General features: G+C 39.9%; 11 protein-coding genes across 12 annotated transcripts; 3 read left to right on the top strand and 8 right to left on the bottom strand.

Annotated features, from left to right (window-relative positions):
* Positions 1-8,538: 8,538 nt before the first annotated feature.
* Positions 8,539-10,370, bottom strand: LOC134815735 (solute carrier family 22 member 7-like). The gene has a single exon (XM_063824313.1). The coding sequence runs from the start codon at positions 10,368-10,370 to the stop codon at positions 8,745-8,747; it is 1,626 nt and encodes a 541-aa protein (XP_063680383.1). The 3' UTR covers positions 8,539-8,744.
* A 5,727-nt stretch (positions 10,371-16,097) lies between these two features.
* Positions 16,098-18,873, top strand: LOC134815059 (organic cation/carnitine transporter 2-like). The gene has a single exon (XM_063823518.1). The coding sequence runs from the start codon at positions 16,475-16,477 to the stop codon at positions 18,161-18,163; it is 1,689 nt and encodes a 562-aa protein (XP_063679588.1). The 5' UTR covers positions 16,098-16,474; the 3' UTR covers positions 18,164-18,873.
* An 11,506-nt stretch (positions 18,874-30,379) lies between these two features.
* Positions 30,380-33,346, bottom strand: LOC134814951 (polypeptide N-acetylgalactosaminyltransferase 13-like). Its single transcript, XM_063823318.1, has 4 exons — positions 32,816-33,346; positions 32,404-32,603; positions 31,555-32,040; positions 30,380-31,374 (listed from the first exon to the last, which is right to left on the bottom strand). The coding sequence occupies exons 1-4, from the start codon at positions 33,314-33,316 to the stop codon at positions 30,597-30,599; spliced, it is 1,965 nt and encodes a 654-aa protein (XP_063679388.1). The 5' UTR covers positions 33,317-33,346; the 3' UTR covers positions 30,380-30,596.
* A 3,111-nt stretch (positions 33,347-36,457) lies between these two features.
* LOC134815432 (nitric oxide synthase, inducible-like) lies at positions 36,458-51,778 on the bottom strand. The gene is made up of 3 exons (XM_063823967.1): positions 50,624-51,778; positions 48,832-49,454; positions 36,458-38,024 (listed from the first exon to the last, which is right to left on the bottom strand). Exons 1-3 carry the CDS (start codon positions 51,776-51,778, stop codon positions 36,611-36,613), a joined length of 3,192 nt encoding a protein of 1,063 aa, XP_063680037.1. The 3' UTR covers positions 36,458-36,610.
* A 33,785-nt stretch (positions 51,779-85,563) lies between these two features.
* On the top strand, positions 85,564-91,310 carry LOC134815812 (protein ABHD8-like). Its single transcript, XM_063824400.1, has 6 exons — positions 85,564-85,912; positions 86,197-86,469; positions 86,755-86,920; positions 89,602-89,822; positions 90,772-90,907; positions 91,127-91,310. Exons 1-6 carry the CDS (start codon positions 85,818-85,820, stop codon positions 91,148-91,150), a joined length of 915 nt encoding a protein of 304 aa, XP_063680470.1. The 5' UTR covers positions 85,564-85,817; the 3' UTR covers positions 91,151-91,310.
* An 8,954-nt stretch (positions 91,311-100,264) lies between these two features.
* On the bottom strand, positions 100,265-106,831 carry LOC134815281 (uncharacterized). Of its 2 annotated transcripts, none has more exons than XM_063823794.1 (8): positions 106,757-106,831; positions 106,263-106,426; positions 105,436-105,543; positions 104,969-105,089; positions 104,603-104,773; positions 101,883-102,035; positions 101,468-101,609; positions 100,265-101,293 (listed from the first exon to the last, which is right to left on the bottom strand). In XM_063823794.1, the coding sequence occupies exons 1-8, from the start codon at positions 106,827-106,829 to the stop codon at positions 100,840-100,842; spliced, it is 1,386 nt and encodes a 461-aa protein (XP_063679864.1). In that variant the 5' UTR covers positions 106,830-106,831; the 3' UTR covers positions 100,265-100,839. The 2 variants fall into 2 exon arrangements, with proteins under 2 accessions (XP_063679864.1, XP_063679865.1); XM_063823795.1 differs by having other exon boundaries at positions 101,468-101,606.
* Positions 102,513-104,410, top strand: LOC134815282 (uncharacterized). The gene is made up of 4 exons (XM_063823796.1): positions 102,513-103,508; positions 103,741-103,904; positions 104,011-104,141; positions 104,269-104,410. Exons 1-4 carry the CDS (start codon positions 102,971-102,973, stop codon positions 104,270-104,272), a joined length of 837 nt encoding a protein of 278 aa, XP_063679866.1. The 5' UTR covers positions 102,513-102,970; the 3' UTR covers positions 104,273-104,410.
* Positions 106,832-119,703: 12,872 nt separating the features above from the next.
* LOC134815356 (uncharacterized) lies at positions 119,704-129,302 on the bottom strand. Its single transcript, XM_063823880.1, has 7 exons — positions 129,257-129,302; positions 128,572-128,651; positions 127,602-127,724; positions 126,683-126,905; positions 121,243-121,390; positions 120,927-121,061; positions 119,704-120,614 (listed from the first exon to the last, which is right to left on the bottom strand). The coding sequence occupies exons 2-7, from the start codon at positions 128,629-128,631 to the stop codon at positions 120,179-120,181; spliced, it is 1,125 nt and encodes a 374-aa protein (XP_063679950.1). The 5' UTR covers positions 128,632-128,651; positions 129,257-129,302; the 3' UTR covers positions 119,704-120,178.
* A 5,137-nt stretch (positions 129,303-134,439) lies between these two features.
* LOC134815109 (uncharacterized) lies at positions 134,440-138,409 on the bottom strand. The gene is made up of 12 exons (XM_063823586.1): positions 138,256-138,409; positions 138,000-138,157; positions 137,781-137,899; positions 137,364-137,540; positions 136,658-136,780; positions 136,461-136,538; positions 136,162-136,291; positions 135,882-135,974; positions 135,568-135,723; positions 135,239-135,402; positions 134,946-135,045; positions 134,440-134,607 (listed from the first exon to the last, which is right to left on the bottom strand). Exons 1-12 carry the CDS (start codon positions 138,372-138,374, stop codon positions 134,528-134,530), a joined length of 1,497 nt encoding a protein of 498 aa, XP_063679656.1. The 5' UTR covers positions 138,375-138,409; the 3' UTR covers positions 134,440-134,527.
* Positions 138,410-139,442: 1,033 nt separating this feature from the next.
* LOC134815098 (glycine N-methyltransferase-like) lies at positions 139,443-140,592 on the bottom strand. Its single transcript, XM_063823575.1, has one exon. It carries the CDS (start codon positions 140,561-140,563, stop codon positions 139,682-139,684), a length of 882 nt encoding a protein of 293 aa, XP_063679645.1. The 5' UTR covers positions 140,564-140,592; the 3' UTR covers positions 139,443-139,681.
* Positions 140,593-141,985: 1,393 nt separating this feature from the next.
* Positions 141,986-143,268, bottom strand: LOC134815097 (glycine N-methyltransferase-like). Its single transcript, XM_063823574.1, has one exon. It carries the CDS (start codon positions 142,980-142,982, stop codon positions 142,089-142,091), a length of 894 nt encoding a protein of 297 aa, XP_063679644.1. The 5' UTR covers positions 142,983-143,268; the 3' UTR covers positions 141,986-142,088.
* Positions 143,269-143,569: the final 301 nt, after the last annotated feature.

Below are 143,569 nucleotides of genomic sequence, written 5' to 3'. Positions count from 1 at the left end.
AGCGCGACTTAGGGAGATTGATATTTTGGCTAGTTCAATAAAGTTATAGACCCCGTCCCCTATACCTTGGATGGAAACGATATACCAGCATGCAGCAAGCAGCACACTCAAGGCAGCTCAGCCCTACTTCAACTCCGATTATACCGACGCAACTTCGATTACACCAACGTAACGGAAACATCACGTTGTCAGATCAGGGTTTGGCGTATCACTTCATTAATAAACCCATCTGCTATTCCTTTTGCGCTTAAGTTTTAATATGTCTTTACTTACGTAAGTTTTAATATGACTTTACTACTTACGTAACGATCTATTATGACTTTACTTACGTCTTCAACGTTCTTTTATTTGCAATCTTTCATCTTCAATAGCATTTCAACTAAAGCATTTTCTCTAAAGCTGGTAACCTGCCACTCTTTAACTAATTATTAACCATGATCCTCTTCTAAGTTTTTAGCTTTTACTTTATAAATTCATCTACTATTTCTCTGCGCTGAAGTTTTATTATGACTTTACTCATGCCATCACCTTTCTTTTATCTGTCATCTAACATTTTCATCAGCACCCTTCTCATCAGCTGGTAACCTGCTACTCCTTTAAGTTTTAACATATGGATATACTTCTAATTTAGATTCTGTTTTGGTCACTTATTTTACAACTTAAGTCGGCAGAGTCTTATTGCCCGCGCATTTGCTTGCTTCAATTTTAGCCCCCTTTACTCTCGCTTGCGCTCCCCTTAGTGTCACAAACACTAGTGTAGGGCTCCTTTTCGACTGAGTCCTGTTTCCCTTGCTCATGCTCACTAGTTAGTGCCGTATTTTTGTTCACACACTCCCGCGCACGTAGCATTTTTTTTTACAGCTAGGCACTGGAAGATGACTTCATTTTGCACAGTGTAAACATTCAATCGAATAACAGCACAACTACGGTGCACATTAAAAACAATGTTAAATTAGGCCTTCTTTCGGACTTCTTCTCAGTGATTAAAGTGCTGCTACCTAGCCCTGCCTACCATTGAACTGTAATTCAAAACGTTCTTTTGATGTTGCCGTACTGCACTGATCTCTCCTCGTTCACTTGCCTGGCCAAGTGCAGTGTGGCGGCTCCTTAACTACTATTGTAGGCTTTGTGTGTTTATTTTAGGCCATATAAACTTGGCTGGACAGCTCTTGACCACCCATCACAGCATGCACCTCAACCTCTCCCACGTAACCTCCTTGTGGACCACTCTCTAGTAAACTCTTTACCACTATAATTATCCCACTATTACTGTTTTCCCCATTCTTCAATATATTCGGATCTCATATTGTGCACACTCTTTTAGTGATATGTTTCAATCTCCATTGCGACATGTTTCAAGTTAATATCTTCAGCCCACTTATTATCTTGAGTAGTTTAATTTCCCCTTACTCTGTGCCTAGCACTTCACTCTCATTAGTCTGCATTTAGTGTTTAAGCCATTAGTAACCCTTCTCTCCTTGTTTTCACTGTCCGTTTACCCAGCATAGTGATAATTACCTGCTACTTTAATTAGTCTAACTCCTCCTACACGAGGAATTCTTAACACGTGGCTACATCACGAGTTACCCAGCATAGTGTTATTTACCGGATACTTTAATTTTTCTCGACAATTTGTCCCTCTTTGTTGTGATATGTTTCATTCTCTTTTGCGACAAGTTAACCAGTTATTAGCTTCAGCCCACTTATTATCTTCTAGTAGTCTATATAGACCCTCTTTACTTTATAACCTCATGGTTGTGGCACTTAATTCTAGGGTGTTTTAGTCATTAACAGTTAATCTTCCGATTTTACGGTCTGTCATACGTTCACTCAGCACCTGTACTGATTACCTGTATTAATCACTAATCTCCATCTCTTTGTTTTTCCCAGCCGCTAATCTGTAGCTCACTTTTAATCGACCCAGTTTAGACCTCATGTCATTTAGATCTTCTATGTTGAGACAAGTTTTCAGATATTGGTTTTATAATTACGGTACTGAGCAGTACTATTTATCACAACTACCTATTTATATAAGTATATAGCACACTTCACAATCGACCCATCTCTAGACCCAATCATGCAAATGAGTTTATGTCACCATCACCTGCAACAAGAGTATGTTACCAGCATCACGGACAAATGATAGGACAAAGAAGACACTATCTGCCACACTTATAGAGCCTGGCAAACTCTAATCAAAGGTAAGTCTGGCAGTGGTTCACACTCTGTTGATATCTCTTTAATGAGACTTGATTGAGGCCTCTCAACTTCCCTAGTTGAGTGTGTCCCACAACCAAGCTCATTGCCTAGAAGTCCTGCATTATTATAATGAACCTGGACATACGTGGCAAGTATAAGCTCTTGAAACCAAACCAAACCAAACCAAACCAAAGTGTCCATAGATTCAAAAGTATAAAAGATACAGCCATTTCCGACCACAGGTCTTGCAAATAATTATTTACACTTTAGTTTACATTGTATACAAAATTTATTTGACGTCATAAACACCCCTTGATGACGTCATCAAGTTAACCGTTTTTAAAACTTGATTTTTGACAAAGTAATAACTTTTAAAATTAATTTTAACCCATTAAGGAGTAATTTTATTCAAAATCTGAGGAAATTTTCATCTTAGATAATTGTTCAAGCATTCTGAAAATCTACCGGAAAGTTTTTCTAGCTTGCTCCTTCATAAAGATATTTGTCATTGAAGTTTGTGCTTTTTTGAAGAATTATTTTATAAAAACGTCAATTTTGCGATTTAGTATTCTTTGGTGTTGGGCCATGCCTTGGGTTGTGGAGCTCAGTTCTGCTTCCTATAGGTATAAATTGTGCATTAGGCTAGTTTTAAAGTTGAAAATCGAAAAGTTGCACACGTGGGGACACGCCCAAATTGATAGAAAATTGCTAAAATCACTGAAAATTGCTGTTTTCGTCATTTTCTGTCAACTTTAGAGTGCCGTTGTGATTACAGTTCTTCTTGAAATACTTTGAAACTTTGCATGCTTATCAAACTATATATAAAACAATTACATGCAAAAATTTACGGCGATTCAATATTGGATGCGCATGCAACGTCCGCTCAAAGTTTGCACGTGCGAAAGGTGAGAATTTTGCTCATTCGTGATTTCCAACAAATTCTGCTTTGCCACGACAGTTTAATGTCATTATATATGAATTTAATGTCAACTTGAATGAGTATTAAGTGGTATATTCAGTCAGTGATGGACCGATATGCTTACCTAAACACAAGGAAATGTTTTTAAAGGAAAAATTTCGAAATCGTTGAAACTTCCTCCTTACCTTACTCGGGATTATTATGACCGGGATAAAGTGGTGGGTTGAGGATAATTTCGCCATATTTTTCCCGAACCACATTTTCACCGGTCGTTAATAAACCCGCCTACTCAGCTTTTAGGGTTCCCAAGGGGTATGGGTGCTCATATTTTAATCGTTGTCTTATATTCACTAAAGAAGACTATTGGGACACTTGTTGTAGGTTTTTCGACTTCATTTGGCTAAAATTGCAAAAAATTCACCTTTTTGCCCAATTCTTGTCATATATCCTTATTGTCAAATTTAATTTAAATAGGCCAATTTTTAATTTCTTAGGTATTGACTATCTCTACATAATGAAATAGGACTCAAAGTAAAAGTAACAGTTAAATTAAAACTTGAATTAATTAAAACTGATGAAAGGGATGATCCAGATGAAGATAACGAAGATGATTACAACTTATTGGAAGACTAAACAGCTCTCCCTTTATCTTAATATCGATCTGGTTGTTACGCTTCAAATGTTAAAAATTATTTTCCATCTAGTTTGATTAACCACGAGTCATTATTTCTGTCTACTTTCGACAATTATTGATAATTCGACTTGTTTCACAAGTTTTAACAATGCGAAAATTTCTAAACTTGCTTATCTCTAATAAGGAAATTTACATCTGAGACAAAATTTTTGAATCAAAAATTGAAAGGTTGGACACCGGTAAAATGGCGACCGGGAAAATGTGGTGGGTTTTGAGCAATTTCGCCATATTTTTCCCGAACCATATTTAAACCGGTCGTTAATAAACCCGTCGTAATAATCCCGAGTAAGGTATTATAATGAAGATATCAGTTTATATTTCGACTTTATAAAGTACCCTGACAAATTATAATCAAAAAGAGATGATATTTAACCAAAACCCATAATCATGGGTAGAGTGGACCGCTGCCAGTGTCTCTCTTTCCCAAACAAAAGGAAATGATATTAATTTGATTGACCGTTCTCAAATGCAAAATGATACCGAGAATGAAATCGGTCGCTCGCTTTTCCCATTCATTTACGATTGTAATAGATTAAGAAGAACTACCCAAAGGCAGCTGTACTCGGCAATAAAGATTCAATAAACTTCAGCTAATGCAATAAGTGATAACTACCACCCTTACCCCGAAATACTAGGTATCGACCCGAACGCAACCCAAAGAGATTTTTACAGCATCTGATTGACATGTAACCAATCGAAAATTATTACAATTCGTAAGCCGTGAATGAATGGGAAAAGCGAGCGACCGATTTCATTCTCGGTATCATTTTGCATTTGAGAACGGTCAATCAAATTAATATCATTTCCTTTTGTTTGGGAAAGAGAGACACTGGCAGCGGTCCACTCTACCCATGATTATGGGTTTTGGTTAAATAAAGTATATGAAGTGGGTACTTCTCAGAAAGGAAAAATTTAGGCAAACACGATGTGACTATTTTTGGGTTGATTTAATACAACTGCAAAAAATTATTCAAACTTCAAGCAAAAAAGTCAAAATGTTTACCACTTTTTTGGATTTTTACCTGCGCTAAAATAGAGGGATTTGTTTTATTTTATACTATCTTGTGCGGCTGTCTTTTAGCTATCTTTGTGCAAATTTTGCCGACATGCCAACAAAATTAACTTGCTCAAAATATCAAAAAACATGGTTTTTTGGCCTTTTTTTGGCCCAAAAATCGGTTTTTTGCGATTTTGACCGCGCTAACTCAGTCCAATCATCTTGAAACTACTTTTAATCGATTCTACGGTCTAAAATACGTCTAGTAAGGTGTATCTGGGGTCCCTAGCGTATCATGCAGACAATGCCCGTAAGAGCCTCTACTATTATAACCTTCACAATTCAAGCTCATTACAATCCTGTAAGAATTATTTCAAAATATTTAATATTTTAGGAGTTATAGGCATTTTAAGCAATAAATTAACTATTTTTCGTCCTTTGTACACTTTTGCAATGCACAGGAGGCTTACATACATTTCGACGTTATCGTGCTACACTGTACACGGTGAATTTTCATTATTCACAGTTAAAGGCAACTTTTGGTACCAAATTTATCAAAATCAGAGACAAAAATTCTTTACCTGGGGACCTCAGGCTATTATGTTCATAAGCTTACTCATAGACTTACAAGGAAGCTGTCCGAAAAATTTAAAGCATACCCAACCACCAGCGTATTTTCCCCCATTTTGATCACTATATCAACTCTGATATCCACCAAATTTTTCGGACAGTTGTGAAAGCCCTATTGGAAGGTCTTCGCAAATTTTCAGAATGATCTCATTCAAGGAACTGCGAAGATGTGGCAGAATAATACGACAAAAATCAACGAATTTCGTCAAATTACGCGACTTTTACACCTACTTTTGCTCCAAACGCCGCGCACCATCAAATACTACTATTAGTATTACTATTAGGCCAGGGGGTGATTCGGAATCAGCGTCTGAAAATATATTATATCTATTCAAGTTTGAATTTGGTTTCAACTGTCGAACTTACTGGGCCGCGCTCAGCCTGTCATTCCGCCGAATCTCTATAATGAACATGATAGCCTGAGTGCTGAGGTCCCCAGGTAACTGTCGAACGCGATCGACGTGACGGGGGCCTTTTTAGAACAATTTCGAAAATCGAGTGTGGAGACTGGAGTGTAAAATGATTTTACCTGGTAATACTAATGAACCCCAGGCTATTATCAATTATGTTCATAAACATAAACGAATAGAGATTTGACGGAATGACAGCTGCTGAGCGCCGCCCAGTAAAAAATGATTTAGCACATAGCAGATTAGCACGCCTGTTTATTTTTATCGTGTACCTCCTACTCCTAGTTAGGGTTGTGGTTAGGGTTATGGATAGCTTCGGGGTTATGATTAGGCCTAGGGTTGGGCCTAGGGTTTATGTAAAACCGTAATGTTCGGCTGCAAAACCATAAAAACCAAAGTCACGTGATAATTTTTGGGCGAGCGATTTAATAAAAGTTCATGTCGTTAGTCGGCGTCGAGCCTCAAATTTAATTAAAATTCAATCCCATCACGTTGTAAAGTGAAGGTCCTCCATTGGTTTAACAGTTTCTGGCACTACCTTATCCCCAGAATCAGGCATCACGTATCATGGCACTGAGACTCTAAAGTGACACGTCGTCGTCCAATCCCTAGACCTACAGTTATTGGTCAGACTGACCGCTGGCGCTAGTGGCCGCTACTGATTAAAGGAAATTAGCACAGCTGATAGAATGATTTAACTCATTGTTGTAACGTAACGTCCTTGTTAAGGCCAAGGGGACTGGATGAACTGACTGTGATACCGGACGGAATGATAGTGGAAGTTGCATATACTGCTGATTAAACTGGTAGGTTATCCTCCTTAGTCTTACTGATGAACCTTAATACTTTAAGTTTGAAACAAAGGTAGAGCATGGCGAACCTTTTTTTGAATGAAGGCCATTGAGATGTTGTAAATTTGCCTAACAGTATTCGGTATTCAATGGTTATTAATATTAAGAGTGTGCACTGTGCAGGTTGAATAAAGAAATTTAGTGCAAAATTACGAAGCCTAGAAAAAGGAGGGTCACTTAAATCAGCAACGCACCAAATATTTAATTATGGTCAGAATCCATCTTCGAGTTTGTTTAGGTATTCGTGACTTATCATAACTTGGGATAGATGAGTGTCATGTACGAGTAATGCAACATCTCGGACTAGATGAGGCCAGTGATTGGACAAAGACAAATAACCATCAAGCATGCATAAACATAAATTATCAAACCCTTCAATTTTACTTCAACACACCAGCTGAACTTATAATATAAGTCTGATACAATTTAAATTGTGGAATCCTCATTAGCCCGCAGATTTTACTTTTTCAGATAGAGGCGATCAAATGTATGTAATTTGCATGAACATGAGATATACAATTTATTATGCTGTAAAGGCATATTGGCCCAAACTACTGTATTAATTATATTAATTATAACAGTTTAGCGCAGATTTTAAATTTAATATGCAAACTTCTGAAAACGTTTCCTTCTGTTTACAAATGATTGTGTTTCATTAAGGGACATGAAATACCTACCTGGAAATTTCTTAAATTTGACAGGACAGATAGATTTGCAACATACTTGAGACTGAATTGTGGCCGGAAAATCAGGGCAAATTGGTATATCGTTTACAACAGTACTGACTCGTGGAATCAAAATCAAACTGTAGCTGTTTGGGAACTACCATCTAAATAATAATATTTTTCCAAGTAATAAGTATAATCCGTTGATGTAATCCAAAAAAAGAGCTTCAGAACTCCCTTTTCCTAGTAATTATGAGGGAACTTGATTTTGCTATTATTGTCTCAAATACGTCAGCTACTCAAAATGAGTATTGCTTTCCGATACCTACGTGCAAGTACAAGACCCAACTGTTATATCAAATCCAGACAGCCAACAATATGCCGCACTTTTTCAACCTTGTGTGGTATTGCTACTACCACTTCACACTGTGGGAACATGACCTTCGTTTTTAGGATAGAAACTAGCAACCATAGTAGAAGAAGAAGAGAACATGCCTTGATGTCTGAGGAGACAATGAAAATACTGATGAAACCAAATACTTACTGGTGAAGAGTATTTAATCGTAGGTACGAGTATTATACCAAGGATCGTAATTTATATCACCCCATCATTCGGGCATAAATGCTCATAATGATAAATGCTCATAAATGCTCATAAGTTCTGTGATCAACGACCAACGTAGGTCATTTAGTGCTCCGAATTTGGCATAATCTGTCGCTTAACGTCCGTATTGCAGTAGCAGTCTACGTTTCGTAACGAATCAGTTGGTACCAGGTATAAATGTTTTTAAAACTGGATCCTTTTCATCCAAATATTTTCAGTTATTTGCGATTTCATCGAAAGTGGTATTTTTCCCAGAAAAGCATATATTTTTGGTGAAAAACATTTAAATTCTCATTAATACTTGTTTGTTTAAGATCAGCTAATAATTTGTTAAAAGCCACACAAATAATAATTTAAGTGACTGCCAAAAGTGGTCGCCTCACCTGCAGTCTTACCAACTTGTCCAACATCGCTTTTTACAAATTCTCACAGAGACGTTATATGCTTATATTTTTCACAGCCTTTCCTATTTTTCGTATTTTATTCAGAAAATGAGGATTTATTTTTGCCTCTCGTTAATATTTTCGGTAGATTACTTGATGTTCCATAGCTAAAGTATGACAAAATCATAACAATAGAATATAATTACGGAAGTAATTGTACAGCACAAGTATTCAATCCACAAAATGGCCCCGTTACAGATATTTCTGATAATGCACTATACAATATAATGCTTAAGGATGGGAATTGTCCGTTTATCCATCAAAACAAATAGCATTTTTAGCTGAAGATAGCTGCCTCGATAAATTAACTGTCACTATATATCTAACGCCCTTCAAGCTGTCTCCAGTTTCATTTTGTCCACTCCATTTTCGACTGGCTGATATTTCTCGTTCCCGGCCAGCACCTCCACATCGTAGGGAGTTTCAGGAATGTTCTTGCCGGTAGTGTCGTTGAGGAATGACACAGCCACCATGTACACAATGGTCATTCCAGCAAACAGTGCCAAAGGTACTCTTCTATCTGTGATGTCGTATAGGAGGGTGGTGTATATGCCACTGAAGCTCCCTATTCTTGCGCAGCTAGAGCTCAGAGACATGACCGTACCTCGGTGAGTGGTAGGAGCAAGCTCGCTTGTGTAGAGGTAGTTGATGGCATAGGCAGAGGAGGTGACTATGCTGCCTACCAGGCACGCTGCAAACTCCAGCGTCCATTCTTCTGTGATCTGCACGTCTGTCATGGCCAAGAAGAAGAATATGATGCCAAACATCAGAAAGAATTGGACAGCTCTTTTTCGTCCCAGGAAGTGGCAAGCGGGGATGGTTATGGCGAAACTTAAAACTTTTCCTAGGGCAGCAAAGAGGTAGCTAGTATACAGGTCTTTAGATATCTTTCCCCAGCCGAAGTCGAACCCGTAGAAAAGGAACGCAACGGCAAACCAGCATATAAAACAAAGGAGAGTTTGTTTTCGCAGGCTAGGATACTCCTTAAAGTCTCTGAACTGTTCGAAAAAGTTTTGCACTCTCGTTGTGTAGATTAGTTCCACTCGGTCCATATCTAGAGCTTTCTCGTTGTCACACACTTGTGAAAAGGACTTCAGAATTCTTTTAGCCTCTTCCTCTCGCCCTCTGACAAGAGCATATCTGGGAGATATGGGAAAAATAAAAAGTATGGGTATGAGGAGGACGAAGTTAAGGGCTCCAGTCACCAAAAATATGTATCTCCAGTACGGAATGAGATAGCCAATAAGCACTATAATTACATACCCGACCGACCACATGATCAGTATGAAAGCGCTAAGAGAACCTCTGAGATAGGTCGGGGAAAATTCTACTGCCCAGCAATATATTCCTGTCAGATTCATGAACATACCGATCCCTTGGAGAACTCTAACAGCCAGCATGACCTCATAGGACGGACACCATGTGGCGCAAATAGTCGCTATACCTGCTATAAAGTTTCCAATTACGGCCCCCTTCTTTCTTCCAAATCTGTCAAAGACCGCTGTGGAGGAAACTAGCCCAATGAAAGCTCCAATAAAGAAGAAGCTGGACACCACTGAGAGCTTGCTCTCTGACTCACAGTAGATCCCCCAGTCCATAGAAAAGCTCGTTCTTTCACTTGTCCAGTTGAAGTCTGTGCCTGCCACCAACTGGTTTGTGCACATGGGTTTTGCGGTGTAGAAAGCCTGAGAGAAGTTACTTTCAGCGAAGAGATTTAAGCATTTCTCCGAGACACAAGTCCACTCCGAGTAAGGAATGAAGCCTGTGAAGATGGTCATGTAAACTTGAGCTGCGGTCTGGGTGTTAGTTCCAGTTGCTGCGATGAAGACGAGAAGTAGCTTGATGTTTATACCTTTGTATATCTTATCAACTACCTGATCTATCGTTAGGGATTCCTTCTTCGTCTCCTCTGTCTTTTCATCGCCAGCATCAAGCTTTTCCCAGGTAGCCAGGCCCATTCCTAGTGTTAAATATGTTTTAATATTTTACGATATCCTTGTTCAGGAGGGATTGTATTTGTAATACTAATCAACAATGCTGTTTACTTGAAATATTTATTGAATCGCATTCAGCTAAAAAGAATTGAAAGTAATTACAAGCGTGCTTGTCAATAAAGGTGAGGCGCAGGAAGCGCTTCTCTAAATAATGAGGTTGGGCTCCACTGGGTTCCAGTGATACCATCCATAAGTGGTACAGATTACAGAATCACATATTTTGCTTCATATTTTTTGCATTCTTACGTGTAATTTGCAATAAAAATTACAATAGAGTCGATAATTAAAAGGCTATTTTTCTCTACATTAGGTTATGTTGAATCAGGAGAGGAGATAGATCAATATCAGTCTTGATCCTCAGGAACGACAAAACAATTTCAACGCATTACCAAATGATAATGCGTTTAAGTATATCTCCATAACTGGTAATTGTTAAAATGGCTGAAAACGTTGCCACCAGATTGAGCCCGGATCTCATTGTTGTCTTCTACCATTCATCTTCAGGATCCCAGTTTCAAATTAAAAGTCGCATGTTTATGATTACGTTCAGTAATTGGCCGGAATTTTTTACGAACCCGCCTACTTTATTAATTATAATTAGAGCGACCGATTTGATCGTTTGTGAGGGATATAAATAAATCAAAAACTCGTCTATTCTTAAGGTTGTAACTGACATTACTATCGCATACAAATTACGTCATAATAATGGGTGGTGTTTTGGCAGTCTCCACAAGTTATAATTGATAGGTTGCCGGTTCGAACCCCGACATGTACCGTAAATTCTTAGGGAAGCTTATGAATCATGCCATGCTCCACTCAACAAAATGATATGAAAGCCGTGATCTGTAGTTGAATCCGACCTGAATAAGAAGTCACAAGAGTAGCACTAGCTAAAATGGTTACTGACACTGTCGACTACTGGCACACAACCCTAACAGTCATTGGACAATTCCTTGGCTTCCTGTAAATAACAAAGGGGGCAAAATTATCGCAATAATTTGTATCTTTTATATTATAATCGTTACAACTTATGTTATGGTTTTATAAGAACGTATGCTGTTACGAGTAGTAACAGTTTTGGTTACCGATCAGAGAGAAATAGTAGCTGCTTAATCAGAAATAACGAGATGAGAAATAAGTAATTTTGGTACTAGACGGACAGCAGTAAATTTAAATTTGTTGCGTACGGGATTAATACAGACTGTCACGCCTTTTTTAGTACGTGTTCGATCGGCACGCGAATCAATTAAAATTCTTATGGCAACCAATAACGGCTCTTACATGCGGGACCATTTTTGAAATGAGAAGGTCTAGTTGTACGGTGAACACTGCATGCAGTAGGCACTGTTCAATGCTTTGTCGGTTATCTATAATTATCACGGATTGATGTGTGGAGAAATAATTAACCGTTAACCTTATAAACCTAGAAGGGCCTAGAGAAGGTTCGACAAAAATCTGCTGAGTCATTAAATTTTACTGAAATTTAATTTATTCCTGCAAAAATGTTCATTCTTTTCATTTTTGGCTAATCATCAAAGTGTGTTTTAAGTTGCCGTCGCCAAATATAACGAAATTAGAGTAATGATAAAATCATACCGAGTTTAGTAAATGAACGAATGAACAATAGCCGTGGTAACAAAATCAAATGATTATACTGGATTAGATTGAATTTTAACATTTTATCTTAACTTAACTAGGAATGAATTTAGGATATCAAGCTTTAAACTTTCTTGTAAAACTTTTTTCCACCAATTTGCCATGATTCAAAGGAATAAGTTCAAAGTTACTACCACCAATTGCACATAGTTGCATAAAATGGCCCTATGACTTTATAAAAACGCACTATCGCCAAATGCCAATGGCAAGTCTATTCTTCCAGTCGTAAGTCGAACAATGGCACCAACACCTAATTTGCGTGTCATAACTGATTTATGGCATAATTAAGAAGACAGCTATGCCAACTATTGGTACATCAGGATTCTACTTTACTGCCATTTGTCTTCCAAAGTGATATAAGTAGTGCCGATGAATTAAGGATTGCCACCGACTTTTGTTTTTACTTCTAATCGACTAAAACTGGATGCGGATCACAAGTGTTAAATTAACACCACTTTGGTACTCCTAAGAGACTAGAGATACTCGTCATAACGTCCGTCGTTCCTCAGTGCATTGTTGATCAATAAACGCTACTAAAATGGTATTAGTATTGTATGTTAAGCAATTAAAATTTGGAGCCAGGAAAAGATTGGATTACATTTATATATTAAAGGATCGAGATCGTCCACAAATACTCAACCTAAGTGGGAGAGGGATGACATGCTCAACCTAAGAGGGAGAGGGAGAGGGATTACATACTCAACCTAAGTCTAAGAGGGAGAGGGATTACATACTCAACCTAAGAGGGAGAGGGATTACATACTCAACCTAAGTGGGAGAGGGATTACATACTCAACCTAAGTGGGAGAAGGATGACATACTCAACCTAAGTTTAAGAGGGAGAGGGATTACATACTCAACCTAAGTCTAAGAGGGAGAGGGATTACATACTCAACCTAAGTGGGAGAGGGGTGACATACTCAACCTTAGTGGGAGATGGATTACATACTCAACCTAAGAGGGAGAGGGATTACATACTCAACCTAAGAGGGAGAGGGATTACATACTCAACCTAAGTGCGAGAGTGATGGGTTGGTAACAGAGGGAAGGTTAAGATTTATAACTTAATATACAATTTTGAAAACGATTGTTAGGATTCGGTATAGAAATTGAACGGCAAATTTGAGTTTCTGACTTAAGGAAATCATAATGGTACATTTGATATTGTTTCGATTATACATGAAATAATAATAATCTCTAATAAATAGGGGGTTGAAGAATTATTATTAGGGTTTTGGCATATACTGACATTATCAATGGAGACGTTCAACTGTTGCTGGAAGGAGGGGAGGGGTGTTAAATTAACAAAAAAATGTCTGACGTAATACTAATATGTGAAGGATCCCTAACTCTATAATCTGGGTAACTCCCTGTTCAGATGAGGCTCAGATGATGCCGTGATTAGCGGGGCCATCAGTTTTAAATCGAGCTGCAAAATTTAATCAACTTTACAACTTACACCATTGGTAGTGAAGGTACACGTCGTCCGTACTAATGGCACTTATAATTAGAATTTTATCATTTGGCACTGATGGTAGCCAGATTGCAATAATACCATTGGTACCGATGACCACACATTGGCGCCGTATCATGTGGAATCTTTCCCGGCTGGTACCATTGGACCGTTTCGACGCAATGATAAGAGCCACTCCTGGCTTGTCATCGTTTAAAAAATACTTCTGAATAGATGGCACCAATGGATTCACGAGACTTCACCAATAAAAATAATTGATGTACAAGATTTAATTTTGGAAAGTGAGCTTTTATATGGTTTTTGAACCTATAAAATGATTTTCGAAACGTTATATAATAGTTTAATTGTAATCAAGACTCAGTCAATAGTATCCAAGATACTATTGACTGACTATATTTAGATCAAAGAATCTAAGTTACAGTTTATTAATTTTTATTAAGCACTTAGTAGACAGTCATGAACGTAGCTGAATTATTAAAGACTAACCATTTACCAGGGGTGACCAGGATTGTAGGTGTTTTATTGCACTGATAGGTTCTCCCGTGTTGTTCTCTGCTGTGTTCTTCCAAAAATGATATTCACAGATTCGTGCTGACTGCTGGTCGAAGCTACTTTTTGGAGTTTTAAGTCAAGATAATCAAATTTAATCTATAGGTGCTTTGTTGGATATGAGTGTATACATGATGAACAAATTACTTTTCGCTTACATAATTATAACTAACATAGTTTTGAGCTTGAACCACGTGACAAATAAGGTAGTCAGTCCAGGAGATTAATATCGATAAGTTTCCGTATAATTATCATCACGATTAGTATGAAGATTAAAAACTGATAAAAACGAGTGAATTAACTTGCTGATAGAAGTTTAAACTGATTATAATATGGTCTTTAGTATAATGATTTAAAACGTCAATTTGATGACTTGAATATTACTAGCACAGTATTCGCGACTGGTGTGACGTGGGAATCACCCTAAACAACCACACGCACTCTCGTATTCTTATAATCAAAGATGGAACAGTCCTTGACTTTCAACAAGTTGTTACTTCATATGTTTGTTTACTGTTTAGGGATGATCAGTAAGGACGCTCGACCGCCAATTGGTCTACCAAAATTTCCGCACTTTAACCCTTACAACCGTCGAAGTGTTGCCACCGAGAAATCTTGCGAAATTCTGTGGAATAAAGCTCCGAAAATTCCTGCTTTCCAGCACTTATTCAAAGTTATAATCTAAGGTTTAATTGTTTCCTCAGGATGAGGTGGCCTGCAGCGTTTAGGGAGTATTGTGCAAATTAGGACGGCTAGATTAGGTCTATTGTTTGTGATGGTTAATATATTCACGTGAATATATTTAGAGTACGGCTACCTGGACAGCTTTTAATTAATCAGGTCGCGTGCCTGATGATAAGATGTGTTAATAAAAGTAACTTGTAGCCCCTGCGTACACCTCTGCAAATCAAGTTCATTACTACCAAACGCTTCAGTCCTTCAACCGATGAATATTATACGGTATTTTAGGATGAGGCCATGTTCCGTAATGTTCTTCTAACGAATGCAATGATCTAATACCTCAAAATTTTAAATCAAAGTAAAATATATCAAAGTAAAATACATCAAAGACCCAAAATATTGCTGGTACTTATTTTTCATTTCGTGTTAAATTAAGGCAAGTAAGAAACAGATCACCTAAAAATCATAAATAAAAACACTAATGCGAGATTTAATTAATGTCTAGTAGGATAGCCCAGGCCAATGGAACTTCATAAAATTCGTATTATCTCATTTGATTACTTCGTATTGTCCGATTACGCATGAATTTCACGATACTAGGTCTTTTGGCCTAACTAGGGACTGCTGGCCTAACGCCTAAAACTATGAATTAGGCCATTAAACCAGTTAGGTCAAGCAACTGTTTTGAGGTCTGATGGCCTAATTTTACTTTAGTCAGCTGTTTTCAGAGTCATCATCAATATCAATCATGGCAACTGATCTTTTATTCATTCCTGGACGCTGCGCTGGATCCGAAAACCCTATCATCAACAGCTTCCGACTCATCCTCAACAGAAAAAAGAACGAATCCGTCTACTGGAGGTGTGCCCTTTTCAGGACTGGATGCGGTGCCAGGATCACTACTGTCGACAAACAGCTTGTCTCTCGTATCCCCGTCCACTCACACGGGGTGCAACATGCAGTCCACATTGCCAAGCAGACCATGAAGAGAAAAGCAGCAGAGAAAAGTCACATCACGTACGGGTCACATCACTCAGTTCAGTTAGGCCAAGAGACCTTAAGTGGACTGATGGCCTAAAATCGGTTCTAAATTAGGATTAGGCCATTCGTCCGTTTTTTACTTTTTTTTTCAGTATACTTAGGTACTAGGTTAGTCCATTTAGGCCAAGCGTACAGTTAGGCCCCCAGACCGGGTTCCGAATTTCACAGAATTATTTATTTAGATCGAGGAGAAGGAAAAAGGAGAAAACAAAGTAATCCCAGTTTTTGACAGATTTGGTCAAATACTGGAAAAATCGTTGAATTCTTTTATAAAAATTTTCGTCTTTTTTAATTTTTGGATTATTGTATGTTTCTCAAACCACATTATTCACCTTAAATTGAGAATTAAGACATTCGTATCCATAGTTACCGAGACATAAAGAGGTATATATTTAAACCACTTTATTTATTTTCTCTGTCGACAATTCGTATACAGTAAAACCCCTATTTACCGCGACGGGCGACCGTTTCCATTCCCCAAATAGGGCTAGTAACATGCATAATGTAAACGAACAAAACCCTGTTTTACCGCGGACCCCTATTTACCGCAAATGTAGCCCTTCTCCAAACTCTACAGTAAATCGGGGTTTTACTGTATTTACAACATTTAAAGTTTGCAACGTTTTGTGTATAAAACAATTATGATCAATCATCATTAAAATCAGGTATGGGCACATTTGAGAAACTAAATGGACAAGATGAGCAGCAGACTCTAGGAATGGGATTGACGACCTGGAACAAACCTGATGCTGGTGATGAAAAAACAAGCGAGAAAGAACCACAAAGCGAAACAGAAAAAAAGGAGTATCTAACGATCGACCAGGTTGTAGACAAAATGTACAACGGTCTCAACCTAAAGCTGGTCCTTCTTTTTATCGTCGCCGCATCCCCCACATCCCAGACTGCAGCTCAAGTTTACATGACCATCTTCACAGGCTTCATTCCTTACTCGGAGTGGACTTGTGTCTCGGAGAAATGCTTAAATCTCCTCGCTGAAAGTAACTACTCCCAAGCTTTCTACTCTGCAAAACCCATGTGCACAAACCAGTTGGTGGCTGGGACAGACTTCAACTGGACAAGTGAAAGAACGAGCTTTTCTATGGACTGGGGGATCTACTGTGAGTCAGAGAGCAAGCTCTCAGTGGTGTCCAGCTTCTTCTTTATTGGAGCTTTCATTGGGCTAGTTTCCTCCACAGCGGTCTTTGACAGATTTGGAAGAAAGAATGGTGCAATAGCAGGCAATATGATCGCAGCAGCAGCCACTATCGCAGCCCCTTGGTTTCCTCACTACGAAGTGATGTTAGCTGTTAGGATTCTCCAGGGACTCGGCATGTTCATCAACCTGACCGGAGTGTACTGTTGGGTAGTTGAATTCTCCCCAAGTCATCTTCGAAGCACTGTCAGTCCTCTCATCTTGGTGACATGGTGTTTTGGATATCTGGTTATAATAGTGATAGGGTACCTCATCCCGTACTGGAAGTACATATTTGTGACAACTGGTGCTCTCAACGTTCTTCTCATCATACCTCTTCTGGTATTACCCATCTCCCCCAGATTTGCTCTGGTCAGAGGACGAGAAGAGGAAGCCAAAAAGATTCTAGAGGCTTTCTCTCGTTTGTGTAACAACGAAATTTGCATGGATAAGATTCATCTAGACTACACGACCAGGGTGCAGAACTACTTCGAGCAGATAAAAGATTTCAAAAAGTATCCAACTTTTCGAAAGCAAACCCTCTTGTGTGTGCTGTCTTGGTTCATCGTCGCAACACTTTTCTACGGCTTTGACTTCGGCTGGGGAAAGGTGTCCACAAACCTTTACTCGAGTTACCTCTTTGCAGCTCTAGGGAAAGTCCTCGCCATCACTGTAACCATTCCCGCTTGCAACTGGATGGGAAGAAAACATTCCATCATCCTGTTCCTCGTCTGTGCCATTCTCTTATTCTTCCTTGCCATGCCAGATGTGCTGATAGTTAAAGGATGGACCCTGGAGTTCGGAGCCTGCTTATTAGGAAGCATGGCAATATCCGCAGCTTACGCAATCAACTACCTCTACACAAGCGAGCTAGCTCCCACATCCCACCGGGGAATGATAATGTCCCTGTGCTCCAGCGCAGCTAGAGTCGGCAGCTTCCTGGGTATCTACACTAGTCTCCTCTACGATATAACTGACAGGAGGGTCCCTCTCGTACTGTTCGCGGGCCTCAGCACTATATATGTAACTGCTGTGCTCTTCCTCTCGGACACAACCGGCAAAAGAATCCCTGAAACTCCTTACGATGTGGAGGTGATGGCTGGGAACCAGAAATATCAGCCAGTCGAAAATGGAGTGGACAAAATGAAACTGGAGTCAGCTTGAGAAGTTGTTGGAGTTATGAGTATTGCCAGGTTTATACGAACAATCTTGATGATAATTGAATAATCAGCCCTTAGAGAACACAAAGACAAAGGATGTTATGCGTTGTACATGAAAAGTGTGAAATTTGAATAAATATTGAGGGAAGAATTGTATTTTTGTAAAACTTTGAATTACATTATAACTAATTGTTTTCAATTTTTTCTCCACGCTGGTCAACGAAGTAAGCACGAATTAAACAAACAAAAAGCAAACAACAGCGCAGAAGTTGATCATGAAAAAATCCAAGTGTGCAAATCTGATAAAAAGGTGAGCCATTCTATTGAATATCCCAAATTTAATGTATTCAGCCTCACGCTCACCATGCGTGATCGCCCCTAAATGCCACCAATGCCAGCCATAATTGCTCGTTTAGATCACATTAATGTCAATTTAATAAATCAATAAAAATTGTCGGTGGTGTAGTGGTGGTGTGCTTTAGATTTCAATCGTAAGGTTGCGAAGGTTTGAACCCTAGCTCCGCCATGAACCAAAATCCATGAGGTGAGGTACTGGCCTCCATTGTGTCTTTGCCGAATGATCGGGAAAATTAGTTGGAATGGTACTCATCAATCGTCCTCAGCTTCCTGTAATCTACTCGATACTAAGTTGCCATGTGGGTATCCAACATTCCAAAGTATGATGTCTAAAATCCTGATAATCCTGATAACCAGTGGGTGACTGGGAGGTTTGTTACGGCTAAATTGGGTTCATCGAGTTCGTATACGCTGTAATTGATGTCTATTAATTAACGGAGGCTCTTGTAAAATCAATTGAGATAAACCAGCTACCTTATCGGACCTTATTTGAACGGACATTAAATAAACGGACATAATTATGAACGGACATAATTCTGCCGTTCCCTGAGAGAAGGCAGTAAGTCCATTTTTCGTAATTTTGAGATATTGGTACCACAATTTTCAGGAAAAGATTCTTTACAACTTAAGCTATGAATCACGCTATAAAATACTGTTGTAGCTGTCACGAAAGGCAGTAAGTCACACAAAAGTTGACAATTTAGCACGTTATCCCAAAACCTTCCCTGAGAAAAGGCAGTAATAATTCATTTGTATACAGCCTTCTCTGAGGGAACTTTTTCTGTACCCTGAGGAAAGCCAAAGGCAGTAAGTTCAGACTTTATTTGCAGTTTTTATAGTTTGTGGCCTATAACTGCCACAGTTTTAGTTATATCGAAATAATTTTTATGTGATCGTAATCAGCTCAGCAAGCAAAACATTTTGGTACTAATATTTCAAAATTTAAAGAAATATTATTTTCAAAATTTTTGAACCTGAACACAATTAGGGTCCCCCTTGTTTGAATTATTGAAAATTTTTTTGAAACATTTGGTGCTTTAAATATTGTATGTTCAAATTTGTTTTTCCAAATTAATGCGTCTGACCAAACTGAATACGATGCTGCAAAAATTATTCCGAAATATTCGATATTTAAGAAGTTATAGGCATTTTGAGCGAGAAATTATCCATTTTTCGTCAATATTACACACTTGCAATGCACAGGACGCCCACATAAATATGATTATATTGCAAGGATATGATAAAAAATATAGAAATGTTTCATTTTTTGTGTTGACTTTATTTGATATGAGGAAAAATGGACTTACTGCCTTTTTAGAGAGGAATCGGTTGAATTAATCGATCCTGATAAAAGGCAGTAAGTCCGCAATTCCCTCAGAAAAGGATGTAAGTCAAATGCTGTTGGGAAAATAGTTTAGTTATTCTGGAGAAAAATGGTTTTTATAGATCAGTGTTGGTGAATTTATGCTTTTAAGCATGTTATTATTATGTTTAGGACATACGAGAATAATTTTTTACACATATTAAATGACATCGAACGGCAGAATTATGAACGGACATTAATATTTCAATTTTATAAAAACTTGTTATACATTGATCCAATGATGTAGTTTAGTCCGATGATAGAAATTAAAATTGACTGAAATCAAAAAGTTATCATATCCTAGACATGAGTTCGCAATGCAATAATTTTGGAAAAAATGTTGACTGACTTTAACTTGGACGGACATTAAGATGAAAGCTAGGACCTCCAGCGTTCAATTAATGTCCGTTCAAATAAGGTCCGATGAGGTATGTTCTGGCATTTGAAGTTCAACTCACTCCACCACAATAAACAGTGATTAAAAGAGGCCAGATCACGTGAAGTTAAGAAAATTGTGTATTTGAAATCAGTTTTAAGTTTGGCAATATAATCACTGATGTCTGAAACAGACTAATTCAAGTCGTCAATAGTCACTCAATAATTATCTCAAACAAAGTGAAAACATAATTTCAGGCACCTGAATATCTTATTCGTTAATATCATGGTAGGTTAAATTATGATCGTTACAAATATTGATCGAAAATATGACGGGATGCTAAAAAACCGCCACAATTTAAAGGTCATGATTTTAACTGCAACTGCCCTTTCCTTGGAAATCTCCGATTACCACGAGAAAATTGCTGACTTTTTTTCGAATATTTTAGATTTTAGGCACTATTTTTTGTTACATTTCATTTAGTACTCTAATTCTAGTCGATCAAATAAATCAAAAGCTGATAAATAAAACGAACATTCAATGTAAAAGAGTTAGTTAAAATCAAAGTAAAATATTTAAAGCTCTGGAAGCACGCAGCATATAAAATCATCAATTGTTGTCGTGAAGCAAAATAATTTGCATTCGTAGAATGTTGCAGGAGGAAAATGTTATCTTTTATCAAAATTGAGTCGGCGGTTAATACATATTATGACCGTTTAAAATAACGACTGTTAAAAATACCGACAGTTAAAAGTATTGCAGGATTGCCTAAAAACTGCCAATTTTTAACCGCCATAAAATTAATGAGTAAGGTAAATCTCAAAATGAAAGGATTGAAAATGAAAGTTAACTGTATTATCATTTCATGTAATTACAAACCAATAATTTTTACTTAACAATTAACAAATATGTCCAAAGTTTGATAGACTTTCGTAAGCGGCTGCTCTTCTTTTACACAGGTGTGGCGTCTCTTTGTGTGTTGCTCCTGACAGCAGCTCTTCTATCTTGATCACCACCCTCTGAAAATAGAAATGGTAACATTTTAAAGTTTTAATGTTTAAGAATTGGTAACTATATCTTGACTCCTCTTCTCCAACGGCTACCAGTAATTCCTTGTTCCCATATAATTATGTTTTTTAACTACCGTACAGTTTTCCCACCTGTTGAGGATACCGTGTTCCCTGAGGTCTGCAAGAAGATAGGCAAATTTGAGAAAATCTTCAAGATGAGGAACCTCCGAAAGCTCTTTATCGTCAGGGTATAAATGTAGAAGTTGGACATGATGTTTATCAGGCACGCGGAGAGAACTACTCGGTGAACATGAGAAAGGGCTCCTTCTCTTTGACCATCTTGGACGAAACCTATACCGAAATGGTAGAAAAGCAATGGCAAGGTTGAGATGCAGTAGACGACAGCAGTGAGGGCCACAGTCAAGGCTCCTTGCCATGGAACACTTCCTTGGACACGTCTAGCAGATTTCCTGGCAGTAGCTAGATACTTCAGGGTTGGAATGGTGGCGGCGACGATGATGATGTTTGGAACCAAAATATAGAAGATGGAAAGTATGGGCTTCAATGTCCTCCAAGCAGCGGCTTCAAACGTGGCGTCACATAAGTAGATCGTGTAATCAAAGTACACATCACTTTTAACAACAGCAAGCATGAGAATAAGAGAAATGAGTGGAGGAAGCCAAATGAAGCAGCAAACCTGGTGAGCTCTTTTCTTTGTCAGTCGGAAGCGAAGGGGATACCTAAGATGAAGAAGCTTGCACGATGTGAGCATTGCCATAAGGTACATGCCTGTGGGATAAACTGAATACACCAGGTAAACCCTAGCATAGCAGATGACATCCCCGAATATCCAGGAGTTGGTCAGCAATGAAATAGCGCTCGGGAGAACACTTACGGTGGCATACACCAGATCAGAGACGGCAATGTGCTGCATTATTATAAGGATGAGCTTGTTGATCCTAAACGCTTTCTTCTGGAGAGAACCATAGACGATAAGGGAATCTCCTATAAAGGAGGAGAGGAACACAAAGAGTTGGTAGGCAGCCCAGAAGTATCTCACTGTGCTGTTGTGTATCCGTAGATCGTGTAGTCGTTTAAAGCAACCATGAAGGATCAGAGTGCTATCAGTGCTATGCGGATGTCAGTGTTACGAAGGTGCAGTCGATTCGAGAGAGCCGCAGAGTATTGTGAAGTACCGTAGAGTCTTAACCCTCGAGGATTTAAAGTTTAAGAAACTTTAGAATATGCTATGGTTTGCGATGGCTCTTGGATAACAGAGAGAGAGGCTCTTGGATAATGGAGCAGGTGAGGAAGAATGAACTTTGTCTTTACTAATTAAGTTTGAGAAAAGTTGTTCCTCATTTTACATTCTTTGGAACCCCGCGGATCAGGAATACTGATGAGAAGGTATATTCTTATACTGAGTAGGGAGTAAAGTGAAATTGTGTTTCAATTGTCTAATTATTGTACAGTTGGTATTCTATTAATAATAAGGTATATTATATAAATATAAGGTATGTCCAATTTCTAGGAATTTCAAAGAATCTATATTCTAGATTATTTTCCCTAAGACGGATTATATGACCAGGAATACTGCTTAGAAGCTATATTCTTATATTGAGTATAGGTTAAATTAAATTGTGTTACAAATTTTAATATTGCAGTTGATGTTCTCATAATAAAATTTATGGTCGGTGGGCATAATAAAATTTATTCAATCAACTTACTCGACTTAGGGCGGCTTCAGCGTCCGAACAGAAATAATCTTCTTACAAATCTGTCTATCCAGCATGAGTTTGTTAATCTCTTTGCTGACTGCTGTCGTCAAGCCCCGTGTCCTTCCGAAGGATGTCAATGTATGTGAGATGTGGTCTTCCCCTTCGACGATGTCCTTGAAGGGGTTCCCAGAAGAGAAGTTGATGACTCAATAGTTCTTCATGTCTGGCTAAATGACCTGCGAGTCTCATCCTCCGTGCAGCTATCTTATCAGATGCTCTGATGAGGTGTCCATACACCTTGGCGTTAGTCTGCCGCTCTTTCCAGTCAATGTTCAGTGCCATCCTCAGCATTCTCGTATAACATCCATCAATACGTTTTGCGAGGGTCTGGCTGACAGTCCATGTTTCAGAGCCATATAGAAGGATGGATTCGACTGTAGCCAGGAACAGTCGTATTTTGAGATCTCTACGCATATCCGACTTCCATACAAGCTTCATCTGGTGACACGCTCCCCATGCCTTAGCTTTCCTCACTTCGAAGTCCTTCTCCGAACTCTTCATTCTACTACCCAAATATATGAAGTCATCGACTTTCTCAATGTTCTTCCCACTCCCAGCAACCAGAGTCGGGTTATCATCATCTCTTATGTTGATTCCCATGTACTTAGTTTTCCCCTCGTTGAGGTGGAGTCCAACTGAGTTGGCCGCCAGTTCCAGACTCCTGAGGAAATCTTGTGCCTCCGCAACACTATCTGTTATAAGAGTAAGGTCGTCAGCAATTTATTCAATTGCATATAATATTGATTATCAGTTTAAAGCGATATTAGTGAACGCATGGAACATTGTAGGTTGCTCTATAAACATAATGTCCGTTTTGAAAATTTCCAGTCGTTACGATTTTCACTGGCCCGGAACTGGGTTTATAATATCTGGTTGGTTCCTACTCTCCATTGCGACGTAGTTAATAAAACAGTTAATAAAAATCCAATATAATTATAAACTTTTAATCAGAATCATGACTACCTGTCTGTAGGTATACGAGACATGAAATGAAGATGGTTACTGATACTCCTATATGTGTTCTTTGTCAAGCTGACTTAGCTAAGAGTATACCTCATATTTATTTTCACAGACACACAAAGATTTTAGTTATAATGCTGGAGGACTTCATCACAAAGAAATTCGACAGAACTATTAAGACCCTATTAAAATTCATTTTATTGTCTATAACCACAGCTCACAAACTGTGAACTACCTTATTATTGTTACTGAGTGGTATATTAGTAAGCAGTAAAAATGTTGTATAATTTAATCCGATGATTTAAAAAAATTGGACTTGACCGAAAGTAAAAATACTGGGCGACATCTGTCCGACAGCTGAATTAGGGATTTCGGACAGATGTCGCTGTCGGACAGGAGTCGTTTTTGGCGACATCTGTCCGAATTTCGGGTCATATTGTCATTTCGGTTCACATTCGTATTTCACAAGCTCACGGGTAATCTCGTGACGTTCTAAAGCTGATGTGATCCCTTAAGATCTGATCCATCGATACGTGATTGACTAGTTGAGAACAGGATCGTGCTAGCCGTACCCTAACAAGCTGTCGATCACATCACAAGACATGAGTACATATAGGACAGCAGTATGGAGATCACTTATCGCAATCCACAATGGCAACCAATCTTCAGTTTATCCCTGGACGCAAACAAGGCTCGGAGAACCCTGTCCTAAATGGCTTCCGATACGTCTTCGACAAGCGAAGAGACGACACCTCCTACTGGAAATGTTCGGATTTCCGAAAGGGTTGCAGAGCCCGCATCTCTACCGTGGACAAACAACTGATCACTCCTACTCCTGACCACACTCACCCTGCCCCCCATGCTGAAACGACCGTCCACGTCAGCAAACAGAACTTGAAAAGAAAGGCTTCTGGTGGAGATCAACCGATGAAATACCTCGTATCTGAAGCAGTCGGTGGACTGGGTTACGAATCTAGAGCAAAGCTTGGCTGCCAGCTATCATCCCTCAACAGAATGGTACAGAGAAGCAAAAAAGCAGCTAACAGTCACCCTTCTAACCCGAGAGATCTGGAAACGCTCCTGCAAACTACATCCTCTCTACCGACTCTGGATGGGACGAACAGACTCGTCGATCTTTCCTTTGGGGACTCCTAAGAACGCAGATCATATGGTGGACGCGGAGCATTGGGTAGTCGACGGTACCTTCAAATCGAATCTGGAGACACCTGAAGCCCCTCCTTCCTATAGACATGGCTGAGTTTGCTTCATACTACGAAAACACTTGGATCCGGACATCAAACACCAATCCTAACTTCGCTCCCCACATGTGGAATCAACACGAAGCTGCACAGATGAGGATTCCTCGCTCATCCAATATCGTAGAAGGTTGGCATCGCGGATTCCATTCCATGCTCTCCTGCTCGAAGCCCACAATTTGGAAGTTCCTTGATTGCCTTAAAGCAGAACAAGCCCTTACAGACGTGCAGAAAACCAAAAGAGACGGGCGGGAACTACCTGAGCCACGTGCACCCAATTAATGAATCCGTTATGATCGACAACTTCAGAGAATTGTAGATGATTACGACAACTACAGCAACCCTATGGATTTCCTTAAAGCTATCGGAAATTTGACTATGCTTTAGATTTGATGCTGTGATACTGTATTATATTGAATTAATTTATATAACATTTAAATAACATTGAAACTATTGTCCAATTTATCGACATGAAATGAAAATAAACTGTGGTAGTAAACTATGGCTCAGATCATATCTCAAATTGGACATGTTACGTATACAATTTAGCAAGTAACAGTTTAGATCATGTCTCTAATTGGAAATGTGTCGTATTGAAATCAGGTAACAATTTCGGACAGATGTCGTTTTTTCTGGTACCCTGAGTCGGACAGATGTTGCTGTCGGACAGATGTCGCTTTCGGACAGGAGTTGGTTACCCTCATAGTCATATCCTGGATCGGACAATAAGTTCGTTTTAATAAGTAATTAACCCATATCATATCTGCTCTACCTTTCTCGATATTCCACGTGACTAAAACACGTGATGATACATTATGTTCTCCTTTTTTGCAACTGTCTTTGTGCTTAGGCAATAGGCTGAGCCTTATGTAATATGTATAATTTATTATAAAAATTAAATATGACTGGAGTACCATTCGATTTTATTTGAAATTGAATATACAATGAGTCCGACCCGACTTTTTGTATTCTAGATACCCCTGAAATGGAAAATGTCCCATCACGGTTCATACACAAGGTCATGAACTACTCAATCAAGTGTAATAAAGAACTTCCTACAGGCCGCACGGATCAAACCATTGCCTTCCTAGATTATTATAGTAGGTAATATCAATCTTTCTGTTGAGGAGAAGAAAGAATGCTCAGTAAGACAATCAGATCAGATTTTTGCCCAGTGTTAGGAACATAGTTATAGTATGTAGTTACATTTTGAACAATGCTCAGTGTGTATGTAATCTATCTTCCAATATTAATTCCCAACGAAGATAAATGCTCAAATGGTTACTAACGAGCACAGGGCCAATGTAACTCCTCGCCCAGTCTCCACTAAGGTCACCTAATTCTTTTGTTTCTTTTGTTCCCGTTGGATCATTTACAAATAATCTGACGGGAACAAAAGAAACAAGAGAATTGTGTGACCTGAGCGGAGACTGGGCGAGGAGTTACATTGTCCCCATGCTCAATATTTGCTCGTACGCTGGTATACTGCTCTCCTTTAATTCATATGGGTGCGAGAAACATATATAAATACTGTTCGCTTGAAACTGCAAGATGGGACGGGTAAGACTGCAAAGGGGTGTGGGTGCATGGACGAGACTCTCGATAAATTAATAAATCATGAAGGCTCGGTCGGAAATGTGGTGTATGTGCAGGTCGCTGCTGGCATTAGGGGGTTTAGGGTTTATAGTGTATGTACAATGCACGATTAATTAAAACGTTTATTATTACATCTGGGGGAGGGGGGGGGTTGAAGATATTTGTTATAGTAAGTAATCTGTTGACTCACCCAACTCTTGACAGTCCCACTGTACCAGCGCCTTAAAAATGAATGGCACCAATTTGAATTTGATTGACCGATTATAAAGCCTGACAATAATGCGTGATTTCTAACTAAATCATAAAACTCAATGCAGGATAGGTCATCGAATGTAGATTGTAGAGCTTGAAACATGGATAAAACGATTTTGCTCGTAATAGCGATATGTTTCTTGACATCAGTGCACACAAACGGTCAGTACAAATGAAACAAATTTTCCCACGATCATTCAAACAAATTCTCGTGAGCGTTTCTTCTCGTAAAATTCCCAGCTAAACTACTGGTTAATTATAGTGTGGTCAGTATTTTATAATCATAGTGTAACTGTTTTTGTGTGGTTTTCACTTTTTTCAGGTAATTGTCCGCGGCAACATCTTGGCTGTTGGACGGATGCGGCACTGCGTGCAATCAACGAACCAATGGTTCGTTTCTACGACAATCTTATGGACAATTGCCATGAACGAGCAGCTGAAAAAGGATACGAGGTGTTTGCAGTTGAGTATGGAAATGAGTGTTACACTGCAGTAAATGCTGGTGAGACGTATAAGAAGTATGGAAGTTCTGACAACTGTAGGGACGGAGTCGGAGGAGATTGGGCGATGGATGTGTATAAAATATACTGTCCACCAGGTTTGATTATATTATAAATGCAATAAACATTATTGCCTATAATATTGCTTGCCATGTTAATCACAGAGCAAATATCTTTTTGATAAATGCTGTAATTTCAGTGGTCATGATTTCGCTGACAACTCTATACAAGCAAAAGGATTCCAATTTCGAGATTTCGTGCAACATTATCGGGAAAAAAACCCCATCTGCTGTCGAGTGGTTTCATAAAGCTTCCAGTCAATCAGAATCACAGCTTATCAAAGAGGAAACAGACGGAAATGTTAAGCTCAAGTTAGAAGAAAAGCAAGCGATCCTTACGAAGTTCCATCCTACTCTGAAGAATGCTGGAGAATACACGTGCGAATTCCTGATGGACAGTGAGCCAGAGCTAATCCGCTCTGCAAAGATAAATGTAACAGGCCCCAGTAAGTCCATAATTGTTACCCAAATTAGGAGCAGAAAACTTGATAGTGCCACATAAATGACTCATTGATATATTTAAAACCTATCAAGGAGTTTACGATCTATCGGATTTATATTATTTAAGAATTTATAAATAATATAATTATAGGTATACTGCATTGAATGAAAATAATTTCAGGAAATTGTAACGTCGAAGTAAATGGAAACTGGAAGGACATCAAGCAGGATACTGTTCCAACGTTACCAGTAAAACATGAAACAAAAGTAAATATTCTGTGTCCCCGGAAGTATGTCAACTTTGGGGTGAAGGAGGTGTATTGCTGGGATGGAGATCTTATGAAGTCTGAAGGAGTAAATCCATATTGTAGGAAATTAGGTCAGTTATTAAAAAAGTTAGGATTTTAAGTTGATATAGAACGTTCGGAACTTTTGGACGGATATCTGATTAATTGTCAAATGTTATGTCAGGGCTAGTAAAACATATTAAAAGGGCTAATGTGTTTTTCTAGGCCCTGGCAAACGACACCAGTATTTTCCAATTGAATTTAATGAGGGATGTTACCCACAATTGTTGGTAACTAGGATTGTACGTTTGGTCTGTCAAAGAAGAGATGTGTGACTTTTTCTCGACATTAAGGTATTTCCATAATATGAGACAGCGCATATTCGAGCTACTAGGGGACCAGCTCGAACCAAGCAAATCAACCCCAATTCACAGATCACAATCGATTCACGTCTTTTAGTTCGAGACGCACACTATGTAGTTCGAGACCTTTTGTCAAACTTCAGTACGTGTTGAACGTGTCTGCATTCCAGACAGAAAATTGTTAGTTTGACACCGGATTAACCTCCATTTCAGGCTCTTGCAATTACTAGTCTCCTTATAACGTATATACTCTGATCACCCCAATCTTAACCCTAACCCAATCTCTCACTCAAGCATTAAGCATATAATGGTATTAAAGCATAATATGGTAAAACCATAACCCATACGAGAAATTAGACTAACTTCCTTATTTGGTCATGTCATGTGATCGAGAAATGTTTCCGCCGATATCTCGCCAGGGGAGCATTTTAACCCTATGTCATGTAAATTCAATGAAGTATATCAAGTGCGCTGGCTTCTCGGAAAAGTAAAATTCAGAAGAACATGGCGATACGAATATTTTCGGATTGATTTGATAAAATTTAAAAAATATTTTTACCGCCTGACGGCCGGCGCCCGCGCCACGTACTGCAAGCGCAAATGTTTTGGTTAGACTTAGAGCAAATGTTTTGGTTAGAGCAAATGTTTTGGTTAGAGCAAATGTTTTGGTTATATCGTCATTCATGACAATTACAAATCTTTCATTAAGTTAACGAGTCATCGAAGCCTGTTTAGGGCTCATCCATATGACATTAACATTTTACAATGAAACAATAGGTTTACAATGAAACAATAATTGTTTTCAATAAAACAATACATTTTTAATGAAACAATAAATTTTCAATGAAACAATAAATTTTCAATGAAACAATAAATTTTCAATGAAACAATAAATTTTCAATGAAACAATAAGTTTTCAATGAAACAATAAGTTTTCAATGAAACAATAAGTTTTCAATGAAACAATAAGTTTTCAATGAAACAATAAGTTTTCAATGAAACAATAAGTTTTCAATGAAACAATGTCAATTAGTTTTATTTTATTTTTACATTCCTTTAAAACTTCCGCAATTTTCTCACTCAACTCACTACTCAGCCGCGGCAAATCGGGGTTCACAGTAAATTGGGGTTCACAGTAAATCGGGGTTCACAGTAAATCGGGGTTCACAGTAAATTGGGGTTCACAGTAAATCGGGGTTCACAGTAAATCGGGGTTCACAGTAAATCGGGCCGGGGTTCACAGTAAATTGGGGTTTGAGTGTTTACATTATGTAGGTACTAGGTACCTTACTGGACTTTATTTGAACGGACATTAATTGAACGCGGGCTTTCCTATGTCAACAAATATACCCAAAAGTTTTTAAGAATAAGACTTTGTTTGTTGAAGTATTTTTAGATTCTTACAATTTTATATTTTGTATAATTTTACAATTTCGTAGCTGATGGTTGAGATGGTTTCTCTAATCCAACAATAGTCAATAAGCAGCTGCTTATTGACTATTGAGGAGGTTTCAAGTGCCGAAGGTCACTAGTGACCTTCGGCACTTGAAACCTCCTCAAGCCTCCGCTGATTTATTTATCATTGATGTTGTTAAATTGTACTGTAAAATAAATAATTATTTTATTAAATAATTTTTTATCAAATTATTTTACTTTATTGAACAATACAGATGTACACAAGATACCGTGGCTGTTGTAGAATCACTTGCAAATTGATATGTATCATTCAATAAGTTGCTTGGTTCAACCTCAAACTCTCAAAGTTTTATTAGGCCAGTTATCTTGGAAAACTCGTGAATTTTCTTGACGCCTTAAACAAAAACCGATATTTAATATTTACTTAATATTTATATTCAAATTCCCATGACTGAGATTTATCACCGTCTTTACAATCTGCCGTAATAACCTTCCCTTTACCTATGTCCCCCGTGACACACTTCTTGCCACCATCTTGGTGGATGCGCTTTGTAACAGGATCGTATTTAAACGCCTGGGCGCCTCCCTGATCATGACAAATGTGAAACTGCAACTCCTCAGAAAATCCGCTGTCAGCGCAAAAGTTTAATCCCATCAACTTGTTGTCTTTTGTGAGCATCATAAACTTGTTTGAGTTTTGATTCCTTCCACCTCCATCGTTACAGGTTCCGAGATAAAGGACTCCTCCTTGCCTTAGGTCACCTCCACGAGTGTCCATACAGCGACCCTCCCCAGATTTAAACTCACCAGCTCCGACCATATCTCGCTGCAAGGGCAGCTCAGGATAAACGTTTCTGATAAACCAGGCAAAACTTTTACAATTTAACCTTTCTCTGAGGGCTAACCTATCACTCAAATCACCAACATCCACCTCAGCAAATTGAGGTCTAATCTTGAAGAAGAAGTCGAGCTCTTCGTCAAACCATACTCTGGCTGTTCTGATATAGTTCTTTCGGACAACATCCCCGTTATTCCCCATGAAGTCGTACGGATGTGATGGTCGGAAGATGTGCCCAACTTTGGAGCAGGGAATGAAATGCATGGAACCTCCACACATCCAAACTCTGAATGATAGCTCCATGTTCTCACCGCCCCACACTCCCATACCCTCGTCGTATTCACCTAGTTCCTTGAAATACAACCTGGAATGAAACATACATACATCACTGTCGTGTACCAATCATTGATTTTTTATTTAACAGCTGTTTTAGTTTTGTTTACAGTTAAAGAAACAGAATTGCAATATGTTTTGTTTTTCAAGTTTTTATTGTTCCCCGTTGAAGGAAGTAAAAGGTTTTTACTATATGCAATTTTGAACCAACCTATCCATTGCAAAAAGTCCTCCAGCCATGCTAGCTGTTTTTAGGTTTGCAGTGATGGGATATGGATCCTCCTTTTGTCTTCTTTCTCTCTCCCTTTTAGGAATAGGAGCCCACAACATGTTTATCAGCCAATTCACCCCACCTATCACATATATAGTATCAGCTCCAGAGTACTGTAAAGTTTGCCAGTCTATCACATCCAAAGAGGGCATCGTCACTGCAGTCCTGTCTTTAGATATGGGCTCCAGCAGTGGTTCCAGCCATCCCGGAGTAGGTTCACAGTGAGCATCCAGGAAGAGAAGTACCTCACCTCGGGCAGCCCTTGAAGAATAGAGTCGTGCTCTTACTAGACCGCCCCGTTCTGCCGCTCGAACAAGACGTATTTTAGGATAAGATGCAATCATTCTTTCCAGAGGTGCCTTTAGTTCTTCAATTGTGCTGCAGTCGTCGTACAGTAGTATCTCGTGAATCAACCGAGGGTCAGATCTGAAATTAGTTTTGTATTCACATGAGTGGGAGGGGGGGGATTGTTTATTATGCGTGGCTCCATACCATCAGCCATTGATAAATAATGGAATACTTCGAACACATATCATTTATGCGATTCACGTATTCACTATTCTAGTATGATACGCACTCTAGGTCGACAACATAAGTTTGCCAGAAATCACCAGGGTCGAACTCCGGTAAGTGCCGAATTAGAGTTCAGGTAGCGCATTTTAGGTTGACTTTAGAACTTTAGGGTTTGTCGAACTACGGTACCTGTCGAACTGGAGAGCGTGTCAAATTATAATAATAGGTGCACTGAAACGAAATACCTAATGACATTACCACTAAATGATTACTCACTCTTTAAGAACAGTCAGTGCTGTCCGTAAGACGACACTTAATGCCTCATTGTAGAATACTAGCACGACACTTGCTGTGGGAAGGTTTTTCTGGAACAATCTCTCACTGCAGGTGGGATGTCTACCGTCCGCTGTGTCCCTGTTTAAAGGCGTCCGGTCACTTAGGTACTTGTTCAGTTTCCAATCTTTCTTTAGAGATTCCTGATGTAAACGTTTTAGGCTTTGCTTAAGTTTAACTTTAACATGTATATTGGTAAGGGTTAGGGGGAATCATGAACCAGTGCGAAGGGTGCAATTCATCGGAATTATAATCTTATCTTATCAACAAAGGGAACCTATCTAATACTTAAAGTTCTGTGCAATCGCTAAAAGGCATGCCTGAAAAACCAATAACGTAATGTTTAGTACCTTACCTCTTGCGCTTTGTCCCAAGGCTGATTTAGATCCACAAAGTCCAAATAAACAGGCGGTAGCTTTGTCTTACCTACAAAAGCGTGGACGAACTCCGGCTCTATCGGTGCAACTTTTTCAGGCTCCTTCGGTATTACTGGTTCGATAGCTTTTACTATAGCATTGTCTTTTTTAGGGGGTTGTAAACCACCTAGGTTTTGCAGCATTTCATCCTGAGCTCGTCTTTCAATCTTTTTTTGATAGGCTTCATTATTTATGTTCTCTTGACGATTGTCATCACGTTTGTACTCTAAGAAACTTTCGTGCGTATGATCTGGCTCTCCAAAATGAACATCAACATTTATACCACTTTTACCAAACAGTCGAATAAATATAAATAAACCAAGTAACAAAAGACTACAGCGAACGATGAATCGTTTTCTGAGGAAGTCTCGTCTGAATGTGAGAGCATGGAAGATCTGAGAGAGTAGGGAAGGTTTCTGCTTGTCGTCTAAGCTGACCATCGTTGCCAACTGTAACTAAGAGGAATTTATTTAGAGATTGCGTACGTGAAGACAGGGAGTTTTACAAAAGCTAGATAAATACATTGAACTGCAACATCTCCCTGTAATGTAGCGGCTTCTACAGAAACAAATTCCCACGAAATAAGATTGCAATCCGATAAAATAATAATCAAAACGTCCAAGTAAACCTGACAACACATTAACAATGACTGGTTAAAATGAAATGTGTTACTCTGGAACGGAGCATGTATGATAACGTGTATCGAATGATGTGGACACTGGAAAGGGGTCTTGGAGCAGTGTCTGCCGTCACCTCATGAGGACTCGTGTACGTGCGTGTAGGTTGTGGTATTTGTGACCTTATATACTATTACGCTCAGCCCTCACATTAGAAACGGAACAACTTCGATTGGCTTTTGAACACCACGCTACGTGGATAGTATCCAATGTAGCCTTGTTATTTATACACAATTTTCATCTACCTTTAAAACGTTAGAACATTTTGAAATATGGTATAGACCCTTGTGACGGTTTCTTTGTTGTTGCGATGCAAGGTGGATATGGAGTATAATTATCCTCATAGAAGGGTTAACAGTACAACTATTAAATAGAAATAGATTCCAACACATTGTGTGTATATAATATGCGACTAACGTGACTTAGTTTTAATTTGTTGAGTGATCACGGGGTGGTGCAGGGCACTCGGGCCGTATAATCACTTAATCAGAAAGAAGAGTGCTACAAATGACTTAATTTACCTTGAAAAAGAAGTACAAAGTAAACAATGTAATTGACTCGGAGCTGAGTACCATGAGGTAAGTTCAGGAGAGGATATATCGTCTCCTGAACTATATTGTTCACCTCAAAGTGGACGACGATAAACGCTGGCTCATATAAAACTGTGCACCCACTACAACAAAATTTACCGGACAAGTGCAACCGTGAAGACAGGTTCTGGAACTGGTCCAAAAAACTCAATAATAAGTGCTGTGCAGGAACTTCCAAATCTTTGTATACGTTTTTTGCGTATGTATCATAAATCGTGTGTGCACCTAAGTGTTTTGAGGTTTTGAGGCCAAACAGAAGCTAAAAAAGGCATGCTGTGTATTTTGTGAACATTCAGATTGAACTGGTGCAAAACCCTTACGAGGTTAACTACTTTAAACCAAAGGGACTATCATTTTACATTATTTCATATTTGATTAGTTACTTGTCCTGTTGATGCAAGTAGTACGCCTGCAGTTTCACCAGAAATCAACATAGTTCAACAAAGATGACCTGTTATGTGTGCATTAAATGTAATTTTATAACTGTTGAAGTACATTAAGACGATTATTGACAACTATTGGCTATGTCAATAATTGTTTTTAAAACTGTATAAAATGAATACAGTCTTAATCTGTCCAAAACTGTCCCATGGACAATAAATTTAGAACATGAACTTAAAAATGTCTAACATTACAACCAATATGTATTTCTCCATACAATATAACGGTTCGAGGCAAGGTTTCCAGTCTTTTATAATAAAAATAGCTTGTAACGTTTATTTTATTAATGTTACGTAGAATAGTTTTAAACATTACTTTGATACCTGCCAATTCTTCCTTTCGTATTTAGCATGGTATTACTATCAACAGCAAAGCTTAGTGCTAACAGCTTTGGAGAGTTACGAATGTGCCCAAGCATTTCCCATTTGGATTTTAGGAAGTCTCTCAGATGTAACAGTCCCTATAACTGACGAGGATAAGTCATACAGATAATATATTATTTTTATCCAAAATTTTGGCGACAATTGTGCACCACACCACCATGATACCGTCCCCGTCCCCGTCCCCGTCCCCGTCACCGTCCCCGTCCCCGTCCCCGTCCCCGTCCCCGTCCCCGTCCCCGTCCCCGTCCCCGTCCCCGTCCCCGTCCCCGTCCCCGTCCCCGTCCCCGTCCCCGTCCCCGTCCCCGTCCCCGTCCCCGTCCCCGTCCCCGTCCCCGTCCCCGTCCCCGTCCCCGTCCCCGTCCCCGTCCCCGTCCCCGTCCCCGTCCCCGTCCCCGTCCCCGTCCCCGTCCCCGTCCCCGTCCCCGTCCCCGTCCCCGTCCCCGTCCCCGTCCCCGTCCCCGTCCCCGTCCCCGTCCCCGTCCCCGTCCCCGTCCCCGTCCCCGTCCCCGTCCCCGTCCCCGTCCCCGTCCCCGTCCCCGTCCCCGTCCCCGTCCCCGTCCCCGTCCCCGTCCCCGTCCCCGTCCCCGTCCCCGTCCCCGTCCCCGTCCCCGTCCCCGTCCCCGTCCCCGTCCCCGTCCCCGTCCCCGTCCCCGTCCCCGTCCCCGTCCCCGTCCCCGTCCCCGTCCCCGTCCCCGTCCCCGTCCCCGTCCCCGTCCCCGTCCCCGTCCCCGTCCCCGTCCCCGTCCCCGTCCCCGTCCCCGTCCCCGTCCCCGTCCCCGTCCCCGTCCCCGTCCCCGTCCCCGTCCCCGTCCCCGTCCCCGTCCCCGTCCCCGTCCCCGTCCCCGTCCCCGTCCCCGTCCCCGTCCCCGTCCCCGTCCCCGTCCCCGTCCCCGTCCCCGTCCCCGTCCCCGTCCCCGTCCCCGTCCCCGTCCCCGTCCCCGTCCCCGTCGACATTCAATTTCTTTAAGGTTTCGTAGCTCATGATAAAGGTTTCTAGATTTTATGATCGTTGTTTTCACTTTTCTGGCTCTCTAAGCTCTGAATTTAATTCATTTCCAGTATTCTCTAAGGTTAAAGTTTTTCTTATCTTTTTCCAGAGATCTTCGTGGCCCACATGGGCATGAAGAATCTTTGCCCACCTTTAAAAATAGTTCTATATGTAGATTTTATTTTACACACAGTTAAACGAAAAAGTAAAATACAATTTTGAATCTTTTCTCACAACCTTACTAATTAAATCATTGAACATATTGCTCTGCATTTAATTAACAATTGCAGAATCTTTCGCTGCTACTACTAATAGTTATACTGTTATAGGTCGGAACGTAGTCCCGTCAACGCCAGATAACCCTCTCCATATATCCCTGTCCCTCATCAAGGTTCGCAGTTACTCTTTAAAGTCAGTAGTACATAGACTAGCACTGGCTATAATATTCTTGTAGTTCAGGATATCTGATCCAGTGCCCTTTACTTTAAATCCCCTGCTTCGTATCTTGTTTGTTACCCGTGGTAGGTTGCCTCCTCTCACTGGGTCCCGACCAGAAGCTCGGAGTCACTGGGGCAGTAGTACACGTGCTTGAAAGGAGCGCCGCGAGGGTTAAATGAGGTTCTGAGGCACGAGGTTCTGGGCAGGTCGGTGTGAATCATGAAAACTTTTCTTCCTGATATCTTTTGTTAATGATCAGTTCCCCTAGCGGCACACTCCTCCACTCCTCCAAAGTGCTCTCTAACTGTCTCCTGACTCCAATAGCCATATTTGTTCCTCCGCATACATATATGTAACCACCATCTCTTACGACTCTGGCAACCACTTCACCCTCTTTTTTTATGAGATCCTGTACATATCCTTTTTTCACTGACACTGTTGTTGGACCTGGATTACTAGCAAAAATCTCGTGACAGATTGTACGAAACCGACCCACTTCAGATTGGACGGGTTCGGTTCTAGAATACGCTCTGAAGGTCTTTATAGTCAGCACAGTACTGGCTTTCTTCAGCAGCTCGTTTAGAAAATTTTGCTCCTTGAACCTGCAACCGTGGAAGATAAATATAGGTCCTGTTTTAGCACCAGCGCGAACTGCTCGTTCCCTAAACTCTATAAATGACATAAAAGGGGCAAAGCCGGATCCGGCAGAAACTAAGAGCAAAGGAAGGTTGTCATCTTGGGGCAGTCTCATTTGCTCCTTGCTGCTGATGAAGTATCCTTGAATCTTCTCACCAATAGGCGCATGTTTCACGAAATCTGTGGTCAATCCTGCTTTACCGAATTCCTGCATGCCTACCAAAATATTGACGGTATGGTCCTTGTTCTGGAGAGATGCCACACTGTAGAGTCGTCTATTGATAGTCGGCATCTCTCCAATGAAATGTGCACAGTCTATTTTAGTAGTATTAGTCTTGCTTAGTCTGTTCTTACTATCTCCATTCTCCACTGTCACTGTTTCCAGCAATCTTTCTAAGCCGAGGGGTATGCTGTTGAGGTCTGTAACATTGGATAGGAGTTCATCAAAAGTAAGTCCTGAAAAATTAACATTCCACTCCCGCCAAGACTTATGGACTGCTATCTTTTCTTCTAGGACTAATGGAATCCCACGAAATGGAATATCGTGAAAACGTCTAATCACCTCATCTTTTTTAGACGACAAGTTTGTAGGAAATATTCCTAGGTGGTCTCCTGGACGAAACAATGCGGACTCGTCATCGGAGTTGTAAGATAGAACAAGCAAATAATTCTTTCCTGATGGAAGCTTTATTTTATCTTTAATGGTGAATTCGAAAACCTTTTTCAAAGGACCAACTATCCCTTGGAAGCATTCATTGAGGCTTCTTTTGTTGCAATATCTCCACCTGTAAAGATAGTCGAAAGTTCTCTCTTTGCTCACGACCCCAAGTGCTTGAATGCTTGAGGGTAGGTATTCAGTGCAGCATTTTCTATATAGGTCCTTTATCCAAGTCTCGAAAGCTAGGTTTTGGTCGGTTTGATCGTCACCGTAGCCAATTTCAGAAAACCGCTTTCCTCCCCCCTTCTCTATTTCACTATCGATGAGCTTACCAAAGCTGGCGAACGTTTCTTTGTAAGCAGTGATTTGTAGAGTTACGTTAATATATTGTAGTATAAACTTTTATTCGGAGAATTTTGTAGAGTTACGTTAATATATTGCAGTATGAACTTTTATTCGGAGAATCTTATATTATAGTATGAATTTGTGGTCAGAGAGTTAGATAGGGAGGATAATAAAGTTAGCAAGTAGCCTAATTGATAAATGAAGTCAGGGACCGGGAGGACAATAGGATATTAGGCGTGATTTATGACGACCTTGGAATCCTTAGAATTGTAGCTTCATCTGATTTGTTCATTTGATTAAAACCAAACTTCGTCGGGACACCGTGACTTGGAACAATGAATCTTTTGTTGGAAGATAAGACCAGCTGCTCAAGGTGGGAAGGGCGCACGTGTGGAGATAGGGTGAAAAAGCACGCACTGAGCACTATAAATAGTAAAAAGCTTGGAGAGGCAAGGATAGCGAGTTTGCCCGATTCGAGGAGGGTCATTGATGCCGGACACCTTGGATCCAGGAACCGTTACGGTAGGGTCCTGGAGAGAAGGTTGTCACGGTCCATTATATATAGTGGAGCTGTGCTCCGGTACCTGCCTGGCTTAGATGTAGACGAGGGGGTGGTAGTGTAACCACAACTGGGCTCTGGACGAGCGGGCTAATATACCATGCGTTGAGCTTCGAGTGCTGTAGAGGTCTTGTAAGAGTAGATTAAGGGCGGAATCCCGTTAGGCACGGTCAACAGGGGTTGACCGTGATGGGGAAGTAGGCAGAATAGGGCGTGATAGAGCCAGACGATGGGGTGGTCTTGTAACCACAGCAGGGCTCTGGAAGAGCGGGCAGATATACTAAGATACTAGGCGTTGTGCTGCAAGGGCTGTAGAAGTTATTTAAGGGTAGCGTAATTTAGAGGTGTATTCCAGTATAGTCGATTTGTAATCCTTTGTTATTATCCGAGTTGTTTCCTATTAGTTATCTTGTTTTCATTGGTCTGTAAACATAATTAAATACAAATAACTACGAACTCAAAAGCAAGTGTCCACTGCTTACAATGGCGCGAACGGTAGGATCTTATTTTATTATAAGTTAGTGTATTTGTATTTTAATTATGGGGGAATAGGGGGGAGAGGGTATCATTATTAAAGAGGTCGTGATCTAAAAAGATTCTGCAATAAGCAAGGACATGGAAACACAATTAAGAGAGGAATTAGAAGAAGTAAAGAAGGTAAATGAGAAAATAAGGAAAGAACGCGAGGAACTAAGGATAGAACGCGAGGAGACTGAAGCAGCAAACGAGGAGTTACGGACGCAATATGAGGCGTTGAGACAGCACGGGGCACAGCTAAGGAGGGATGGATTTACAGAAGGTAAATTAGAAGCCATGAAAGAGAATGAGAGAAAGATGAGAGTAAGAGAAGAGAATAGAGCAGCGGCGGGTAAGAATTACCCCTTGATGAAACCACGAATGTTTGAGCTGGGGAGAGACAGTTTTAGAACCTTCCTGAGCGGGTTTAGAATATTTGCTCATGCTGCCGACATTAAGGAGGAGGACTTGGTAGATATGATCATGACTTACTTGGATCCAAAGGCCCAAAGGAGAGTGGAGACTCTAAGGTTGTCCCAAGAAGAAAAGAGGGATGTTGAAGCGAGTTTTGAGAGGATAACCGAGGTGCTGAGCGAGGTTCATTCGAAGGCGGAGTGCAGGAGTAGACTTTATGAGATGAAGCAAAAGGAGGAGGAAACCATTTCGGACTTTGCAGCTAGGGTCACTGAGATGGCAGAGGCTGCCTATGCACCGGAGGAAGAGGCAATTAAGAAGACCATCAGGCTGGATGTATTTACCGCAGGAGTATTGAAGGATGAAATCGGGATAGAATTAATTAAGTCTGAAGTGCAGGATTTTGAGGCAGCGTTAAAGAGGGCGGTTAAATTGGACGGGATTCTAGCAAGTCGTAATCCTAAACCAGTAAGGAATGATGAGGAGCTGTTGTTCCAAATTGGGGAGAATGTAGAAGTAGATGAGGGGGTCGTGAACCGTCTGATGGATGAAAGCAGGATGAGAGGGGAAGTAGGCGCGTGTTACACCTGTGGACAGCATGGACATATTGCTAGGGAAGGTAGAAAGCCCATTCCTTGTTATGCGTGTGAGAGACCGGGACATATTGGAAGAGATTGCCCACAAAGACAGGGCGGCCGAGGAGGTTATCAAAGAGGGAGAGGGACGAGGTTGACAGGGTTTAATATTTTTGAAGGGAAGAGGGGTAAGTTTCATTTTTGAAAAGGAAGAGAGGGGAAAGGTTGACAGGGTATTTGATTAATATATATAATTTAGATTAAAGTAGCGTTTAAATTGACCGTTCAAGTCATTTCAGGTGTAGTTATTGCTTAGTTATTACGGGAAGTGAGTATGAAGAGTGGAGAGTAAGGTTGGAAAAGAAGAACATCCGAGAATATGAGAGCAAAGCAGAGGGTTTGGTGGTGGTAGAACGAAAGTGTGTCACAGAAGAAAGCTTTTTTGGAGAAAAAACGAACGATAAAACGATGAGTTATGCGAGATTGACGAAGGAGACAGCTGATAAGGTGATAAGTCTACAAGGATGCATTGATGATAAAGGAGAAGTGGTCAAAAATGAGGGTAAGAGATTTTACAATTGTAAATGGGGGTGGATGGAAAAGATAACCACGGTGGAAGTTAGTTGTAAACATGTTAAAGGGTCAGTGTATGTGAAGCACGGCCATGAAGCGAGAACAGATTTAACGAGTTTTAGAGGGTGTAAATATAATCAGGGGTATTGCAAGACTGGGGATGAAATGTATTTAAGATGGGAAGTGAGACCGGAAGTGAGAGAAAGTTTCGAGGAAGTGGGAAGTTATGATGCAGTTCAAATTAATGGGCATTTATTAATCGAGGAGTTGGGGTTGGTAATTGAGGTGAAGGGAGGAGTGAATGTCACAAAATGGGTAGATCGAGAATTTAGGGTAACTAAGGAAAGTAGGAAGGATCACGTAGTTAAGGCAGTGAATTCAAATGAAGAATCAATAAACGCACTAAGAGATGAATTAAATAGCAGATTTGAATACCTGGTGGAACTGATCAAATCACCTAAAGCACAGGCAATATATTTATGCAAAGTCTGGAATAGGTTAAGAATGATTGAAAAAATGACGGCTATGATAGATCCTACGACGTATATTAGAGAAAAGACGGGCAATAATTTATTGGTAGGACGGAGAGCAGGGGACTATGTGGTAGCTTACCCATGCGTAGAGGTAACTAAGTTAAAATGGATCAAACAGACGGGAGGGAAATGCTATGACGGTTTACCAGTAAAATTCGAGGTTAATGGATCGGAAACGGAACATAAGGGATTCCTTTTACCAAGGCATAATAAAGTTGAAGTCAGGGGAATAGAGGTAAACTGTCACAAAAAGCAGCCAATAATAACGGAAGTAAAAGGAAAGTTAGAATGGCACTCAGCACAATCTGAGGATACACATAAGGTTAATGTAAGTAACGTGATAGACCTGACTAGTCAAATGGAAGAAGGAGTAGGGGTGATAGATTTTATGCAAGCAGATTGGGTGTATAATGCGGAAGACTTAAGAGATACTGAGATTGACAGGCTAGTAATGGAGGAGAATTCGTTAAATCATGACAGCAAAATAGAGGGATCAGAAGGTGGGGAGGTTAGTTCACTTTGGGAGTTCCTGGGAATATTCAATGGGAAGATATCAACAATGATTAATGCGGTAATAATGTGGATCGAGAGAGTGGCAATAGTGATATTATTATGGAAGGTTTTTAAGAGCTCTTGTAGTTGTTTGAGGAGGAGGAGAGTAAGACGAGGAGGGGCCCCGAGTTACGCTAGCGTGAGAAATAAGGAGAGGGTGAGAGAGAGAGAAGTGTGATTTGAAGGAGAACAATTGAAATAAGGCACTAGTGCAAGAGCAGAGAGAGAGAGAAAGAGAGAGAGAGAGAGAGAGAGAGAGAGAGAGAGAGAGAGAGAGAGAGAGAGAGAGAGAGAGAGAGAGAGAAAGAGAGGAGAGAAAGATAAGATACACAGGGAGGAAGTAATGTGAAGAAGGTAAATTAGTATGCGCATACTATAAGAATTAAAGAGGGAAAGGGAAAAGTGACAAGTTGATATTTGAATTTTCAATAAATGAATTGCTGTGAATGAATAACGAATGTAAAATGGTTAAACATAATAACGACTTTTATCAGGATGATTAAGTGGTATTTTGTGATAATGTTAGCCAGAGTGGCTGGAGCGAATGAGGAGATTTATGTGAATGAGGAACTAGGAACCATACTGATTTCGAAGGGACTGTTACTAGCAGATCAGAGGTCAGCGTACATATCGAGTTTTATTCGAGTTCCGAACCCATTAGCAGACGTGAATTTATGCAATTTAGGGTGTGGGCAAGGGTCCGTTACTCTAGATAAGTATCTAATGGCTGCGGGATGCAAAGTAGGAGCTGGTAAGACGGGATTAGATAAGGTAGCAGATACGGTCATACAGGGAATTGAATATGAGCCAAGAGAAGAGGGAGTATCGGGAGGCAGAGCCTTGGAAAGTTGGTGTCTGCTGGAATGTCTAAGATCGAACAAGTGTAAGGCTTTTGGAGTAAAAGAGGGCAGCTTGTGTTGGTTAAGAAGTCGAGCGCTAACACATTATGAACTGAAGGATCAAGTAGGAAGTGCAGAGGTGGACTTAGCGTGTGTGGTGAAGAACAATAGGACGAAAGTGTGTGAGGAACTGTTGAAAGAGGACAGCATGAATTACTTGATGACCCAAGATAATGAGAGATTTGTGCGAGAGCATTGGGAATCAATCAATCAGTTGATCAAAAATTCAGAAGGAACGATGAGGAGGAAGCGGTCCATAATAGGCACTTTGGCGGGGGCATCTATTGGATTCTTGGCAACAGGATTTTCATTTTTTGAGATGAACAAACTTGGGGATCATGTAGATAAGTTGAGAGCTGAATATAATGATTTCAGGGAAAGACAAGTGAAGTTTGATAAGGATCAAATAGAATTTAATAAGGAGGTGTTGAAGATCTACAAGGGCCTAGAGAGAGAGACTCAGAAGGAGATAAGACGATTACATTGTGGGGTAAGTAGTTTGGGGTTCCATATTTTGAATATGAGGAGATTGATGGAGTGGAAGGATTTCTTGTACCAGCTATACAAGGACGTTTTAGGAGGGGCAATGGTAGGTTCGATTTCTACCGTGATCTTCACTAAGGAAAACATGAGGACCGTAATAAAAGAGACAGAGTTGTTGAAGGGGACAATATATGAAGAAAACCCGACACTGGCGTATAGGCTGGGGACCATGTCCATAGTGGAGAAATCGATAAGAGAGGATAGATTTGTGATCCATGTAGTTTTAAAATTACCCATAATAAAGAGAGAAGAACTAAAGGTTGTGTTTGAGGTTCAACAGACAGGGGTGAGGCATGGAGAAGCGTGTGTGAAGTATAATTTACCAAGAAATGTGTACAAGAGTGAGGGGAAATTCTATGTGTTGGAGTCACCCATGTGTTCAATGATTTCGAACATTAGGCTGTGTACGTCAAGTATCAACAGTACGTTCACGGAAATGCCTTGTATCACGGATAAGGGGAGCTGTGTGGGGACATTAGAGAAGTGTGGCACCAACATTAAGCAAAGTATGGGGGGAGTCTTAGTGAGAAGTCAGGAACCAATCAGAGCAGCGGTGTTAGGGGACCCGAATACTTTCGATCCAGAGCAGCCGAGGGCGAACTCAGTAACCTTTTTTAATTACAGTAGATATGGAGACGTGTTGGTGGGGAAAGTCAAGATAAGAGGAATACGATCAGCAACGTTGGACAAGGTGGTAAAGCTGTCCAATCCCACACAATGGCTGGAGGAGATAAGAAATGATACAAGGAAGTTAACAAAGCAGAACATCACGCGCTTGACAAAAATCATTGAAGATCAGAGTAAGGAGTTGGAGAAAATGAACGAGAGCACTGAACAAAACCGGAGATGGACCTGGTACATTGTGCCAATGGTTATAATTATGGGATTGATGATAATAGGATATGAGTGTGTGTGGAAAGCGCTTCCGGAGGGATGTAGAGAAAGAGTGGCGAGCTGTAAGAAGTGTAAAGACTCCCTGGAAAGGCGTCCCCAATATGAAGAAATAACATCTTCCCGGAAACGAACAAGAAGGAATACTGATGAAGATACGGAGGAAAGGCTGGAGATAGAAGACAAATGTACTGCATTAGAGGATGAAGTGGAATTATTGGAAGGCTTTAACAGATATGGTGAGGAAGTTAGGGGATGGTTGCCAAGCATAACCTCCGAACTAGAAAGGGTAATGAGAATCCAGGAAGAAAACAGATCAAGGACTGAGGAGGGAGTAAGATATAGGATGAAAGAGAACAAACTACGGAATACACTCAGCTGGAGATTCGACAAGACGTTGGAAAGTTATCCGCTGGCAGAAAGGAATAAGACACTTTATGATAAATTGGCCCGAGAAATCGGCGATGAAATTATAAAAGATGAGGACCAAACCAGGGAGGAAGCTAAAAGTACGGAGAGGGAAGAGACAGAGTTTGAAAGAATGGCAAGACAAGCAAAAGACGGGGAATATATCAGAAGGATGGGTCTAAAGAGGGGTGAACAACTGGACATGAAATTGGTCCGAGGGATAAAACAAATAGTGAAAAATGCAAAGGAAACAAGTACCGAGTCGGAAATGGGAAAAGAGGGGACCAAAAATAGTGAAAATGAGGGTCAGCAGGTGAATAAAAGAAGAGCGATATATACGGTGAAATTTCCGGGAGCAAAACCTGTCCGTGTGGAGGAAACTGGAGTGGATGCGAGTCGGGGAAAGAGCCTGGGAGATCCGGAATAACAAAAGGAGGGCAAACGTCAACAGGAAAACGCTATTTGGAGGTAACAGGTAATTAGAAAAGGTAAGGCATGCACATTAAAAAGGTAAAAGTATAAATTGTATAGTATTAAAAAGGTATTGTTTATGGGCACATAACACAAAAAGGTTAAAATTAAGTAAATGCCTGGGGCCAAATAGTTTAGACCAAAACATAAAAAACTGCTGCATAAAATATTCCCTTAATTTGTAAAATAGAAAGGTAACGATAACCGTGCAGACTACCGAAAAAACACCCCGGTAAATAACGAGTTCCAGAGGGAACTTAGGAGGGGTAGATAGCAGCAGGGGCGACGTGGTGACAGGAGGAGTAGTAGGGGCCGGGTCCAGATTCAGTGGTCTGAAGAGGGTTAATGTTAACAGGAGGAATCAGAGGTAAGAAGTATCAGGGATGTGTGTTCTAGAAATAGAGACATATTTAGCTGTAAATTAAAGGTTAAATCAGACATTAACATAAGGTCATTTACCTGTTGCATTTGGAGGAGGTGCAGGTAGAGCAGGAAGCAAAAGAATAGTGCCGTGGACATGGTCCACAGCCGTTAACCGTAAGCGACTCAAAGCAGGCCCAAGTAGTCCTAAGATTAGATACGGAAAATAAAGTTGTTCATATATAAGTAAGTGTAAGGGTAACATATATACAGCATGAGAGTAAGCCCTGCCATCTGGAACGGACTAGAACTAAGGTAGTGCAGAATTCGTTGGAAACAATCGAATACGAGGTGCCATTGTAAGATCACTCTAAACGGTGTGTCTAATGTAATACTTTAATTAGAACACCTGGGGGTTAAGATGAGAAACAGAATTGTCTCGGAATGGTTATTGTTGAATGTTCAGTTGACATTGGCGAGTTTTATTATGTAGTCCGTTCTTGTAGTAGATAAAGTAGCGATGATTTGCAGAAAGGGTAGATAAGATAGGGTAAAATCGAAATAGAGGTCCTACTAAATAAAGGTAAAAAACTTACACTGGACAATAGAGGAGGGTGTCTCCTTCATAACAACGAAAAGAATACCCCAGGGAATATAGGCAGAGGAGGTACAAAGTACATAGTGAAATAGAGACTGATGGAGCGGAGGAAAGAGATTTGTTGAAGACGGAGGAGAGAGGGAACAAGGAAAGAAAGAAGTATCAAGCACAAGAGATGATGAAGCCAAGAACAAGATCGGAAGATTAAAAGAGCGACCATATATTCATTGCAAGAAAGACGCGGACACAATAAGAAGATTGCAGGGGAAGTGGATAGATTAAAGGGAGAGATAAGACAGCAGAGGAGACGAAGGATGAGAGGAAAAAGGAATTTGATAATAGAGGTGACGAACAGAGGGAGAAAGATAAAGGAGATAAAGGATGATTTAACAGCAGAGAAATGGCGGACGGAAACTACGGATGAGATGTGCTTACGTTGGGAAAAGCAGAGGGAAAGGCGAAATAGACGGAATCAAGGAAGGAGATCGGAGAGAGGATAAATAGGAGGAGGGACCAGAGACTGCGATTTATCAGGTGGTACTTACTTTCCAGCAATGAAATCTTGATAGAGTGTAGAGAGTGAATGAAATTATTGAAATTGTAAGGAAAATTAATATATTGAGTGACTATGTGGGATTATCATCCCACAGGAGCGGTAAAAGTAAACATTGGGAGGAGACACGTGGAGACCTGTGGAGGAGACACGTGAACACATTGGAAGAAGACACGTGGAGACATTGGAAAGAGACACATGGAGACATTGGAAGGAGACACATGAACTCGTTGGAAGAAGACACATGGAGAAATTGGAAGAAGACACATGGCATTGGGAAGAGACATATGAAAACATTGGGAGGAGACACGTGGAGACCTGCGAAGGAGACATGTGAACACATTGGATGAAGACACATGTAGACATTGGAAGAAGACACATGGAGACATTGGGAAGAGACACGTGAAACATCAGAAGGAGCCACGTGAAACATTAAAAGAAGACAGAGATATGGAAAGCTGGAGGGAAGGACAGTACGATAATACATATCGTACAGGGGGACTGTCCAAGATGGACTGTCCAAGATGTTGGAAAACGAGGGGAAGACGGAGACATGGTGTGAGAAGAAGAGAGAGACGCAGAGATGTTGATAATTAAGAGGAACACCAGTGGAACAAGAGAGATACACAGTAAAAGAAACAATGGAACGATGTTGGGAGGAGACTCGGAGACTTGGATACTTACCAGGTTGTAAATACATTCTAGTAGGAGCAGTTTAATCCAAAAAGATTTACGTTATTCTTCCAACCTAAAAACGAAAGGATTTGATAGATGTGGAAGAGTAATGAATTTATAAAGTAAACTTAGACTGGATTGAATAACTATGGGGGATTATCATCCCCCAGGGGCGGTGGAAAGATACGAAACATACCTGAAACGGATGTCAATCACGAGGAGCTGGGGAGCAGGTCACTTCATCAGATTGGAGGAGGGGAGCTGGAGACGGGGAAGGGCGAAGGAGGACTCGGCGGGAGTTAACGGAAACACTCCGTAAAATCAGAGCTAAACGTAAAGGAGGAGGAGAAGAAGGGGTAACTAAAGATACTCTAATGACATCTACGTACACATCCGACAGGAAAGGAGAAAGTCAAGTGAGCGGGACATTTTATAGAGGATAGAGGGACAATTTGTAGAAGATAGAGGGAGAATTGATTTAATTTAAATCAGGATGGACTTCAAAAATGTTTAATATTTAAGTAGGGTTGGGGACACGGCATGAAAATATGATTAACGGAATGATCCGGGCTAGCGTAGTTTAATGTAACGAGCCGTGATTTTGAGTATTAGGTTAAAGTTTAAGGCAAGGTATAATAGGGTTCTAAAAAATATTTATTTTGAAAGAGTTGTGTAAGCAGTGATTTGTAGAGTTACGTTAATATATTGTAGTATAAACTTTTATTCGGAGAATTTTGTAGAGTTACGTTAATATATTGCAGTATGAACTTTTATTCGGAGAATCTTATATTATAGTATGAATTTGTGGTCAGAGAGTTAGATAGGGAGGATAATAAAGTTAGCAAGTAGCCTAATTGATAAATGAAGTCAGGGACCGGGAGGACAATAGGATATTAGGCGTGATTTATGACGACCTTGGAATCCTTAGAATTGTAGCTTCATCTGATTTGTTCATTTGATTAAAACCAAACTTCGTCGGGACACCGTGACTTGGAACAATGAATCTTTTGTTGGAAGATAAGACCAGCTGCTCAAGGTGGGAAGGGCGCACGTGTGGAGATAGGGTGAAAAAGCACGCACTGAGCACTATAAATAGTAAAAAGCTTGGAGAGGCAAGGATAGCGAGTTTGCCCGATTCGAGGAGGGTCATTGATGCCGGACACCTTGGATCCAGGAACCGTTACGGTAGGGTCCTGGAGAGAAGGTTGTCACGGTCCATTATATATAGTGGAGCTGTGCTCCGGTACCTGCCTGGCTTAGATGTAGACGAGGGGGTGGTAGTGTAACCACAACTGGGCTCTGGACGAGCGGGCTAATATACCATGCGTTGAGCTTCGAGTGCTGTAGAGGTCTTGTAAGAGTAGATTAAGGGCGGAATCCCGTTAGGCACGGTCAACAGGGGTTGACCGTGATGGGGAAGTAGGCAGAATAGGGCGTGATAGAGCCAGACGATGGGGTGGTCTTGTAACCACAGCAGGGCTCTGGAAGAGCGGGCAGATATACTAAGATACTAGGCGCTGTGCTGCAAGGGCTGTAGAAGTTATTTAAGGGTAGCGTAATTTAGAGGTGTATTCCAGTATAGTCGATTTGTAATCCTTTGTTATTATCCGAGTTGTTTCCTATTAGTTATCTTGTTTTCATTGGTCTGTAAACATAATTAAATACAAATAACTACGAACTCAAAAGCAAGTGTCCACTGCTTACACTTTGACGATCCCAGTCCAAAAACTGCATAATTTATGCCATCAAAACAGTAGGTTTTGTTAAGAAGACTTTGACGGAAGTTCTCCCCCATGGAGGGGGCTCCTCCGCAACCGTAAGTTGAACTAACTATGATAACCACATTAGAACAATCAATATGGATCCTCAGGGCGTCCTCTTCGGTTATTTCAGTAATGGGTAACACGGTTACGTTGAAAGCTCTCACAAAAAGAGCCTCTGCAACTCTAGAAAGCTTCAAGGCAGTCCCACCCTCTGTTGCGTATACTATCGTTACACGCTTCCTTTCGTTGAGGCATTTCTTCATCATAGCAAGGAAATACATGATCGTTTTCGCCAGTATTCTGAAGGATACTTTTTTACAGTTTTGTCTGAAATACATCCTGGCATGGGGCTGGTACTCGTATGATGGTGATAAAGAGTACCGGAGCATCTCTTGATGGAAGGTCGGCACCATACCACTAGACATTGGTGGAACTACCCAGATCCAATCAGCCGGGCACCCTCCTCTTGTTCTTATCTCCTCTTTCATAAAGGACTGGAAGTTCTCTGCCAGAGTCAAATGATCTGTCATGGAGACATTTTTTTTTTTTTTTTTTTTTTTTTTTTAGAGAGGCTGGGCCAAGATAGCCCACGAGAGGATAGCATTGAGATGCTCTGCCTACCTCTGGGGTGTGGCAACCTTGGGGAAGGTTACCGGTGAGATCAGAGTGATTGGTGGAGGATGGTGTAAGATGTTATATGAGTCAAAATGATACGCTTAAATGCCAGCTGGGTTTGGAAAAGTAAAACGAGACGAGACAGCATATGAGATAATACTTTAAGTCACCCCGGTCTGATCCAGCTCTTCCGGCACAATTAAGCGTTTGGTGCGGTTTGCGAAATTGACAATTGTGGTGATGTGTTGGTTGTCGAATATGTCATTGACAGAGAGGTAGTAGTCTTGGAAATATTGACCTCTAATTTGGGCAATAGCCGGACACTGTCCAAGGAAGTGTGAGACAGTTTCCTCTCCGTCCCCGCACATAGGACAAGCACTGGTGTTTGATTTGCAAATGGTGTGAAGGTGTTTATTTAGGCCGCAGTGACCCGTGATGAGGTGAACTGCAGTTCTGTAATCCTGTCTGTTGTTGCTGAGTGTAGTGTTGAGGTTTTTGATGATTTTGGCATGCTTGTGGCCGAGTGTCAGTTTGGTGTGTCTGGGACCGTCAGTTACCCAAGTTTCCTGATTCAGTCTGTTGACTTTGTTGTCGATTTGACGTTTGATGTAGGATTGTGGAATTGGACACTTCAAAGTGGATTCACTGATAGTGCCAAGCTTGGCCAGCTCATCTGCTTTTTCGTTCCCCCACAATCCGATGTGTGCTGCAATCCATCGTATATCTAGCGTGTTGTTGGATCCGAGTGAATTAAGAGAGTCGTAACAGTCTCTTGTAGTTCTACTCCGCGTTGAGAGTGCGGATAGAGCTTGAATAGATGATAGACTGTCAGACCATATGATGATGTGTGTGTTGGTATATGTAGATAGATATTTGCAAGCTTCAATGATAGCGGTGAGCTCTGTTTGGTAAACAGTGCAATAATCAGGGAGCTTGAATGATCTTTCTTCAAGGGTGGTGTTATTGTTGTCAGTTGTGATGATATAGCCAGCCCCGCATCCTGAGTCTGTGAGTGACCCGTCAGTGTAGCAGGTGATTGTTTCACTGGTAATGTTGTCTATGGTGTTTTGAAGTGAATTATTGGTGGAACTACCCAGATCCAATCAGCCGGGCACCCTCCTCTTGTTCTTATCTCCTCTTTCATAAAGGACTGGAAGTTCTCTGCCAGAGTCAAATGATCTGTCATGGAGACATGAGCAAGCGTGAAGCTGTCGTAAACTGCTTTTGTTAGCTCCGTAGCCACTGTGCATTTCCAGTAAGTCGAGTTCTTGGAAACGTCTAACTTTAGCGCCCTCCCAATAGGTTCCAAGAGATTGTATCTAGACTCCGCCAACAGATTCATTATGGATACCTCAGTGTCCTGGAAGAAACCCGCGATTTGACAGCAAGTGTACTGGATCCCCCCTGCCTCTAGCATCATGGAACTCACGGAGGGTATAGCATACCATTTGAGACCCAGCTTGGTAATCTCTGGCTCTGTCGGGTGAGAAATGTCCACAATGTACCCCTTTATATCATCTGGAAATTCAAACAGTTCCGTATTTTGGTGGATGTCCGTTATAATGAGGGGTAGCAGTTCAAACTTCTCCCTCTTCGGTAACCAGCCCAAACTCAGCGCAAGATTGGCTATGTAAACGTTCTGAGGGTCTCCTATAACCTCTCCGTTATCTTTTACGAAGCCTGCAAAGCCGAGCAGGACTTTGTTCCAAACTCTGATCCCTGGTTTATCTTTGTCTTTCCGGTAGCGCTGACGAAAAACTGTGGCGGATGGATTAATTTTACCTCCGTTATAAGCCATCCTCAAATTTTTACAAGTCGCCTCGAAGATCTCTCTGCAGGTTACAGCACTCCTCTCATCAGCGACCCTCAAAGTTTTCCAGATGTCACGACCAACACATCTTGGAGCATTCCTCCAAGCAGTCTTAGTAGCCCAGCTCAATTCATTAATAGTGTGCTCGTAACCTCCAGTAAGCTCTAACGAGACTAGTACCTCAGATACTCTCACATGTTGTTCTTGAACAGGAGTGGAATTTTCGGTGTCTGCGTAGTAGTCCTCAAAAAACCTTTCCATTTGAAGGGCAGCTTCGTCATCAGTCAGTGGGCCCCGTCCGTCAAGGAGTATTTTTGAAGCCTGGCAGGGTGCCCATGGTCCAGAGCGGTCTCTGCTATCTCGGTGTAACGTGTCAGTCAGGGGGATGGAGCCATTGCAGGAGAAATTATTTAGTTCCACGTTCTTCTTCCACGACATTTTATCTGGGACAATGATATTGGTATGCTAGGATGATTTTAGAAAACAGGCTACAAAAAAGTACAAAACAAGTTTGTTGAACAAATATTGATATTATCAACTTGGCCATTAACTGTAACAAGAATTTCGCCGTGGAATTGCACCACGCACGATCAATTTCCCTATAGTTGATAAGTTGAACTTGAAGGCCTTACGGGCAAAAAGTCGTGTTTTTATTGCAGGTTTGGCGACCTAACCAATAATTGGACACGATAATATGATGTATGACTTATAATATACCTTATCGGACCTTATTTGGACGGACATTACTTGAACGCTGGAGGCCCTAGCGTTCATCTTAATGTCCGTTCAAATAAAGTCCGTTCAATTAATGTCCGTCCAAGTTAAAGTCCGTTGAAATTTTTTCAAAAATTTTTCCATTTCGAAGTTTTTACCCAGAATATGACAACTACGAGAACTTTATTGTGCCGTAAGTTAACGACGGAAAGGTTCTCCTTGGTCTGCCGGAGGCACAGAAAACTCTACTAGTATATGACGTTTTCAAGGGTTACTTGGCGGAAAAAGTCAACGAAATCATGGCACTCCACAACATAGTTCATGAGCTAGTCCCCGCCAACATGACAAACTTGTTCCAGCCTCTAGATATTACGGTAAATCGTGTTGCTAAGGACATTGTCCGACGTTTTTATAGTTCATATTACTGAGGGGAGGTAATGAAACAGTGCTAGGAAAGCTCCACGTGATGTTAAGGTTAACCTAAAGTTGTCTAAGATAAAACCACTTCACGCCGAATGGCTTGTAAAAGTTAACACTGAAATACAGGACCAGGGTAGTTTGATAAAAAAGGTTTCCACAAAGCTAGAAATCACTGACGCTTGTTTAAGCATGGACTATTTCATGCACGAGAACCCATTTAATGAAGATGATATGTGATATTAGACACTGATTTTAACATTTTTACTGCTTAATGACTGCTATTCTTACTTACTGTATAAAAGATGGATTAAAAAATCATTTGCTGAAATTTTTAAAAACGTCAAAAATTGAAAAAAATCGGATTTTTGATGGTTTTGAATGCCTTCGAGCGTTCATATTAATGTCCGTTCACAATTATGTCCGTTCATGTAATGTCCGTCCAAATAAGGTCCGATAAGGTATATGACTTATAATATATAAGTCTATGGATAAATATGCTCGCCTAGTTTACTAAGCTTGAGCACTCTAGGGAATGAATAGATCTACCGCTCAGCTTAAATGCAAAGCTCCTAACTCGTAATGAGTTTGTAGAGCACTCTGGTACCTATGTAATTCCCTCATCATCATGGGCTTGGTGGCTCAGTGGCGCGGTCCCGGCCCAGTAATCGTAAGGATCTGGGGTAGAGTTCACATGTCAATTCTGTAAATCATAGCTGTACATTAAGAAGTAAACATGATCTCATGATCTGACTGCTCGACTCGTAGATCACATAAGGGACGGGAGGCCTTACGGGCAAACAATTATCTAACCTGCAAATGTCCAATCGATTTTAAAAGTTGTTAATGTTATTTTGTCGAAAATCAAGTTTTAAAAACGCTTAAATTGATGACGTCATCAAAGGGTGTTAATGACGTCAAACAGGGGTTCCAGAAAGCCCACTTCCCGATACACCTAAAACTTGAAACTTTTTTTGCAGTCGATTTGGTCAACATCTAAACGCCCAGCAAAATTTCAAATCTCTAACCCAATTTTAAAACGATTTTTAAGGCACCTAAATATGACGATTTTGGGTTTTTTAACGAATTTCGGATAACATGCTGGCGTGTATTTGGCGCAAATTTCTTAAAAACCTCAACATAAATATTTTTTTCCTGTCATCTTTAACATTGAATTATAATGTTTTGAACTTAAATGTTAAATATACCTGCTGAACTACTTTCGATGAGTCTTAATGCCTGAAATACAATAAAGGGGGTATAATAGTATAGGGGGTAAATAGTATTGTGAATATAAGATTAAGAGCGACGGTCATGCTTTCCAGCATTGTGATATATATGGATATACATTATTTGACCAAAACCCATAATCATGGGTAGAGTGTACCGCTGCCAGTGTCTCTCTTTTCCAAACAAAAGGAAATGATATTAATTTGAATAACCGTCCGCAAATGCAAATTGATACCGAGAATGAAATCGGTCGCTCGCTTTTTCCATTCGATCACGGCTTACGAATTGTAATAAAGCTTATTGATTGGAAAAAGCGAGCGACCGATTTCATTCTCGGTATCAATTTGCATTTGCGGACGGTTATTCAAATTAATATCATTTCCTTTTGTTTGGAAAAGAGAGACACTGGCAGCGGTACACTCTACCCATGATTATGGGTTTTGGTCAAATATCATCTCTTTTTGATTACAATGTCAGGATAATTTACAAAACCGAAATGTAAACTCATAACTTCATTAATATTTATATTAATAATTAGGAGGTAATTTCATCGATTTCGAAATTTTACCTGACTGAATATGGCACTTTTTACTCATTCAAGTTGGCATTAGATTCATATATAATTCCATTTAAATATCGCGGGAAAGCAGAATTTATTCGAAATCACGAATGAGCAAAATTCTCACCTTTCGCACGTGCAAACTTTGAGCGGACGTTGCGTGCGCATACAATATTGAATCACCCTAAATTTTTGCATAGCAGTATTTTATATATAGTTTAATAAGCATGCAAAGTTTCAGAAGATTTCATATAGAACTTGGATCACAACGGGACTCCAAAGTTGATAAGAATGGTGAAAACAGCAATTTTCAGTAATTTTAACAATTTTCTATCAATTTGGGCGTGTCCCCACGTGTGCAACTTTTCGATTTTCAACTTTAAAACTAGCCTATAACACAATTTAGACCTTTAGGAAGCACAATTGAGCTCCACAACCCAAGGGATGGCCCAACACCAGAGAATACTAATTCACAACTTTTGTGTTTTTATAAAATTATTCTTCAAAAAAGCACTAACTTCAATAGCGAATATCTTTATGAAGGAGCAAGGTAGGAAAATTTTCCGGTAGATTTTCAGAATGCTTAAACAATTATCTAAGATGAAAATGTCCTCAGATTTTGAATAAAATTACTCCTTAATGGTTTAAAATCGATTTGAAAAGTTGTTATTTTGTTAAAAACCAAGTTTTAAAAACACTTAACTTGATGACGTCATCAAGTGATGATGATGACGTTAAATTATTTTTTGATATAATGGAAACTGGAGTGTGAACGATTATCTTCAAGACCTGTGGTTCGAAATGACTGTATCTTTTATACTTTTGAATCTACGGACACTTAAATGTAGGCTATAATTGACTGCAAAAGCGTCTATATATATATCATATATATATATACTTCACGACAATCTGTTGTAAAACAGGGGTTCCAGAAAACCCACTTCCCGATACTCCTGAAACATGACATTTTTTTTACAGTCGATTTGGACAAGGTCTAGACGCCCTGCAAAGTTTCATATCTCTAACTCAATTTTCACATGGTTTTTAAGGCACCTGAATATGGCGATTTTGGATTTTTTACCTAATTTCGTATAACATGCTGGCGCGTATTTTGCGCAAATTTCTTAAAAACCTCCACATAACTATTTCTTATTCCTGTCATCTTTAACATTTAATTAGAATGTTTTGAACTTAAATATGCCTGCTGAACTACTTTCGATGAGTCTTAATGCCTGGAAAACAATAAAGGGGATATAATAGTATAGGGGGTAAATAGTATTGTGAATATAAGGGCGACGGTAATGCTTGCCAGCATTGTGATACATATATGTATATATATATACATATATCCATAGACACAGTGTTTCGTCCTATTAGGACTCATCAGTATGGCTCAAATCAGGGTTGATTTTTGCTGATGGCGGGAATCGAACCAGCAACCTCACGATTACCGGCCCGGGACCATACTTATTCTAACCCCTTAATGATGAGGGAATGAAATAGGTAGCAGAGTGCTCTACAAACTCATTATGAGGTAGGAGCTTTGCATTTAAGCTGAGTGGTAGATCTATTTATTCCCCAGAGTGCTCAAGCTTAGTAAACTAGGCGAGCATATTTATCAAATATATATGTATATATGAGGACATCATATGGCAAACAATATGGGGAAGTCACAAATATCTTCCTTGCTCGAGATACCAAAATCAAATGAATATCATGAAAACCAGGCAGTATCCAAAAAGCCCGACCTAGTCCGCGGACTACTTACGACATTTCAGAATAAAACAAATATTCTGAATAAAACAAATATTATATTCAAATCTCTTTAGGGACCTAATTTGTGACTTGATCGTTATGTTAGGGTTATTCTGTTAGCTGATGCTGACAGGCACCGCATGGGGCAGAGACTTAGGACCATTACGCTGGAGGCTTACAATGACCCTTTTTGAACCCCATGGCAGTGCTAGTTTTATTATGGTACAAATTGTAAAGCGAAGTTATGAAAACGATCAGGTCACTCCTGTTTTACACTATCAACAGCTACTTAAAACAACCTATAGATTGTACAACTCACTTTGAAGATTAAACTACTTTAAGTGATGAGTGATTGGGCCCATTAAACATTTTAGTAGCGGAGACATGCGGATCAGCTTCTTGAGGTTCTAATACTAATAGTTCATTCAGACAAGAAGTTTTACTTTTCAAATTCAGTCGTTCAAGCTGCCTGAGTTCAGGAAGTTTGCCAAAGGGGCCCAGGTATTCTGGTCACCTTTACACTGGGACGAGAGAATAATTTTTTTAACCTTTGATTTGAATACACCATGAGTCATTTCAAGGTCGTTCAGTGCCAACATCTGACGGAATGAATTCCAAAGGCAACTAGATTGGTAAACGAAACTGTTTGATGTTGAATGTTGATGATAAACAGATCATATGAATTGTATCTTGGATGCAATTAGCTAATTTATAGTGACGACCAGCGCAAATTGCTTAATGATGTCAACGATAACGATTAATTAAATGTGTTATATAAATTATTCGATTTCTGTCAAATTTCATGTTATCAACGACAATTATTCAATCAATGGACTCACGCCCTCTTTATCGCTAAAACTACTATTAGAGAATGCTCGTGACTAGACTTCTTAAAAACTCATAAGTTTATAAATTTATAACGTGCATTAAACGGATAAAACGTAAATTGGTCAACGGGAGCCCTATAACACTCCAATCTCCATGGTCTATAAAATAACTAGTTTAACAAACTTTAAACTTCTGCCACTGGGCCGCACTCAGCTTGTCCATTCAGCCGAATCTCTATTCATATGTAATGATTATGATCATAAATATCTTAAAATAAAAGATGTTTTAATTTTGTCTTGGTCTTATATTAATATTACGTTATACTCTTGTTCATTTTTACACATTTGCTCACATCACTCACAGTCAGCCGCTCTGACATGGTTAACCACTTTCCTTGTGTTGTTGGTTAATCATATGAGCGGGATATAAATTACAAGGCTTTTCAGGTTATCAGAAAGCTTTGAGCGGAGGGAGTGGTATCCAGGGCATTCGGTTATGACATGGTCCTCAGTTTCTAGGATAGGTGTTTCAAAGAAAGGTAGCTCTTCGAAAAAGCGAATGACGTCTGTGTCTGGAGAGCAGCAAAAACGACATGTTTTCAATGCTGTGTTGTATCGATCACTAGTATATCGACCTTTCTCTACCCTCAGATCGTGACTGCTAGAGCGAAGTTTAGCAATGTTAGCTCTCTTAAGCCTGCAGAATCTGTAAGTACTGTTCTTCACCAAACTCAGATTTGACCGCGGTGTAGAATGACATCTTCGGCTGGTCGTGAAGATCCTTTTTCCAGTGGTTCACAAAGGTTTCGTGTATGTGCTCACGTGCTGCAAGAGCGGGGTGTAGGTTTGGTTTAGCGGAGGTGCTCATCTTGATGATAGTGGACCAAGTGTCATACCGATATATATATATATGGATCCGTGCCATTTTACTGACACCACGGCATCAACTTTAACGCGAATTTCCGCATTAAAATGGCTAATCGTGTAAATGATGTGTAGTGTAATAGCGTTGTTATCACAGTGCTGGCAAGCACGACCGGTGCATTTATTGTGGGTATACTATGTACCCCCTTTACTATTATACCCCCTTTACTATTATACCCCCTTTGGTACACGTTACAAGCCTCTTTCGTGCACGCGAAGCGTGCACTCCGGCCGGAGGAGGAGGCCGAAGGCCGCCGCCTCCGGCAGGAGTTTTTCAGGCATTAAGACTCATCGGAAGTCGTTCAGCAGATTTAATTTTAGTTCAAAACATTCTAATTTGATGTCAAAGATGACAGGAATAAAAAATAGTTATGTTGAGATTTTTAAGAAATTTGCATAAAATACTCGCCAGCACTGTTATACGAAATTCGGTAAAAAACCCAAAATCGCCATATTCAGGAGCCTTAATAACCATGTTAAAATCGAGTTAGAGATCTGAAATTTTTCAGAGCGTCCAGACGTTGACCAAATCGACTACAAAAAAAGTTTCAGGTCTCAGGATCATCGGGAAATGGGTTTTCTAGAACCCCTGTTTTACGATAGATTGTCGTGATACATACATACATACCTATATACATATATTCAGGGATAGACGCTTTGCCAGTCAATTGTAGCCTGTATTTAATTGTCCATAGATTCAAAAGTATAAAAGATACAGCCATTTCCGACCACAGGTCTTGCTAATAATTGTTTATACTTTAGTTTACATTGTATAAAAAAATTATATGACGTCATAAACACCCCTTGATGACGTCATCAAGTTAACCGTTTTTAAAACTTGATTTTTGACAAAGTAATAACTTTTAAAAATGATTTTACACCATTAAAAAGTAATTGAATTCAAAATCTGAGGAATTTTTCATCTTAGATAATTGTTCAAGCATTCTGAAAATCTACCGGAAAGTTTTTCTAGCTTGCTCCTTCATAAAGATATTCGTGATTGAAGTTTGTGCTTTTTTAAAGAATTATTTTATAAAAACGTCAATTTTGCGATTTAGTATTCTCTCGTGTTGGGCCATGCCTTGGGTTGTGGAGCTCAGTTCTGCTTCCTATAGGTATAAATTGTGCATTAGGCTAGTTTTAAAGTTGAAAATCGAAAAGTTGCACACGTGGGGACACGCCCAAATTGATAGAAAATTGCTAAAATCACTGAAAATTGCTGTTTTCGTCATTTTCTGTCAACTTTAGAGTGCCGTTGTGATTACAGTTCTTCTTGAAATACTTTGAAACTTTGCATGCTTATCAAGCTATATATAAAACAATTACACGCAAAAATTTACGGCGATTCAATATTGGATGCGCACGCAACGTCCGCTCAAAGTTTGCACGTGCGAAAGGTGAGAATTTTGCTCATTCGTGATTTCCAACAAATTCTGCTTTTTAATGTCATTATATATGAATTTAATGCCAACTTGAATGAGTATAAAGTGGCATATTCAGTCAGTGATCGACCGATACGCTTACCTAAACACAAGGAAATGTTTTTAAAGGAAAAATTTCTAAATCGTGGAAACTTCCTCCTTATTAATATTAATGAAGATATCAGTTTATATTTCGACGTTATAAAATACCCTGACATTATAATCAAAAAGAGATGATATTTTACCAAAACCCATAATCATGGGTAGAGTGGACCGCTGCCAGTGTCTCTCTTTCCCAAACAAAAGGAAATGATATTAATTTGATTGACCGTTCTCAAATGCAAAATGATACCGAGAATGAAATCGGTCCCTCGCTTTTCCCATTCATTTACAATTGTAATAGATTAAGAAGAACTACCCAAAGGCATCTGTGGGGGAAAAGCGAGCGACCGATTTCATTCTCGGTATCATTTTGCATTTGAGAACGGTCAATCAAATTAATATCATTTCCTTTTGTTTGGGAAAGAGAGACACTGGCAGCGGTCCACTCTACCCATGATTATGGGTTTTGGTAAAATCATTTATAGTGTTATGATGATATGCGTTAGGTAATCCCAGAAACATTTAGGATAACAAAATGCAATTATAGTATTGATTACAACCGCAGCGACTATATTATTTGAATGAAATAAAAAAATTCGTGCGCAAGTTCACGAATTTTTTTAGCCCGAATATTTCAGTCGAAGCGAAAAATTTGGGTTAAAAATTCGGGCAAATTTTATTTGGGTGAAAAATTTGAGTGAAAATTCGGGTATGGAACTTAGGGGTTAATGAACATGATAGCCTGAGTTCCAAGAGGTGGGCCCTTTTTTAGCGGGGGCACCAATAGGCAACGTTAAGACACAGGACTTGGCCATGTGGAATCCGACTCGCGATACGTGATTTGGTGAAATCCCCGTTTCTCGGCTCCTGAATCCTGATGGGAGTTTAGAAGTCACCAACCCCATAAAAACAATTGCGAATTATGATTTGGGAGCTTTAATATAAGTCGTTTACTTCTTATAAGTTATGATGATATTTACCCTCATAATCATATGTATTGACCCTCATATTATATTATCGGACATTTCTGTCTTTCCACGAGAGACCTAGCTTTTACGAAAACATTTTATGTACAGCCTCTTGTCCTTGACAAGGTTGGACCTTCTATTCACTGACACAAAGCTTCTGAAGGAGATTTCTAATTCACAGTTTTTAGTTGAGATAAATAAACGACGTTTCCCGAGATAAGAGAGACAGGTTAAATTTTTATTTAAGAATTTGAACTCGGCTGGACTGCACCCATTGTATAATGTAACTACTTTTTTGATCCTTTGCTTCTTTTCTTAATTGTACTTTTTAGTTTCTGTAATCTGTATCGTTTTACAAAATCATTCATTCTTGTATTGTGAATATTTAAACTTCGCGATAATTTTTAAACTTTGTTATGTGTTAACTAGTTTACTTTCCGGCCTTTCCAGTTTTTAAAATAATTTACGTAAATATCTTATTTACAGGTTATCAGTTATTTAAAAAAAATTGTTTAATTGTCTTTTCATCTTAATATGCACATGCATGTTATAAAGCATTATGAACTTAAGTTTTAATTTTTTTTAATTAGTTGATCAGGAGATTTATGTGAATCGCAAAGGATATCATTCAATTAACGTACAGCTGATATGCTCGATGAATCAGGAAATTAAGTCATGCACAGTGAATTGGCCCGGCTTGGTACACGACAGCACGATATGGAACAATAGCACAATTTGCTCCCAGTTAAACCGCGGCTACAATGGATGGCTGATAGGCGACAGTGGTTATCCGCTTAGGGAGAAACTAATGGTCCCGTTCAACAATCCAACCGCCACAGGGGAAAAGAAGTTCAATAAGTCATTGAAGAGGTGCAGATCGGTTGTCGAGAGAACAATTGGAGTGTTAAAATCCAGGTGGCGATGCCTGGATTCCAGCAACACAGGGGGACTTCAGTTCACTCCAGAAGTATCCTGCCAAGTAATTGGAGCGTGTATCATATTACACAACTATTGCATAAGGAGGAGGTTGCCGTATAACATATTGCCTCATATTCTCAATGACAGAGACGAGTCAGTGAGACACCACGACGAAAATGAGAAAGCTCGTGTTCTTTTAAAAAAAAGGAAAAGATCAACGAAATAAAATTATTAGACAATTTTTTGTACCATAAAATTTTTTTAAAGTTTATTTAATTCTGTAATTATACTATTAGTTTGCAACCTTTCAAAAACTTGTTTTACTTTTAATATTTTCATGAGTTAGAGTTACACTTTAGGCACTTAAAGTTAAGTAACCTCTAGACCATACTTACATTTTAAGTGAAGAACACCGCACTTAAGTACGTACTTAGGTAAAATTCTCTACTTAAGTAAAAATACTTAAGTGCGAAATATGATTATGACTTAATTTTTTGCACTTAAGTCTCATTTCGAAAATACTTTTTGCTTAACTTTTTACTTAAGTACCATTTTTGACTTAAATGCCGTTTCGGAAAGGACCCTCAGGCCAGAACCCAATTGATTGGGTCTGAGGTTACGTGATTATGAGCCTGAGGTCATGTGACTATGACGTCACCAGACCTTGTTCTCAGTTTCCCGCTCATTGGACCAGCTAGGTGAGCTTGCATGCTTGTGAATGGCTATGTGGCGCAGTTCGTTAGTCGGCCTGAGCTTGTGAAATGCCTCGCATTCACAGGGTCCCAGGTTCGATTCCCGTCAGCCGTCTGTGCCGCTAGCCATGGGGTGAGCGTCGTTGACGCTCTGCTAAGGGTTCCGTTGGACCTATGCAGCCCCCCGGTCTACTCAGCCGAATGCTCGAGAAATCGTGTGTGAGGGTTAAATGAGGAGCTGTACATGATCAATACAGCAAAGCTTCGGGCGAAGAAAGTGTGGTATAATACCTTAACCGTCGCTGGAGTTAGACTTGATCCTTCGGTTTCCTGTAAGTGCCGGTTACATGCCGTGACTATAAAGCCATGGTTGTCCGAAGTAAAGCATAAGGGTGGTCATTTCACTTGATGGCCCTGCCGCAGCGCAGCTAAAGCATCACATAAGTAAGAAGTAAGAATGTGGAATGTGGGTGTAAGTACAGTTGTATTGTAGTTTATACCTAATAGTAATTAATTACCCCCTATAGAAACCGAACTATATACTACCCGATCAGTATAAAACATTAAAACTGGTATTGTAAACATAAAGGTTCGGCAAATAAAACTTTGTTAAGAAAACCTTAACTTTTTGTCTGAATAAATTTGTTTGTTTATAATTGCAATATTCTTTTGCAATTCACCTGCGATGGTGAAGTCCCGGCCGTAGGCATGGCACGGGTTACTGTACACTAGAAGAAATATAATTTAGCTGGTAAAGAACATAATTGAAGTAAATTTTAGAAGATTACAACATTAGAATAAGATTCCATCACATTGTGTGTATATTAATATTGCCCAGAAAACCTTACCGCCGACGGGCTCGCTAGAGGTGATAGATTTTCAACAGCACGTTTGTCGTCGCGCGTCACATCAAGTTTACCTTTCGCACGCTGCGTTTAGCCTAGTAGTCATGACAACGACATTACTTTGCAAAGTTTAAAAGCTGTGATCTTTTATTTAGCCCAAAATCAAACTTTTCGGTTTAATTCAGAATCTAAGTTGTCCCAAATTTGGCTCCTGGGGCCGGGAGCTAACTTTAAATTTACGAGACGGAAATTTGGTTGAAAACCGGAAGGTTCTATCTATTTTACTTTTGGAGATAAACCCCAGCCGGTAAGGTTTGCTAAGTGTATATAATATGCGACTAACGTGACTTAATTTTAATTTGTTGAGGCAGGATCGTACTTCACAGCTAGAGAACTAGGAAGATAATAAAATCAGCGCAGAAAACACAAAAGTGGTGCAGGGCAAATGGGCCGAAGGCAAAAAGGTCGTAAAAATAAGTAATCGATCGTAATCGGGTTTGAATAATAAATATATGCAAAATATAGTTGAAATTTGACGATGTCAACCCTTCCAGATCGTTGCTCTTGATCCAGCAAACAATTCTATTTGTACCTGACATATGTCAGTACACCTGCGAGCAAAAATGCAGCAAATGAGGATAAATATTTTTAACCGCTATTCATTAAACTTATAGGATTATAACTACATATAAGGTATAACACAAGTGGCACTGATGCAGATGAATCATGGATAATTATTGACTGTTGACGAAAACTCGAAGTTTGAAATCCAAAGTAAGCTGCAACGTAATTGGCCCCACAAGTAGGAAGTAAAATAAGGACCTCTGTTCAAATCAAAATAGATTCAAAATAGTTAGTCGGATCCCAACCGTTCTAAAAGGCTATCTCGTTAGCTTTTCGTGTTAAAAGCGATTTCTCAACGGTTATCACCTCTCTAGATGATTCTTAAAACATTTGGACTTCATTGCATTTTTGAAATAAATGCAATGAGGGCGTTTTCGGCCACACCCTTTTTCAGTGTTTCGCGGTCACTCGAATTGTTGTATTTCGGCTCAGGAAGGTCTTAAAGACTATTCCGATACACCAAAATGTGCCTAATAGCCCCATTTATAAACAACTTATGGAGCAACATATACCTTAAAATGCTTCGTTTCGGAAATATGGCCGAAAAACGGTTTTTGGCTTGACGCAGTTCATAATTTCCGTGATTTTTGGCATTTCCGCCTAGGAAGGTCGTAGGGACTATTCTGATACACTAAAATGTACATAATGGCCACATTTATATACAACTTATGAAGCAACATATACCCTAAAAGGCTTACTTTCGGAAATGTGGCTGAAAAACGGATTTTTGCCTAGCGAACAATGACAGTATTCACAAATAGGCTATTGGGCTGTTAACTAGAAAGGTCTTAAAGACTCATGAGCAACATAACATTTGTCACAAGATGTAAGATGACTCACTTTGTGTCCAGAAACACCTACAAAAATTGGAGAATGATCTACTTTATTGGACATCTCTCTTAATGGGCCAGGACAGCAGCACATTTGTGTCTTACGAAAGGGCAATTTTTAAAATCACGATTTCTTAAGGTCACAGGATCGGCTGCTAACAGCAAATTGTTCCCAATTGCCGACTCATACACATCATATACTCAAAAACGCTCACTTTAGGAGTCATTAGTAAATAACTACTACATGATTTGTGACAACTCCAACAATTTTTCCTTGGCACCAACTTAAATAAAATGTGTTGACCAAAATTCAACTTCAAACTTTTTATTTATTCATGCCATAAAACCATGATATATGTACCAAGAATATCGGACCTTAAATAAATCGGCACTGGATCCGGGCCAGATTGTTCCTTGACCGCTGACCAGTACCCCACTTTATAATTATGATTGATTTCGCTGCCTCGACCAATATTGATCTGTAATCCCTGGATTGAGATCTGTTGGCCGCAGTTTAATTTAGCTAATTTCCTATAATACCGCAGTGGTTTGGTTCCCACTTAAGAATGACCCCATATTCTTTTTTTCAGTCGCATAGATTTTCTTATCGTATGATAATGCGTGTCATTCCCTCGTTTTTTAACCAAGTGGTGACTGGCTAGTTCTTCTGTTATTACAGCTGTGAGCTGCCTCGAGATCTTATCTGGGGCATGGGCACTAATGCTAGAACATTAGAACTGTAATTCTAGAACCTTAGATTAAGGTTACCTGGCAGAATAACATTAACAGGGTTCGAGATTTGACTGAGGGCATTCAGGTAACATACCAGGTTCATGTCACCAGTTGAGGTGAATCTTAATTTCGGCATGCAATGCCTAATAAGTTATAAGCTTATAGTAGGATCACGGGGTTTATATAATAGAAGGTCTCGAGATGCTGATTTAGCTATTTAGGTTTCACATGTGAAATTTTTCCAGCTTTGGGTAAAGTGGATTTTAGATCGGGGAGGGGGTCTAAATGACCAAAATCTGAACGATTTCTTACTTACGGGGCACTACGGGACAAGGGACGGATATCGGGCCCAATAGCTGTTTTTTAATGAGAGGCTGGGGTATGGACCTAGATGGTCAACGTGAGGATAGCATGAGGATTTAGGATGCTCTGCCTGCCGGCAGGCAGCTGCCTTTCATGGGGTCTTGCAACCCCGAAAGCTGGTATATCTTATCTAAATTAACCTTGGTTACATCCCGTGCTGTTTCGAATATATAATTAGATTTATAGGTCCAATATCAAGCAAAAAAGTCTGATCTCCGGTACTGATGTTACACTTACATGATCTCCGACGCGAGGATCTCCGAAGTCCGATCTTAAAGTTGGATCTCAGAGCCAAAAAGAGGAACCTAAGCCTTGGTTCCTCTCTTTGAGAGTCAAACAGGAAATTCGGTGTTATCAACTCAAACTCGGATTCGTAGCACAATTGAAAAACCAAAGAATAAAAATCTTAATGAATTTCCCGACATCCTAAAATTAATATCAGGTCGTATTCGATTCAGTGGCCCAAACTCCAGTAGGTTACAAGACTTAAGTTCAAGTCGAGGAACACTTTGATTAAGCATGATCCTTGTCTAGTTGGAGTTTTCGCATATCATGCAGTAGTAAAATCTACTAATCACTCCTAAACTGAGTGTTTTAGAGTCGAATCTCGAACCCTGCCATTCAGCCAAGTAATCTTAATCTGAAGTTCTAGAATTACAGTTCTAATGTTCTAGTACTAATGTATTAGTGCCCTAGATAAGATCTCGAGGCAGCTGTGCCTGTAATAACAAAAAAACTAGCTATAAGTAACCACTTGATTAAAAAACGAGGGAATGACACACATTATCATATGATGGGAAAATCTATGCGAACCAAACCACAGCGGTATTACTATTATGGTAAATGAGCTAAATTAAACTGCAGCCAACAGATCTCAATCCAGCGATTACAGACCAATATTGGTCGAGGCAGTGAAGTCAATTATAATTATAAAGTGGGGTCCGGATCCAGTGCCGAATTATTTTAGGTCCGGTATTCTAAGAGTCTTAGTACATATCATGGTTTTATGGAATGAATAAATTAAAAGTTGAATTACATTTTGGCTAAATTGGTGCCAATGAAAAATTGTTGGAGTTTTCACAAATCATGCAGTACAGTAGTTAAACTTATTTACTAATCACTCCTAAATTGAACGTTTTTGAGTATATGATGTTCATGAGTCGGCAATTGCAAACAATTTGCTGTTAGCAACTGACCCTTTGACCTTTACTTTGACCTTCACTAAAAAAACCGTAATTTTGAAAAATTACCCTTTCGTAAGACACAAGTATGCTGCTGGCCTGGCCCATTAAGAGAGATGCCCAATAAAGTAGATCATTCTCCAATTTTTGTAGGTGTTTCTGGACACAAAGTGAGTCATCTTACATCTTGTGACAAATGTTATGTTGCTCATGAGTCTTTAAGACCTTTCTAGTTAACAGTCCAATAGCCCATTTGTGAATACTGTCATTGTTCGCTAGGCAAAAATCCGTTTTTCAGCCACGTTGCCGAAAATTAGCCTTTTAGGGTATATGTTGCTTCATAAGTTGTATATAAATGTGGCCATTATGTACATTTTAGTGTATCAGAATAGTCTCTACGACCTTCCTATTCGGAAATGCCAAAAATCACGGAAATTATGAACTGCGTCAAGCCAAAAACCGTTTTTCGGCCATATTTCCGAAACGATCCATTTTAAGGTATAAGTTGCTTCATAAGTTGTATATAAATGGGGCTATTAGGCACATTTTGGTGTATCGGAATAGTCTTTAAGACCTTCCTGGGCCGAAATACAAAAATTCGAGTGACCGCTAAACACTGAAAAAGGGTGTGGCCGAAAACGCCCTCATTGCATTTATTTCAAAAATGCAATGAAGTCCAAATGTTTTAAGAATCATCTAGAGAGGTGATAACCGTCGAGAAATCGCTTTTAACACGAAAAGCTAACGAGATTCCGTTTCGTCCCTGACTAAGTCGGACAACTCAAAATAATAACAAAATCTGATTGGCAGTCACGCTGCACGTGACTGCCCGCACGTGACTGTGCGCGTCCAATGGACGTAATGAAGGAAATTTGTTATGGTTATCGCAGGAGAGATCACGTTTAGAGTGCGTCTCTCTGATTAGCCCACGTCACTGCACACGTGACTGTGCAGAGCCAATAGGGTGCTATGTAACTTGTGTAAGGTGTGTACGCTAGGTGCTTGTAAGGGACATCTAATTTACTATTTAACACAGCTGGCCGGCAGAGAATTGAAAATATAAGGATTTTTTATGGATGAAAATCGAAGCGAAAACCTTCTAACCCTATGTTTTCGAGTACGCTGAACAAGATTAAACTGGTTATAATTAGCATACTCAAGGGCAAATTGCTTTAAAATGTACTTGAATGTCATAGATGCTATTATACGCTTTAACCGGCTTATCGAGTGGCACCAGTCTCTCTCGCCACTATAGTTCTCAGCTTAATTATTATTGGGCTCGTGAAGGAAAGATCTCGAGCTCAGAAGACGAATACCCTTTTCCCAAATATTTGCTAACATTAACGAATATTTGGGATTAAGGAACTGTCTCACTAGACTTGAGATTTTAAACTGTCTCAAAAAATTAAAGAACCACAAAAGTGCTGGGATTGACGAAATCTCTAATGAGCAGTTAAAGTATGGGGCAAGTGGTCTTGTGGATAGGATGGAGAAATTGTCTCAAAAGTTTGGAATTCAGAAGCAGTGCCTGACGACTGGTTGAAAGGCATCGTGATAATTGTACCAAAGAAGGGTGATACCTCTCATTGCTCCTATAATAGGGGGATCACTCTAAGATCTACAGCATCTAAACTGTATCAAATCATCATATTACAACGCATGAGTGACGGTTTAGAAAGTTTGCTACGAGACAATCAGTGTGGGTTTAGAAAGAAAAGATCATGCATTGATCAGATTTATTCACTCCGCACTATTATACATAACTGCATTGAATATAATCTCCCCCTGCAGTATGTAAATTTTGTGGACTTCAAGGCAGCTTTTGATTCTATCGACAGGAATTATATTTGGAAAGCTTTCAGTCATTATGGCCTGCCATGTAAATACATTCGAATAATACAGGCATTCTTTAATGGAACTGTCAGTGCTGTTAGACACAATGGTGAACTATGAGAATGGTTTGAAGTAAGTTCAGGCAGTGGCCAAGGATACATTCAGGGTCCCCCACTTTTTAATGTCTGCCTCAATGTGGCTGCTGAGAGAACAGAAAGCAACAAAGTGGTGTCCCACGGAGTGGTTCTTCAAAGATCTATCAGTCCGCTTGTTGATGATATCACTGTGTTAGATACAGACTATGCAGATGACATGGCTGCACTGGATAACAGCGAGGAAGGTCTTCAAGAAACAACTGACCTTTTGTGTATGTATGGTGCCCAGGGAGGTATCAGATTCAATGGTAAAAAAGACTGAGGCTATGGTCATTGGTAAAGCAACCTCTCAACGGCCATACACGAAAGAAGCCACAGTGAACATCACTGTTGAAGACACGCCAGTGCAGCAAGTTAGTGATTTTACGTACTTAGGTACAATTATCTCCAGCGACGGTACTATCGACCATGAGCTGTCAGCTAGGATTCAGAAAGCTTCCGGAGCCTTCAATCAACTGAGTAATATATGGAAAAACCGCAACATCCAGTCTTATACAAAGATCAGGATTTATAAGGCAGCGGTTTTGACAATATTGTTATATGGTAGTGAGGTTTGGAACACAGCCAAAAAGCAGCTACATCGCTTTGAGGTGTTCCATCAGCGTTGCTTGAGGAGAATACTTAGGATAAGATGGCTCGATCGGGTTAGAAACACTGAAGTGCTGGAGCGTGCAAAGATAAATCCAGTAGAGACGTTCATAGGAGCAAACCGCCTGCGGTGGTTTGGCCATGTCACCAGAATGCCAGACACTAGGCTTCCTAAGTACCTGCTTAACTGGACCCCTGCGCATGGAAGAAGATCTAGGGGCCGTCCAAGAAAGAACTGGAGGAAATTTTTGCTGGAAGATGCTGCAGCGTTTACAGGAAACACAGACATAGACCTAGAAGGAGCGAGCGAGATGGCTAGTGACCGAAAACTTTGGAGGGAGATGATACGTCACAAACGGGAGTTCATTGGTGCAGGCCACTCGAATGATTGAGGAGACCTAATCAAGTACAAGTAAGTATTAACGAATACGTATATTAACCAACCTGGAGGGGGATATTTAAAACATATAAGTGATACGAAAGATTGTATTAGCAGGAGCTTTCAAAATACTTGTGTAAATCGTTTTCAACTGGGGATGATGTTGTGAAGGGTGATTATCAGTGGTCGACCGGGATCGAAATTTAGTCCCGGCCGGGACCGGGACCGGGACCGGGATCGAAATGAAAACCCGGCCGGGACCGGGATTAGCCTCATCCCGACCGGGACCGGGACCGGGATTATTCCAATATTTCTCAATCTCAGTTAAAATGAAACAGTGTTATATGTTAAATAAAATCTTCCAGAACAAACTGAGGTATGTCAAGTTAAAATTGACAGTAAGTAGTAGTAACTACTCTATCTCTCTCTAATCTCTATCTCTCTCTATCTTTCTCTATCTCTCTCTATCTCTCTCTATCTCTCTCTATCTCTCTATCTCTCTCTCTATCTCTCTCTTTATCTCTGAGATAGAGAGCGCGAAATCAATGTGGACATAGTTATTTCATCAGATGAAGAAGCTGATGAGGGCGAGGCCCCTGACTCTTGAGTATTTCTAAGTTTGTTTGGACTTCAGCTTTCTTCTAACATTTTGTAATTTGTTACTCATGAAGTGAACAGTTGAACATATAATTAATTTTGAACATTAGTCAATTTTGTTTGACTTGAAATTTGCCAACTACCATTGATCAAAATTCATAGAATTTTGATCATGTAACATAAACATTTCACATAAGACTTGAAAGTTGAATTTTCAATAAACTTTTGGCGACGAGAAAGTGAAATGATCTAACTATTAAGAAGCACTGTAGAGCACTGTTGTAATAAAACTTTTCGGAAAATGTTCACAGGTTCGTGAAATTCGGGCTCAAATATACGCTCAAAAACCGACTTTATTTTGGAAAAATCCCGGCTAAAATCCCGGCTAAAAACAAAATCCCGGCCGGGACCGGGACCGGGACAAAATCGCCAAATCCCGGTCGAGCTCTGGTGATTATATATGATGTAGTGCTGTCAATGATGAGTGGTGTGTGACGTGAAAGGGTGGAATGGTGAGGGTGGAAAAAGTGTTCAGATTACATTACAATAACATTAAAAAACTAGGCTTGTGAGATAGATGAAAAGGAAATGCCAGATGGCCTGGTCTTGAGGGATGAAGCGATCTTGGGAAGGATGGGGTCCCATAGTGAGCTACATTTAGGGGCACGATCAGTACGGTTCATGGAGGGTTGTCTTATCTGGATAGCAGCATGTTCTGTCAGTCAAGTTGAGATCGTGTGGTGAGTGATTTAAGGACTTCTATGTTGTTCCAGGAGATGGAATGTCCAGTGGTTAGGGCATGATGGGCGGGGGCGGATTTGATCCTGTCTGTGGTTTCGTCGAAGGCATTGTTGAGTCTGTAGCATCTTTCGTGTTCTTTCATTCGTTGGATGAGGGGTCTGTAGGTCTGTCCAGTGTACTTGGAGGGACATTGTGAGCAGGATATCTCGTAGATGGTGTTGGGGGTGAGTTGAGTGGGGGGTGTGGTCTTCGTCTTGGTGAGAAGGTTGCGGAGAGTAGTGGCTGATGAGTGGGTCACTTTGATGTCGTGTTGTCCGAGTATCTTGGAGATGGGTTTGGAGAGTGAGGGATGGAAAGGAAGGGAAACGCTGATTGCGTGATCTCTGGTCTGTCAGTAGAATGAGGCTAAGGATTGATGTCGGGGAGGGTTGGTGAACTTGCGGTGAACTTCGTCCTTGATGGTGGTGATGCGGAGGGGTGGGAAGCCGCTCTGAAGGCAAACGTGTCTGACAGTCTTTAGTTCGTCTTCGAGGTGTCGAGGTGAACAGATGTTGTAAGCTCTTCTGGTGAGGGATCGGATGACGGCGTTCTTGGAGGAGTTTGTGGTGCAGGATGAATACTTGGTGTAGAGGTTGGTGTGGGTGGGTTTTCTGTAGACTGAGGTGGACTTGTCAGGGTGGATGAGGACGTCGAGGAAAGGTATGGTTCCGTCAGACGAAGGGTGTTCTTGAGTGAATTTGAGGTCTTCGGTGAGCGAGTTGAGGAAAGTGAGGAAGGATTCTGCGTGCTGTTTGTCTCTGAAGGATCCGAGGCCATCGTCAACGAAGTGGGCGTAGGTATGAGGAGGGTCGGGACATGAGGAGAGGGCTAAGGATTCTATTTCTGCGAGATGTATTTCAGCTAGTTCTACGATGAGGGGGGAGGCCATGGTGCCACCTTCGTCTTAGGAGTAAAAGGAGCCGTTGAATTCTAGGTAGGAGTTGTCGAGGCAAAAGTTGATGAGCGATCCTATGGTGGTGGTGGTGAGGTTGGAGGGGAGGAGAGTGGGTTTTTGCTCGTAGGATGTGATGATTGTTTTAAGGGCCAGGCGCATGTCACAGGAGGTGTAGAGGCTCTTAACGTTTAGAGAGGAGTGATAGGAGTATGAGGGGTTGAGGGAGGAGTCGAATCGGTGCTTGAAGTCTGAGGAGTCTTTAAGGCGTAGGGAATTCTGAGCTAGGGGTTTGAGGACTGTGGCAAGGACTTTGTGGAGCGCTTGAAGGGGAGTGTTGTAAAAACTAACTACGGGACGGATGGGTGCGCCAGGTTTATGGATCTTAGGTTGTCCGTAGAGTTGAGGCCATCTAGGGTGAAGGTTCTGCATCTTGTTGAGTTGGTCTGTGGTGATCTTTTTTGTCATTGTGAAGTTTCTTGAGGACTTTGTGCAGTTTGGAGGTGACGGATTGTGTGGGGTCTTTGTTCAAAAGGGTGTAGCTACCTGAGGTCAAGTGTTCATTAACTTTATTTATGTATTGTTCGTGGGTTAACACCACAGTGGCGTTGCCCTTATCGGCTGGGAGAAATTTTAATTCAGATTCCTTAGATTTTAATGATTTTATGTTTTGCTACTGACTTCCAGCATTAGATGCAAACGAAGACCGGTATTCAGTTATCAAAAATGTATCCACTTATATCCAAGGAAACATACATGAACGCCTAAATTATAAAAAACTTAACTTAAAGGTTTTTGTCAAACTGCTATATTATTAGATTGTTACAAACGAACAGGAATTTCTCTTGTATAAACGGCAAACCCACCTATTACTCTCATAGTTTCCATTCTGTAATGAAAGCGTGGTCCCTAGGGAGTTGGTATGATGCAGGATAGACGCTCCTTACACACACGGCACTGCATTGGCTCTGCACAGTCACGTTTGCAGTGATGTGCGCTAACAGGAGCGTCAACCAATCTGTAAGTAGCCCTAACACAGTCATATGATAATAATTAGTTCATCATAAAACCTCTATGAATAAAACTGCGGACTAGAAATACCGCTTATACTGCTTATACTATAGAAGTACCGATACAATCTTTGGTAGTCCTTTTTGATATTGGTTAATATACGTATTCGTTAATGTTAGCAAATAATTGGGAAAAGGGTTTTCGTCCTATGAACTCGAGATCTTTCCTTCACGAGCCCGATAATAATTAAGCTGAGAACTATATTGGCGAGAGAGACTGGTGCCACTCGATAAGCCGGTTAAAGCGTATAATAGCATCTATGACATTCAAGTACATTTTAAAGCAATTTGCCCTTGAGTATGATAATTATAACCAGTTTAATCTTGTTCAGTGTACTCTAAAACATAGGGTTACAAGGTTTTCGCTTCGATTTCATCCATAAAAAATCCTTATATTTTCAATTCTCTGCCGGCCAGCTGTGTTTAATAGTAAATTAGATGTCCCTTACACGCACCTTACACACCTTACACAAGTTACATAGCACCCTATTATATTTGGCTCTGCACAGTCACTGAGTCACGTGTGCAGTGACGTGGGCTAATCAGAGAGACGCACTCTAAACGTGATCTCTCCTTGCTCCTGCGATAACCATAACAAATTTCCTTCATTACGTCCATTGGACGCGCACAGTCACGTTATTATTTTGAGTTGTCCGACTATTTTGAATCTATTTTGATTTGAACAGAGGTCCTTATTTTACTTCCTACTTGTGGGGCCAATTGGGAAATCATTGTAGCGCGATGCGTTACTGTGCCGCGCCGCGCACTCAATGAGGCTTCTCACAGCGACATTGGCTAGATCGGCAAAATGCGCTACTGTGCCGCGCCGAGCTGCCATGAGATGACATCGACAATTAAGGAAATCAGGATCAAATATGATCTTGTAGCGCGATGCACTACTGGGTCGCGCGCGCATCAAATAATGCTTCTCGCAACCACAGATCGGCGAGATGCGAAGGATTGACATCGTGAATCAAATATGATCACACGTAACGCGCGCGTATAACATGTGCTCTATCCAATGCGAAACTAAAAGTGATGAAAATAAGAGAATCGACTGTAGAGTGATTTAGCGCGACCGAAGCAGTGCTTCGATGCACTGCTTCGAAACGAAGCAAGAATGCTAATTTGCGCGGCGCGTCGAAGCGGCGCGGCGAAATCCTCCAAAATACGAAGTCCTCCAAAATATGAGGCACATTATATGGAACAGATATTTTACGAGTATCACCCGTTGATAGCCATGTGTTAATTATTTATAGTGAAGTTCCTCCTTCGCAAAGTTATTTTCCGCAATTTTCTGGATTCATTTATTGGTGATGCGCGCGGCGCTACGTTGGGCAAATAAATCATCAATTTTTACCATGCGCGAATCTTACTCATTCATTAAAAACATAGTATGTAAGTGTGACTTTTTCCAGTCACACTTTTCACTTAATTGACGATGTCAATTCATCGCAGCTCGGCGCGGCACAGTAACCAAACTCGCCGATCTAGCGAGTGAAGCCTCATTGAGTGCGCGGCGCAGCACAGTAACACATCGCGCTACAAACTTTTCACTTGATTGTTGTAGGTTTACAACCTACCAGGACGCGCGCCGAGTTGGACTCGTCGACGGTCAAACATATGGAACAAATATTTTACGAGTATCACCCATTAACTTGATTGACGATGTCAACCCTTCCAGATCGTTGCTCTGCGAAGCAAGAATGCTAGTTTGCGCGGCGCGTCGAAGCAGCGAAGTCCTCCAAACTTTTCACTCGAAAGAATTAATGTACAATATAAAAGTTTGATTCACGATGTCAATCCTTCGCATCTCGCCGATCTGCATACGGATTGATGCATTCCAACAAGACACGCACCAAAGACGCGCAGCTTACTGAGTGATGCCAGCGATTTCTTTAGACACAATGATGTCATTATAATTTAGCGTGACCGGTAATAGTCTGGAAATCAGAAGGAGACAACACATGTACAAATTACTAAAAAAGGAGTATCAGTTTACAGGATTGACTTTGAATAATATTAGATAGGAGATTATAAATAACTCTCGTGTCAACTTTAGAGACGGTAACCACATTAAACTGATTAGGCAACATCTGTCCGACTCAGAAAATAGGTTATTCTGACAATAGTTTATTCGTATCCTATTGTACGATTTTCTGGAAACTTTCCATAAAGTATGGTGGTTTTAGGACGGATAATCTGTGTAAGTTTGAGCGAGTTTCTATGTGCCAAATTTGAGATATTACTTCAAACACAAGAAAATAGTACTGTTGGACAGATGTCGTGTTACCTAAATTAAGAGGACGTGTAATATATTCATAATCATATTAATTCATGACCTATATCTCCTTCGTATAAGTTTTCCTAATCAAATCCTCGTTTACACACGAGACTGCGAGACAATTAAACTTATGTAGGTTAGTATGATATCTACAATTAGTGAACTGACAAATAATCCAATGGGTGAACATAACTTGGACAACACAGACACGTAGCATGCAGACTTTTCTCTTTTACCACAAACTTTTCGAGCAACAGAATTAAACTTCCCGGTTCATATGCAGTGTTGCTGGTCATTTATTCCCATGTGTAGTAATGTCACGGTCGTGTTTTACCCAGGTGTCTATCACTCAGAATTTACTTTTTAATACATCATTTAGATAATTTATCTAAAAAATATGAATCATACTTATACCGATCTCAGTAACCCAACGGAGTAAACCATGTTGAGTGAATGAGAAAGATACCTGATACAGTGTCTTGCTAACACACCCATACCCCTATCATTGGGGTGAATATCCCACTTCTTCGAGTGTAGACTATAATTAGGAAATAACTGGTAGTTCCTGTTGCCCCATGAACTAAGGAAACTAAAGACATCAAGGTAAAATAATCTAAATTTGGAACAAAGACTAAAGAGTAATTTGTTCATAAAGACCACATTTAATTTTGTTCTCCTTTGGGGTTACCATTAGCAGGTATAGGGAGGAGGGACTGGACAAAGATATTTGCTGAGGGAGCTAAGGTTTTAATTTTGGACATAAATTTCTGCAGAGGGCTTTTAAGACCTGTATAATCTTATAATGCCAGTCTGACAGTATCGTATGTCGTTAGTCCCTACACACACAAACAGTTTCTTAATCTCTAAATCAGGGTGGCCGGTGGTCTCTCACAAATTGCTCGATTGAGTGTAATACAGCATCAATCTTGCGACCACCCTTTATAGCGACTTTGAAAACTGTCTGTTTACCCTTGGCCTTGGCCAGTTTTTCTATTTCCAGTCGCTCAAAGTATCTCAATTAAACAAATAATCAATTAAACAAATAATTAAAGTTTTAGCACATTTTTTATAAAGTTGATGAATTTCCCTCCCTATTAAAATTTTAAACCCATTTAGTGAAAATTGATAAACGAAGATCTAGATATTGATACATATTATAACCAACATTGCTTATATTCTGCCTTGTAAACAAAGAGCAAATCTTCTTAATGCCTTCTTCCTGTCCTAAAACTAAAACTTCATCCTATTAAAGTAAAGGCCAGTTGTTACCACAAGCTATTATACCGTCCCTCTCAAAAACATGCCTCAGCCTCCATCAAAAACAATTTTAGTTTTTAGTCCTTCTAGTTTCCAAAAATCTACCGAGCTAGTGTTCTGGTGTGCACAAAAGCCCCTAAGCCCGTGCATTCCTTGCCCCGCTAGCTGCCAGTCCTTGACAAACTTCCAATAGCAAAGATCAACTAGTCATTTACAAATTGAGCACTATACAATTTTAATTGTTTTAAATATTTGACTTTGTAAAATGAGCTAAAACATTGATTTATTAGTTTCATTGATTTATTAGTTTCATTGATTTTACAGCATAAAATTTAAACAAATGAAAACATATAATGCTCTTAGTGGTAAATGACCGTTTGTTCTGAGCTGTATGATTTTTTGACAATCAACTAGCGGGGCAAGGAATGTACTGGCTGGTAGCTTTTGTACAGACCAGAACGCTAGTCTGGTTGATTAGTGACCAAATTAGAGGCGTTGATAGGAAGGCATTATAATTTGTGGGTGTAAGAGGGAATATTTGGCATGCATTATTCTAGCAGCTATTTTGTAACAAATGGTCTTTACGATTATTAAGGACAGTAAGTATTTTGGGTGTTCAATACTAAATCATGGCTAAATGTCTAAGTGGGGGCCGGGGGTTTAAATTTAAGGGAGAAAAAGAAATGAATATTGGGTTATAATATTAATCATAGATGTCAACCCTGATATAACTATTGTACTAAAAATTTGATCATAATGCTTAGGGTCTTTATTAGAATTCAAATTGGATACGTACTAGGCCTATAGGACACCAGAAACTAGACCAAAAATTCTTCATAAAAGAGCACACCAAACCGATATTCAAGCATAATAATATTCTAGCTGTACAAAATCTATATACATACCACAGTTACCTGGAGCTCTACAAGATAATGAAATTCCGTGCTCCAATATCCTTACATGAGGGTTACACATGTTCATCAAGGAAACCCTGCCTTCTAATCTGTCAGGCAGACCCACCTGACAATCACAACACTAGATCAACCAAAATTTTTAACATTTTAACCCCAAAGTTCAGAATGACTGATTTTACTACTAGTGTAATGTGCTTGCGAGGAAAGCTAAAACGTGCGCTACTAGCTAATCAACATAACCACGCGCTGCTTGATTGGACCGTAAAAGACTTTGACTGCACAAATATTATTTTCCAAACATTATAACTGGCTGGTCACACACATCTAAATTAAATTACCCTAGGCTACTGTTTTCCAAGTCTTGTCCTGTGAGTAAAGTATGTGTGAGAAAGTTTTAATAAAATGAATGTATATTTTTGAATTTTTAAATTTTAATTTGAGAATGAAGTATAAAGAAATTTTTAATTAGCATTGTATAGTTTAAAATATTTATAGCTTATTATAACCATTGATAAATTTAAGCCATAATTTTTCGCCTGCTCTCCAATATCCACCTTGAAGGTGCATTTTTAATCCTTGAACTACACAATATAAAATCAAACATGTTTTAGTGTAGACTTTTTGTCACAACAAGACTGCAACCTAGATAGTAAAAACTTTAAACAGAACCCCCAATGTCTGCTAACAATTTTTCTTATAGTCCTAATTTGAGCCTTGTCTCTAAAAACTTAACTGAACTAGCGTTTTGGTGTGTGCAAAAGCTCCCAGGCACGCGCATTCCTTGCCCCGTTAGTAACCTGTCCTTCCAAAACCAAACAAGCAGTCAAGGACAAAAAGTCATACACCAAATGGGCATTATATTTTATGAATTGTTTTACATCTTTTATTCTGTAAAATGTGCTAAAATTAAATTTCTTGTTTCATTGAAAAAAATTTCTTGTTTCATTGAAAAAATTTCTTGTTTCATTGAAAAATAGGATCTCTTTACACTACACTTACTCACTCACACATCACATTTAACTTGACAGAGGAATACACTGGCAGAGTAAGTCGATTTGTTCATGTAATTTTGGAGGTCAGGTGGAATCCCTGCAGGAGCCTACGAAAATTTAAGGTTACAAATATCAAAGTCTTTATTTGTCCAGTCATACACGGCATGACAATGCTGGTTGGAAAGTAGTGAAGATTTCAGTTTGGATTTCAGGCAAGAAATACTAACAGAACAATCAAAGATTTTAAGGTTAGGGGTTATTATATTCCATATTTTCGTTGACCTCGTGTTATGGTTGTCTGGGGGATCCGGTTTATTGATAAAAACCGAGCGAGTAGTATGATCTTCTTCTTCTTTGGGGGGCTAACGGGAGGCCAGTGTTAGGAGGGGGAGGATGATGAGGAGAAGGAGGAGAAGAGGTAGAAGTGGTGTGGGTCAGTTCGCCAGATCAATCCCGAAACTTGGCAAAGAGAGCACAAGAACAGCAACACAATTCCTCACGGGACATTGTGAATTAAACTATCACATCAATAAGTACAAGCCGACAACTGTCCCTAAAACCTGTCCACACTGTCTCATGGAAGAGGAGACAATGAACCACTTTATTGGTCAGTGCCCGAAATGGTCTTACCAGCGAGGAGGATACTTTGACTCCTTCTACCTCAGTGTGTCCACAATCTTCATAAGTTGCACTGTTTACTGGAAATGTTTAAAATTAATAAGTTCCAATCACCAGTCTCAATGTTCTCTTTATTCAACAGGTCACCAAGACGAGACAACTACTTCATCCCACCCACTCCGTCCTCACTATTCATCTACCAATCAACCAGTATTTGGAATCACTGCCGTAAGTCAACGAGTGAAATAGACTTCTCCACTCCTATCAGTATATTCAAGAATAATCTTAAGAAAGCTTTGTTAGAACTACAATCTAAATATGACAGACAACTATGGTGCAGTTACAACTTTGATGCAAATGAATTATCATTGAAATAGGTCAATTAACTAAACTTAATCATATGAGTAAACCACGGTGTTATTGCAAAGAACCATGACAAGGGTATCAGACCTATATTAATCTAAGAGACGAAACAAAACGAATCATCATACAACAAATTTTAAAATCCTGCGGCACAGGATCCTGTTGTTTTCCTACTCTGCCTCTCCCAAACCCCTCTCCTTCTCCTTTCTTCAGGTTTATTCTTCAATTTTTTAAATTAGATAGCAGATATATTTTCTTTCGAATTAGTAATGGCATTATACATTATTTGGTATCGTATGTATGTTGTGTTTAGTGTTTGCTAACTAGGTATGTGCTGTATATTTTGAAGAATTTTGAGGCTCACGACGTCTCGTCCCATGGGTTGAGTTGTAAGCTGAGTATATGTTCAAATCGCCTTACTTCGTATGGTGAAACATCGACAGGTTTGCCTTGACCTTTCGGACGAGTGTTTGCCCACCGGGGATCAAAAAATATGATCACCATGAACATTACTTTGACACGTGAACTTATCAAACGACTGTAATGATTCCATTAAATTTTCTTAGTATATTTAGCTAGTTTATAGTAGATACACACGATCACAGAATAGAAGAGCACAATTGGGCTCTTTGTTCTGCGACCGTGTTTCCTCGGTGGGCCGACAGGTTTTTGTTGTGTAGTAGTGCTGGGGAAAAAACACGCTTTAAATATCAATGAATGTAAATATTGTTAATTGACATTAGTGCCACAGTTTATGTGGTAAAAACAAATTTATGGTCAAACATTATATATCGTAGAAGGGCATGATTTACCCACATCACTAAGCATCTGGATGGATAATTAGCACACAAGGATAAACTGACCTTTAAACATGACCACCACCTATACCACGCGACGTAACCATAGCTCCAAAATAAATAAATTGCTCTACATAGAAACATCTGGCCTGATCTTATCACATTGTGGTCCCCTGGGGTTCGGTAAAGCCCTTACAGGCAACTGGGTCCTTTTACCAGCCACAATAAAACTAGTCATGCCAGTACTGTCATAAACTGTAACGAACTATTTAAAAAAAGATATCTTTTGCTAGAATTTTAAATTTTAAGTCATAGAGCAATCTTCTCAATTTTAAAATTTAAAAATAACATTTTACCCTAACTATGATGTGGTGGCATTTCATACTTAACGGGGGGGGTGACATGTCTCCAATGTCTCCCGCACCTTATCTTTTCGAAAAAGACAAAGACATTGGAGACATTGGAGACATTGGAGACATTGGAGACACAGCTTTTGGAGACATTGGAGACATTGGGGACATTTGGGACATTGGGGACATTAGAGACACAGCTTTTGGAGACATTGGAGACATTGGAGACATTGGAGACACAGCTTTTGGAGACTCCTCCTCCTCCTCTTCCTCCTCCTCCTCCTCCTCCTCCTCCTCCTCCTCCTCCTCCTCCTCCTCCTCCTCCTCCTCCTCCTGAGTCCTCCTCAGTCGTTCTCCTCCTCCTCCTGAGTCCTCCTCCTGGGACCTGGGTCCTCCTCCTGGGTCCTCCTCCTCCTGGGTCCTCCTCCTCCTGAGTCCTCCTACTCCTCTTCATCCTCCTCCTCTTCCTCCTCAATCATCAGTCCTCCTCCTCAGTCCTCCTCCTCATCCTTCTCGTCAGTCTTCCTCCTCCTCCTCAGTCCTCCCGATCCCCCTGTCCCCCTCCTCCTCCTATTCAGTCCTCATCCTCCTCCTTCTCAGTTCTCCTCAGTCCTCCTCAGTCCTCCTCCTTCTCAGTCCTCCTCCTGAGTCCTCTTCCTGAGTCCTCCTCCTGAGTCCTCCTCCTCTTCCTGAGTCCTCCTCCTCCTACGTCCTCCTCCTTCTCCTCCTCCTCCTCCTCAGTCCTTCTCCTCCTCCTCCTCCTCCCTCTCAGTCATCCTCCTCAGTCATCCTCCTCAGTCATCCTCCTCAGCCGTCCTCCTCAGCCATCCTCATCAGTACTCCTCAGTCCTCCTCCTCAGTTCTCATCCTCCTCCTCAGTCCTCCTCCTCATCCTTCTCCTTAGTCCTCCTCCTCCTCAGTCCTCCCCAGTCCCCCTCCTCCTCCCATTCACTCCTCCTCCTCCTCAGTTTTCCTGAGTCTTCCTCCTGAGTCCTCCTCCTCCTCCTGAGTCCTCCTCCTGAGTCCTCCTCCTGGGTCCTCCTCCTCCTAGGTCCTCCTCCTTCTCCTCCTTAGTCCTTCTCCTCCTCCTCCTCCTCCTCAGTCCTCCTCCTCCCTCTCAGTCATCCTCCTCAGCCATCCTCCTCAGTCCTCCTCAGTCCTCCTCCTCCTCCTCAGTCCTCATCCTCATCCTCCTCTTCAGTCCTCCTCCTCCTGGGTCCTTTTCCTCCTCTTCATCCTCCTCCTCTTCCTCCTCAGTCCTCAGTCCTCCTCCTCATCCTTCTCGTCAGTCCTCCTCCTCCTCAGTCCTCCCCAGTCCCCCTCCTCCTCCTCCTATTCAGTCCTCCTCCTCCTCCTCCTCAGTTCTCCTCAGTCCTCCTCCTTCTCAATCCTCCTAAGTCCTCCTCCTGAGTCCTCCCCCTCTTCCTCCTGAGTCATCCTCCTGGTTCATCCTCCTCCTAGTTCCTCCACCTTCTCCTTCTCCTCCTCAGTCCTTCTCCTCCTCCTCCTCCTCCTCAGTCATCCTCTTCAGTACTCCTCAGTCCTCCTCTTTCTCAGTCCTCCTCCTTCTCAGTCCTCCTCAGTCCTCTTCCTGAGTTCTCCTCCTCCTCCTCCTCCTCAGTCCTTTTTCTGGGTCCTCCTCCTCCTAGGTCCTCCCCCTCCTCCTATTCACTCCTCCTCCTCCTCCTCAGTTTTCCTGAGTCCTCCTCCTGAGTCCTCCTCCTGAGTCCTCCTCCTGGGTCCTCCTCCTCCTAGGTCCTCCTCCTTCTCCTCCTCAGTCCTTCTCCTCCTCCTCCTCAGTCCTCCTCCTCCTCCCTCTCAGTCATCCTCCTCAGCCATCCTCCTCAGTCCTCCTCCTCCTCCTCAGTCCTCATCCTCATTGTCCTCTTCAGTCCTCCTCCTCCTTTGTCCTCTTCCTCCTCTTCATCCTCCTCTTCCTCCTCAGTCCTCAGTCCTCAGTCCTCCTCCTCATCCTTCTCGTCAGTCCTCCTCCTCAGTCCTCCCCAGTCCCCCTCCTCCTCCTCCTATTCAGTCCTCCTCAGTTCTCCTCAGTCCTCCTCCTTCTCATTCCTCCTGAGTCCTCCTCCTCTTCCTCCTGAGTCCTCCTCCTGAGTCCTCCTCCTGGTTCATCCTCCTCTTAGTTCCTCCACCTTCTCCTTCTCCTCCTCAGTCCTTCTCCTCCTCCTCCTCCTATTCAGTCCTCCTCAGTTCTCCTCAGTCCTCCTTCTCATTCCTCCTAAGTCTTCCTCCTCTTCCTCCTGAGTCCTCCTCCTGAGTCCTCCTCCTGGTTCATCCTCCTCTTAGTTCCTCCACCTTCTTCTTCTCCTCCTCAGTCCTTCTCCTCCTCCTCCTCCTCCTCAGTCATCCTCTTCAGTACTCCTGAGTCCTCCTCCTTCTCAGTCCTCCTCAGTCCTTTTCCTGAGTTCTCCTCCTCCTCCTCCTCCTGAGTCCTCCTTCTGGGTCCTCCTCCTCCTAGGTCCCCCTCCTTCTCCTCCTCAGTCCTACTCAGTCCTCATCCCTCCTCCTCCTGGGTCTTCCTCCTCTTCATCCTCCTCAGTCCTCAGTCCTCCTCCTCATCCTTCTCGTCAGTCTTCTTCATGCTCAGTCCTCCCCCAGTCCCCCTCCTCCTCCTCCTATTCAGTCCTCCTCCTCCTCAGTTCTCCTCAGTCCTCTTCCTTTTCAGTCCTCCTGAATCCTCCTCCTCCTCTTCCTCCTGAGTCCTCCTCCTGGGTCCTCATCCTCCTAGGTCCTCCTCCTTCTCCTTCTCCTCAGTCATTGTTCTCCTCCTCCTACCTCTCAGTCATCCTCCTCAGTCATCCTCCTTAGCCATCCTCCTTAGTACTCCTCAGTCCTCCTCCTTCTCTGTCCTCCTCAGTCCTCTTCCTGAGTCCTCCTACTGAGTCCTCCTCCTCCTGAGTCCTCCTCCTCCTGGGTCCTCCCCCTCCTAGGTCCTCCTCCTCAGTCATCCTCCTCAGTCATCCTCCTCAGCCATCCTCCACAGCCATCCTCCTCAGCCATCCTCCTCAGTACTCCTCAGTCCTCCTCCTTCTCAGTCCTCCTCAGTCCTCTTCCTGAGTCCTCCTCCTGAGTCCTCATCCTCCTCCTTCTCCTCCTGAGTCCTCCTCCTGGGTCATCCTCCTCCTAGATCCTCCTCCTTCTCCAATCATACATCTACGTCTCCAGTGTCTCCAATGTCTCCAATGTCTCCAAAAGCTTTGTCTCCAATGTCTCCAATGTCCCCAATGTCTCCAATGTCTCCAATGTCTCCAAAAGCTGTGTCTCCAATGTCTCCAATGTCTCCAGGACATGTCTCTGCACCCTATCTTTTCAAAAAAGACAAAAGACATTGGAGACATTGGAGACATGTCACCCCCCCCCTTAACTAAAATTCAACTTTGAAAGTCAATAGATTATTAGTCACAACAAAATTATAGTTTAAGACATCCATTTTGCATTGTGTTTCCAATATTAGAATTTATGATATGTATTGATTGAATAATTGGTAATAAATTTAACTTTTGTTTTATTAACTTTTGTTTTATTATAGTGGACAAGTTCTCATTACCAAGGATCATCGGCTTTATACAAGCAACAAAACGTTTTACCAAATGTGGAGAGGACAAGGCTTAACCTTGCTTTCTGCACAGATTAACTTTACCGGGGTAAGCACAGGGCTTCAATGCTCTATCTTATAGTGGTTTTGATCTATTCCTTAGTAGTAAAGACCACTGCCCCCTACGAAGAAGATGGTGTGGGTCAGTTAGGTTCCTAAAGGAAAGACTGTATCTAACACCACTCTCAGGGCCCGGAGGAACTCTATGCAGTAGTCTGGATTGACAACCAGCCTTCATGATATTGAGAGACTTGTCTGTCGCTGGCACAGAGAATTCTGGGGGAGAAGGGGTACCTTTCCTGCCTGAAGGGTTGTTGTCGTTCCTTATAAAGTCCAGTTTTCTTGCTGCACCGAACGACACCGTACAAATGTCACTGTCCTGATCAATCAATGGTTCGTTGTCGTCATGGTAGTGAGACAGGCTGTCATGTTTCCAGAGGTGGCCTTATTGCTGTTAACAAAGTTCATCAGCTCGACAATTTTGGGGAACTTGTTGATCGGCTTGGGCTAGTTGACCACACTTCCATACTTATACGAATCATTGCGGGGAATCAGCCACAAGGTCTTTACTTTCTTTACTGTTGTGCGGTCTTCATCGTTATAAGTTCTTTCATTACCCCATCAACCAGGGGCTCTGGAAATTCAAGCTGGATGTGATTCACAAGATCCAAAAATGCTTAGGCTGAGGAGAAGTTGACGGTGATATAGGTTTGGGAGTGATAAAGGACTCTGTAGAGGGAGTGATAAGGGGCTCTGTCGGATGATCTTCCAGAATGATTTCAATGGCATCTTTGAAGTCTTCTTCATTGTCATTAATGAGGGATAGAATGTAAATTTCTGCTCTTGGGAGGCACTGAGAAGAAATTCAGTGATGAAGGTAGGTAGAAGTGGGGTTGGGTTAGCTTGCATCAATGGACAAAGTTAGTGTTACACCAGATGATCAGGATGGCAATCAGGGTACTAGGCAGCAGTCATCAGACATTCCCCGTAAAATGGAATGTAACGGCCTGAAAATAGAGACGGGCAGAGGGGAGTAAAACTTGTCTGGGGGTAAATTAAGTACCAATAAAGATCAGAGGGAGAGAATGGATCAATGATAAAAATATAAAGTTATAAGGTAAAATGTGAATCTAAAATGGATTATATTCAATTACTAGCCTGATTGAGAAGTTTAAGACCCCAGACAAGCTGGAGGATGCTAGGAGAGCTGCAGCTGCCTACCCTTTATGCCAACTTCACAACCCTAGGACTTCGGCTGGCTTTTACTCTGACATCGGCTGACTTCCGTTGCCATAGTTTTTAAATTATGTTCCTGATCGAAGTTGCAATGATGCTGATAGATTTGATACAGCTCAGCAGTCACTGTATTCAAATATAAAGAGTGTTCCAGTTCTGCAGTCTCAAATGTTTTCGCCCAGCTTTTCTTTTCATCGTGGTTATAGAAGACAGACCTGAAGAAATACTTGTAGTATGATAATATAGGTAACATGCCCAGAATGAGTAAAATTGTATAATTATAAAAATATGGCTGATTACAATTATATGCCTGATGGTGGGTTAAGTTGCAAAAAAGATATTTGTGTGACCTATGACGGCATTTCAGCAACTTCAGTAGAGGGTAGCAAGGGCCACACTTTGCACTACACTTTAGTCACACTTATCCAGCTCAGTCTGTTTCACCACTTACCAGCATAAAACAATTAAAACTCTTGAGCAGAGACTCAGAAACTTGAATTCCCCTTCTCTTTGGAGATAATTCTTCAAGTAGGGCTATATAAGTTGTGGCATAATGTTACAATTTGCCCTGTTACAGTAGCTCTATTTTATTTCAATTTACTTGTACACATAAGATAACAGAGTGAACGTGTTTAAAAAAGTAGCAAGACACATGGTATGCCCTATAAAGTATCACCGAACTATGATAATTACACCCAACATGAAAAGCTAACTGAGATTAGGAAGAGAAGAAACGTTGTGGTGTATGAAAGGTAAGAACTAGTAAGTTACATGATATGCTGGAGTGGTTTAACCATGGAACAAATGTTTACTGATTATGTATTGTATGCTTATTGAGCCAAATACTGTTATAATATTACAGTGACTTCTCATGTAAACTCTCCCTGACCAGTGACCATTGACCAAGCTAACAAAGTTTCGTGTTGGAAATTTTGTTTAAATATAAAGATTCCATACTAAGGTAACTTAAACAAAGACTACTGACGACCTTACAAATTCAACCTCCAAGCCTTTAAAAACATTCCCCCCACTTCAGATCTCCTGAAAACTACAACAACACAACCCTGTTTTTCTACCATGGAGCGGGAGGAACATACAAGCAATTTAAAAGTCAGATATCCCACCTACTGAGGCTTGGTTACCGAGTGGTCACATGTGACATGTTCGCTCATGGCAAGAGCAAGTGCCCAGCACGTCCGGAGAATTACATGTTCACGTTTGAGCAGTACTGCTATGATGCTTTGAGGCTGTTTGACAGATACAGTGTGAATAATCATAATGTTCTGATTGGACACTCGTATGGTACTAGGTGTGTTTACTAAATATTTTTAGCCGCATATTCTTCTACAGTATGCTTTAAAGCTGAAGAATATGTTGACCCATGTTAAAATATCCAATTATCAATACTTTGCGGCTGCCTCTAATCTAAATCATATAATTCACTGTAATAAAAAACAGTAATCATTTGTAACTTCATTGTTGAAGAATTTGTTTAATACCTCATCTAGACATAATATAACAAATTAAGTGAATACTGGATAATCATGACAAACATGACCAAACTGTGTAAACTGAAGAAACCAATGCGTTTCAGTTTGTGTACTCTAGTGTACAACGAGCGACAAAGCAAGGTGAAGAAGCTGATCCTGATAAGCGGAGGAGGACCTTTTGCTCTAGCTCCCGAAGACTTCTCTCTGTTTTCTCTACCTGCCTCTCTGCTCTCTTGCTTTAAACCTCTCATATTAAAAGTTTTCAAGGAGGTAAAACAACTGTTTTAGTCATCGATTAATCATGTATGTGTGTATGATTAATTACGTATTGTGGATGATGACATATCCGATGATGGGCAAAATTGGTTTCATTTCTTTATCATATGACAGATGGTATGATAAAGAATTTGTATAACTTCGTAAATGATTAGAAATTAGGGTTTGACCGAAACATTAGGCAGAAATGTAAGAAGTCGTGAAATTTAAGGACTCTTTTTAATTGCGTTTCTTTTTAGACAAAGCCGAAGATATTAACTGTTTGTTGAGCTGAATTTTCACCAACTTAACACAATATTGTTTGTCCTATTTGTTGTATTGTCTTGTTGTGTTAATAGTTGTTGAGTTATTAGTCGACCTCAAATATGATATGACAGAGATTGCTGTAACTATTAAACTGAAACTCGAGCCGTTGATTTGAAACTATGTTCTTATTTGAATGGTAGCTAGTCTCAAAGTCGGAATGTAAGATTATAACTTATAAGTTGTCGGAAAATATTCGACAATTCGTAGCACACCGAGCATTACTCGAATATTTGTAGTTTGCTTGACAACTAATTATCGATCACTCACAGCTCAAATTGCTTTGATTATTGACCTGGAAGCATAGCGTACATACTGTAGATCTGCTGAGGTAGATGTACGGTATTTGTTTTGACACGTGACAGTGATTATCGGTTTTGATTGGCCAATACTGGAAGCTGACTGGCTAATCATTCCTCCCTTCTAGTATCCATAGATACGTGTTAGTCTAAAAGAAATAACATTATTACTCTAACATGTGACACGTACTAAACACGTACTAAACACGTACTAAACACGTACTAAACACGTACTAAACACCTGCTAAACACCTACTAAACACCTACTAAACACGTGCTAAACACGTGCTAAACACCTACTAAACACCTACTAAACACCTACTAAACACCTACTAAACACCTACTAAACACCTACTAAACACGTGCTAAACACCTACTAAACACCTACTAAACACCTACTAAACACGTGCTAAACACGTACTAAACACGTACTAAACACGTACTAAACACGAACTAAACGCATACTAAACACGTACTAATCACTTATTTTTAGTAAAACATAATAAATGTAAGTAGACATCCGATAATAAACTTGTTCGGTCCAGTACAACCCAAGATGTCGGCCGACTAATAAAATAAAGAAAGCTAGCATGTTCATAGTTTTTCAAAAGAGCATACTTAGGCTGTACGGAAATTTTAAGGGGGCCGGGGGGGGGGGGGTCTTCATCAAAATTCTCTCGAAATTGACTTTGTAGTTGTTTCTGATGGAGGGGAGTGATATCTATCAGCTGTTTTTGGTCCCATGGAAAAATATTGTTCCTAGCCGAAATTATTGCCGGTCAAAGGTCAGCGCTTATGAGTAATTGTATTGCGCAAGCGATTTTCAATCGCGCGCCCTGAAAATCGAGTCTAAAAATCTATCTTCTCCTACATTTTTTGAGCAATCACCCTGAAACTTTCAGGATATGTTCTTAGGACCATTTAGAAGAGATTGTCGGACCAGAATTTTGAGATAGTCCTTAGAAAATTTTTTATTCGATTTTGAAAATCTTGGATGATTTTTGATGATTTTTTCAGGTCCAAGATTTTCAAAATCGAATAAAAAATTTTCTAAGGCCTATCTCAAAATTCTGGCCCGACAATCTCTTCTAAATGGTCCTTAGAACATATCCTGAAAGTTGCAGGGTGATTGCTCAAAAAATGTAGGAGAAGATAGATTTTAGACTCGATTATCAGGGCGCGCAATTGAAAATCGCTCGCGCAATACAATTACACATAAGCGCTGACCTTTGACCGGCAATAATTTCGGCTAGGAACAATAATTTTCCATGGGACCAAAAACAGCTGATAGATATCACTCCCCTCCATCAGAAACAACTACAAAGTCAATTTCGAGAGAATTTTGATGAAGACCCCCCCCGGCCCCCTTAAAATTTTATATTAAAAACTTTACATCATTTTTGATGTAAAATTAAACACATGCTAAACACGCGCTAAACACGTACTAAACACGTACTAAACACGTACTAAACACGTACTAAACACGTACTAAACACGTACTAAACACGTACTAAACACGTACTGAACACGTACTAAACACGTACTAAACACTAACTAAATACGTACTAAACACGTGCTAAACACGTACTAAACACGTGCTAAACACGTACTAAACACGTACTAAACACGTACTTAACACGTACTAAACACGTACTAAGCACGTGCTACACACATGCTAAACACGTGCTAAACATATAAGACTGTACATAACACACACTCAGTATCTGCCACTGAACTTGTTTCACTTCACCACCACACCCACTGTGTAATGTGTACTTCTTATATTCTGACTCCGTCTAATCAATCATTAAATTGTACGCCATTGTATAACCCATTGGGAGGTCACCTAAATACTTGACAATACGTTTTTAACATCTCAATATTAAAACAAACTCCAACTAAACCATTAAACTTAAAAAATACTCGGGTGTATATCAGTATTCCCATATATCAAACTAGTAAACTATATAATTATTAATACTCCCCAAGCGCAATTAAACCCGTTAACTATTATCTTAAATTATTAAAACACAATCCAGCCAAATAAAACCAGCTAATCTTACAAACACTCAGGTTTGTTTCCACTCGCCAGTAAAGAAGTCGTCAGTTCCCAACTCGGAGCTACTAAGTATAGAAATAGGAAACTTACAGCAAGTGATGAGAGGACAGAAGTGGGACGAGGGAGATGAGGCGTACCACGCTCTAATAAACTGTCCAGTCCTGCTGCTGGTGGGGCGGCATGACAAGTTTATACCGCTGGCAGATGAGATGACCATGAACCTTGTTATATCACAGTGAGTTTTATTCTCTTCTTTTTTCCTTCTTTAAAAAAGGGAAAAAGAAGAGTTTCATACTGTTCATATTATGTTTTTTTTGTTGGAACTAGGTGTTGTATGCAGCGTTTCCAGTGTTAAGATGTCGTAGCATTATATATATAACATTATATAAATAGAATGTATACTATCTGCTTTGTTGTTGAGACAAAATGTTCAGTAATGTATTTATGGTAATGCAGATATTGTAATGTTATATTGTGTAAGTGTATTAAGATATACAGTTTGTGACGCTGCAACCCTCTCACGAAAAGCTGGCCCCTCAATAATAGGATTCCTTGTCAACATGTATACTTCTTTAAAGAATTACCAAAATTAAAACTAAAATTGAATCTGTTGAATAAGTTGGTTGCAATTTAGGGGCCAGCTTTTTGTGAACGTAGCTAAGTGCCAATCTAAACACCTAGAAACGTTCGGTTGATGGAAAATACTGGAGAGTGTAGTTTTACTTTCCCAACTTCTGACAATAAAGCTTTTCTTGTACATTCCGATATTTTGGTGTACTACTGCAGTGCTGTGTGAGTTGTAAGCATAATTTAAAACTTGGTCATTTGTGCCTTAATTTATAAATTAGGAGCTGCTCAGCGCTCATATAATATCAGATCATTTCTACAGTGTAATATACAGTAATTCGGGTTGTTAAGTTTCTATGACGACTACTCGATAATACTCCATACTTCTAGAAAGATTGTTATTACTTGATGGTAATTTAATCAATCATGTTAAAATTCAAACACTTATACTTTTGGTATCCGAGACAACTCAGCCGACAACACTTAAACTTGACTTACTGTGAATCATGATGGCCGGGGGGGGGGACCAATTATCAACAAATTCAGTGTTTGTAGTAGTATAGTGGGAGTATTATTCTTTTAACGAATAACAATTTGTTTAACTCCTTGTATTTCAGGTCGGTGCTTCATGTTTTAGAAGGTGGACATATGCTACCAATTGACTGTTCTGATGAAGTCAATGACATCATCACTTCGTTTCTTATCAATGATCTTGATGTTCATTCCAAGTTGCACGAGAATACTATTTTTAAGGTAATTATATATATTTTTCTTGGCATATACGAGAGTTATTCAGTTATTGTACTTACGGAAAATACATTAATTGAACTTAATGCGCTATGGCCTCTCGCTTTGCAGTAGCAAGGATGCTCTTACACGCCCATAAATAATAATTTATGACAACATGTCAACTTAATGTCAGTTTTATCAATATGGGACGTGGTACTCGCAATGATTTATTCATAATTACAGAAGCCACAAGAAGAAGTGACATGACAAACAGCGAGGAGTCAAGAAAGTCGTCTGTCTTGGATGGGTAACGCTTAACATGTTGGAAATTGTCGAGGATAGATCGGATTATGGCTGCTTCACATGCAAGATCGCTTCATTTGCCGCCAAAGATAATCAATCGACGAACACTGAAGAAATAGTTGCTTATTCCGAGAGCACGTTTCCTTGATTTGTGTAGTGGATTTGTAGTGGATTTCACAGGTGTAGTGGATTTGTGTTCCGGGGTAGGTGGAACATGTTTTGGTGGTTAAATAGGTAGTACGTGACCCAAACGATCATAAAAACCGAGTTTCGACCTCCCAACCCACTCAGGCCACTCCCAGGGGCCACGCCCATCCCAAAATTACTGAAAATTAGGTAAAATCAAGACCGAAAATCTTTACCCCCGTAGTGCATTTATGTTCCGGGGTAGGTGGAACATGTTTTGGTGGTTAAATAGTTAGTACTTGTCCCAAACCATCAGAAAAACCGAGTTTCGACCTCCCAACCCACTCAGGCCACTCCCAGGGGCCACGCCCATCCCAAAATTACTGAAATCCAGGTAAAATCAAGACCGAAAATCTTTACCCCCGTAGTGCATTTATGTTCCGGGGTAGGTGGAACATGTTTTGGTGGTTAAATAGTTAGTACTTGTCCCAAACCATCAGAAAAACCGAGTTTCGACCTCCCAACCCACTCAGGCCACTCCCAGGGGCCACGCCCATCCCAAAATTACTGAAAATTAGGTAAAATCAAGACCGAAAATCTTTACCCCCGTAGTGCATTTATGTTCCGGGGTAGGTGGAACATGTTTTGGTGGTTAAATAGTTAGTACTTGTCCCAAACCATCAGAAAAACCGAGTTTCGACCTCCCAACCCACTCAGGCCACTCCCAGGGGCCACGCCCATCCCAAAATTACTGAAAATTAGGTAAAATCAAGACCGAAAATCTTTACCCCCGTAGTGCATTTATGTTCCGGGGTAGGTGGAACATGTTTTGGTGGTTAAATAGTTAGTACTTGTCCCAAACCATCAGAAAAACCGAGTTTCGACCTCCCAACCCACTCAGGCCACTCCCAGGGGCCACGCCCATCCCAAAATTACTGAAAATTAGGTAAAATCAAGACCGAAAATCTTTACCCCCGTAGTGCATTTATGTTCCGGGGTAGGTGGAACATGTTTTGGTGGTTAAATAGTTAGTACTTGTCCCAAACCATCAGAAAAACCGAGTTTCGACCTCCCAACCCACTCAGGCCACTCCCAGGGGCCACGCCCATCCCAAAATTACTGAAAATCAGGTAAAATCAAGACCGAAAATCTTTACCCCCGTAGTGCATTTATGTTCCGGGGTAGGTGGAACATGTTTTGGTGGTTAAATAGTTAGTACTTGTCCCAAACCATCAGAAAAACCGAGTTTCGACCTCCCAACCCACTCAGGCCACTCCCAGGGGCCACGCCCATCCCAAAATTACTGAAAATTAGGTAAAATCAAGACCGAAAATCTTTACCCCCGTAGTGCATTTATGTTCCGGGGTAGGTGGAACATGTTTTGGTGGCTAAATAGTTAGTACTTGTCCCAAACCATCAGAAAAACCGAGTTTCGACCTCCCAACCCACTCAGGCCACTCCCAGGGGCCACGCCCATCCCAAAATTACTGAAATCCAGTAAAAATCAAGACCGAAAATCTTTACCCCCGTAGTGCATTTATGTTCCGGGGTAGGTGGAACATGTTTTGGTGGCTAAATAGTTAATACTTGTCCCAAACCATCATAAAAACCGAGTTTCGATCTCCCAACCCACTCAGGCCACTCCCAGGGGCCACGCCCATCCCAAAATTACTGAAATCCAGGTAAAATCAAGACCGAAAATCTTTACCCCCGTAGTGCATTTATGTTCCGGGGTAGGTGGAACATGTTTTGGTGGTTAAATAGTTAGTACTTGTCCCAAACCATCAGAAAAACCGAGTTTCGACCTCCCAACCCACTCAGGCCACTCCCAGGGGCCACGCCCATCCCAAAATTACTGAAAATTAGGTAAAATCAAGACCGAAAATCTTTACCCCCGTAGTGCATTTATGTTCCGGGGTAGGTGGAACATGTTTTGGTGGTTAAATAGTTAGTACTTGTCCCAAACCATCAGAAAAACCGAGTTTCGACCTCCCAACCCACTCAGGCCACTCCCAGGGGCCACGCCCATCCCAAAATTACTGAAATCCAGGTAAAATCAAGACCGAAAATCTTTACCCCCGTAGTGCATTTATGTTCCGGGGTAGGTGGAACATGTTTTGGTGGCTAAATAGTTAGTACTTGTCCCAAACCATCAGAAAAACCGAGTTTCGACCTCCCAACCCACTCAGGCCACTCCCAGGGGCCACGCCCATCCCAAAATTACTGAAATCCAGGTAAAATCAAGACCGAAAATCTTTACCCCCGTAGTGCATTTATGTTCCGGGGTAGGTGGAACATGTTTTGGTGGTTAAATAGTTAGTACTTGTCCCAAACCATCAGAAAAACCGAGTTTCGACCTCCCAACCCACTCAGGCCACTCCCAGGGGCCACGCCCATCCCAAAATTACTGAAAATTAGGTAAAATCAAGACCGAAAATCTTTACCCCCGTAGTGCATTTATGTTCCGGGGTAGGTGGAACATGTTTTGGTGGTTAAATAGTTAGTACTTGTCCCAAACCATCAGAAAAACCGAGTTTCGACCTCCCAACCCACTCAGGCCACTCCCAGGGGCCACGCCCATCCCAAAATTACTGAAATCCAGTAAAAATCAAGACCGAAAATCTTTACCCCCGTAGTGCATTTATGTTCCGGGGTAGGTGGAACATGTTTTGGTGGTTAAATTTTCGGTATTGCGAAGGGGAGGTCTGCCTTCCGATATCGCATTACAAAGGGTAACCATTGAGTCCAAAATCGTATATCGAAGGGTAAGTGCGGACTTCGAAAACCGAAAAAAATATTTTTGGCTCAGAATGATCAGAGTAGCATGAAACATGAACAAAAGTAGTTTCCAGGAAAACTTTGAAAATTTTTGACTTCGAAAATTTTCGGTCCTAGTCATTCTCGATACGTACCTCTGAAAGCAGAGCTCCCGCTTCCGAGCTCGTATTGCGAAGGGGAGTCCTGCCTTCCGAGATCGCATTACAAAGGGGAACCCTTGATTCCAAAATCGTATATCGAACTTCGAAAACCGAAAAAAATATTTTTGGCTCAGAATGATCAGAGTAGCATGAAACATGAACAAAAGTAGTTTCCAAGAAAACTTTGAAAATTTTTGACTTTGAAAATTTTCGGTCCGAGTCATTCTCGATACGAACCTCTGAAAGCAGAGCTCCCAATTCCGAGCTCGTATTGCGAAGGGGAGCCCTGCCTTCCGAGATCGTATTACAAAGGGGAACCCTCGAGTCCAAAATCGTATATCGAACTTCGAAAACCGAAAAAAATATTTTTGGCTCAGAATGATCAGAGTAGCATGAAACATGAACAAAAGTATTTTCCAAGAAAACTTTGAAAATTTTTGACTTTGAAAATTTTCGGGGAAAAATTTTTAGAAACCTAAATTAAAAAGTTGGCCCTTTTTGGCCCCTTGCCCGGATTTCATGGGGGAAGCGATGCCCCCCCCCCCCCGCTTCCTACACCCCTGGGCCCAGACAAAATATTTTTGGCTCATATCATATACAATATAAACGATCAGTGTAGTATGGCTGGTGTGGGGGGGGGGGGGGGGCAATGGCATAAAATGGAGAATTACTCAAGGAGTGCAGCCCTCCCTTTTGCAGTGCGAGCTCGGAAGCGGGAGCCGTGCCTTCAGAGGTACGTATCGAGGATGACTCGGACCGAAAATTTTCTTAGTCTAAATATTTTCAAAGTTTTTCTGGAAACTACTTTTATTCACGATTCATGCTACCTTGATCATTATTAGCCGAAAATATTTCTTCGATTTTCGAAGTCCGGACCTACCCTTCGATATGCGATTTCGGACTCGAGGGATCCCCCATGTAATGTGATCTCGGAAGACAGGCCTCCCTTTTGCAGTGCGAGCTCGGGAGCGGGAGCCCTGCCTTCAGAGGTACGTATCGAGGATGATTGCCAAAATATCGATTATATGATATGTGAACGACCCTTACGCGTACGTGCGATCAGTTTATTGGGTTGAGACTAGATCCGCCCTATGGGAATCGTGCAGAAAGCCCAATTACGGTATCTTAGCACGCTATCACATGATTATTCACCCAATTCGATACCAAAATAAACAGGTTGCTTGATAACTTCGTCATTTTTAATCCCTTTGCGGACTTCTGCAGTAAGTAATACTAATTCGAATAAAATCATACCCTGAAGTGCTCCCTTTCGTGACTAATTTGGTTGACAAGTACTAACTATTTAACCACCAAAACATGTTCCACCTACCCCGGAACATAAATGCACTATGGGGGTAAAGAATTTCGGTCTTGATTTTACCTAATTTTCAGTAATTTTGGGATGGGCGTGGCCCCTGGGAGTGGCCTGAGTGGGTTGGGAAGTCGAAACTCGGTTTTTCTGATGGTTTGGGTCAAGTGCTAACTATTTAACCACCAAAACATGTTCCACCTACCCCGGAACATAAATGCACTACGGGGGTAAAGATTTTCGGTCTTGATTTTACCTAATTTTCAGTAATTTCAGTAATTTCAGTGATTTCAGTAATTTTGGGATGGGCGTGGCCCCTGGGAGTGGCCTGAGTGGGTTGGGAGGTCGAAACTCGGTTTTTCTGATGGTTTGGTACAAGTACTAACTATTTAACCATCAAAACATGTTCCACCTACCCCGGAACATAAATGCACTACGGGGGTAAAGATTTTCGGTCTTGATTTTACCTAATTTTCAGTAATTTCAGTAATTTCAGTGATTTCAGTAATTTTGGGATGGGCGTGGCCCCTGGGAGTGGCCTGAGTGGGTTGGGAGGTCGAAACTCGGTTTTTCTGATGGTTTGGGACAAGTACTAACTATTTAACCACCAAAACATGTTCCACCTACCCCGGAACATAAATGCACTACGGGGGTAAAGATTTTCGGTCTTGATTTTACCTAATTTTCAGTAATTTTAGGATGGGCGTGGCCCCTGGGAGTGGCCTGAGTGGGTTGGGAGGTCGAAACTCGGCTTTTCTGATGGTTTGGGACAAGTACTAACTATTTAACCACCAAAACATGTTCCACCTACCCCGGAACATAAATGCACTACGATGGTAAAGATTTTCGGTCTTGATTTTACCTAATTTTCAGTAATTTCAGTAATTTCAGTGATTTCAGTAATTTTGGGATGGGCGTGGCCCCTGGGAATGGCCTGTGTGGGTTGGGAGGTCGAAACTCGGTTTTTCTGATGGTTTTGGACAAGTACTAACTATTTAACCACCAAAACATGTTCCACCTACCCCGGAACATAAATGCACTATGGGGGTAAAGAATTTCGGTCTTGATTTTACCTAATTTTCAGTAATTTTGGGATGGGCGTGGCCCCTGGGAGTGGCCTGAGTGGGTTAGGAAGTCGAAACTCGGTTTTTCTGATGGTTTGGATCAAGTGCTAACTATTTATCCACCAAAACATGTTCCACCTACCCCGGAACATAAATGCACTACGGGGGTAAAGATTTTCGGTCTTGATTTTACCTAATTTTCAGTAATTTTGGGATGGGCGTGGCCCCTGGGAGTGGCATGAGTGGGTTGGAAGGTCGAAACTCGGTTTTTCTGATGGTTTGGGACAAGTACTAACTATTTAACCACCAAAACATGTTCCACCTATCCCGGAACATAAATGCACTACGGGGGTAAAGATTTTCGGTCTTGATTTTACCTAATTTTCAGTAATTTCAGTAATCTAAGTGATTTCAGTAATTTTGGGATGGGCGTGGCCCCTGGGAATAGCCTGAGTGGGTTGGGAGGTTGAAACTCGGTTTTTCTGATGGTTTGGGACAAGTACTAACTATTTAACCACCAAAACATGTTCCACCTACCCCGGAACATAAATGCACTACGGGGGTAAAGATTTTCGGTCTTGATTTTACCTAATTTTCAGTAATTTTGGGATGGGTGTGGCCCCTGGGAGTGGCCTGAGTGGGTTGGGAGGTCGAAACTCGGTTTTTCTGATGGTTTGGGACAAGTACTAACTATTTAACCACCAAAACATGTTCCACCTACCCCGGAACATAAATGCACTACGGGGGTAAAGATTTTCGGTTCGATTTTACCTAATTTTCCGTAATTTCAGTGATTTCAGTAATTTTGGGATGGGCGTGGCCCCTGGGAGTGGCCTGAGTGGGTTGGGAGGTCGAAACTCGGTTTTTCTGATGGTTTGGGTCAAGTGCTAACTATTTAACCACCAAAACATGTTCCACCTACCCCGGAACATAAATGCACTACGGGGGTAAAGATTTTCGGTCTTGATTTTACCTAATTTTCAGTAATTTCAGTAATTTCAGTGATTTCAGTAATTTTGGGATGGGCGTGGCCCCTGGGAGTGGCCTGAGTGGGTTGGGAGGTCGAAACTCGGTTTTTCTGATGGTTTGGGACAAGTACTAACTATTTAACCACCAAAACATGTTCCACCTACCCCGGAACATAAATGCACTACGGGGGTAAAGATTTTCGGTCTTGATTTTACCTAATTTTCAGTAATTTTGGGATGGGCGTGGCCCCTGGGAGTGGCCTGAGTGGGTTGGGAGGTCGAAACTCGGCTTTTCTGATGGTTTGGGACAAGTACTAACTATTTAACCACCAAAACATGTTCCACCTACCCCGGAACATAAATGCACTACGGGGGTAAAGATTTTCGGTCTTGATTTTACCTAATTTTCAGTAATTTCTGTGATTTCAGTAATTTTGGGATGGGCGTGGCCCCTGGGAGTGGCCTGAGTGGGTTGGGAGGTCGAAACTCGGTTTTTCTGATGGTTTGGGTCAAGTGCTAACTATTTAACCACCAAAACATGTTGCACCTACCCCGGAACATAAATGCACTACGGGGGTAAAGATTTTCGGTCTTGATTTTACCTAATTTTCAGTAATTTCAGTAATTTCAGTGATTTCAGTAATTTTGGGATGGGCGTGGCCCCTGGGAATGGCCTGTGTGGGTTGGGAGGTCGTAACTCGGTTTTTCTGATGGTTTTGGACAAGTACTAACTATTTAACCACCAAAACATGTTCCACCTACCCCGGAACATAAATGCACTACGGGGGTAAAGATTTTCGGTCTTGATTTTACCTAATTTTCAGTAATTTTGGGATGGGTGTGGCCCCTGGGAGTTGCCTGAGTGGGTTGGGAGGTCGAAACTCGGTTTTTCTGATGGTTTGGGACAAGTACTAACTATTTAACCACTAAAACATGTTCCACCTACCCTGGAACATAAATGCACTACGGGGGTAAAGATTTTCGGTCTTGATTTTACCTAATTTTCAGTAATTTTGGGATGGGTGTGGCCCCTGGGAGTGGCCTGAGTGGGTTGGGAGGTTGAAACTTGGTTTTTCTGATGACTTGTGACAGGTACTTCCTATTTAACCACCGAAAATGTTCCATAAACCCAGAAACACAAATCCCCTACAGGAGTAAAGATTCTCAGTCTGTATTTTAGGGGACTTCAGCTATTTTGGGATGGACGGCCTGATCCATTCAGCTGAATGGGGTTGGATGTGTTATTACGTTATTCATATCTTATTGTCTAAAAATACGAGCAGTTTATTGAGAACTCTGACGGCTACCGTCGTAGATTCTACAATAATAAATATTGTAACGTACGTGCGGCGCGCAAAATCCACTACAAAATCCACTACACATTTCAGGGAAACGTCTTCTGCTTATTCCTGGGGCGCTAACGACAAACGAGATTTTGCTACATCTTATAGCGCAAAATTATGAAATATTGAGCCGCGCATGCCCATATTTAGATCATGTTGTTATAGAAACCAAAGCCCAAATTTAACCTGGGGTTAAGATAAGATAACAAAATTGGCATCAGTTGGGGTGCGCTGCAAGCAATCGGACTCGTCCGCGCTGCTAATAAAATCTTTGTCGCATACAATTCGCTCGATTGTAACCATCAACCATGCACCTTAATCCTATCAAGGTGTTCAATTATCATTACTTCCGAAATACTCTTTGTGTACAGTCATTTAACTGACTAAACTCCACATTTTTTCTTCAAAATCATTCACTGACGAATAAAAGTTTCTAAACAGATGACAGTTAAAAATTGGATCTCGCGCGATGATCTTTAAGTCATAATAATCATAGAGTGTGGTCGATGTTAACTTTACAAATTATTTGTTTAATATCTTTTTATTTGTTATCATTTAATAACTATTTATACCTGTGTGATTATTTGTCAACACTGAATTAAATCTGAAGTAAGAAAGTTGCTATTTCAGTAAAGATGATGAAACTCTACAGGTGATCAAACCATAAGTTTAGAATGGCTGAAAATATTCGGCATCGCATAAAAAAAGGCTATCCGGCAATTACAAATTAACATCTGGATTCTGGAGTTTCTATGGCTAGCAAAGCAAGTGGTATCTACAATACAATCAACCAAGTGCATGTGTAGATAAAGATACCAAAGTGGATATCTTCTTACCTGGGGACCTCAGGCTATCATGTTCATAATCATAAACATATTAGGCGGAATGACAGGCTGAGCGCGGCCCAGTAAATATCTTCAGGTAGTAATATCGTTTTCGAATGTCTGCGTTGACTCCTGCAACAACATTTAATTTTACTATCGAAAAGGAAAGAGTGCTTCTAAACCGACAGGAACTGTATGGGAACACATACCAGAAAGTTGAAGCAGATTGATATTTATAAAGTTGTTAGGGGCCCTGATTAACATGCCATGTTTTCTCAGGAACATCACTGCAAGAAGAGTTGTCCGGCGATAAACAGTACAAACAGTGATTTTCAGAGTTTGCCCAAGAAAATACCTTTTTGGACATGGATATTATAACGGGGGAAATGACCTATATACATATTATAGAGTGTAGATGATATGTTGATAGTGTAACATTTGTAAATTAGGTTGTTTGATGTTTTAATTTGATGTATATTTAATGAGCAAATATTTATAACCGCATGATTATTTCGTTTTTGTTAACGCAGCTAAACACAGAAATTGTTACAATCTGAAGTATAAAAATTGGAATTTGAATAAAGATGATATATGCATTATGCAATGGCATTTAAAAGAAAAGCCCTTCTAAATGAGTTCAAACCGAAAGCAAGAGAGCAAAAGCCATGAAATTAATTACAGATTATAGTTGTACAGTGATCATCACTACAAGTTAATTCTCAACAGCTTTATTATTTTGGTATTTCATAACCAGTGGGTCTTAGGAATATACCTATAGTTATGAAGACAGCTCTGTTAGTGTGCACATAATAAATTATTCTTCATACACTGGTCTCGCTAATAGACAATGTCCCAATCATTCATATTGGGTCTCAACATTAACGTTCTGAAAGAGTCCTCTGATTTTATCATAGAGCTGAATCATCATTCTCTACTTGTCAGCAACTCGGCATTGCCTCAATCCAGTCTCACACGCAACTTGAACACAAAACATCAATTTTCTCTGATAATGTTTTACTGCTTGTTCTTTCGCCTCAGAACTCTACACACTATCACAAGTTAACTGAACATAACAGGGTGTCTCACCCCCTTCTCTCCCTCTCAAACGTCCTGCCAACTGCTCATCTCAGAGTTAAGCCCGGAGTTGGAGTTCAACAAACTGTTGGGCATGAGGCTAGCGTTGTTGAATTGGTTTGTATAGTTCCTCTCGGCTCTCTCGCCCAGAATAGTGCTGATAATGTCCGAGTCTCGCTCAGGGTTAGGCTCGCTGGTCAGGTAGACTGGGTACAAGTCCTCGGGCTTGCTGAGCGGGTTAGTGGTGGCTGCAAACACCGGGATTCTGTTGTCCATGATGTCACTGGCGGGGTTGTCCAGGGTGGAACAGGAGATCTCCATGGAGCTGGGCCGGGGTTTGGTGGTCAGAGAGTCGTGTTTGAGTGCGGGGAGGGTTGAGATCCCGTTTAACCGGTTTGGGAAGTTGGCGGGATTGTAGTCGTCCCGGTAGTCCACATTCTTAGCCATTTTGTATCGGTGTACCTTATTCCGCCTACTGCGCCTGAGATTGGTTTCTAGAGATACCGTGAATATTGAAACTATCACTGAGCTTTAATTTTAGTATTTTTAGTATTAGTATAAAGTGGAATTATGACAGATTTCTAAACCAGTGCATTAGGTAATCACACTGTAGATCGACATACACTGTATAATGTATATCGTGTATTATACTTACTTAACGAGCACGGCTATTATGATGATAGTAATGAAGAGTATAGCTGACGCGCCAGCTCCAATGTAAATTATAAGATACTTTTTAGGAAATCTCTCCGATTTCTGCTGTGGGTTTTCCTCCTCCTCTGACCGGCCCTTCACTGCTGAAATGTAATATTGTGAGGGGTTGTTGAATGTTGAGAGTTTCTCAAGAGTTGCCAGAACAGCTCCTCGTGTCCTCATCAGTATTTCAATGTGTTCTCCATAGATTTGATGCTTATTGCTAATTTCCATGTCGTTATAACAATAATGAAATTTGAAAGTGTAAAATGATGTGTTTGAATGATTGCCAACGAGAATCTACAGTAAAAGAAAACGAAGAAACGAAGTGTCTCAAACTATCAGATATATATACAGTGTCTGCAATGACTTCTTACATTTGCCATCTTCGTTACATTTCTCCACCAGCCAGATCTGGTTTTCCCCGCAGATAGCACGTGCGATGTTTTGTTGGCAGTTTTCCAGCGTTATCTCGGTTCCGACCTCACTTTTGGGGAAGTGGTTCGTGTGTGAACAGTACTTCTTGTTTCCTGGAAATGTAAGTTCTGTTAGTGGATGTTAAATCAGACGATGTTTGCTGAAATAGATAACTGTAATGAATTTTAGTTCATGAGCAAATCCCAACTTTCTTTACCAACATTTTTGAAATACTTTAGTCATTGGAATGGTTCGGTCGTACATTTCACAATCTCAATGAAGCAACAGCAAGAAAGCTCGAATTTTCTGACTTTTAGTTCAGAATAGATATCATTAGATAAGTGACAAAATGTCTCTATATAATTTTTATTTGTATACTGAAAGGTCTTCCTACGATCGCTTTTAAATTTTGTAATCATAAAATTGTGATTTGACGCACAATAACCGTCACAAGGCATATTAGTTAAATTTTTCAATGTGCTCAGTGACGACTTTTGCATGCAATTTATAAATAACTCCTTAAATCTATCAAATACTATTAAATGAGTGCTTTAACAGTAAAATAAAATAGGTTTCAATTTTAACGTCAGACTCATAGGCTACATGATGTTCTAGACATGAAATCATTTTAATTTAGGTTGAATGAATATGTTACCATTAATCTCGAGACAATTCTGACTTTCTTTACCAAGATGTTTGAAATAATTTAGTCGTTGCAATGGTTTGGTCGTACAACCTCAAATAAACAACGGCAAGAAAAGCGACATTTTCTGATTTATTCTTCAAAATAGATAAGTGACAAAATGTCTTTATATAGTATATATTCGTATGCTGAAATGGCTTCATAGCCGTTTCCTAAAATTGGTTTTAAATTTTAATCATAAAATTTTGATGTGACGCACAGGAACAGTCGCAATAACCACTCTTCTTGAAACTGTATAACATCAATAGTAACAAGAATTTCATATTTAAATAGCGAGTTTGCTGATCCATTTTCATTATTTTCAGAGCTTTCAGCATTTACGTTATCCGGCTAATTGTTAAAGCTATGATTAGTTTTGTCACAGTTCTAGCAGCCTTCCTCACGAACAGTACCGGTGCAATTGGACTCGAGGAAGCAACTGAAGGATGCATAGAGTTTTGTATGGCGAAAGAGACCTGCTATGGAAACGTGTGCTATACACAATGTAAAACCAAATGCATATTAAGTGCACGAGCAATGATCGAGAGAATGGTTAGGGGTAAAGATTGTATGAAGCATTGCACTGAGATAAATGAATGTAAAACGGAAGAGTGTGTTGTTCATTGTAAAGAAGACTGCATGGCTGGACGTAACGAGATGCCTGGCCGCAATTCTGGTCGCAACCGGGAAAGAGAAGGGGAGAAAAGAGGTGGCAAAAAGAGGGGAGATTGGAATAAGAATGAAACAACAGAGAATCTGGAAAAACTGATGAAAGGCAAAGTTTGTATGCAGCGTTGCGTGACAGCATATGAATGTAGAACGGAAGAGTGCGTGCTGCACTGTAACGAAGAGTGCATGCCTGATTTTAGCACTGTTAAACTGAGACATGCAGCTTTGGATAAAGGTAATGAACATCACAATTAGTTACCACGATGTAAGATTGTGCATTGTGCAAGTATTTGAGCTATTACGAATATTATCTTCGAACAAGTATAAAACTTGTTGTACTCGATACAAGAGTCAATAATGCATTCTCAGTGAATCTATTCACTTCATGATAAAGTTTTTGCAATTGAAGCCATTACTAGCATTAATCGAAACACACGACAGAACATAGAGTTGAAAAACTGATCCAGGTCCGGACACAGCGGAGACATGTGAACACAGTGGAGCTCCTCTGTCAATGGATTGTGGAGAGAATGTGATAAATATCAAGCATGCAGCCTATGGTGTTTACTCCAATGATAACACTTGCGGACTTTCTTACGATGGACACTGCCTTTCTGAATCTTCACTTGAGGTATCATGACATTGGCAATAATTTTACTTACAATAAAATTGATCTTTTATTGGTGCTAAATATACTATATTATGTGCATTTTCGATCAGTTGAGATACAAACTCAGGTGATGCAAGAGAGATGCGATGGAAAGTATTCCTGTGCAACAAATGCAACAAACAGTTTATTTGGTGATCCTTGCATTGGAATAGAAAAGTACTTGACTTCTACATGGGAGTGCATTAGTCCAGGTCACAGGTTAGATTGTAATACAAAATTTCCGACGCGCTCAAGTGATCAAAAGTAACATTTTTGTTGTGTAAATAAAATGTGAATAAACAGTAATACTAGAACGATCAATGAAACTTAATTTCATATGTAACAGATAGGAGGTGAAGAGAGAAGAAACAATGGGGTCGATAAAAGGAAGAAACTCGAAAGATCGGAAGATAGGCAATAAAGTATAGAAGCCTCTATATTGTTTGACATTTCGACTTAAAACTGTATATTTAATTCTGAACTATAATAGTCTATTGTCTAACTTGTGTTAAGTCACTATCCAATATTCGTGTACAGTTTCCCGCTACATTTGTTAGACTGCTGGCTACAGTCCAGATCACGAACTAAAAATAATCTTTATGACGCATCTAGTTAATGAGAAAAAAATTATTGATTTACCGTCCACTTGTCCAAAATAAGAAAAATACAAAACAACTCACTTTCGTCGATAGTAATCCAGTCCTTCTCCTTGACGGTTACCTCGCCTCCCATTTGAACGGCCACATTCCTAAAGTCATCATCTCTTCTCAGGTAGCTGGTCAGGGTACTCACACCGTTGTACACCAGACCAGCTATAGAGCCGTTAACTCCCCGGGTTGGCGAGGCATTTCCTGGACAGAAGTCTGGTTTAATTTAACGTACTATTTGAGTGAATATCGCATGATTAATGTTCTGGATTTGTGTAAGAAAGAAATAGGTTTTACTTTTTGTGGAAAGTTTACAGATACTCAAGCCTTCCAAATAGATGAGAATGCTCCTAAAAATTATTATTTAAACGGAAGAAGATAAATAATGGGATCACAAACCTATGACGATCTCAGCAGGGTATATGAAATCCTCCACACTTTCCAAACTCTCACTAGTAGTCACATTGTTTATTGTAATGTGGATATCTGTGCCGTTCTGATCTATCTTTATGTAGTACACCTTAAAACAGTATGCTTTGATGAGAATATTTAAAAAACTAAAGTACAGGAATTCAGTTTCAGCACGTGAATATTAGGTCATTTGTATTAAGTCATTGTCGGAGGTTTAAATTCTCTGTTTGGCTTCGGTCCAAGTGTGAAAATACTAAAATAATTTTCAGTCTCAAAACCAAGTAGCCAGTAGGTCGTGTTACTGAGATCATGGCGAGAAAGAACGTTTAAAAAATAATTGACGTGATTCCGTACCTCATTATTCGTAAGTTGCTACAATAATGGTGAATGTGTATACCAGAACATGGCTGGAGAATACCCTGAGGGTTAATTAGGGAAACTGATTGGGTAATTACCTCGTTAGGGACGAATTCCTTGCCGACCATGAACCACCGGCTGACTGCAGGGTGTCTCAAGTTAGCCAGCACTGACAGCCTCATCTGTATCAGTGATACCTTGATAAACTGAGGGAGGTGGATATTAATTGGGTGAATAAACTTGAAAGATAAAATGAGGCCAAGAGGTATAATAATTGTTAATGAGGTGAACGTTTAATCAGTGAGAAGCTCAACCCATTAAAACTTTAATTTCATTAAGATTTTCATATGAGTATACATTATGATTTTATGATAGGGTTGATTAGACCAAGTCTTAAGCCTTTGTTCCCCTTTAAGACAAAAGACCAAGAAAATTAGTCGTCCCTGGTAATATGTTCTGTTCCTTTATTCAGAATATCTGGCATAGCAAGTTAATCCCGAATATGATATCCAATGGTTCGCCGTGTACACTGTACAGTGTTGCCAGAAGGTTCTACTGTAGAATCTACTGTACTAATACTATGGGGTCGTTCACATATTATTACGTAATCAGCCGAGGGGGAGGGGGGTTTCCAAATGATTACGCTAGTGTAATTTCGACACAATAGCTGTGTAAAACTGTTACGTTGCTACGTAATATGTGAACGACTCCTATCTGGTAGTTTAAGATAACCCCTGGGTATGACTGAATTTCAAATTGAAAACCTAACATGACTCAAATTATCATGATCCAATTATTTCATATTTAGGTGAAGAGATTAGATCCATCTAAAAGATAGATTTAAATAAAACAGACAGTTAGAGATATCTGTAAAAAATAACCAACTTTAAGAAACGTATTAATGTTAATGTATATAAAAACTAACCTGTTCAGTCCTACTCTCACTTCTGATACTGATGATATGCTGCTTGTCCTGAACCTCATCATCAAGCTGAAGATACAGGGAGAAGCAGTTCCTAGCCGTCTTGGTCTTGGTCTCGTTCTTGAAGTTAACGTAGCCGGTGGGTTTGAGTTCCAGGGAGGGCAGTACTGTGGAAGTGAAGAGTTAGGTAAACGTGGGATTGGGGAGGCGCACGTTTGTTTTGTAACGTGACAGTGGTTGGACATGAAGAGGCTGTCTGCATTAATAGACGGCCAATATAGGCCGCCACTCGCCAGTCAAGTGTCTAAACAAACTTGTGTCAAATTCCCATCTTTATCCATATTTATGTGGTCTCCTCAGTGTCTAAGAAATACGGAGATAGCTAAATATTGATCCGTGCACCTAAACCTAAATAAGAATGTAAATTCAGATCGGCGAAAAGCATAGGTTTCAACCCTTGACAAAATCAGAAGTTCAAATTTCAGTTTTAAACTCACATTCGCTGCGAACCAGAACTATCACCAGTCCGATGAAGACTAGTGAAGAGATACATGGCGTTCTAATGATCATTTCTAAAACAGAGTCAATATTTAGTAATAAGTAAATAACAAATTTTCTATAAACAAAATAAAAATATCGACAATCGAAAGGCTTAAATTCCTAGTTTTCTTGACTTGCATCTGTACAATACTATACAATGTAACGCATCAAAAAGTTCCAAAGCTACACTAAAAGCTTTTAAAGATCGATTATAATAGAAACTCCGAGGCGCGTTGAGAACTCATCAAAAACATCTCTTCTACACTTACACATTTAGAAGTACCCCTGTTAAATAATCGAACAGAAAAGAGAGCGAGAATTATTGTTTTCATCGCAACTCCATGTGGAGTCCGGGTGTCCTTAGCTGAATAGTAACGGCATTGTGAGTTATATTGAGAAAAGAGTCTCCTCACAGTAATTAGCCGTACAGATGAACCTTCTAGAACGATCATGTGATGGTTAGCACTACTGGTGTGTTCACAATCTGGATGTTTAACAGTCCAAGTTGGTGAAGATCGGGTTTCTTAGTACTACAATCATCATCACGTTCATCACGTTCATCAAACTCAAGGGGTCTCATACAACTACAAAGTGTAAGATTGAAACAGCTTAAATAAATTAGAACCGTGAATGATCCCCCTTTAAGTTTAAAACCAAGCAAAGATGCAAACCCTGGGCCGTAATTTCACTACTAAGACAAACGTTTCTAAAAGCACTAAACTCGATCAAGAGACACACCTGAACTGCAAACTGCAAAGACAAAAGCTGTTTAAAAGGGGAACCATGTAGGTATAGTGTATAGTGACGGTTAACTAAATATAGGATAATGATATAGTGAACACCTGCGTGAAAGACCGCCAGTGCTGCCCTACAAAGGGGTCTTCAGCCAATAAACAAGCTTGAAACCTGTCACGTGACCTACAAGGAGGTCCTCAGCTAATAAAAGAGCTGAACAACAGTCATGTGATGTGAACTGTAAACTCAACTTGTTATAAAGATATACACGTTAGAGCGAGCAAAGTGTAATTACGTTGGAGCATCTCCCGGGCCCACGACCCCCGAGGTGGGGTATGAGAGCTCCAATAAATTAATTACGAGGACTTCACTTAATGGGTAATATACCCGTCAATATCATACGGTGAGAGGTGGGTTTAAGTGGCTGGATTTTAATATTAATTAAGCAACACAATGGCCGGAGGTAAAGATATAGGTCGAACAACGCGGAGTTATAATAGATCCCCGATTTACTAAATCTTCAATGTAAATGAGGAGAGCTGTGTAAATCATTGTCAGTCTAACTTGTGGTGGTCGTGTCACCAGCGCTCTCATTATAATACAACCCAGATCTACAAGCTATTGTCCGGCTCTTGATTGCTAGATAATTATAACCCAAACCCTCCGTTCATCTGATTGGAGATGAAGAGAGCACGTGTCTATTGCTCCCTGATGATCTGATGATATGTCAGCGTGTGGTCTGAATGATGTTGATAACAATGGTAATAACAATAGTCTTGTTTTGAACGGTCTCTAACAAAGGCCTGGTGTATAAATTGATGTAAGTACTGGAGTCGATCTGACTACTGAGTGTGAAGTTGACTTTAAATTGTTAGTTACTGGTTAGTTACTGGTTAGTTACTGGTTGTGTAGCTCTTTGAGACACAGACCACAGTAAGTACTCTAAATTTAATGAGGAACTCGTAATAAGAAACTGTTTACATACAGTTTCACTAAGATGCTGAGTTCATCGTATTACAGATTGGTAGAAAATGAGTAGTACTATAAATTGGCAATTGCAAGATTGTTGTAGCAAACTAAAACTCAGAACTGTAAAAGAAGATTCGTCAACAGAATCCACTCAGGTCCGCGCCACAAGAAAAAACCCAGTCATTCAAGAGATCTGCTATTAAATCACGTCATGTCTATGAAAAAATTAGGGAATTTTAGGGTTTTAAACATTGCTCAGTACCTCTGAGATGTCTATATTCGTGAGAAAGCAGAGGAGCATGATTCTGACAGGCTTCTCTCTTGACCTCACAATCCCCGAAAACACGGAGCTCAGCCAATCTGTAAATCTAGTGGGTGTGACAGGCCGAGAAAGCCATATCAGAACTCTGGAGGGTGAGAAAATTAAGGTCCGGAGCTTTCCAGCTTGAAATAGAAACACTAAACAACACGTATCTCGCACAAGTGAACCAGTATAACTGATAGTATAAACGGAATATTTACTGCAATTGGTTGAGACTAGGGTGGAGGAGAAGCAGTATAGTTCTCTCTCCAGCACGTGCTAAGTCCCCAGCACGTGCTAAGATGACATGTTAACATGATAATGTGACCACACACTTCGACCACACAACAAAACAATACATGATGCGTCTCTAATAGGTAATGAGGGCACAGCTTAACTGCTCGGAAATTAATTCCCTGATCTTTCGGGGATCACAAACGTTGACAGCTTATATAAGTTTAAAACAAACAAACTACGAGGACCAATCAGCGGCCGGTATTCGACCACGTGATGAAACTACCCAATCAGAGTTGAGCTGGGGAGGGATGTTAACCAATCAGGGACCAGTATTATTGTGGTGACGATGACAGGTAGTGGCGCGTGCCCGGGAGAGAGATTGGGGCGTTTAAACTGACGGTGCTGTAAATTGTATTGTCCAAAGCATCAGCTCCAGCCGATATATATCTATAGCAACGGAGGAGCGGACAATTATTTATGTAGATCAGGGCCGATAAGAGTACCTTGGGTCTCGTATAATCATGATAATGGGTAATCAATGGATACTATCGGGGTTGTATTACTCAGACACGACAACTCAATCCGTCTGTACCTTATCACAAGTATATTGTGTCTAAGATCGTATTGTTGAACAAAGAGATTGGCCAATGGGTACGATGCTGAGGATCAACTTAATTCATTATGCAATATGCATTGTGTGAGAGTCTAAAAGTTGAACAAGCATGATGCGGGTATATAGTGCCGCTGTATTAGTATTCACATCAACCTTATACAAAATGAAAAATTCAAGTTTTAAAACGCAATATCATTAAGTTATCACAATCTGTACGAGCACGAGTTTCTTCAAGGTATCAAGAGTACCTTACAAAGGTTATGTTAGCATTATTAGGCAAGCTAAAGGCGCTCTCCAAGCTTACTAACTGTACTCTCCAGGCTGCAACCCATCTTGGTACAATACATACAGAAGGAGTGAAGCCATTAAACCAGTCAGACCTACTGAAAAATTATCCAATTTACTTAGCTCCGTACTGAGGAGTGCAAGTCATTACTTTGATTCATTAAGCTAACGAGCTAATTAAACAAATGTGAATGTGTGTCGAGGGAAAGAGGGGAAGTTAAATCTTGCAATGAACGGAGATTTAGACTCGTAATGAACTAATGAGGTTGGGAGAGTACCTCCCCGGTTCTAGAGAAATCCATGTATTAGAGCTCCAGATCATGGCGGGTATTATATTCTTTAGGGTATATCCTGCGTTGCATTAAAGGAAGTTTTTATTAAATAGACAATTCAAAAAGCTGATTGAGAAATTTGGTTAAGCGGAGGCTTAAGTGGATGCAATAAAATCAGTAATTTTACCGCGAAAACTAAAATCTATGTAAAATAAAACTCGAGATAGATAATTCAGTCGTGGCAGTTTTTCAATCAATCAACCCGATCGGCTTACGATAAAATATCAGCGTTAATCGATTTTTAAGCTAATTGCATTGAAAAATAACGCTTAACACGGACGCATGGTCACAGGTCAGTTCATTTCAAACTTTGTTATAAAAGAGGTAGTAAATCAGCGACTGTAAACTGTAAATAAGATAGAAACCGGAAGCCATCAAAACTTTTTCCGTTAATCAATTAATTGTATTGTGGAATAGCAATGACATAATCTTGGTAGTTCAAATTAGACACTCTACAAGTACAACTACGATTATCAAATAAACCAGGACAGCATTTTCCTGGGTTCAAATTAAAATCTCGCTCCTAAATAGGTGCTGTCAAAGGTTCCAGAAAAAAGACAGTTATTTATTATTCTGGATCTTGAAACATATAAGTCTAATTTATTACATTTAAGAGTCTAAAATGTAATACGTTTGACTAATAAAAAACCTCAGATTAATAAAGAAGGCGTATGCCACACCCAAGTATCTCGTGTTAGACACACACTTTGTGTCAAGGTTGTGTGATACGAGCTAGTTATCCTGTCATGTCCATGAGTCTAAGAAACCTTTCCAACCACAGCACTTTTCTTATCATTACGGCAGTGACACAAAAACGGTCTGCCAACAACTGACTGTTCGTCTGTATTCACTATTCAGGCAGGTGTGATCTGGTGACACATCAAAGTGGGTCGGATGGTATCAGGCACAAGGTATCGCGCTAAGTCGATCCACTTATGTGAACAGCACCTTATTGGACCAAACAGACAAGCAAATTGCTGCAGGAAAATTCGAGATTATCACCTCTCAAACAAAAGGCATATGTAAAAGAGAAGAGACAAATTTTTGCTCGCTAGCTTTGCAAATGGGAAGCTTTGCCATAATCAGTTAATTAGTGCGTAAAGAAACACTGCTTTTCCTCAACAAGGACAGGCCCAGTTCCAAACCACATGTTCAGACATCAGTGAATACAGCCTGTTAAAACTGATTTTTTATTCGCATTTTGACATTTTTTGTAAACGGAATTAGATAATGAAGGTGAGTCAGTGATCTTATGATCTTGATATAAAGTGGCAAAATGTGCTCTGTTTCTTGGTGACCATTGCATCACGTATGATTTTCATAAATGAACATTAAAGTTTAAACGAGCAATAAGATTCACAAATAAAGGCTACAAATAAAGGCCACAAATAAAGGCCACAAATAAAGGGGTTTGAAAAGTTAAACCTGAAGAAAGCAACGGTGTGGACTCCCTCTGTAAGTGTGAAACGGGAACAGTAACAGAGGCAGCTGTTGATGCAGCAGAACCGTGGTGTACAAGTAGTAGCCTAGTGGCGAAATCCTATCTGTTAAACAAACCCACCCCTCGTAATTAACATCACATTTCCATGTGATGCCGTGATGGCTGAAGTACTGGCAACCAATCAGCTGTCGAGTAGCTGGTCACGTGGCTGATACAGGCCATTTGGTGATTTTAGAGGAACATCATACTTGTTATGTTGTGAGACTAAAAACTTCTAACACCAATCCTGCCACTGAGGGACGAAAAGATAAGGACACTGCCAAGAATATAAATACTCGTGATCAAATATCAGTAATATGTCGTCCAACCAGACTTTTGGCTTTTTAGACAATCTTCGTGAAGATTCTGATTAACATTAAAACCTTGTAGCGCAGAAATAGACATGATTTTCTAAAACCGTCAAAAAATACTAAGCAAAATTAAACAATACCATCTGGATTTACTAATTTCCAGGATTTAGACCCTGACGGAGATTAATCGTAGTATATAGTCGAATTAGGAGTGGCTGGTTACAGGCCAATTAAAGAACTCTGAGTGGTTTCCGGCTGATTCGTGGGATCGCACAACACCGTGTAACTCAACACGATGACGATACAACCAACAACCAATCAGAGGCCAGTATTTCTGATGACGTCACAGGGCACAACCAATGGGAAGGAAGGTGGGCACGCGTTGCAGAAAATCAGGGTTGAAACACAGGAAAATATAGCGAATCAACTTTTGCGCTGGCAACCATTCAAGTTTAGTGCTGAGTGGCCACACTGTGTAGTGTTAAGCGTGCACAATACCAATAATGTCAGCAAAACATGGCATGTACCAGGTTATAAGTACGCCTATTTTACTGGTTTACTACGCGAATCGTAGACTTGACTGTTAGTTTTAAATCTTTCCGGAATCAGAATACTGAAATAGAGATGCTAGCATTTAGAAATCAACACGCTCAGATGTTAAGTCATCAACTGACTGACTGATCAATTGTTGAAAGTGAAAAACGGCGGATATCAGTTAGTCTCGACATCACTCTTGTGCACTCTCAGCTGTCTTTATCATCAGTCTTCAATATGATCTGCGGTCTGGTCAATCTGTTCTATCCAAAGATATGAACGGGCGTCGGGCATAGTGTGGTCGATGATCGATGCACAGCTGACAGCTAAAATTTAAATTCTTTTTGAAATAAAAAGTATTAATTAAACTTTAACTGAAACTTTCTGATGAGCAGTCAAAAAGCTGAGGAACGCGTTTTTAAATCAGGTAATCCATGTCTATTATGAATTATCATTAAAAAACCTCAACATTGAGTCTCAACATCACTGATAACACTGGATAAGCTAAAACGATCTAATGATAACAAAGTAAGATAAACACTCGCCAACTAAAAACGACTCAAGAATCTCTAGTCTCTCCATCCTCCAGCAGGTTTAGTTACTAACGCGGTCCTAAGTCTACAAATTATGTAAAATACACAAAATCCCTCGGATAACTCTAAAAAAGTAAAAAGCAAGTACTAAAAATATGGGCAACTCTCCAGCTAGCTCTAAAAAGTATGTATTAAAATACGCGGGCACCTCTCCGGCCCCACTCAGGACAGCGGTGTACTTCGAGAGCCGGAAGTTGGATTTAATGAGGTGTAAAATTGAGCAAGGGCCCCACACTTAATACCCCTCACATGGGATACTTACTTATATATTAGTGGTGGACTGTACTATACTAGGTTCAATAAATGTACTGTTAAACGTTGTATTAGAAGGTTCCTCCTATTGGTCACTGAATTGGTGATCACTTGTATTAATGTTAACATTTACGTGGGCTAAAGTGAGCGATTATGTACATGTAAAAGATGCAGGGGCTAATCATGATCATAATATGGGGATGTAACTTTGAGCTAGCTAGAGGACAATAGATTCTTGATCTCTTGATGAACGGTTTAACTCGAACTAACCACCGCAAAAGGCTCTCCAGCAGTCCAAATTTGTTCACTAACATTTCATTTTGTTCACCAACAGCTCACATTGCTGACCAACACTCCATGCAATGTGATGAAGGAGTTGGATATTTCCCAAATAGCGTTGTAGAACTAGAAGTGATCAGGGTTTACTTAGTAGGCTGCCATGTTGGTAGACACTATAAGTGTAGTGCACTAAGACCTGTTGTCAAACCACCATGAAGTCGCCAGGGGTACTCCCCACTCACCATTTTTGTACGTCATATTTATGTTTTTTGTATGTTTTTATATTGTTCTATGATTGATGTAAATAAAACTTTTAAGGCGTTAGTGCCGAGTTTACCTCTGGTGAACTCCCCAAACAAACACATCTTGCATGAACTAATTCCAGAGAAAAAGTTTAACATTCGGATTGATAGTTAATAGAGTTTGAAAGTCGAAAAACTGCCACAAAACGGATCTGCACGTGAAAGGATGAATACAATGACAAACGAAATGAGCCGTACATCAAGTCAGGCTACTGTCTACACCGTATGACTGGGGTGGTGGTGAGATTTAACAAGAGATAATCACCATTCCACGGATCAGATTATCGTATGGTTACGGAGGGTGGAGACGTAACGGTTAGCGAGGAAGCCACCCAAAACTATCACCATCATGACTAGTACTACCCTGTACTGGTGATATTACTTTATTAGCCACGTTTTCCTATCGAAATGTTAAAAGCAAGGACAAGAAGCGTGGCGATGAAAGACGCACCAGAACCTATACGTGTGTGCGCGACAAACTCGCAAGTTAAACACACCGCCAACTAGCATACACCGGAACAACCCCCTACGTAGCACGAGATAGTATCTACGAGATAGTATCTGCAGGATACCAGTGCAGAAGTAGCGTGGTACGAGCACTTCTGGATAGACTGGTAGTCGAGGTGTAAGTGCTGATTAACCAGCGCTGATACCAGTTGAGCTGCTTCTTATTAGTATAACTTGATAAGAGAGCTGCTGCCGAGCACTGTTCTGGGTTACAGCTGTCTGCATATTCTACATATTCTACATATTCCCACCAGTAGCAGGGAACTGGGGGTCTAAATATTCCTACATTTCAGAGCTGGCAGGGAACTGACAGAAAGAAGATGAGACATGTGATGAGGTCTCATTCCTCAGATATATACACGAATTAGAGGACTATTTTAGGAATCTGCAGGGTCCCATTATATACTTCAGGCAATCTCTAGAAGTGAGTAGTGACAGCAAAACGTGGGACGAGTAGTGATATAACAAGTGACGAGGAGGACGAAGGTACGGATATTGATTTGTCTGCAAAGGTATTAAGACTGATGATGCAACAACTAACTCGAAATAATAACTGTATAGAAAGGTATCTGCGCGGATACCGTGATACGACGTCATGAACAATGTCAGCATCGGTTTTACTTTGAAATGATGCTAGCCGCACGGTATGTAATCTTATTGATCGTCATGAAGTTACGCAGCTTCGCAGGAACAGATATAGATCAGTGAAACTGAATATGCCTGTAATCGACAGAGAACGAGATTAAGCCATGCATAACAATTCAAATCTCATCTCAATTTGATCTTACAGCAATACAATATTTGGACAATTAAAAAGGACCATGCACAATTATCTACATATTACACGCATGCACAGTGCACACTTTATGTGCTAAAAGAAGGTATTGTAACCTAGATACCAGAGACAACCCACCAGCTCTGTTGGTATAAGAACGTCTAGCATCATGGTTGGTATATTAGCACCGAGTTATACATATAAGTATATGCACACTTCCTGATCTTTGGTGAGAGCCGCAGAGAACTATATTATTATTAAGAAGTAACTCCTGGAGTTAATAGTGCTTATAGTGCGGATTGTACAAGTGTTGCAGTTATATGAAGTTGGTGGATTGGTGGGAGTCTGGCTACAAGTGTGGGTTATTACTAATGATATACAGTAGTAGACAGCTCTGTAGGGAGGTTCTCTAGGGAGTAGGATATGAGACTGCAACCTTGGTAACAAACACGTATAACATAAACTTATACTTAAATTTACAGCAATTCCTAACTCCTAATTACCAAGGTTGAAGGTATTGAATTAGAACTGGCTATAGAGACCGTGGGAAAACTAGAAAGAGAGAAATTCTTTGAGAAAGTGCCTAGGTATAGTACATTTATATTATTGCTTTTACTTCATTCAGAGCATACAACGAACATTCGACCAAGAATTAAGTTCCAGAATGTCTAAACTGCGTAGCCACTAGTCATTGATGATGGACTGTTTGATGGATCAGAATCAAGGGTATAAATTATGAAAATATTGAAATCTAACGAAACTGCACGTTTTCTCCTTTTTTTAAATTTCAGTCAACTGAAGCTATATAATTCCACAACCATCGCCTAAGCAACTTCACATCGGTCTATCGCTTTGAAATTCGCTTAAATAATTATAATCGAAAATGTTTGAATTAAGATAAGCTTCCAAATATGTTCATTGTTAATGTTATTTCGATACACGGTAAAAATTTACCTGACGCGAAGATAGCTTTGCAACTGACGTTATATTTATAAATCAACACAAGACAACATCAAGAGTAAGACCTCGAATAAGGTTAGGACAGGTAGTACACACATCGTGAGAATGGGAAACTTGTTTACTTATAACCTTGAGCTATGGCAGCTAGAAAATCTGGGGTAAGCGAGATTTTGGCTTTAATCAACTAGCTAAAACAGAACACTGCTCAATATACTAAAACTTGAAAGTGAAATTTCGGGTAAAATAAATCTTAATGCGGAATACAATTACAATTACACAGTAAATTCATCTTACATCTGTAATCATGAACTGAAGAATAATTTTATGAACAAGTAGATATCGGATAACGAAGCGCAGGGACGGTGAAACGAATTAGAAAGAACATTTTGAACTAACTAAAATTTCATGTCTCACTTTTCACGCAGCGCGTACCGCCAAGCAACGTGATAGTATCAATAGCACGTGCAGCGCGGCTCAAAGGGAGCATCAGCATTAATTAGCAATGACAAACGCTCCAAAACTTTATATTAAGCTACGAGTCGGAGTACGACGCTCTTTGTCAAACAAAACAATACATTACCAAGATTCAAAAGCTCCACAACAAAAACTACAACATTAAATAATAAATATTATACACCACAATTTTATGGCGGGATCTATATGCTATACAACATCACGATTAACGTACACTTACACTTACACACAGATCAACATACGCATGAAAGTTGAGGTTGCCTCGATCTGTAGCCCGAGTGTTGCGCAAGGAACCACGTGACGGGAGTTGAGCATCCTCAGTGGCTGATACACGAATAATGATCCTGGATTGGCTGTGGTGATCTGATTTGAGTTGAGAAATAAGTCGGTTAGTGGACAAGAAAATGAGTATTGGCATGGCAGCACTAGTCGTTCATTAAGGGTCACATGGATGAACAGGAACAATGATAAGTTTGAGGGACGTCTAGAATCGAATGGAGCTAGTGCTTATTGAGTCGGATTGTAACACAGAATAATCAATGATCTTGGTCAGTGGTCTAAAGCTTGGCATGAGATCTCATTTGTCGCCGATCACACGGATTAGAAGATAAAATGGCAAAACAAAGACGAGGTTGGGAAATCCATCAATATAAGTGCTGCAGTTGATGACGGCACACGCGAGAGCGTTCAACCATCCCGTCCGCCAATGCGTCTACACAATGACGACGTGGAAATGGTTTGATAAACTTGGACCCATTAAATGAGGTTGGTGTGGCCATCAAGTGGGTCTGCTGGCGCCACACGCCCTCCGGCAGTCCAGCAGCTCAGAAATGAAGTTATATGGAGCCAAATATTGTATTGGCTTAGGCTATTGTTAATGTCTATTGCTAGACATTTCTTTTTGTAAAATTGAGAATGATCAGTCTTCAGACGTTGCTAATGGTAGAGGAGCTCGGTAATTGACCTTAAATTAAACAGCTCGACACAAATACAAGTAAAGACCAAAACATACATTTTCACATTTATTTGATAGTTTGGATAGTCGGATCAAGCTAAATGTTATTGAATTGTGTTTGGCCATTCAAATTACGTCTGTCCTGAAAGAATTAGAACTGTAGCTTCTCAGATGACCGAGATATGAAGCATAACGAGTTTATTCATTACGTGTGATCAGGTGATTGGTTTACCTAATCACGTGATAAGGTGACCCCGTTAACTACCCCGTTAAACATTATGGGAATTGTTAAGGGCTAAGATGAGAAGTACGGACTCGTTTAGGGGGAAAAGTACGTACTTGTACGCAACTTTGAAAAGTCCGACTCATACGACGTACGATTAAGATAGAATTTTTTTGTTTTTGAATTATTATCATCAGGGCCGTTGTAAAATGTAAATGTAATTGTTTGCCGATGTTAGAGAAAATATGCCGTTCGCGAACAAATTGAACACACAATTCTTAGATCAGGCAGGCATTTAAATTTAAAAGTAAAACAAAAATTACTAGACAATTTACTTATTCAAACAGCTTGTTTAAAAGCTGTTTTGAAAACGCTCAATATAAGTCCGTAACTTGCGATTTAGAACTCTTCCATTAATTTCTAGAAGGAGAACTTTTCAGTAGAATTGAAAAGTACGTACGATACGAGTAAATTGAAAAGTCCGACTCATTCGTACTTCTCATCTTAGGTTAAGGGTGCCCAATTAAGGCGTCGTTGCACGGTGTCACATAATCACCCAGTCAATTTTGTTAACGAGATACACAAAATGCTTGATAACTTCGTCATTTCTAATCCGTTTTGCCTCATGTTTTCAGATCATATGCAACATTTGATAATCTACCGTCTCTGAAAAAATTAGGCGTTCAGCATGTTCAGAGAAAACAATATAGGTGTTTTAATATTGAATGGGCGTGGTCTAAAATATTCGAATTTTGACGACGGAATCCTCGAACCAGTAAGTACAGTATGCCATCTGCAAAGCAACAGCTCTCAAATATAAAACACGGCGGAGGTATAGGACCCAACGTTTGCACAATGACTTTTGGCCCACCCTGTATAATGTACTGTTACAGTACATTCAGTATATTGTATTGTTACATACATGTTGGCAATAACGGTAGCTATGTACGTCCCCGAACGAGAAAAGAGAAAAACCACATGTGAAAACTGAAAGGTGTTATATTGTAGGTACTGACTATTGTTATGGATACGTGGTCGATTGATTATCATCTACGAATAGAAGAAGTGTACATTGTAGTTGTACACTGTACACTGTACACTGAACAATGTGTAATAATATGTATCAACTATGTATTTAGTATCGTATTGTGTCCTTATTTCCTATCTCATCTCATTGTTTTAATTTTTCGATGAATTTTTATCAGAATTAATATTCATCATTTTGGTAAAAGAAGGGAAAAAGACAATTTACAGAAATTCAAACTCAAATTTATTCGAATTTTACAAGACACAATCTTCAAATTCGGTGAACTAAATTCTGTTCCAATTATTCAACGGTATTCTATCTGGGAATCCTAATTAAATTTCAAGAACCTAGATACACAAACGAACAACAAAATATAAAAATTAAGTAAGCAACGCACAGGAGGGGCTAAGTGCAAAGAAACTGCTGCTAACTGCTGCTCACTGCTGCTCACTGCTGCTCACTGCTACTAACTGCTGCTCACTACTGCTCACTGCTGCTCACTGCTGCTGTCAGTGAGCAGCAGTGAGCAGCAGTGAGCAGCAGTGAGCAGCAGTTATATGCGTGTCTTTACTGGGCAACGCACGCTGCGCGCAACTGCTGCTCACTGCTGCTCACTGCTGCTCACTGCTGCTCACTGCTACTAACTGCTGCTCACTGCTGCTATGGGCGCGCGCGCGACAGCAGCAGTGAGCAGCAGTTAGTAGCAGTGAGCAGCAGTGAGCAGCAGTGAGCAGCAGTTTATTTGCACTTAGCCCCTCCTGTGAACGGTAGTTTCTAGGAATTTTAATAAGCTTAATTTTTTTACAAGAAATCCTCATTATGATCCATGAAAGTTTGTCTGTATGACATAATATGTGATATGAATCTAGCCTGTATTCGAGATTATGATTATCAAAGTTTGGGCTGCTATTTTCTTCACGGTTATCTCTTCTCAACTGTTCTCTGTCAATAATGATTTGATTCCTACAACTATTTAAAAAAACCAGAATTGAACACGATCAAAAATAGCCAACTCCACAGCTTCATCCTTCTCTCATGATAAGCGAGAACCTCATACAAGCTGGGATGTAACTTCAATGTCCATCTCCCTGGCAACCTCCCTAGCAGCCTCCCTGGCACGAAGACTTTTTAAAAGTCAAACACTCTGCTCCAGTATCAAAATAAATGAGCAAGCAAATCTTACAATCCAGAATCTAGATGGCTTATCATCATTGATAGCCCATTAAAACTCTGCCTCACAATGTTGAAGAAGTTGCGGCAGTCCCACCCAGGTTTTCCCGGAGTGGCCGTGGTTTCTTTCTCCGTCTAAACGATATACTCAGTCTCCTAGCTCTACGAGCCAAATTATTCTGAGTCTTCAAAACTTTGGGGAGCTTGTCACCGAATATCTTCTTTCTTAAAACATAAGCTGCAATAGCCGACACGAAGCATGAGTCCACATTAGGTTCCAGGTGTAACCAATATCTCATAGAGTTCATTTCTTTCTGAATAGTGGCGATTGGAAAGTTGCTGGTTTTGGTTCTGATCTTCAGGATGTTGCCCCACTCCCGGTGAACTACCAGGGACTGTTTGAGGATGGGGAGTGGTGAGTTGGGGGAGTGTGTGTTGTTGGGAAGGGAGAGGACCATCTTCTGGTCTTCTGGTGTCACCAGACTCAGCTGGTACTTTACCCTGGGGTAGTACAGTAATTAGATTTAGCTGATACTTCTGCAGTTGTTGTTTGGAAACACTTAGTAACCGCTGGCATATGCTTCAATAAAAAGATATGAAATTGTGGCATATTAATCGACTATGGTGGTATACTAAAAAGTGGCTGGGGATATAAAGCCTGGTCCCAGTAAACGAAACTGAATGATGGATTTATCAATCACCATCATCAAAATATGGCAATTAGCTATTCAAGACTTGAAAGTATACCATGTACATTTTATATTATGGGGAAAATCAGTGTTAGAGTGATCAATAACTATAATCTAGAATTACCTGCTAAAGGTGTTTCCTTTCCTAATCCTAGCTATCTGGCCATCTTTAAAGCCCTCTATTGTATAGTAGATACCAATAGGGTCATCATCGTCTAAATTTTGTATAGACCCAATACTCACGATGTCTAACATTGACCTGTGGCAGGGGGGACCAGTCAGTATTTTAGTGTTACATTTCTGAACACACATGAACACCAAGTTACTTTAATAAAAAACGGATTCATTATATCAATTATTCTATTCGATTTCGACACAAAATTTGATCCTTCAAATTGTAAACCGATCAATAATTCACGTGTAAAATTGGTATGATTTACCTGTAGTTTCTACAAACAATTCCCTCTTGACTTAAAACACACGAGAACTGGATTTCACCGTCATCATTATCCGTAATAGTGCACTCACATTTGTCACTTAGGCCGTCTAGCATCAGAGTTCGTCTAGTTTGTCTTACGTACTGCTCCGCTGAGAAAACATATCCCATCAGACATAAACAAGTTTCATCTTTTTTATGATTTCTGGCAAAGGAAGTATAGCTTCTTGAGCCGCGCTGCACGTGCTTCTTGTATTGATCGCAAGAATGTTTTCGTTGGGATAATGACCAATTTCGTGGCAAGAAATAATACTTTTTGATCTTATAAGTGACCAATAACGTAATGAACTAAAGACTTGGAAGAAATTTATAATTCTATAAAATCAGGTAAAACCCGCTTACAAATAACGATTAAATTTCATTTCCTACAGCTGACCAGGAGCTTCATAATATTCAACATATTGCAAATATTCACAATGACACTCACTAACTCTCAGAAAACGTAATGCTATATTTTGAGATTGCAGACTGAACCGAAGTGATGAAAGCGTGATAGTGTGTATGCAGGACGCAGTGTCACTGTTTTTGCCACCTACTTTTGGGTTAGGGTTCACATATTACGTAATCACTTTTTGGCAAAACGTTACCCTCCCTTTTTACACAAAGCTATTGTGCTAAAATTTACACTAGCGTAATCATTTTGAAACTCCCTCCCCCTCAGTGATTACGTAATATGTGAACAACCCTTACTCCCCTAGGAGTGAATGATAATGTGGCAATAATGACACCCCCACTTCCAATAACATAACGTTGTGATTTGTGACCCCCTTCCCCCCCCCCCCCCCCCCCCCCTTCCACTCCTTCTCCCCTGTGTGCTTGATGTTTATCATGCTTACCTTGCACTGTCGGACAATCGAAAACATACTCGAAGTCGACGGCCCTGAACATGAACTCATATAGCAACCTTCTAAGAGTGGAAAATGCTGATTAGCAAAGTTTAAGATAAAATGAAGAAAAACAAATAATTTTCGAGAAGACGAAAGCGTCGCTTATTTAAAGGAGGCGATACATATTTGCTTGGCAAATCCTAGCAGCCGCAGTACGTGTGGCACTTATAAAAAATGTGTATTTGACGATGGCATGTATATTGTACATGATGATGGCATTTATCTGATCGAACAAATGTGGTTTTAATCATAACAAAATGTGATTCACCTCAGAACAAATATGTGTTTCCCATCATGTCCTATGAGAAGAAACATGTTTCACAAGCAGGGAGGCCACCAATTACTATTTACTTATATCAGTAGAATTTAACGACTGAAAGTTACCATTATACATATTATCATTATAGTATACGTCATATCATGAAGTGCATGTTAGCCTATTAAGTAAATTTATGTACTAGAAATCCCAGCCGATCAATCACAAGACTGACAATACGAAAAGGGATCGAATGAAAAGACATGAGGTGATCGCTATTCGCTGTTAAAGTGTCAAAATGACAGTATATCGGAGTCAAAATGACGAGTAATAAGTGAGAATAAGACAGGTGTTATCAGCCCAACAAAACGTGATAATATCCAGGCAGATAAAACGTTACATCAGACAGTGCTAACACTACAACAAGATACCACCCAGATCAGGTGACATCCCACGTACCATGAAGCTGGCAGAAAGTCGAAGTGTGAACTAGAAGTGGAGTTTGTAACCTCAACTACAAGATATTGTACAAATATACCCCAACTGTAATAATAAGATACACACAAATTACTAAGTGACCAGAGAGAGAGAGAGAGAGAGAGAGAGAGAGAAATATATTGGCTTCCTATCAATCATGTGTAGGGTAGTTGATATCTGACGAAGTTACCGTAGTGCTGATAGCTCGCTGCTAGTGCTATATTTATACTATATATTTATCCTGGTATATATTTGTCTAAGTTAGACGGGTCACGTGACTGAAATTAGCACGTGCTATTGGTGATATTCCGGGCAGCTTGTATGGTCGAAAATTAACGAAATATTCTAAATATTCGAATGTTTTCCTTTTTTGAACTTTCAGTGCTGGATTTTTGAGATTCTAACATTCGGAGATTATTTACTTGCAAAATAGAGTATTAAAGCCGATGAGAGGATAACATATGGTGATGGAATTTTCCTGAATCAAGGAATAAAACCGGGCATTTAATGACAAATCCAACTATAATAGCGGTATGTGGGTCAAACAAACATGCTACTAAGATACCAGGCGGGAAAACAGTGGCGTACCGTTACGACACTGCTAGAAAAGCTGGAGTATTTCGATGACAAAATGAAAGAGTCTCAATTCTTGGAGAAGCCAGCACAATTCACCAAATTATCTAATACGGCCCTGATAACTCAGGTGTACAGCTACTAGAAGTAACTCACAGCTACTACAGATTACTTTACTCATCGACAAAAACGCTGCTGAAGAAAAATTCGTGGAATCTGAAAATGCGGGTCAAATTTCGGTGATCTAGCAGTCTTTACCAATTACCTGTAACTACTCAGACAGTATAGTATATGTATTATACAGCTCGCACTAGCTGAACATACCAAGCTACAAATATTGAATATTTAGTTTAAGTACTTGTTGAAATGAGACAAATTAGTGACATTTGTCTGCGGAGGAACTGCAGAATATTAAGCAGCCCCGAGTTGCTTATTTCGTTCAGACACTGCGGCAGTAACTTTAGAATCCGCCTGTCCATATTAAACAGAACGATTAGTACTTCAATGGATCTATGGCATCGTATTCATAAGAATAGATTGTGTTTTACAGAATAGTGGCCCTGGCTCACTGGCTGGAAGCCAGATGCATTCTTGAAAACCTATCTCGAGGATATGATAGTATTTTTAGCTGTTACGTGAGAATGTTTACAGATATTAACATACTATTTTATGATTACGCATTTAAGTATTTGATGCAGCTGAAGCCCTGAGGGAAATTCCGACCAGACTGACTTGTAACCATCGCTGAATTTTCAGACTGGACAGCCTAAATACTCAATAAAATGTCAAAGTTCTTGAAAATATTAATTAAGTAACAACAAGAGTAAACCAGCTAAAAATACTGAAAATGCACTAAACCAACACCTCCACGCAAACAAAGTTGAAGCTATAGCTACTATTAGACACACAACACATACATTATATACCCCTAATATGCTGATATAATGTCTGAGTACGAAAAACCTAGTTTACACTCTCGCCAACGCTGCACTTTAACAACTATCAACAACATCAACAACATCAACAATATCAACAACATTAACAACATCAACAACATCAACAACATCAACAACATCAACAACATCAACAACATCAACAACATCAACAACATCAACAACATTAACAACATTAACAACATCAACAACATCAACAACATCAACAACACCAACAACATTAACAACATTAACAACACTAACAACATTAACAACATTAACAACATAATCGGTTTTTATAGTACAGGTTACAAGCTGCAGCTGCATTGTGTAGGGGGAGGCTGGGTTAAATATCGGTAACATGATAGTGTTGTGGTCAGAGTGGGGAGCAGTATTTATTATGGGGATAGTGTGGTGTAGAGGGTCAGTCATCAGTATTAAGTTCTTATGTTACCTATATTGTTAGAATGGTGGGTGTGAGTCCTGTAAAGTACTGGCAAAAATTGTATTTCTAAACTCATCGACAATTTAAACGTCGACCAAAAACGGTAGAAAAGCGGCCGGAGACCCAATCTCTTGTAGTTGTGCGAGATCTTCAAAAAACGCTACTTTTCTTTCTGATGAAACTTTTGCAGAACCACTCAAGTACTTGGAATAACATTGACGTCACGTGACAGTTGGGGAAGCATGTTCTACAAGTAGAATGGAGCCCGGAACAGGAAGCAAATTCACGTTTCTTATTCTATAAACTTGTTGAATTGAATTGATGAGCCATGGAACGATCAAGATTAAATAAATTGTCTAATGTTACCATGGTTACTACAGCAAGTTCTTGTCGCAGATGGTAGTTAATACATGTTATTCTGCTTCCAGACGACAGCTTGATTTTGATGACAGTTGGGGGGGGGGGGGGGGGGGGGGGGGGGGGGGCGGCGGGGGCACTGATAGGCCAATAGTAACTATAACTAACTGTATCTAACTAACTGTAACTAACTGCAACTACGCAAACTACAGTACGAGAAAAAATGTTTAATACGAAATGTGAAAAAAAAGTATTAAAATATCTGATCACTCATAAAAACAGAGACTAGACATTGGATTGACTACTTAGTATGCCATGGTGTCATAAAACCGCATCTCAACTACAAGCACTGTACCATCATAATAACATATTATTCTACTTCGTAGGGGCTGTAGTCATGCTCAAAATTACCACAGTAAGAGAAAGCATTGGAGCCCCGGCATTGAAGCAAGTTAAACTTTTAGTATTTTTCCAAATCTGGTGAAACGTTTTATGGCGTTTATGAATCAGACAATCTTTGGGAGTCTACTATGTCCGTCACACTGAGATAAAAGGAGTCAAAGTATTCTCCTCGTTGGAAAGACCACTTTGGGCACTAACCAATAAAGTGATCCATTGTCTCCTCTTCCACGAGTTAGTGTGATTATAACATATGATAACATATTATAACATATTATTACAACAAGTTAAGATCATAATGTGAGAGAGACCTCAAAATTCTGACAAAAGCAGGGAAGCCACTTTGTGAGTAATGTAACTACACTGAAATGCTGGTTTCACAAAATAAGTTGTCGTTATAAGGATTTCAATATCCCATGATTCACGGTAACTGAGTCATAATATCCCGTACGGAAGCCTTAGTAACGCCGTAATCAACTCATTTCAATGAGAACTATATATCTAGTTCCAAACTCAAACATATTTCTGATTACAAGCTCCACGGACATATATTTCAGAAAAGATATTGAACGGCAGTTCGAATAAGGCGATTTATTCAGTGCAAGTTGAAGGTTACTGACGAGACAGCTTAATTACGATAATTTATTTTCCTAGTTAACACTAAGAACAAATAAGTATGTAGTTAGTGCCAGTACAATTTCTGAATTTCTGGTAAATAAAAGTAAAGCTAGAAGAGAGGTAAGTGAAACTTGCTTCTTTACATGTGGAATGAGGATTGAGGAATGCATTATAATTTGATCGAACTTTAGTGGTGATAAGGGGTAAGGGGTAAGGGGTAAGGGATAAGGGGTAAGGGGTAAGGGCCAAGGGGTAAGGGGTAAAGGGTAAAGGGTAAGGGGTAAGGGGTAAGGGGTAAAGGGTAAGGGGTAAGGGGTAAGGGGTAAGGGGTAAGGGGTAAGGGGTAAGGGGTAAGGGGTAAGGGGTAAGGGGTAAGGGGTAAGGGGTAAGGGGTAAGGGGTAAGGGGTAAGGGGTAAGGGGTAAGGGCAAAAGCACTTACATTTTAGAGGAGAAAGAGCTACCAAGCCAGAAAGCTGCCTTTTGATATCCTTTTTAGACATTATCTGCCTCGGCACTGTTCTACGATAGGGTTTCTGATTCGGTTTGGTTCGTTTCTGTTTGCTCTGATTCCTGTTCCTTTTTCTTGATTGTCTGCTACCTGATTCTGTTTCCGAGGTCTGCGATTCCTGCGTTTCTGTTGGTCTCCACTTAAGAAAGACAAACTGAAAACAGAAATAGTTAATTTAAATTGAAATGACATTTCCTTATTCGAGGGATGAACCAAGAATTATATTGGTAATTCAACAAAAGATGTGTTTTACAATTTACATGGAACAAGCGAAACATCATACATCGATTACAGTGGTGAAAACAAACACAAGTGAACATGTTAAACAGGATATGAACATGTTAAACAGGATATGAGTATGTTAAACAGGATATGAACATGTTAAACAGGACATGAACATGTTAAACAGGACATGGACATGTTAAACAGGACATGAAAATGTTAAACAGGACATGAAAATGTTAAACAGGATATAAACATGTTAAACAGGACATTAACATGTTAAACATGACATGAACATGTTAAACAGGACATGACAATGTTAAACAGGACATGAAAATGTTAAACAGGACATGAACATGTTAAACAGGACATGAAAATGTTAAACAGGACATGAAAATGTTAAACAGTATATGAACACGTTAAACAGGATATGAACATGTTAAACAGGGTATGTACATGTTTAACAGGACATGAACAAGTTAAACATGATCTGTACATGTTAAACATGATATGAACATGTTAAACAGGATATGGACAATGGACATGTTAAACAGGATATGGACATGTTAAACAAGATATGAACATGTTAAACAGGATATGAACATTTTGAACAGGATATGAAACTCACTTCACTAAAAGCCCGAGAGATGCTACTCCGGGACTTCTCGGAACTTTTTGTTTCAGTCACGTGATCGTCTACTGTTAACTGTATGTCCTCCTGCTTTGTCAACTTGATGTAGTCCAATTCAAGCTAATGGGAATTAGATTCATTAATTAAAGGGAATATATGTATTGAGGGGCGAAGAAGATACTCGAGTAAACAGCACATATCATGAATTGATAGAGCGACCCAAATAAATATCCTCGAAGTGCCGAATAAGAAGGCTCGATTAAAAATATCTTCACTACACGTGGGCGTTATTAGTGTAAAATTAAGGTCCACGCTCCAGTGCCATGACAGAAATTGTAATAGAAGTGTCAGAATAATATAAGTCACGTGAACAATAAAGCTGTGGCTAAGTCTCATAAGGTCACGGCATGTGATCAACGAATGATATGATGATAATGGCAACAGTAAACTGACAGAATTCAGAACTAAGCACTGATACTTGATAGTTGATATTAACACTTAAGAGGAGACACAGCTCGAAATCGTACTTTTAGTCGATGTGACGATGAGTGTATTCAAGACGAAGATACTGGAGTCTGGCACACCGTGTGCAATGTGTATTGGTGAAATACGGTGGAAGTTGAATTATGAACTTATATCAGGAGTGTATTTTATCAACGACAAAGGTCACATGACTATCAACTTGATTAGTTTTTAATTTAAATTTCTACTTAGAATTTTGAATTTTGACTTTGAGCAATAAAGTAATAAAACAGCTACTAAAACTTTTGAAACAGTTAACAGCTTGAAGTCTTGAACAACAACATTAATAAATACTCTACTGTTCGAATGACACCTCTATTTAACAATTTTCAGGATAACTTTCAGGATAACTCAGAATAGTATATATTCAACTTCCAGAACTGCTATACAAGCGTATGGGGATGGAACAGTACGAAAAAGTAAACGTAAACTGATTGAAACTTACAGCAGCATTGTAGTCAAACTCATACTTCTTCGGCTGATGGGTAAAAGAGGCCTCCCTCATCCTCGTACCCTTCTTCAGATCTGTAAAAATATAATCATGATTGGAGAATGCCATGATGTATCGAAGTGCAATCAGCTTTCGCTATCATATTTTCAGAATAAATGGAATAAATGGCGAGTGGCTACAACATCCCCTCCCCTCTCTGATTAACAAACGTCAACTATCAAGTTCAGAATAGGATAATAAAGTTAGATTTACTTTGTGTTGTACAGCTACAAGCAAACGTTGGTTTAGTGAAGCACAGTTTAGTGTACATATGATGTGCGCTGTACAGTAAACTAACTGAATATCCCACACAGGAACTAATTATGAGTGAGAATAAGGAATATGTAACTACGCTTAACCTCGACAAAGTTTGAGCTGTGGGAAACGAAATTAAATAACAAAAAAGCCATGAGGATATGAGAATTGATCAGAGAGGAAACCTGATAAACGGTTTACAATCTAGTATGAACTGAAACTTTCATCAAATAATACACAATTAAGGCAGGCATTAACATAAACAGGTTTAGACTGTACTATGTGATTGGGGAAACCAGCAACATCCATGTTAGAGCACAAGTGCTCTGGACTCTTACTCTGGCCCCCATATAAAGTAATACCACTTTTCAAATAAAAATAAAACCTTTTTGTATGCAACTGGTGTCAGGAGAAGAGTTTTCATCACTACAAAGGATTTTAAAAACTTTAACAGTATTTAGACGTTGCTAGGAAACATGGTGGACTGAGTGACAAATTGCACGTGCAAACCGTAATATCTTTCCTATGTTAGAGTATATTAGCTTATTAGAAAGCGGGCCTGACTGTAATTACCTGGCGGCTCCGATTGAGTTGTTGCAGAATCACAGGAACAGCACTCGAGGACATGGATAGTCATTATTGACTGCAGAATAAAACACGTGTTATACCAACCTTTATAAAGGATATATGGGAATCTCGCAGTTCTCACATTCATATCATGTCAGTGAATACCAAAACATTGAAATATGATACATCTATGAATAATATCAAACGCAAAAAGCAGGAGGATCTTTGAAAGCACTATAGCTATAAGAAGTCAGAAAGCTGGCTTGCTTAGTCGAATGAGACCATGTACTGTTAATGAAGACTAAAGAGACCTATTGACCAAGTTACGGTCACTAAGAGAATTTAGGAAATGAGCACCTGTGCAAATGACAAACGATCTTTACTTGACTATCATCCGTAATTAACATAATTTGTGATTTGAATATTCTACCAATAATATGCGAGTAGGTTTTCCTATCTGCAATGGTCAAATCGGTCATACTAAGTAACGTAAGATTAATAGTCGAAAGAAGTTTCTATTCTATGTATAACTATAAGCGTGCAGATCATGTTTTAAGTGGCTTTTCATGTTCTACTAAATAAAACGTTTTGAATAGTGTAAACATATTTTCGAGCTACGTAACCTCTACTTATGCCCTCTGTCTAAAAACAGTTTTCCAGGACAGAAACAGCTCTTATAATTCTCAGACTGCGAGTCACCTTGATGAGCAGTACAGGAAGTTTCAAAACAAATAACAGTTGCGCACCTGTAATTTGTTTTGAAACTTGCAGTCTGTGTTGAGAATACTCTCGCAACAATTGAGCGCTCAGTGTTCACGACTTTTCGGAAAACTTTTAGTTTTGGGCGTAGCAACGTGTAGCAAGGAATATTGGGTGAGCCATGTATATTATCTAACAATTCTATTATGACAGAATGTGTCATCGGCCATTACATAATATACTTTGTGAAACTAATGTTGTTCATTATCACAAAGTGCAACATTACAGAATCAGAAAAAAAACTTCCCGGAGTTACCATGATCTCAATACGAAACGGTGCTTGTATCGTTATATCAAAAAACAAATGAGTTGTTCAAAAACAAATGACGTTACCATAAAAGGTTTAAATGTAATTCAATTTATTAACCGGCCGATGTAAAGTGCCTGAGTGAAAATATCGAAAGTAAAAGATCGAAATTTGGTTGTGAGTAACACTGATACTAATAAATATAATTTATTTTGCCTCATCACAACGTTTACAATTTTAATGACAATCATTAAAACCTGACCTTCTATTTTAAGCTCGTTAGTATCAGTATCGTCCTGAAGTTGTGGCAGATCGTCAGCTGACCGTGCCAAACGTTTTGATAACCTGGTCACTTTGGACCTGGCGTACCTCAGGGACTTCGTGAAGGTGTTCGACCTGTTGGGGTGAAAATAGTCAGATTTTATTGAAGGGTGATGGTAGCAAAGGGGTCTGGGGTTGTAACAATAAGAACATTATAACTTATTTGGGTTTCAACGAATGCTCATTCACTAGTTCACAATTAAAATCTGCGGATTGCCCACATTGTTAATGTTATATCAGTGAGAATTCTCAATAACCAAAATGTGTAGTAGTACCAACTACCAATAGGCAATACATTAGTGGAATTAACCGGTATCTATTTACTATTTCAATTAGTTTGCCATGCTTGTTTTAAGTAAAATTTAGAATATTTAACAATTTATAAGATAGATTCGGAGACCTCACGAATTGCTGAATAGTCCCAGACTTATCATCAGCAACTCCTTCAACCTGAACCAAAGAAACCAAGCCCGATTTCTCGATTTGATCGTCATTTGGGCCCAAAGTAATGTCCTCGAAAACCATCAAGCTGTACTTTAACTTAATCTTAAGCGACTATTTTCTTCTTAAACTGTAAACATAATAATTCAAGAAAGATGGGAAGCAAAATTAACAAGGGAAGCAAAATGGAGCAGTTAATATAACTTGGCTACTTTTCACTTTTCAGGATCTATGATGTATGAAAATTCGCTAAAATAACAGGTAAAAAATATAATCAGACTGCGATTAAAGATTTACCGCATAGATTGTAACAGAATAATTCTCATGAAAACGATTAAAATATTAATTAAGCCAACACAATCGATAGTCGATTATTTATGTAAAAGGTATAATCACAGTTGTTAAAACGATCCCCAGACGGGAACATAGTGTTTTAACACCGCCAGGAGTATCATGGACTGTGGACAAACTTGCACGTGACACACTTGCACAAGACACACTTACACGTTACTCTCGTCTACTTATCAAAAGAAACTTGTGGCAAACCGTTTAAAGAATTTTGCCAAATTTAGGTAGGTTAAGAGCTTTTAGCACCAATTTGAAAGTGTTTTGCTGGGACTGCAGTTGAGATTTTCTATAATTAATCCACATTGTATTGTATTTAAGGGCCCCAAAAGAATATAAATCATTGGTCAATGGTCATGCATATCCCTTAAATTCAAGTGCAAGAAGTGGCAAAACAAGGGGGGGGGGGGGGGGGGGGGGTTGGGGGCATTTTACCGAATATGTGTATTATCCCGTCCACGTTAACGTTCAGTTGACGATAAAATATTTATGGGCCACAAAATGTTCCTGCAGGGGGCAAAAAGCTATAGTGGGCGGCAAAAAAAGAAGGCCTGAATTTTCTTCTTTTTTAAAATTTATTTTTAGGACATTTCTAGGACAAAATGTTAATCGGGCGGCACATAGGTACGATTCACCACTGAGTACGAGGCCATGTTGGTAGTGGCACACTGGTAGGTGAATAGCGATAAGAGGAAAGAGCAATGTAATGTAGAGAAGCAGCACATAAACCCTACAACATTCTCTACGACCGGTCCAGCATGCAGGAAACTACTATTACAGTTGTTATTGTTTGCTCGGGAGAGAATGATGCTACTTGTAGAGAATAGTCGGAAATAACACTTCCAACAATGACGGGGGCCACTTAATACACATACACCGCATACTGGGCACATAACTGCATATTAATTATGTAGTGCACCTGCTGCAAGAAATCAGCCAATCAAAAAAACCAACTATATAACTTGAGTTGAAATACAAACATACAAATTAAATATTACGTGATCGGTAAAGGGCATAATTTATTTAAGTTATTTATCAAAATTTACAATTTAGATTATTATTATATTAATATATTTTTATGAATATTTGTGATGATCTTATGTATCATTATGTGTTGATTCTATTTATTATTTGATTTATGATTTGATTTGTAAGGATAGGTATGTAAAAATAAAATCATGAAGGATGAAGGAGTTACTTACTCAATTAGTTTACAGATTGATAATTTGACGAAACATGTTTACTGGATAAGTTTTTTAAGTGATTGCAAATTCTTAAACTTGATTTCAAATTTGACACAATCATTGTTTAACTTAACTGCCGATAAAAATGAAAGCTAATTTCTTCTTAGAGATTGAATGATACATACTTGCTAGTTAGAGACTGCAGCCAGTGAACAGTAGACGTAGTCGTAGGTTGTATTACAAATGGAAGAATGCAAAGAAAATCAAATTCAGAAAATCCATCTAAAATAATGTGCAACAGTAAAAATCTTCACATTGTCATAATTTTAAGCATACATTTTATTGAAAATCTAAGGAGAGCTCGTCACAACGCGGTTCTCGTACATAATTAGCGCATTAAAGTAATTAGCATCTCCCACGGGCAAGGCCTTGTGAAAAAACCCGAACATTAATTTTCACTTTGATTAGGTATAGTTATACGGTTTAAGGGAGCGTTCATGGTTCACATATAACGTCAGCAATATTATGGCCAATTTTACCCCCATTAGGGGGGGTCACTCAATGCTGACAGTTGCTGACAGGGGCCCCCGCCCCCTAATGACGTCAGCATTTGCCAGACCCCCTCCCCCCTTGCCTTCTTAACCCCCTTACTTAATACTTCCCTCCCGTCAGCTAGCGAAAAGTGTAGGCAGGGGAAATTAGTGTGACTGATTTAAACATTTGGTCAGCAGAGTTCAATTTACCGAGGTTCTAATATTATGGAAATAAGTTTTATTGTTAATAAAAATGAATTTTGACAACAATTTTTGTTTCAAATCAATTTTATTAAAATTGATTTGAAACAAAAATTGTTGTCAAAATTCACGTATTTTTGCTGACGTCAGCAAGGCTCAGACCCCCTCCCCCTCGGCTGCTGACGTCATCTGTGAACGCTCCCTTACAAAGTAACTGAAATCAGGCGAAAAACGGCATGATCTCATGCTGATTGCTGAAAAAACTTAAAGTATGTGCTTTTGAAACTCAAATTTTTAAATTTCTCATTACCCTCGCTAGGATAAAATTTAATTATACGAATAAACAGGTATCACCAAGTGAATTCCCGCGGGTCTCATTGATAAGGTAGGCGATCAGTAAGTGTGTACAGTATCCACTCTTCTAAGTAGCGATAATTACTGTCCAGATGCCATTACATCAGAGTGGAAGGTTGCTAGAAGTAATTCTACCAGTATTAAACTGTTGAATGAGGTGATTAACAGGTGATTAAAAGACAAAAGATATCTTTTTCCCAGTACCTCCCACGAAGTCTGAGGATCCAGATTTGAACATTATTTGGCGCGGTCATGAGATCTGTATGCTGATACCAATATGACATCAATAATACTGATTTCTGATTTACATCCCCAATTCTTTATCATTCATTCCGCCGTAGAGTTTCCACTTTCCAGTAAAAAGTCGAGCATTAACACCCGCATTCTAACTCTGAGTCTGACCGTTCCCCGCAAAAGTCCAGACTCCTGCAACTCTAATAACGCAAGAAAATACCATAGCAACGCATAGCAACGCATAGCAACTTATAGCAACGCATCTTATTCTCCCCATCTCATAGACCGTGATCGTCCTACAAAGCTTCAACACCGATCAAGTCTCGACTTAATATTATCTGCAAAGTGGAACAAAAACACAAGATTAGCACATGATGAGCCCTCTCAGAAGTGGTAGAACGCTTTTTTGATTGGTTCGTGTTCAAGCTGCCAATAGAAGCTGACCGTCATTGTTATGACAACCAACGTCATCACTCCTCCGATAATGTAGAGGAAGTTCTGACGACCACCACCACTATGGAGCTGGGGTCCTGCAGCTCACATCGGGTCTCTGAAAACAAATCATGCCATTAATTAGATACTTTATTGATATTGGGGGTGGCGGTCGATATTTGTTTTGACGCATGACAGCGATTTTTAAAGTTTTTATCACAGTCACGTCTCAGAAAAATATTTGTCACTAGTCATTTAAAGTAGTTGAACCGATTAAGCTAGTCCACACTTCGGAAATTTAACGTTTAGCCATGTTGATTCCAGGGCTCAAGCAGCTTTGGAAATCGCTACCAAGCTCTGAAATCGAAAGCTTGGATCGAATTTGTTTTATATTAGCGGAGTTACAGTAGAGTTACAGCAGTGAATTCTCAAACGCAATATATTGTTCCAGCATACCTATCCCAGTTCCACATTGCTCAAGTTTAACAATCACATCATTGTTAGCAAAGTTAAAGAGCCTGTACCAGTCTCTGTGGACGTTGTACTCGAATACAATCTGGGGACGAGAGATATGTTAGAAACACTATAAATGCTCTTGAAAAAGCTGTACGAGTTGACAGATATAAAATAGGAGCATTCAATAGCCATTATCAACCAGTTACCAAGGTTCTCTCTAAAGAATATTGAGGATTAATCGTTAAAAAACAAAATACACATAAAAAATCATCCGTCAATAGTGAAAATCAAACCGATCCCAAGCAGCAGCCAAAGCGAGCAGCATATCCGTTGAGGGTTTCATTACAAGCAGGACTACACTCGTTTTCAGTGTCACCAGCACAGAACATGGTGAAGTTGTCGTAATGGGGCTTGGTTATTGGACTTTCTACGTCAAAGAAGGATATACAACTGTTCTCTGAAGAGTGTGGGTTGGTTAACGTGAGCTCATTCATGATGCCATGTATGATTATACCTAGAAGCTGGGAGAATCAAGCCTGTGGCATATTGCCAATATTATTTATTATTACCATACAACTACGTTATACTTAATACTTATCATAATAGTCAAATTCTGACTAACTGGCGTTAAGATAAGAGTCATTCCCCTTGAACTTGACTTGAGGAGGAGGAGTGATAGCACAAGCCACTCTGGTCATGTTTTTCAGCAGGGTCTCCAGACTAGCGTAGTCAGCTCCAGGTACGAACCTCTGGAGAGGTAACCCAGGCCAGCAACTCCCTGGGAAGATAGCAAGGTCAGTGGACAATTAGGATTTTCTGGAACTGTTACAGGTCGTCAATCAAGCTTAATTAAATACAGAATAAGGATGTCTCGAAATTGAGTGCGGAACATAGCTAAGACTAAAATTATATCGATATTAATTGAAATGAACTCACGGGAAAACTTGATAAGTTGGACAAAGCAATTGAATTTAACGTTGCAGAGAATATTGTATCCGTCATCCCAAAGACTCAGAAACGTCTTGATTCCTGAATGATGCAATGAATAGGAAGTCAGCGAAGACAACACACAAATTATACTTAAAGTTGACCGCAATTAGACATGTCCGCCAATGTCCGCCTATGTCCTGTCCTTTTTGGATTCTATGAGACAAGCGGACATAGACGGACGTGTCAAGAGAGAAGTCTCGATGATGACTATGTGTCAACAACATACCTTCGGTAAGATCATAAGCGTGGGGTTCATACACGACATCCTTTAGTGGTTCCATCATGTGCCTGATGAACTGATTACACATTGGCTCGTACCCAACCTGGGTGTTCTCCGTACAGTTTTCCCACGAGACCTGTGAAAATATTCTTAAAACAAGAGCACAGAAACTATACTCTTAATGCCTATCGTAGATATTTCGGTATAATTTCGATGTACAGTTGTAAGTCATTACGGTAAACTTTATTCGAATTTTGAAATATTGAAATAAGAAAAGAGGTCTCTAAAAGTAAAAGAGGTCTCACATCCTGACTCCACCCATAGTTCACAGTTCTGTTGACGATAACCGATCCTTTCGCTTTTTCTACTCCGTTGTCGTCCACCTGAAGAAATGATTAATTGTACAGTTATTTGATCAAACAACTGAGGATTGAGTGCTTGATTATGGTTTTATGGCGTGGTGATCGCAAATACTTTTAGTTAGTAAACTACTAGTACTAACTTCGATGACAGTGCTATCCCAAATCATGTGCTCGTCCAACCTCCTTTCCAGAGTAATGACCTCGCACTCAGATGTCTCTATCTTTATTGTCTGATCCTTCCTGGTGTTTATCACCTCCGATATCTGAGTGAGTAGAATTGTAAAATAGTGAGACTTTGGAGTTATTTTTGTGCGGCAGTGCAAAAGAGTAACTTAGAAGTACACATCAGGAGTCAGGACCCACACTGAAGCACGTCCTTACAAGTGCACAAAATGCGTTGATACAGAAAAATTCCAATACATAAAAGATTCTTCTAAACTTACTTTCATACCTCAAGACCGGAAACTAAGTTTTAAATATGTATGAAGTTAATACGATGTCTTGGTGATATTCTTTAATTCAGTTTATACTTTGATCAATCGATATTGTTTCGGCACAACTGTGATGACCCTAAAATACCCTTAAAATAGGGTTCCTGTTTATTTCACGGGCTTCAGTGAAGCCTTCACGAAAATGTGCAAAAATATTTTAACAATTCTAGTCATTTCTCTTTCAGGAAAAGTACACTGAGAAATTATCAATGAGGATTCGACCTTATTTGTTTATTCATATTTGCCACTTTTTTTGCCACAACTGGATCTCCTCGAGCCATCAATGTAAACAAAACAAATTAAAATGAAAGTCTATCTGAAATGAAAGTCTATCTGAAGTGAAAGAGAAACCAACCTCTTCAGAGCAGGTTCTGGTGTAATTGTAGCAGGTCATATTAATGGAAGAACAGTCAATCCTACAAGAGGTTAGTTCGTCAGAAACAGGGTCAAACGTGAACTGTGAATAGCAGGAGAAAGTAGAATTACATTGGTCCCTTAGAGCTTCTACGGCTGGGATGCACTCGGCATACACCTGGAGGGATAATTCAAATCATTAAAATCAGTGCGGTAAAAAAACATAAATGATTTTGTATAATATCACACATTGTTCGGTACCAGTTACCACAGCATGGTTTCCCATGGTTTTAACAACATTTACTAGTGCAGCAAATTGAATCGGTCGTGAATAAAGGGATCGAAATGGTGATTAAGTAACAGTGGAATTTGTATTTTGAATAGAAAAGCTAGAAAAAACGAAACAGTTAATCTTTACCTGCGCTGGCTCCCCGGTAGCCTTTGTCACTAAAGCAGTATAATCTGTTATCTCTGTTACACAATTTTCATACTTCTCTTCGCACACGTTTTTCCGGTCACAGCTCCTCAGATAGCTATCTGGTTAAACACAATTTAATGAATATTTTACAGTTTACATCATACTTCTGACTCACTGAGAAACCTTAAATTCTGCAAAGGAGATCAATACATTACTAACCACAAGTAATCTTCATGGTTTTATTGAAGCAGTACTGTTGAAACGTGCCACATTGGTAGGTTACTATCCCCTCCCTATTTGCTGGCTGTCTTTCACAGTGACCGTTTCGGAGCTGATCGTGGAAGAAGTTGTCACTGTCACTGGGGCAATCACGCAACCTGGAAAAGTAGATAGTTCAGATGGACGATTATTCATAACACTGCAACATTTTACAAAATCAAGCATCCAGTCGACATACCCGGCTATAACTATTTACTTGTGCCATGAGAGTATGTTGGTGGAATCATCAGATCTGATCATCTCCTTGTAAGAAACTGAAGCTGCGAGGAGGGGGAGGAGAAGGGAGGGGAGGAGGAGGGGAGGTCTGCAGGACATGGTCAATCTGAGGACCTGTAACTTAGTGCTGTCGGGTTAGATTTGTGAACGATCTTCTTCGTTTTAAGAAACACAGCACATATTTAATAGAGTGGCTAATAGTACGGAACCAGCACAGTTCCTTAAATATTGGAATGAGTGCATAGTACGGAACCACCGAACTAGCACAGTTCCTTGATCAAAGACAACAGGAATGAAGAATTATAGTAGACTGCAAAAGTTTGAAATAAGGATGAGTACAATTTGTCGTTAGTTGTGACAAATCAGTTAAGAATTACTAGGAGACTATCTCGAGTACTGATATACAAAACTAAATGATTTCAGATGTATCCGGTGTTCTGCTTACTATTTGGCGGAGAATTTTGCAGTATGAATATGCAAGAAGGTGTGATGTGGTGATTGACCAAAGCATGAGAAAACCTATCTGTACCTTATAATTACCCTGTTGGTTTAAATATTTGTTCTTTTCGTGGCGAAATGGAATTTAAGTGTTTTATTAATAAGCATATAACAACGAATTTAGAAAATGAGTGATCACTGATCACTTTAGAGATAGAGCTAAGAACAGAAAACTTGTTTATTGAAAATTTTTAATAATTTATAATAATGGCTGTATACACAGGCTATTGATTTTTAATATGAAAACTTGATTTGTTTCTAAATTGATGCTAACTGCACGATTGTCAAGTGTATTTAATGATCTGGTAATGTTCTCATCTACAAAAATTCCGCTCCGAGATTTGAGACGTGAGACACCTTAAGGGACCCGTCAAAAACTAATTTGGCTTGGGAAGAATTTCACAATATTATGCACTCTTTCGAAATCGAGCACGCCCTTCTTGGCAATAAAAACCATTCGTCACATTTGGTTTGGGGAGTTATGAAGAAACCACATGCCACATGTATGTACAAGCTCTATGTACATTGTACAAGCTCTAAATTGAAGCACAGAACAATCGGACAAACAAGGTCTCTAATTCGTGACAGTTGCTCTGTCGCGAGATTTTGGAGAGGAGACGTTCTGCAGAAGATGAAACAGTCGCACATTTACGACTAATTTACGACTGATTATGATTTGTCACGAAAGAAAATAAATGAGTGTGTCAGCAATGCATAATCGTTCAACAGTAACAGAGAGAACATTTGGATGAGAGATGGTATCGGGTAGAAGTTGAATAGATGGAAATAATACCAGATCGGTTACTAGTGGGGATTTTGGTAAATTTTCATATTTAAAATAAAATAAAAAACTCCGAAAATTGTTTTCTTCAAAATAACAATACTGGAAAAATAAAGCAACAATCACCTCACTGTTCATTCACAATGACGTGAACCCAATAGTTAGGCACAAAGTCCTCCTGTTCATTCTCCCTGAAATCTGGCAGCAGCCGATGCTCAGCTTCCTCTCCAAAAGCTGTTTTAAGCAAGGCAGTAAACCCTTTAAGAGTGTGAGGGTACATGGGGATGTTATTCAACTCTAATGTAGGAACCATCTTCCCATCTCTTTCCTTCAACTTAATATCTGAGTCCCCCTCCAGCTCAGTGCCAGATACGTCCATATCCGATCTGAAGATTATTGATATATCTTCATCCTCGACTAGATCTGCTTTGATATTGAATACTCTGTTTGAATTGTAGTAAATACTCCCATGTGATTTTGGAGGAAACGTTTTATGAACTAAAATGTAATCATAGTTCCGGTGATCAATAATTAATATCCCACCCTTCTTCAACAAATCCTTGAAGTTTTGAAGAGCTTTTAGGTGTGTATTGCTCCCTCCTTCGAAGTCGGGAAGTGCACAAAAGGAGTTACCAATACAAATAATGGCATCATACCCCAAGGCTGGGTGATCCACCTCAGCTGACTTCAGATCTAGCCAGTCTCCTACTCCGATCTGCCAATCAGCTAGCTCTTCTCGCTTCTGTTTCATCTCTTGGGCTTTCTCCAAGAAAACATCCAATGCATCAGTACTGACCACCTTGTACCCCTCCTCTAGCAACATCACACTGTCAATCCCAGTTCCACAAGCACAATCATACACCGTCCGAACAGATCGCTCCTCAAGGATCTTCAGGAGGGTTCCTTTGTAGTTTGAGAGTCTAGCGTCCACATCACCAACGTACAAATACCAGATTCTAGCTTCCCTGCCATCAGCACACGGCCGATCTTTCTTACTTTCATAATTCATAGTTCACAACCATAACAAAATACAAGGTAAAAAAGATTCAAGGATTGCTGAAGAAGTGTACTAAAGATAAAATAATGTTATTGAATGTCGGTGTAACATCACATAACTGAATTTACAGTGTGACAATTAAATTACCGGGGTATTCTATATTTGAAAATAAAGTAGCAGAAGAAATAAAGTATTCTTTGATAACTTACGTAATTCAAGTCAGAATTGCACAAAAATTTCAAAGATCAAAGATTAAAGATATGGGTTTAAATTTAAATTTCGTAAAAGTTTCGTAAAATTTCATCGATTACACGTCTTGCAGTTGGTGTGGCACGCCACTCCCTCTTTTTCAATATTGTAGTCATAAAATGAAAACGCTTAAAGATGGGAACTCACAATTTTTAGACACGTTTTAATTAATAATTGAAAACCTTTCCCAAAATTTCAAGTTGAATATCTAAAATTTAGCCGAATTATTATTAAGGGTCGTTCGCAGCCGAGGGGGGAAGGGGTTTCCAAATGATTACGCTACTGTAATTTGATACAATAGCTATGTGTAGAACTGATTACGGAGGGGGGGGGGGGGGGGTAAAAATTGATTACGTAATATGTGAATGACCCCTTAAGACCATTTTAAAATCTAGCGGATATTTGGTCTTGTCACTTAATCAGTGATATCGTCACGTAAAAGTTCGTTCGTCAAATTTGTTTATTCTTCTACTTGCCTAGTAAACAACCAGAACGGGACCATAACAAAATTCAATATAAACAAGGATTGTTAATTAGGTGAGGTAAAGTGAAATTTGTGTACTAACGATCAAATAATGTTATCGAATGTGTGTGTAACAATACATAACTGAATTTACAGAGTAACAATCAAACTACCGGGGTATTCCATATTTAAAAAGGAGTTTCAGCAGATATTAAATATTTTACGTAAAAGCTAAGTTCGTTTGTTACGTAAAAGTTCGTTCGTCAAATTTGTATCTTCACACGGAGTTATTTTTAACAGTGAGATTGAATAACGTAGCTACTTCCTACTTTGTGGCTTCAGTTCGAGCCTGTGATTAGTAGGATTGGAGTGATATCTTCTCAAGGGGATTAATAATAATATGTAATAGTTGTAAATTTGAACAAGAATCAAACTGGAGGAGAATTTTTGATTTTTGCAGCATTATGAAATATTCACGTTCTATTTAGTTGGTGAGATTTCATAAAGTATAATTTATACTTACTTATAAACTTATTTATTTATGACTTATGAAAAATTATCATCATTCAATGATACATTTCGATCACTATGTACATGTATCTATGTGTTTTTACTAAGTGATTTTATAGCCTATTTGAAATTGCAGAACAATTTTCTACATTGATTTCTGACATCTAGAGACTTAATTTAAACTGCAAGATTTTCAATTAGGGTTTTTGGTGAATTCTTCGCGATTTCATTAAAAATACTCAAACTAATTTCTTCAGAAAGAGCTTAAAACAACATAAACGGTAAAATAATACAATCACAATCTTATTAACATTGTTAAGATTCATTCACAATGACGTGAACCCAATAGTTAGGCACAAAGTCCTCTTGTTTATTCTCCCTGAAATCTGGCAGCAGCCGATGCTCAGCTTTCTCTCCAAAAACTGTCTTAAGCAAGGCAGTAAACCCTTTAAGAGTGTGAGGATAGCAGGGGATGTTATTCAACTCCAAAGTAGGAACCATCTTCCCATCTCTTTCCTTCCACTTAATGTCTGAGTCCCCCTCCAGCTCAGTGCCAGATACGTCCATATCCGATCTGAAGGTCATCTTAGCTGCCACTTCTTCCTTCTCGACAAGATCTGCTTTGATGTTGAATACTCTGTCCGAGTTGTAGTAAATACTTCCGTGTGAATTTGGAGGAAATGTTTTATGAACTAAAGTGTAATCATAGTTACGGTGATCAATTATTAACATACCACCCTTCTTCAATAGATCCTTGAAGTTTTGAAGAGCTTTTAGAAGTGTTTTGTTCCCTCCTTCGAAGTCGGGAAGCGTGCAGAAGGAATTGCCGATACAGACGATAGCATCATACCCCACTGCTGGGTGATCAACCTCTGCTGACTTCAGATCTAGCCAGTCTCCAAACCCGATCTGCCAATCAGCCAATTCCTCACGCTTCTGCTTTGTTTGCCGTGCTTTTTCCAGAAAATAATCAACTGCATCAGTACTGACCACCTTGTACCCCTCCTCTAGCAACATCACACTGTCAATCCCAGTTCCACAAGCACAATCATACACCGTCCGAACAGATCGCTCCTCAAGGATCTTCAGGAGGGTTCCTTTGTAGTTTGAGAGTCGAGCATCCACATCACCAACGTACAAATGCCAGATTCTAGCTTCCCTCCCATCAGCGTACGGTCGTTCGTCCTTACTGTCATAGTTCACTGCCATATTACAAAAGACTCGAAACTCACAGAGTGTTGATGAAAGACGAAACTCACAGAAAATTAATGAATAGAGGAAACTGTAAGTGGTAAGGTGAGCCCCTATTGTATTAGGTTTGTGTAGGACTAGGAGACAAGAATGTTATTGTAATCGAATGTGGGTGTATCAAACAAACCGAATTTACAATTTAATAGTGTAAGAATCAAAGTATCGGAGTATTTCATATTTGAAATGCTGTTTCAGAAGAAATAAAATACGTTACTAAGTCGACGAAATTTTGCAGGGCACTATGACTCTGAATAGCAAACAATAATGTTTGGTAGTTGCACGTTAAAGTTCGTTCGTCAAATTTTTGTCTTCGCGGAGTTATTTAAAAGGGAGCTACTTCCTAGTTTGTGGCTTCAGCTCAAGCCTGTGATTAGTAACATCAATTTCTTCTCAATGGAATTACAAGTTTTAAATTTAAAGAAAAATACCACTCGTTATTTGATTTCTCAAAAACATACGTTTAAAGATTTTTCTGTTTTTACAGTGCAATCAGACCTGAATGATCAGCACTGTTAAAAATTTTCGGAATGCTTGTGTCTGTGAAA

This window comes from Bolinopsis microptera, chromosome 5, assembly GCF_026151205.1.
Source record: "Bolinopsis microptera isolate Bmic1 chromosome 5, MBARI_Bmic_1.0, whole genome shotgun sequence".
NCBI lineage: Eukaryota > Metazoa > Ctenophora > Tentaculata > Lobata > Bolinopsidae > Bolinopsis > Bolinopsis microptera.
The sequence above is the reverse complement of the archived record's forward strand: the minus strand, read 5'-3'. Positions and strand labels throughout refer to the sequence as shown.

What these genes read in the sequence shown, in the direction of transcription:
- LOC134815735 (XM_063824313.1), bottom strand. Translation starts at nt 10,370, where the DNA reads ATGGGCCTGGCTACCTGGGAAAAGCTTGATGCTGGCGATGAAAAGACA.
- LOC134815059 (XM_063823518.1), top strand. Translation starts at nt 16,475, where the DNA reads ATGGGCACATTTGAGAAACTAAATGGACAAGATGAGCAGCAGACTCTA.
- LOC134814951 (XM_063823318.1), bottom strand. Translation starts at nt 33,316, where the DNA reads ATGGTCAGCTTAGACGACAAGCAGAAACCTTCCCTACTCTCTCAGATC. An exon ending in CTTGGGACAAAGCGCAAGAG is followed by an intron (nt 32,604 to 32,815) that starts GTAAGGTACTAA and finishes CGTTTACATCAG; the next exon opens with GAATCTCTAAAGAAAGATTG. An exon ending in GGACTTTTTGCAATGGATAG is followed by an intron (nt 31,375 to 31,554) that starts GTTGGTTCAAAA and finishes GTTTCATTCCAG; the next exon opens with GTTGTATTTCAAGGAACTAG.
- LOC134815432 (XM_063823967.1), bottom strand. Translation starts at nt 51,778, where the DNA reads ATGTCGTGGAAGAAGAACGTGGAACTAAATAATTTCTCCTGCAATGGC. An exon ending in GCCCGGCTGATTGGATCTGG is followed by an intron (nt 49,455 to 50,623) that starts GTAGTTCCACCA and finishes AAAAAAAAAAAA; the next exon opens with AATGTCTCCATGACAGATCA. An exon ending in CAGTGGACACTTGCTTTTGA is followed by an intron (nt 38,025 to 48,831) that starts GTTCGTAGTTAT and finishes AACGTTCGCCAG; the next exon opens with CTTTGGTAAGCTCATCGATA.
- LOC134815812 (XM_063824400.1), top strand. Translation starts at nt 85,818, where the DNA reads ATGCCCTATAAAGTATCACCGAACTATGATAATTACACCCAACATGAA. An exon ending in GGACACTCGTATGGTACTAG is followed by an intron (nt 86,470 to 86,754) that starts GTGTGTTTACTA and finishes AATGCGTTTCAG; the next exon opens with TTTGTGTACTCTAGTGTACA. An exon ending in ATGAACCTTGTTATATCACA is followed by an intron (nt 89,823 to 90,771) that starts GTGAGTTTTATT and finishes CTTGTATTTCAG; the next exon opens with GTCGGTGCTTCATGTTTTAG.
- LOC134815282 (XM_063823796.1), top strand. Translation starts at nt 102,971, where the DNA reads ATGATTAGTTTTGTCACAGTTCTAGCAGCCTTCCTCACGAACAGTACC. An exon ending in ACATGCAGCTTTGGATAAAG is followed by an intron (nt 103,509 to 103,740) that starts GTAATGAACATC and finishes AAACTGATCCAG; the next exon opens with GTCCGGACACAGCGGAGACA. An exon ending in TTTCTGAATCTTCACTTGAG is followed by an intron (nt 103,905 to 104,010) that starts GTATCATGACAT and finishes ATACAAACTCAG; the next exon opens with GTGATGCAAGAGAGATGCGA.
- LOC134815281 (XM_063823794.1), bottom strand. Translation starts at nt 106,829, where the DNA reads ATGATCATTAGAACGCCATGTATCTCTTCACTAGTCTTCATCGGACTG. An exon ending in CCCTGCTGAGATCGTCATAG is followed by an intron (nt 104,774 to 104,968) that starts GTTTGTGATCCC and finishes ACTTCTGTCCAG; the next exon opens with GAAATGCCTCGCCAACCCGG. An exon ending in ATAATAGCCGTGCTCGTTAA is followed by an intron (nt 101,294 to 101,467) that starts GTAAGTATAATA and finishes AACCAATCTCAG; the next exon opens with GCGCAGTAGGCGGAATAAGG.
- LOC134815356 (XM_063823880.1), bottom strand. Translation starts at nt 128,631, where the DNA reads ATGAGGGAGGCCTCTTTTACCCATCAGCCGAAGAAGTATGAGTTTGAC. An exon ending in AGCTCTTTCTCCTCTAAAAT is followed by an intron (nt 121,391 to 126,682) that starts GTAAGTGCTTTT and finishes ATGTTTTCTCAG; the next exon opens with CGGAGCAGTACGTAAGACAA. An exon ending in AAAGGAAACACCTTTAGCAG is followed by an intron (nt 120,615 to 120,926) that starts GTAATTCTAGAT and finishes GTACTACCCCAG; the next exon opens with GGTAAAGTACCAGCTGAGTC.
- LOC134815109 (XM_063823586.1), bottom strand. Translation starts at nt 138,374, where the DNA reads ATGTCCTGCAGACCTCCCCTCCTCCTCCCCTCCCTTCTCCTCCCCCTC. An exon ending in CCAGAACCTGCTCTGAAGAG is followed by an intron (nt 136,781 to 137,363) that starts GTTGGTTTCTCT and finishes CTACTCACTCAG; the next exon opens with ATATCGGAGGTGATAAACAC. An exon ending in GCAATGTGGAACTGGGATAG is followed by an intron (nt 134,608 to 134,945) that starts GTATGCTGGAAC and finishes ATTTGTTTTCAG; the next exon opens with AGACCCGATGTGAGCTGCAG.
- LOC134815098 (XM_063823575.1), bottom strand. Translation starts at nt 140,563, where the DNA reads ATGAATTATGAAAGTAAGAAAGATCGGCCGTGTGCTGATGGCAGGGAA.
- LOC134815097 (XM_063823574.1), bottom strand. Translation starts at nt 142,982, where the DNA reads ATGGCAGTGAACTATGACAGTAAGGACGAACGACCGTACGCTGATGGG.